Here is a 133,896-nt window from a genome sequence, read left to right as displayed (position 1 = left end):
ACTAGGGCTCTTTGCCATAGGATATATAACAGACTTCTAAATTTTACTGAAATTTGAGTCAGGATCTGAGTTCAGGTAATCATGGAGCCATATTTGTATATTTATATTTGGGTAATGATGTGGTATTGACATACAAATATTATAACATATTGAAAGCCTAAGTCTGCTACGTTCTTTAAGTTATAAAGCAGTTTGTGAATATCTCAAAGCATAATACTGAGCATCCTTAAATTTAGAAACCATTTATTGAATTTGAGTTGAAGTCTGCTAACATAAATCTATTTCTTTATTGACAGGGAGGTGAGGAGTAGACAGGGAAGAGTTACCTATCTTTGAGTATTCAAGGAACTCTGTAGAACTGGGCACAGAGATAGAGCATGATCAGAGCAATAGAAGATTAAACCAACCCAAAAAGCTGTTTCAGCAACTGACTTCTAAAGAGGCTGATTAATTAGCATGGTGTTTTTGTGTAACCACAGTCTTTTAAAAGAAATACCACAGACTGAGCTTGGATCAGAGTAAAAGATTGTAATGAATATTTCTGCAGTTGAGCTTTTGCAAGTCCAGTGATATCTATATGTTAGTCCACCATTAGAAGAGTCAAAAAATAAATTGAAGTGTGACATTTATTCAACAAGACTTTTTCACAGAACTTACAAAGTCTGCACAAATCTAATGAAATAAACCGCACCAATTTTGCATAAGGTTTCTTAAGGTTTCTTCTGAGAATGTGGAAAAAATACTTTTAAATGTATTGTTTTAAATTATTTTTAAAATTTTAAATATCAAATGAACAATACTCTTCTATGTAATTTGCAAGAAACAGCAGCGCCTATGCACAACATAAATCCCAGAGCAAGTCTAAGATAACTAGGGACGACTAAACCCAAACCACTACATTTATTGAACAAAAAGAATTGCTTCTACTGGGATCAAATTGGATGTATGCTTAAGCACATCTGTCACACTCAGAAGGAAGGCAGAAGCCAGACACGTGAAATAAAACAACGAGGAGTGATGCTTAGACAAAAATCTTCCCAAAGAATCTTCAGTTTAATAATCCCACAGTAGTAAAAATGTCAGATAATAAATCTGATTGTGCATTCAAAATTAGCTGTACAAAAAAAAAGCCACATCAGGATTTTTTAAATGAATTGGGGAACAAGTGCCATCGGATCTACTTTAAATCCCCAGCCTCTAGTATCTCTTTAGAATTAAAGATCTTCTAAAGTCAAGCAACAAGAGCAAAACAATCATTGCAAAGTGTTTCCAATTAACTGGCAGAGCAGGTTTCATGTATTAATAGCAACATGTTTTTGCCAACTCTTTATAACATCTTCAGGCCCATAGCAATGACTCACAAAAATAATGTTTGTGCACTAGATAAACAGCTGATAACAACTGTAACAACTGTTGTCCATGGCAACTATGCTGTTAGGTTGTTATTATTAAAGAATATCTCAGGAATTGTTGTTTTAAGGCAGTAATTATACTAAGTGTGTACTTGCACCAACAAAAGAAGGTGCACACTTTTCACATACTCATTGCAGTCAATGGCAAAATCCTGGCAGGTGAGCAAAGAAAATCTGATAGTATCATTAAACACTGAACTAGTTAATATTGAGGATGGGTGGTTGTTTTATAGGAATATGCTCTATAACAGGTAGAGCATTCTGTGCCAGCTGTGCACCTGTCTCTATCTATTCAGGAGGAATCTGTTTGGCATAATGTATTTACAGAATATTAATCATATATGCAGAATAAAGACCCATACATACGGTACACATATTAGGGGAGTATTAATGTTTGCCTCAAGGTTAGTATTTCTTGAGTATTTCCTAAAGTTGAAAGATATCAGTACACTGAAAGAGAATCTGTTCCTCTCAAAACTATTTTTCAGAGCACATCATTCATTAACAGCTTCAGTATTTTCTTATAGGAAAATATGATTTTTCTTATTGTTCCAATAAGATAAGTAAATCAAACTGTTTATTTGTAGTCATCTCCTTTTGGTCATGCACCAGAATTGTATCTTTCACTATTAATTATTTTACAAGAAAGACATCTTGCTGTTCTCGTGTCCTTTCTGCTAGATTAGTCTTCTCTTCACCTTTGTGACTGTTATTAGCTGAGAATAAGCAGGGAGCTAATTTTACATGAGACATCCAGTTCCAAGGAAAGTCTCAACCATCTGGAATGGATGTGAGAGGATTCTTTACACTCAGTTTTATCAGACTCCCATATGGTTCTGAATTATTCTCTTTTTTTGCAGAATAGCAAAGTGACACTCAGCAAGATTTTCTGCAAAACGCATTCCCCCAGCATTCGTTTGTTTATTTCATGTTGTCTGGTCAGCTTGTTAAAGCCACTACAGGATAGATAGAGTACTGGTAAAAAATAATATTGTAGAGTATCACATCATGCTGGCTAGAAGTGAAAGTACTTCAACGCTCTCCAGAAATAAAGATCTCTCAAATAACTATGTTTGACTGTATTTCTCATTACTACAAACTACCAAGTCTTACCTGTTACTTCTTTTTCGACTGTTAAGTAACTGGATGCTAGCCACAACTCTTCTTCTGTACTTAAGAAATTGCTTTGCTAATATTTAGACTGACATTCTTTAAGTTATTTTCTCCCAGCCTCTCTGCATCCTGTTTTCAAGCCAATCCATAGTAAGAGGGGTTTCAAAAGAATGTTAAAAAAGGGAAACTCTTATCCTCATCATTATAGAGTCCAGACCAATACTGATCTATAATAATGGTCTAGCACAAAATGGTTCAGAAAAATATCAATTAAAACACTAAACCTCAACCCATGCAATATCCCAAAGACATTAAAATATGAGAAATTTTCCAAGCTAAAGAACAGATATAGTAGCATCAGCAGATCGCAGTTTGCTTTTCCTTCGCTGTCACAGAATGTAGTGAGCATGCAACTGGAAGCTATTCGGCAGCTGAGCAGTACATCACTTTCATGCTTTCCAAAATGTTTTCCATCGAGGACAAAAACAAAATGGAAAACACTTTAATGAAAAGAAGTTAGTTCACTTCCACTTTGTATAATTCTTACACCAAATTAGCATGTCATTCCCACACCTACATGAGCTGTACATTTACAACAAATACAGGAGAACTAGCTATGCTTTTGGCTGAAAACAGGGGGAAAAAAAAAAACACTCCCTGAAACATAACCCTATGAAGAAGCAAAAGCTCACTAGAAAATAGCATTAGTAGTAAAAGCAGAGATCATATCCAATTCTAATGATCTTTGTTCTTCACAATCAAATACTGCTGACTACAAGAAGCCCCTGAAGGCACAGGGAGGTTTTCCTTTTGTGCACTTCAGCTCAAGCTCTTTATGAATTATGGAAATTTTCTTAAAAGACTGAGAAGTGAAAGGTAGAGAAATGATGGAAAAATCTTATCAGGTTGAAGACATTTAGAAATCTGAATCCTTCCTGCACTAAGTGCTTTCTAAAAGGTTCCATCACTACCATATCACTTGCAGGAGCAGGCACCTGAACGTAATTTACTCCAGGCTGCTCTCTTGTTCAGCTATCAGCCCGAACAACCAGCAGTCTGATTTCCATCAGGATCTTTTCCTATTTAACACACACTGTTGACACACAGAAATGTGAAAGTCCCAGCTATTTCATGTGTCCAGGTTAGCTGCCTGGGCACAGTGGCTGGCATTTAACGATGCTAGGAAGTCTTGTCGAGTGTTCTCTTTCCTCTTAATCCTCTTGCCATGAAGATATTTCAGACACTGCAGCTCTTAGAACTAGGTATTATATAGGACATGCTGTACTGATTTTGAAGTCAGATGGCACCTGGAGTTCTTATATCACCACAGCAAGTTGGGAACTGTGAAAGGCTCTTTTATCAAAATTCAAGATACTGCTATTAGAGTCCTGTCGGATAAAATGTGACCAAATAGCCCTACATGAAAATTAAATTTAAAAAAAAAAAAGCACAAATTGTGCTCCTTCCCCTTGCTTTTCATTTAAGCTGCTATTTGACCACTCATAAATATTTTGTCTACGATTAAACCTCAGATACTTGCTCCATCACAGCAGCAAGCATTACTTGATTACATTTCACATAATTCTCAACAGTTTTTCACTCATGATACCTGATAAAATTCTACAGAATCCAGAAGACAAGGCAAATACGTATAGGTTGAATTGGCTGATGGGACTATGAAAAACATTGCTGAAACAAATACAAAGCAGTCAATACGAACTCTCTCTGTCACCTCTATTAAAGTATTTGTCATAACATCAAGTATTTTGTCTAAGGGATCTTCTGTAGCAGGGAATATAAACCTTCTATCAAATACCACATTTTATTTAGAAAACAAACAAACAAACAAAAAGCTCAGACCCCATACTGCATACAGTGACAGACATTAAAAGTCAGTAAAATATTGTTTTCTTCCCACTGTTCCATAATACTCTTGCTTTTATTTCCTTTCAGCATAATCTGACACAATTATATTATGTTTTAATCTATTAAGATTATATTAAGATTGTTTCTAAGGGCTAGACAGCAGATCAATATGACAAAGTACTGCAGCAGTATACAATGCAGCTGAAGTTAAGTGTGATACACTGAGCAGACTAATATTTAACTAAGTCTTCTGGGAGTAAAAAGGAGAAGATTTTCCTTGTTCAAGTTCTTGAATAATGCATGTTCATATTCAATCATCTTGTAAATTAATCTACGATACGATGCAAAATAATATTGAATAGGACTTGAACAGTAGGATATTTTATACAGAAGTGTGTTCTTGACTCAGGGTTATGCTCGCAGAGTAACTGCCTGCTTTTGCACTTCTGAAATCAGGAAGATGGTAATAGGATGTCTCAATAAAATCTACTTTTGAATTTAGCAATGGAAGCCTGCATTCCACTCCTAAAAAATTAATTCTTTTCTTGATTATCATTCTCCCACTTGATATCCTTCCATTTGCATTGCTGTCTCTTGAATAAAGCTTGTAGACTGCTGCAAATATGGAAGCAATTTCTTTCTTCCTGCTGTGATAGTTTACAAAAATATACTTGGTATTTCTTACAGACCATTTCCTGGAGGAATTCTCACTTTAACCTCTCACCCATCCAGTTTTGTTTATTACCACACTTAGAGAACTGTGTTTATTCTTTACGAAAATCAAACAAAACGATTGATAAAATGCTATGAAAGTAAAAGTCTCTTTCCCCAGAAACACACAAGCATTTTGAGAAACCATGCTCCTCTTTCTTCAAATAGTTTACATCAGGTGCATCCAACATGGATGGCCCTGGATAGCCTGTAATGCAGCCACATTAAGATCGTAAACTTATAACATTACAATGTGATTTTCAGTGGTAGTTTTCACGAGTTGATTGTGCATGACTTGAGTACAGACTGTGTAGGCTACAGTGGAATGGAATACTGTGGAGGAGTGGGCGCACCGCAGTGCCAGCTCTGCCTGTCACACGGCATCACTCACAGCCAAGTTGAAATCCAAGTGTTATGGGGCCAAAGTCTCTTACTTTCACTACTTAGTCTTTATGCTTACATCTAAGGTTTGAGCACGCTTTGCCAATGCTCCAGAATCATGCCATTTCACTGACTCCACACTGAACCTTCCTCTAAGCAGGACTCAGTCGTTTGAGCACAGCATGGCAATAACTGCACTTAGGTACTTGTAGTCATCTCTGAACCAGAAGTACTGTTTGAGACATACGGCAGAAGCTACAGAAAACAGTGATATCACTGACTGATTGCCAAAAGTGCCCCTTTTCCTCCAAGGCTCAAGGGGTAAATCACATGAGGATAGACACACACAGCTCAGTAATAACTATATCTTACGTAGTCTGAACCTGTCCTTTCCCACGCCCCATTCAATAGTGCTTCCCTTAAAAGTCAAACACAGTTAAAAGGAGGGATTTGAATCAATTTCTTATAACCAAGCACACAAATGGAAATTTGAGTACTCTTCGGCCAAATGAAAATGAGATAATCCAAACAAACAAACAAAAACAAAAAAAAAAAAAAATCAACAGATCAAACAGGGATTTCTGTGCTTTTTCTGTGCTTTTATTTTCTTCCTCTAGCAAGTGTTCAAAGGTGCTGAAAGGGTAAAATTCAAAACTTCTCTGTAACAACATAAAATATACAAAACGATGCTAACATAGTTCATAGTCTTTGCTTGACTGTATGATTTTGAATTATCAAACTGAAAGCAATTAAGTGCCCAGAATGATTAAATCCAGATGAAGACTAAATTAATTAACTTTTTAAAAAAGGAGCATTGCATCTTCTGGTAATTAAATTTTATTAGAAATTGGGAAGCAGAAGCAGAGGACTAAAATAATTGATATAATTGATCCATTGTTTTCTGGATGAGAAAGAACCATAACTAATGCTTGGCACTCACCAAAGGAATCATAATTTTTGAGAGACTGAAAGGTCTCTTCAACAAACCTTGTTTCAAGAACAAAATCTCAGGTTAGTTCAGAAATATATGATCTTTAAATTACATTCCTGACACACAAACACGCCAAATCAATCAGTTGGTAAAGATCTATACATTAAAAAAAAGGGAAAGGGGGGATGGGAGAGGATTTAATTTATCAACTCTTCTTTTGCAACTCTGTTTGACATTACTGACTTGGCTTGGGATAGTTCAAGAAGAGATTTGGATGATAATCATGTAACATGGATTTCTTTCTGAACTGTGAGGAACTGAAAACCCATAGCTCCACAAAGTTAGTACATGCAAAACTACTCACAATAATTCAGGGACTGGATACAGTGGCCTTGACTTGATTCCAACTTTTCTTCATCTCTTTTTAAAGCAGAACAGGCCAAACCTGACATCACTTACCTAATCTTCCTAGTTTTCCAAACCTTACTGCGTTAAAACAATTTAACTGAAAGAAATGTTAACAAGATGATAAGGGAAAGATCAAAAGTAACGATGCTCAGGAATTGGCACTGGGATTACGTTGCATCCATTTAGATGCTGCATTTATGCAAATGACAGTTGTGCTTCAGAGATTAAAGGTGAGCTCAACTCATTGGCAATTATGCAAAGAATACAGATCAGCAAATTGAACTGCTAAAGGACAGAAATGAACACAGCAGTATGATTGTTTCTTTTTTAAAAAAAAAAATCTGTTTCTATTTTTATTGTATAGTTTTCCTTTCTGTTCAGTAATGAAGGGGAAGCGATATAAGCATCCAAGCTTGAGCCCCCATGTGTGGAAAAGTTTCCACTGATGCATATTAGAAAACTGAGTGTTAATTTCTTCCAATTTCAGTTAGTCTTTTCTATGGGACATCTGGTCTTGTGTGCAGTGTTATATTATTGACACTTTCTGCATGCTCTTCCAGGACAATCATTTTGAAATGATGTCCCCACTTTAAGTACTCTAGAATGTGCTTTTGAAAAATGAGAATGTCAGCGCAGCCCTCTTTCTTCATTATGGCAACAGCTGGATTTCTATTTCTAAATAGAGAATGTAAGATGAAACCAGATGTAATGCAACATGCACTGCAGTGAAACCTAGTCACTTAGTGACAAACTTAATGGTCTGTGTTACACAGAACAAAAGGGAAATACTTGTTCCTTGTTAACTCTTTGGAATGTGCAAGTGATAAATGAGATCCAGCTCTAAATAATTCCAGATATTTTTAAGAGCCAAAGTGCATTTGCAGAACACTTCCCTAAAGCAAGATCAAAACACTTGTTAAAAAAAAAAAAAAAAAAAAGGAAAAGAGCTAGAACAAGAGAAAGACTGGAAAAAGGTGGAGTCAATCATTCCTTTTCCACTCAAATTTCAATGAGTTTATGTAACTGAGGCTGAACTTTGAAGCTCTTGTTTGAAGCTTCAAGATCAACTCTGCAGAGGCTAAGTTATGGCTTCATCCATCAAACAGCATTAAGTCAATGTAACATTGTACTTGTAGTAGAGCTGACTGTGAATTTCTAATAAAATATCTTCTCATCTGAAAATGGCATTTGCTGAAACTGTACACCTTCCCCAGAAGTTTTTTTCTTTCAAAAATGTAACCTCAGGCCAACAGCACTATTTGGCAGAAGGGAAATAGTAATCCCAGAAGTAAAGCGGGTTTATTTAAAGCTGTTCTTTCTGTTGGCAGAAACTTAGGTTGAAGCCTTTACTTTAATTAACATTTCCATTCTGCCTTGTTTTATGGGTTTGTAGTGTTTTTGGAGTGTTTTTTTTTTTTAAATGGGGGGGACAGTGGGGGAAGGGGAGGGGAAGGGGCAAGGTTTTCTTGCTTGGTTGGGTTTTTTAAGTGTCCAATACAAGTGAAAGAATATCTAGAACAGGAAATGTATTCTAGGTCCTGTATGTTTACTGAATTAATACACTGACTAGGGTTGAAAGAAGAGGCTAAAGCTGAGAACTTCAGGCCATACGCATGCATAATGAGCAGTAACCATCTCCACTAATTCTCTGATCAATCCAGTGCGGTAGTGATATAGGGAAGGTGAAGAACAATCTGACCCATGAGCAAAGGGCTTTGTTATCATTCAAAATAAGTTACTACTTCATTATACAAGGAGCAAATACAGCTTTCTTATGGTGCATACATCTAACAAGCATTCCTTAAAGCAACACTTACAGAACATCTATACTGATTTAAAATGGGTATAGGTCTAATACAATTGAATACTTCTTCAGAAAATATTTTTGCATTGTTTTGTTACTGAAGGAATTTTATTTTAGCTACTAATACTAAATGGAAAAGCATGGCAAACTTTGTTCACCTGTTCTATAAGACAAATGTACAGTCCAAAGAGTTAACATTTCCACTGAGAGACCTTCATCTGGACAAGAAACTAACTAATCAAATATGCTTTGAAACTTGCCAGCCTGCCAATACTCCAGCTGTGTTTCTATGGCAGACAATGCAATGGGAGTGACATCCCCATCATAATAAACAGCTAAAATAGAGACAATTCTATTACAAACTAAAATGCACATTTTGTCATCTGTTACTATAATACACAACTGCTGAAAATAGGGTCTCACAAATAATGATAAATATTCATTAGGACACCATTACAAAGCTATGAAAAACATGGTCAAACTGAGCTGGCGTTGCTGGCATGGCCGTATTACAAGTCATGATACCTTCTCTCTAGATGCCCTCTCAACTGATTCTGAGCAATCATTTGTCCTAAACATCAGTAGGTCACGTGAATGCTCAGGATTTCACTGCAGGTTCTTAGTGCCTTGAATAACAGGTTTTTTAAAGAGGCACAGAAGGAGAAGAGTCACAGGTAGGCTGGAATCAGTCAGGGAAAAGTCAAGCTGGGATAGCTGACCAGCTAAAAAGAAAGAGAATGGATCCAGAAGACCCATGATGGAGAGAAGGGGAAAAACTGAGGGGTATCATACACATCTTTCTTCTGTTGCTCCTGTTTGGAGTGCAAGATATCAGAACAAAATGCAAACTGGCAAAAGACAAAATGGCAGCCCTACTCCATTCACATACCAACACACTTGGCATATTGTGTCTGCAATAGATGGCTGAAATTCAGTTTTAAGCAAATATTTCAGCCCTCCACCTGCTGGCTATACTTAGTGCCTGCAGCCTGCAAGTCAATTGTCGACGGTTTAGATCCTGCACTGGCAAAGTCCAAACTTGGTATTATTACAAGGTAACACACCGTGTTCATACCTCACAAAAGGAGACTGTGTCAGCTGAGAGGTTACTGAAATTACAGTCTCAAGATTATAAATGATACAGCTACAGCTCTACAGTAAGAAAAAAAAATGCTAGAAATTTAGATAGATACCAATTTAGAAACCAAGGCCTGAGGTACTAATAAAATAATTTGCTCTTTTCCCCATAGTTTTTATATAAACACTCTGCACTGCATCTCAACTGGTCATCAGCTTATCAATGTACTCTGGGGAAATAAATGAGAATCCTTTTTTTCAGAATATGAAGTTAATGAAAGGCATACTCCTCTTAGCTATACCTATAAAGGCGGGTTAATAATAACAGGTAAAATCTGAAAAAGGAGCAGATAGAAATTCCTAATTATCTTGAGTAGATTACCGATAAAGAGAGTGAAGAACCATGAGCCAAACAAGAGCATCACCACCTACAACAGGAGGTTGAGGTTTTAACAACCAAATATCTGAAACAGTCTCAAGATTATTCCAAGAAACAACCATATTCCAGCCCTTGCTCCATGCCAGGACTTGACCTATCTAAGTGCACAGGAAAGGAGAGATATTCTCTATAAATCAGAAATAAAAGAAACAGTGAATAAAGGCTGAGTCATCACAACCAGAACTCCAGTTTCCACCTACACTTGCACATACACAAGATGAACAGCATTGTTTATGAACACTTACACATCTTAATATCAAATGAGTCATTACATAAGGTATTTCAGGATTTTTACCATAGCATGTGGCACAGATATAACAAATGGACTGCTTAAATCCAGCCCACATGTTCTTTGTCCAGCACTTCATGTCCACACAGCATTTATTTTTCTCTGCATTAAGACAATCTCACTTTAAACAGAAGTCCACTTCTGAAACTGAATTTGCTATCCTAGAGTAAGTCTTGCTGGTGTTCAGCGTGGCCCTACATTATCTACGGCACTAACTGTCCATTCTTGTACATTTCTTACATCTGCTTTCATTTCTAAAATCCATCCTTAACTTTGAAAAAAAAAAAATTCAAGCTGCATAACCACTTAACCAAGGAGAACATCTCCCTGCTGGTTCCTGTAGTTCACATCATTTGACTGCAACTGTGCCTCAGCAAACTCCGAATCAGTCCTCACTCCTGCCCTGTGATGCTGTGAAGCAGCAGCACCACCACAGGATCCATGCCTCTCTGACAGTGCTGAACGCTGCTTTTTAGAACTCACACACTTTGGGAACTCAGAGTCCACTCATTAATCCTTCATTTAAAAAAAATTAACAAACAACCAAGATTACCCAGGTCCAGTTTTACCCCACATAAAACATTTTTAACTCCTGGACAGCATCGTATACTATATAGATCCTTCTCTTGAAATACATGGTATGGTGTTAGAGCTGCGTGGTACCTGGCTTTAACAAGGTTCTGTAGAGGCAGTTTAGGGGCATGTGGTCTCATTATTTGAGCTGAGGTTTGTTATGTGTGAATTCTTGTGAACAATTGTTCTTTAAAGCAGTGGGAATATTATTTCTTAAGCTAATCAACTATCATGCTTGCTTTGGTCCCCGATATTCTCCTGCAGCATTTATGTTTGTAGACCTTTTGATGTCTTCCCTTCATCCTTCCTATTCTTTCATTATAACACCTGTTGCAGCAGTCGATCTGCCCTTAGGCTTGTGATATCCACAATGAATCCACAATGACTAAGCTTCCTACTCATTTTAACCACGGACACAGAACTGAAAGTGTGGTTATATAACCAGCTCCTGGATGCTACCCGAATTCTGTTGCTTTACTTCCGATCTCAGGAATGAAGTGGGCTTCGTAGCCTTGCACAGAGAAAGAGGGCTTGCATTCTCACATTTTGAAACACAGCATCATCTCTTCAGGTTTTGCTTACATGCCGTGTACTCCCAGTGAGATGCTGTCTATCCACACACTTCAGTACTGCATGAGTTGAATTCAAGACATTCATATATTATTTTAAAGGTACATCACATCCCTCAAATGTGTATGCAAGAGAAATAATTCACCTGGAAGTGGTCTGGACAGCAAGTTTCTATGTAATTTCATTCTCTTTACTGGGAATGTTGTAGGACTACATGTAATCTAATTGTTTATGTTGCATGTTCCTAAAACAACCCATAAAATGCAATTTTAAGTCTGGGTTGATAATATTTAGTTATTTATAGACAGGTGGCTAGCAGAATGCCCTTTGCCATGCTCTTAGAAATGGTCGTGAAGTAATGTCCACACACTGACAGATGAAGATGTTTTCACACTGCCCTTAAAGTCACATCAAGCTCATCAGAAACCACAAACAAGTCTATTAACACTGTACCCTTTGCAGTAAATTCCATGGACGTCTGTGAATTGTTCCACATGCACAAAAACACCACCTATGATAACCTTTATTTGGAAGAGTGCTACAGTGTTCATCAGAAGTTCTATACCACGACTGATCTCAACTGTTATTTTGTTGTTTCAGTCACAGGTGTCATTCCTGGACTGAAATCCCCAGCATTGATTCTGTTATCTTTCCAATGTGTAGAAAAGTCAGGTGGGTATAAAACAAGAATGACAGCACCCAGCAAAAAGGAGCACATGACATCTGGTCAGCTGCAAATCACTGCATACTTTGAGACTTCTGATAATATCTAACTTGAGAAGTGCCACGAAATTAAATATGCAATCCTTTGCAGATCTTGTTTTTTTTTGTTTTTTTTTTTTTTTTGTGAGAAAGCACCATATAGCTTGTAGTAATTTAAGAGGTCTAGGGAATACTATGATGTGAATAAACATTAGCCTCCAAAACACAACGCCATGAAATGTCTGATGGTTTCTTTTACCTCTGTTGAATAGAGGAAAGCAGTACAGAAAAAGGAACAAAAAGACTTTGTTATTCGCTTATGTATTAAAAAAAAAAAAACCTTGAAAAAATAATGGTATATAAAGCCATTCTGAACAGAGTACAGTATAGGTCCTCACAGTCTCCTAGCAACAAAATTTTCTCTGCTTTCTCAGAGTTTCATGAAGTTCTGGAATCCTCCTCCTACATATAATTTGAAATCAAGGCTGAAAACACAAGAATGACCCACCTTACCAGCTAGAAGCTGAAAACACTTTCACAGCCTGTTGAAACACAGATCAGCAACAAGCAGCATCTGTTGCTGCCTTAACTGTATTTTACTTGCAACTTAGCCATGATCAGTAGTTAAACGTAGCAATCAGATAAGCAACCCTGGTAATAACAACAAAACCCAACAAAACATGGAAAGAAGAGGAATGTGACATTAATATAACTTCAGCAATCACATCAAAAATTAAAATTAATGTATAGTAGTAGAGGGAAAACTGATTTTAACTGGCAGCTCTCCACTGGCTTTCTCTAGATAGCATCTGAATGAGGTCAGAACAAAGCCCATTCCCTCCAGTATTTTCAAGTGATTCCCTTAAAATAGTGTCTTTATTTCACCAAACCTAAAATAGAGAAAGCAGAAAGAAGATTCATGTTCTGGCTAGTCAATTTAATCACTTAAGATCAGTAATAACAAAATTTAAAATCACAAGCTAAATAAGCATCTAATTTATTAGACCTTTGAAATAATAATAGCCCACTTCCTGGCCATGAAAACAGAGGAGAAGTCATGGCCCAACCAATGTAATTTGCTCATTGTTTCATCGGAGCTTTTTCCACCAACAGAACTAACAGGTGCATTTTCACTTCCAGAAAATAGCTTCCATTTCTTTCGTTACTTAGAATGGAATGTTACGAGTGAAAGAATTTGTTAATCTACAGCAAACTGCAGAGACGATTTGCCAGCTGGGCATCCTTCTAAGCACAGAAAGAATTACCATCCCTCAAAATAATGGCAAAGGATCTTAATAATAATAACCACTAAAGGAGTACAAAAGTACAAAATGCTCAGGAAAATCAAATTAAGGTTCAATACTGAAAGCCATAATCTACAAGCAAAATCCTACTTTTTAAGGGAATAGAAAATCAACAAATCTAACAAAGATTGGACATGAACGTTTATGTCATTCAGCTTTGATAGAAGTCATCTTTTTATAAGAAGAGAGAAGAAGAATAGCCTACAGTTTTAGGAAAGAGGAAGATACTTGGATCTGATCAACTTCTTACTATTTCTACTAAACTTCTCTTGTGCTCATCAACCCATAGGCTCAGTCTATTTTTAAGCAGGTGAAAAATATCAACTGACAAAATTATTCTTTCTGATAACCTACCAAGAGCAATGCAGTTCAGTGCAAATAAAACCAGGAAAAAATATTATTTTTCCAACATCTACCTTATTTCTTTTCACACTGAAGCTAAGTTTCAGCCCTAGCTTTAAATCCAGTGCCAAGAAATGCCACAGCATAGTTTTACACCAGTACCAGGATGCAGTCTGGCTGTGACTGCTCCCTCAGCTCTTCTTTAAGTGCACACCACCAAGGTAGAACACAATTCAAGTCCAATTGCTAAAAATATGTCCGTACAACATTAAGTATTCAGAACTGATGCCCTGCGTCCCTTACTATAGCAATATATACAGGCAAAAAATACTGCACTCTTGAGAATTTCTTTTCCTGACATAGGATATGCGCAGACTGTCTACATGAGAAGAGTCAGAACTCTGGATCTTTGAATTTCTAATGGCACACGAGTAAGAACTGAAGTAATGCGGACCCCTTGTTCAATATTTGAGTTCTAAATTTACAATTTGAATTTGCAGATCACCCAGGATGTATTATTGCAACTACACCTTATTACAAATGCACACAAATGTAGGAGAGCTGCTCCAAAAGTAAAGCCTCCTATTTAATTATGTTAACCCATCATGGCAGAGGCAGATGTTGGTGGTATGGCAGTAGAAGCTGAACCTTTACAAAATATTCCATTACATTTTGTTGACGTGTGACAAAAGGCAGCTGAGGGGCAAGTTTGACAAAATGGCATCTGACATGAGAGTGCACGTGAAGCAAAGGAATGGAATTTAATTCCTTCACAGGGGAAAAAACAGCATCCATCGACATTCATCAACAGCTACTGCCCATTTATGGAGACCAAACAGAGGATGTGAGCACAGCGAGGTGGTGCATTTCAGCAGTGGTGACAACAATATGAAAGACAAGCCATGCTCCACACAGCTGTGCAATTTTTATTTATTTTTTTTTTTTTAATGAGTGTGACATACAGACTCTTATTCAGTGCTTGTGCAAATGCACTGTTAATGATGGTGTCTATGTAGAAACAGTGTTTTGTAGCTGAGAATCTGTTCTATCAAATAATGTTATTGTCCTTTTTGTATCTGTTTCATTTTCCATGGAAATGAATAGGAGGCATTACTTTCAGAGCAACCGACATATGTATGTATACTGTATATGTATATATATGCTGGCTGGCTTCTAGACATCAGTAAGAATCTGGTAGTTCATGAAATGATTGAAGTACTGACAAAGGAACTACCAGTCTTTGGTACTGGTGATTATACTTTGCCAGTAATTATGCAGATAGATTTCAGGTTGTTTCTGGTTTCCCTGTGATGTCAACATACAAGAATCCATTTAATGAAGGTGACCATTACACAGTATTTTCCATGAGTATATCAGACTGCGGGAGATGCTGCTCTTTTGAATACACTCTGCAGGAAGAGCACTTAAAAGGCAGTATCACAAGTTGTGAAGGAAAGCATTAGGAATCAATACTATAAATCCTTGATGCTACATATCTAAATACTATTAAAGGAATCTGTGAGATCAAAGCATACAATCTTACATTTCTACATGTAGAGACAAAAAGATTTAATCCTACCCTTGCATCTTCACAGCCTAGAGCAGGTAAGTGAAACATAAAGTTGATGTACAGGAGGATCTGTGATTTAATGATGGAGAGAAATGAGAGTCTGCTTGATGGTATAGGATTTAAGGCTCAGTTTGCGAGAGGAAATGTTAGACAGGAAGGCACAGAGTCAGCTTGCCAGCTTTCTACTGAGCAGAAACTGAAAATCTAAGAATTCAGGTAGGGCTCAAAAATAAAAGTAGAACTCTGTGCATCCCATATGACTTAAAAATCATAATACCATTCTCCATATTTCACAACACTCCTGTAAGATAAATACATAGATGCTACTGTAGCTGCACTACGCAGGTATTTAGAATACAACAAAATTGTATGAGCACATAAGTATGCTTTGCAGATAGAACAGTGAGGGAGCTTTTAGGATCTGTGTTTTTTTCAGGCGGATCTCCAGAACTCAGATACAATGAGAAGGATTTCAAATAAGTTCCATATGGAGTGAAGATCAAGACCAGATGGAACAGAAATATGAATGAAGGGGCCATACAGCAACACAGCCACAACAGACAGCATGGTGTCACTGGGAGTACCTGCAACACCTGGGGCAGCTCCCATCAGCTCTGCTGCCAGCTCCCCTGGTCACTTGTGTTTGTAGGGATTTGCTGATAAGTGTATTGAGTCTTGAGAAAAGACATTTTAGTTCCTAAGCATCCTGAAAATCTTTGTGTGTACCCTGGTAATAAAGGGAAGTCGCAGAGCTACAGGCAGTACTTTAGTTTATAACACTAAATATTATTATGAATATACATGATTTATACTAAATGCAAAAACAAACAAACCGGCCAACCAATCACATGACATCAACTTCCTTTATGTAAGGTTTAGTTTAACATCTAACTAGTACATATATTGCTGTCAGTAAACCTTGTGTGTCCCTTTCTGCACCAGTATTGCAATGGGTGGGAATTCTGAGGCTCGAAGAGAGAGCTCGAAGCATATGGAATTTTCCAGGTCACATGTTAAGCCAAGCACTGGACTCCACTGGGCAGGCAGAGGGAGGAACTGAATTCTAACCATATGTTTTGAAATGAAACAATATGCTCATTCTGTTATAGCTGAAGACTTCAATAACCGCTTTACAGTCAGCAGCAATAAAAAGGGAAAGTAATATTGAAATAACATTTGCCATGGAATAGAAAGTAATTACAGCGTAGAAATGAGAATGCCCAATGTATATATCACAAGTCTGACGCATGACAATATTAAGTTATATCATTTCCATCACAATATTTATTAGGACTTTCTTTTAAAGGACAAGAATTAAAACAAGTGGGATTCAGTTCCCACATGAAATATTCCAGGCAAACACAGAAACTTTTGCATTTCATAGGATCACGAAAACTGATCTGTCCCACTACCAGCTGAACGATGACCAGGGCAGACAGGTGTGAAAATTCAAAGCTTAACATGTAAGTGTGATGGTAACAAAAATCCACACCAAGCTGGATAAAGCCTAGCATACCTTGGAAGCACAGACAGCTGCATTGCATCAGTCTCATTCCATGACTCAGAGCACGCTGTACCAGGCAGTACACACACCCTCTTTGGGCAGGATGTGTTCTACCATTGCACGCCCCTGCAAAAATCATTTTGGTATTTTGCTTTTCTGCCCTGCTTTGCTTACCTCACCCAGAATTTGGGAGGGTTGGAAATTACTGCTGGAACATCACTTAATCAAAAACAGTCCAGAAAATAAATTGATCTTAAATACAAACCTACTCTTCCCATTAGCCTTAAACTATTGTACGATTTCATTGGGGGAGTGCCTTTAATTCCCACTCCTACCAGTAAAAAGCAAATAAATAAAACAAGAGGGATACACAGATTAAACTCTTCCCAGCTCTCATATCCTGTTCTTGCTGTGATACCTTTGATTATCTTTTGACTTAATCTCAGCATTTTCCTATTGCTATGTCATTTATATCATGCTAGTAGATTCCCTGTAATCGATGTGATGTACACACACGTCAGATTTTGCATTTGCTCCTCGCAGTACAATCACAAAACCACTAAAATTTCAATGTTTTTCCTTATACTAACTTACTGCACTATAATCAGCAGTGTTTCCGATACCACTTACAGTTTAATGAAAGCAATTATAAACAAAAGTCAAAATTTGTTTCCATGGAACTGAAAACAAAGGCACTCTCATAATATCACAGGCCCAGAATCTGACAGCAACTTGCCAAATTGTTTTACATCTACTTCTCACTCTAAACACTGAAGATCATCTTCAAAATTTGCAAAATAATAAACAAATAGAAATGAGCCTTTCATACAGTTAAACTCTGCAAACCACTGAAATTCAGGATACTAATGTGTGTGTATTCCAGGGCCAGGAAGCTCCAGTCTGTTGCTTCTTCAAGCTCAGACAGATTAGATGGCCAAGGAGCATACTAGGATTCACCTGTAGCTATAAGGCAAAGTCTGGCTCCATTCAAGGGCTCTCACTTAATGAAAACTAAACTGTCATTCTTACACCGCACAGCACAGAATAATCATACATCACTGAAACAAACTTGGCAGGGCCTCTTCGTTCAGCCTAGAAAACCTTTTGTCACGGTACATGCAAAATAGAGAAAAGCCTTCATGTTTATCAAGAATATCAGGCACAGCCTGATGACAGCAGGTAACCTCACACATGCAGATTGAAAGCAGTGTTTGGATGGGTGCCCCACCTCTGGAGATGTTTGAGATCAGACAGGAACAGGCTCTGAGCACCTGACGGATCTGTAGGTGTCCCTGTTCATTGCAGGGGATTGGACTGGATGGTCTTTAATGGTCCCTTCCAACTCATATACTTCTATACAGGATAAAGAAAGAACGATTTGTGTTCTACAGCTATAAGAATAAGTGTCTGGTTGGAGATTGCAGTGGTCTGCAAAGATGGCACTGGCCTGCCCTCATGATGCAACTTATCTACAGCTCAAATGGATATAAAAGTCTGTTTTAGGGCAGAATTTGGTTCTCAGTTATAAAAGTAGTCTTTCTGTGACTTCTGTATGAGAATTAAAGATACGTTTGGCCTGTAATTGCAGGAAAGTGAGGAGAGAAGAAAAGTGGCCAGGGAAAGAGATCTGCTGGAGTTCCAGAGTCACCAGCACCAAACCTGTGGCCTCAACCACCCGGCCTATGAGATGTCAGCAGGCTGTGGGACATACGCAAAGCACACCACGTCTGAACTACAGTTTCCACGCTCAGAGTCGAAAGCAATCTTCCAACATAGCCTTCATTCACCAAATGGCGCTGGCAAACAGCCCACCAACAGCTGCCACATTCGTCTCTCCAGTACTCTGCTGGGCACTCACTAAGCAACGAGAAGTGGCACATCTCTGTTGGCCTCCGTTATCCTTTTACCCATAGCAAAGCAGATGAAGCAGGGATAGTCAAGGGGAAGGAGCAGTGAAGGGAAAGCAGTGACTGAAAGTCGGGGGATTTCAAGAACAGAAAGGGGAAAGACAAGTCACGGTAGCAAGTAGGGCAGAACGCTGTCAGTTCGGACCCATTTTGAGCCCAGGGCCCCAGCTGAGGTGGAAGCCGCAGCTGCCGGGCAGCCCCCGGCCCACCTCCCTGAAGCCGCAGCCGGACGGCCCCAAACTCGCGTAACGAGGAGGCAGACCGCTCCCTCGCCGCTGCCTCCTCCCATCCCAACCCTTCCCCTCCCCTCCCCGGAGCTCGCCCGTCCCCTCGCCCCGGCAGCCAATGGCACGGAGTGAGGTGCTGCCTGCGGCGGCCGGGCGGGGAGCAGAGGAGGAGGAGGAGGCGGCAGGCGCTGCTCGTCGCTCGCTCCCCGGCTCCGGGCGCTCCTGAGCCGCGCCCTCGGTTCCGTGCCCCGCCGATACCCGCAGCATGGACTCGGACTCCGGGGAGCTCAGCGAAGGCGAGCTGGTCTCACCTGCAGGTAAGGGGACCGCGGTGATGCTGGGGCTGACTGAAAGCGGTCGATGCTCAGCGCGGGGAAGGACCGCCGCCGTCCCGCCTGAGGGAGCGGCTCGCGGGGCTCCGAAAGCTCTCGGGACGGCGGAAGCTCCGTGTGCCGCACACAGGCTGCGGGGAGCAGGAGGAGCACAGCCGCCCTCTGTCCCGGCCGTTGCCCGCCAGGGGACGGGGAGAGTTACAGCCACGCGTGACGTGACAGCCGGTTACATGAGCAGCGCTGGCGCTGATCTGAGCCATTGTGCTTTATATCCAGAGGGGGAAAGTTTTCTAAGGCTGCTCGGGCTCCCGCCGCAGGACCGCGGCTGGCGGCCGCTTGCAGGCGGTTATAGCCCGCCCGTCAGGCCCCCGGACGGCTTCGGTTTGCGAGCCCTAACTTTTCACCAAAAGAGCATACAAATGCTGCTGCGTTGCAGCCTGCGTAGTTCTTAGATGAGGCAGGAGGAAAATAATAATAATCCCTCCTGCTTTTCCAAATCTACACATTCTCGCGTCCTGTGTAGAACAACAAAAAGGGCGTCATCAGAGGGTGCCCTCTGCAAGCAATGAAACGGAGACAAACTTGCACGAAGTCCAACGCTACAGAAGGGAACTGGCTCTATCCCTGCTGCTGGTGCACAGCCGTGGGCGCAGGGCCAGCTGCCCGGGGGCGTGGGCTGTGGTTTGGGCACCGGCAGGTGCTGGGCGAGGGCTGACCGAAGTGCAGGCAGACCCACGTCCCCTCCAGCTGCCCACCGTGCTGGCACGAGTACCTCCTCTGAGAGCATTAAAGCAGTGTGAGACTAGCAAGTGCAATTGGAGTAGAGATCACATAAACAGACAAAGTTACTGTGTTACGTTATGAACTAGTCTACGAGAAACACATTTTCACCTCCATCTGCTTTAGACCACAACAATCTCTGAAATCTCGTAGCAATTCTGTTAGAACAGATGGGATGAACAACCTTAGGAAGCCATAAGATAAATAGGTGTCATCTCATCTAACCTTTATAGTCTTCAGTCTGATCCAGTTTTATCTATTAGAGGCATCTACTTGCAACAACTTGCTTTGTATTTTCTTATTTCTTCCTCTAGATTTTTAGTAAGACTGGTAACAGGTGCTACAGCTCCTTACAGACATAAAGCTCTGTTAAGGTGAAGTTATCAACAGAGATCGCCAACAGTTGCAATTTGTCATTCAGATATACAAAGCAGTGCCTGAAGTTACAAGCATTACATTTATAAAGGAATTAACATAGTATAGCCCCACATGCCAACATCACATTCCTGCAGTAAATAGATTTTTCTTTTAAATAAATTAAAAGTAACTATACTTAGAGATTGCTGTAAGTGCATTTTATGTCATCACTTACTACTGCCAAGAGCTGATGTTCATCATGCTCCTCTACACTTTTCTTTCTTAGTACTATATGAGAGAAGAACCTGGCATTTTGACTCAACGTGGTAGATGCCTATAGAATAAAATTGGAACAGAGTGAAAGTGTTTTCATCTTAAGCAGCTGCAATCAGGTTTCCCTACATGGAAGCATTATCGCTTGCTGTTTGTATCCCTCATCCTCTCCTGATTCCCCCCCCCCCGCATCTCATTTGGTCTTTCTCTGTACAGTGCCATATGTGCAGTGCAGTACCTCACTGGCCGTGGGTGTCCTGCTGTCAGTCACTGCTGCAGGCACAGAAGCAGAGAGGTTGCAGCACAGCTTTCAGTCACTGTACCATACCCAACACCCCCAGTGACCAGAGGCATTCCACCTGTGGATTGCAGGGCAAGCAGAGTGCCATGGAGAAATATTTGGGTTGAAGCCTTGAGAACGTCTCAGTTGTGGCCATTGATCTCAGGACAGCTAGGGTTTCATGCCAAAAGGGCCCATTTAGCTTGTTCTCCTTTAGCAGCTCTTGCACTCCAAGTACATACAGCAGTAACTCCAGCTTGCACAGCTGCGATCTCTTATGGCCACTGTCCAGTTTTCAAGTTGTTCACTTGTTCAAACCCAATGCAGTACATCACTAATGTCTCAGATGCTGGTGCAGCACAGATATTTAAACCTTGTTCAGTACTTGGCCCTTTGCTCTGGTGGAGCAGCACTGCTCCCATCACTGAGACTCGGGTGTGAGCAGAGCAGGGGGCTTCTTCATGTGCCCCCACCATCTGCCGCACGTGCTCAGCATCCAAGAGCCAGCTGGAGGCTTGCACTGAGATCCCAGCAGCCTCATTTCCTTTAATAGCTCACTTAAAGCCGAATCTCCAAGGAAGCAGAAGTAGTTTTTCCTGTATTCTAAATGTGTTGTCATGATAGCATCTTTATATTTCTTTGGTGCAGGCAAAAAGCTCCTTATATGTGAGTAGCTCAAGATGTTAGCTCTACTTGAAAACAACAAAAACCACAGCTCAGCACACCAGAGCATCCACTCCACAGCCTCAGCTTCCACCAGCCCAGCCTGCTCATGCTCATCCATCACTGCTTTGCATGGAGTTGTTCATATAGTCAGGAATTATATATATACACACACATATATAAATATACACACACACATACACACACACACAGTAGAACCCTGCTGAAAGCACTGAACAGGTCTTTGCAGTTTTGAAAAAAAAAAAAAGTGCATTTAGCACTACCTTGTGAAGTTTATTGAATTTTATTATATATACTACGAGTCATATTCCTTTTCTTGTCCTATAGATAAGCTTCTGGAAGCTGAGCAAGTAATCTTAAAATAGAACATTGTTCCCATTTTTTTCCTGTCCACCGATTCAGAGGTGTGGGGGTTTTGTTTGTTGGGTTGTGGTTTTTTTTGTTTTGTTTTTTTCTTTCTTTTTTTCCTCTCATTTTTCTTTTGAAGTCCTTCAGGAGAACAACGTATTTTTTCCCCCCAGTTCTCTCACAGCAGCCTACCACATGAAGGTATGATCTGCTGTGTCACCTTTCAGACCAGCATTTCACAAAAATCCAGGTCATCTCCAATAGCAATGCTTTAGCAGTGGATTTAGGAATTTTCCTTGCAAGGGAAAGGCAGCAGACCTTCATTCGGTGCGCATCGCCCTAGGTCCCTCAGCTGAAACAGCAGGAATTCAGCCAAATAGTTTGTTTTTTTTTTTTTTAATACAATATTGATATAAGCCTTTCTACAAGCTACCAGGTCAGAACAGAGGTTTCTGTGTTTGTTTAATAGAACTGTTGCACTACACCATTAACATATGGTAACTAGAAGCTAGGTCTCTGAAACAATACCAATTATTTTCATTAGACTTAACATATCCTGCAGAGTAGACTGTTGCTGGTGCCTTCTGCGGCTTTCCTCCCACTGAAGTCAAGAGAAATTTGGCCTAGGAAAGAGAGCAGCTTGTGCTCCAAGTAGAGCTTTAAATTGGTGATAGGATTTCTTGGAACATTAGCACCGTGGAGGCTACAGCTTTGTGTGATGCCAAGGAGAACAAGATGAAAACACCCTTACGCCAGGCTTGCATCCATAAAGACAGTGGGAGTCTTATAGTCTTCAATAGGGCCAAGATCTCACCCTGCGACTGCTGGCACAAAAAACATCAATGCATTCTAAAATATTTGATAATTTCTCTGAACTCTACCCTGAGGAATAAACACGTGCTTAGTAAAAACAACAACAGATTTAAACATTATTTAGTGCTGTAAAATAGCCCCGACATACATGAATATTTTTTCCAGAGCTGTAATGTTATTTGAATCACAATGCTTAGCAAATTTTTTTTCCTGAAAATTATTTACCGTGCTGTGTGAACTGCTTGTACTTTTGTGATACTCATCTTTTGATCCTTTTGTACATTTTAAACATTGTTTTACAGAGCTCAGTGCCGTTTGCAAGCCAATATAGTCTTGTAAATAGAAAGTTAATTTGACAGTGTACTGTGAGATATTTAGCAACATACAAAATTACTGGTGGCATTGGTAACATACTTTGTAGTTTTTTGCAATATCCTGCTGGACATTTGAACAAATCTTTATTAAATCATGACAAAGTATATTTTGCCCCAGGGAACTCCTGTGTCTTTGAATAGGAAGGGTTTCAATTTAAGAAAAGGACGTTTTGCTTTTACATGGAAAAAAAAACAAGTCACATACGGAACAATATCTGCTGGGCTTCAGGAAAGCAGGCAGAAGCAGTAGGTAATAGCATGCAGTAAGCATGGAAGGGAGAAGAAAAGACTATTTTTAATGGAAGCTACAGACTCTCCTAAATGCTTCTGTAATTAAGTGCTTACTAACACCTGTTTAACAAAGTACTCTCCTGTCTGCTGAAAAACAAACAAAAAAAAAAAAAGGAAAGCTGGTTTAAGTGAGAAGGATAGACACGAAGTAGCGCTGTCTCAGAATCCCATACTCCAAACCCTCTTACAGGGCTCTATGGGTGAAAATGCAAGCTGTGGCAAGCATGTGCTCAAGTTCTCTGCCAGGACAGGGCAGGTGAAAGACACATCAGATGAGAGGGCAGCAGCTGCAGGACAGGCCATGAGATGAGAGCCCGCCTGGGTGAGTTCTCTTGGACCGCCTTACTCTTTCCTCCAGGGAATGCATGGGCTGCTGATTCGCACACAGACCCCTCTTTAGCATAGGAACTGTCAGATTAGGAGCCTCATCCAACTGAGAAAAGTAAATCTCTGAAGGGCAAGAACCCAGTCATGCTGCGTTGCTTGTTCAGACCATAAGTGATCTCATCCCTATTAAGCTCAGTAGACTATTTGTTTGAACAGGTCAACCTGTTCAGGCTTCTGTTCTTATATAAATCAAGTGGGAATACAATAAATACAACATTCATGAGGCAGTTGATTGAAACCTAAGCCCGCCTGTTTGTGCATCTGTGGACCAGACTGCTGAGCAGCAATCATGTATAGTATATGAAGTTATTATGAAGTAATACCCTTTCTCAGTAGCTTTGATGTGCTCCAGTAAGAAATTTGTACCATAGTAAAACACATCCCTCCTGCACATGTCAGAAATAAAAGGCAAATGTCATCATTTTCTTCCCGCTTTTGAGAGGATGGCATATTGAATCATGTGGTCTCTGAAGAGCTAGTCATCATGGATGAAGCAGATTCTGACTCTCAGGTGGGGAGAGTGGGCAGGCAAAGAATCTTGTCTTATTGTTGTGCATAAAAAATTGCCATCCTTAATCAGAATTTAGAAAAATCTGTGGATAAAGACAAACCTTGTCTGCTTATGCATAGGAATATAAAGCTGCAACTGGTCACAGTCAGTGACCATTTCTGTCTGCCCTGCATAAGCCTGGAATAAAAGTGGATACCACTTGACATGACATATTGGCTACAGCATATGTCCTATATAAAGATACACACACTTCCCCTCAAAAACATTCACCCCTTTTTTGTATAAATGCTTTTGTTTTTTAAAATCTTTCTTTGCATCTGCACCAAAGACTAAAGAAGTCATAGGAGGAAAAGCAGGTCATCTGAATTTTCTTAGTAAGGAAAGTTGGAAGAATAAAGCTGCAAACCTTAGGTAAAAAAGGAAAACAGTGAATCAGATTGATCCCTGATTACATCAGTTGAGTGAGAAAGTTCTTGAAGACCTGGCCTGCTATGTTCCTTTTACCTGCAGTATCACCTACTCCCATGAAGTAAGAGAACCCTTTAACTTCTTAAGAGCACTTACTGTTTTCTCTAATGAACTAAACAGAGCTTGGCCGTGGGCCCTAGCAGCAGTAACTGAACTGTTTATCTATTAATATACATTTTGGCACTGTTTGAACCCACGCAAGATAGCCTCCCACAAAATGTCCTGGCATGACTGAGGATAACAGTGGCCTGTATGAGTTAAACAACATTTGGAGTGTGGGAAATAATTCAGTTTGTATCCAGATGGCAATATTACGGCACTCAGAGCAGCTACACTGGGCCAAGACCTGGGTTTGGATCCTTACCCAAATAAAATGAAGTTCTCTGCTGCTTACCTGCAGAAATCTCCTTCCAATTAGCTCATGAGAAGGGATCTTATAAGCTAACAGAAGTCTAGTTCTAGGAACCATATGGAAAGCTGGGACAAAGTTTCTGCAGTAATCACAATTTTATACCCAAGTCCCAAACTTTCACTTAAGAAGCCAAGCCGAGCTCAGGGGCCTCTCGGTAGTCAGTGGTTTTCTGCTCTTTACAGAAGCCATCTTTACTGAAAAAGACTGAGGAACAGCAAAAGTCACTTCTCAGTCCTTCCCATGAATTCCCTCCCAGTGGAGATTCTGTCGTCAGTCTGTGCTGCCTACAGTTCTCCTTCCTACAGAGAAGCCAAGTGAGCGGTCTCAGTATAGATACAGGTTTCACTAACATCTGCCAGCAGAATAACAGATTGGAGATTACTTCACCATGAGGATATTTGGTCTTCTTGCCAGTGCTAGTTTAATATGAAAGGTAATCTTCTGCTAATTTATAATATTTGTGTTTCAGAACACCTCTACCACCAATGACCATTTTATTTCTGACATTAACTTTGTTTATCCAAGCAACTTACGTTTTCCTCTCTTTAAAGAGATTTATTAACACTATTACTGTATCACTGTTTCCTCTCCAAGAAGTTACTTGTAGAGCATTTAATTTACACTGTCAAATCAGTGACAAATGCAGATCAAAGAAATCCAAGTTTCCTGGACTTTGAAAAGTGAAGTTTTTGAGGAGGTTATTTATTTTAAGATAACCATTTTTCAGATGATGTTTCCAATAAAAACTTTGTACCATGTAGCATTATGCCAGGCAAATGTCAGTGCTTTTTGTTAACGCATGTTTAATTTTAAACTTTGTGTATTTGTGCACGACTTCCCCCTCACACTCAAAGCAGGAGGAGATAGGAAAGAGGTATCAAGAACAACCTTCACGTTCACTTCAAAGCAAGTTATAACTATTTTGATGCATCAGCTATAAGTATCAAAATAGTGATGCATCTTTTCATTAATGATCTCCATTGTTAGGGAAAATGTTTAACCATACATCCAAAATTATCAGAACAGTCATGACTCACAGCTGCTGGATTTCTTAGAAAATAAAGAATCAATGAGGAAAAAACACTTCAGTTACAAATCTGGGAATAGAATAAGTTCATGAGTATAATAATAATGTAAAGACCTCACAGAATGCCAATATGACACTTCTTAACAACTTGTACTAATGGATAACCTTTAAATATATCAGGCTTGATAGCACACACAATAGATAAATAAGAGCCATTTTTGATCAGTGTTTGTACCTGGTCTCTATCAGAAGCTAGCTTTTAAGGTGCAAGTCTAGCCAGTATTCCCATGTCAGTTCTTAAAGGTTGATGTCAGATACCATCCTGCATAAGAAGGAAATGACAGCACTTTGCATCTCCAGAGCAGACACAGCTGAGGTTTCACTCTTGCCAATCCCCTGCTTTCCCCCACTAAAAAAAAAACAAAAACAACAAAAAAAAAAACATACATTCATCCAGCACAGTCACTGCTGGTATTGCTCCACAAAAAGTACTTCCTTTACACAAGTCATACAGAATTGAAGAAAAGCCAAGAACAAATCATCTTTTTAAAGACAGATGAATACCAGCGCTCACCATAATTCCATGATTCAAACGTTACATTTTGGATTGAATAAGATTCCTGAGAACTTAAAACACTCCCAGCTCACAGCTGGTCATCAGCCAGTATCACTTTATCCTCCAGACCAAGACACCTCTTGCAGTTTTGAGGACTATTTCCAAACTGAACTAGGGTTCTTTCTAACCAGTTAGTATCTAGCCCAAGGTCAAAAGAAAATCACGGTAGTCTCACACTGATGTTTGGTTGTTGCTCAGCAATGGGTGCACACCCAGGGGGTGGGGAGGGAAGAGCTGCAGTGCCACACTGCACTGTGCTGGGTGCACATGGCCCACAGGTTGGGCAAGCCTGCACTACTCTTTTGCAAGCCTCAACTCTTTCAATCTTGGTCTGATTTCTTGTTCTTAACTCATTTCTTTTCAAATACTCTTGGGTTTGCAACTTCTACTGTTATGAAAAGTAAACGCTATTCCTTTCAAAAGGGAAACTTGGGAGTAAGATACTGTCATCTTAGAGGAATTAGACTCTAGCAAACAAACAATCCCAGCAGTGTGTTTGCAGATGAGAAGGATGTCAACCTGATTAATAGGGCATATCTAGTAAAAGAAAGTTCAATCTTCAAACTCCAAGGCAGGTATCTGCCCCAAAAGGAGAACGTGTTACTTCTACAGGTAACGGCAGCTTCTCTCTTATTTCCAGAGTGCATTTCTGAACACCTGCTTGAAGAAACAGCATATCCTTACCTCCTAAGTTAAAATCTTTGGGTCTGAACAGCAGGTCCAGGGGCAAAACTGCATTTCTCTCCAGACAGCACCTGTGACCATTACTGATCAAATGAGGTCAGAAGAGGACACTGCTATATATAGACATAGCTTAATTAAAAGGAAAATGGAGCCTAGCCCTTTAAGAGTGTTCTGATGAATCACGGTATGCAGAACCCCTCCCAAGTTTGCCAATACATTCTTAAGTGTTTTAATAAATCAGAATGAAAAGAGGCTGTAGGATTCACAGAGATTGCCTCTGGGAAGCAAGCAGAAGCTTTCAGCCACAACAAAGCAGCAGTGAAGGTGAGAGATGTTTGTGGAAGCAACACTCATGTCAACGAGATGAGAGCAGAGAGGAACAAGGGAGGCAGAAGGAAAAGAACATGAGGCAAAGGAGTTGCAGGTTCCCCACGACACCAACTCAACATCTACATCCACCTTGCCACTGCCCCACTGACACGGCTAAGCCGAACCCAGCCAGCATCAGAAGCAAGTCCACCCCTTGCAGGGCCAGCAGCCACCCTGACACCTGGGTTTTATTTTCATCAGAGAAGAAACTCTCACTTTTCTTTTAGAGACTGCCTTAGCTTTGTGGTTTTGCCTTGCCTGATTGAGACTGAGTTTGGAGTAGACACCCAGCAGGTAGGGAGATGACAGCTCTGCCCAGGCACAGCCCCACACAGCATCCCTCCCCCATTCTCATGGGGCATCACAACAGAAATGACACACATCTATTATGATTTTGCAGCCAAGTCGTCTGTTCAGCTTCCACATTCCCACAAGAGTTTTGTTACAGTTGCCCAGCCATATACAGAAGGGGAATAACAGTTGCTGTTGCTTTGCTTAGAACTCTGTTCTTTTAGAACTTCTGTAGGAATGTACTTAGCCACAGCTGAGTAGCGTTAAGACAGAGACGAGTGATGTGCAGGAAAGGAGTTTAGAGGGACTGAGGAACCACTGTTCAATGAAATTATGAACAGTATTGACTAGAGCTTAATTTCCTTAGAGTTGCTACAGCCAATGACGAGGAGGTAGAAAGCTCATGTGAAATACTTTGGGCTGCACACTGTTAAATACAACTAGACGTACCAAAAAACCAGTGCAGGCAGCCACAGTTACTTGAGGGTTTTTTTTAATTACATACTCATTCCTGAAACAGCTCTTCTACATTTAGAGAGTTCCTTTTTCCTCATAGCCACATATGAAGGAAATTTAGATAGCATATATGCTGTTCTATTAAATAACTAGTAGTAGAATACTTGGTTTCTTCCCTCATTTCTGTAGAGGTTAAAGCAATGCTTTCTAACAGGGCTTATAATTTAGGAACAGTTGACACTTATTCTTAGTCACTATCAGTGACACATAAGTTCTGCCTCCTCTACAGATCCTATGTTATTAAAGAGTTTGGAAATGAATCCTTACATAAGCAGTTCTTTACCATGAAAGCCATAAAAACACAAATGACATCACAGAACTCATAAAACTCTCAATAGTCTGGTTGTTAAAAGCTTTACAGCTATCTGCTTGAATTCACTTGGTTTGAAACTTGGCCTGGTCTAAAATTTTTTGAGGCTGAAAACATTTTACACGAACAGCATGTGATTGAATATAGCTGGACCTTTCCCCCCTCCCCCCTTAAAGAGCAGATAAAAATAGTTTTCTTGAGCTATGGAAACACTACATATAGAAGAGAAGCTAAATGCTTTCAACTCAGACTTAATAGTTACTTGGTTTGGTTTTTTGTAAACATTAATGCCTAGAGGAAGAAGTACAGCAAAAAAAATACTAAAAGTGATTTCCTTCATAAAAATACAGACAGCATCAGAAGCAGCTTAGTAATAAAGAGAACAGTGTTCTGCAGAATGTAAGCTATTATCTGTTGGTTCACATTTTTTCACTCTGGTACTGATCAAACCCTGGTAGACAGGCACATCAGTTTTAAGACCTTAGTAAGGGGAGGCTCTTCATCTCAAGAAGTGAAGTGCAGAACAGCAGCTTTGAAGAATAGAGCATTACTGGCCATTTCATGCCATCCAATTTGCAGCCTGCTGTTGGGGATTCTCTGCCTCCCTGTTCTTGCCCCTAAGGAACATCATGGCTGGGAAGCTGCCACGAGAGAACTGCGCACAGTGCTGCAGAAATCCTGCACCTTGACCTGCTGCAAATACTTTTTGGGCCTTGAGAGCCTAGATTGTGCCAGGAGTTGCAGTGGTTTCTCTCAGTATTTGGTGTGGTTATGCTTTCTTTGTTTTTAAAGCAGATCCATGAGAAATACACGCATGCATACATACAACATTGTTATTTGAAATTACTTTCATTTAGGAAATACCTATACACGTCTTCTGCAATGAGAAGAGGTAATCAAGGGCCACCTTGCCCAAAACAAGGCTTTTTACAAGCTAAAAAAATTCACCTCAGGAGATTACTGTCCGAGCCAGTCACAGCACATTGGCTGGTTCTACACATTCACCCACATATGCCATACGTATTTTTGTTTTTCATCATTAGAACTGTGTCAAGATTGCTTTCCTCATGTGATATTCCAGTAGTTATGAACAAGTGATACCATACTCACATTAAGCACGTGCTTTGAGAAAACAGTAACTTTTGTTTGGCCATCACTGTTATACACTGGTGGAGGTAACTGTCATCTGTATATCTTCTAAAACAAAATTTGCTGCTTTAGTCTTTTTAGGTAGTGCTTTCCTGAATTTCAAAGTGAACAGGACTTGAAATTTAAGGACATGTATTAACCACACTGTGAAGACAATCCAATTTCTTCTTGAAAAGATCTCCTATGGGAGGCTGTGCAATCTGAGGGATAACGTGCTGGACTGACAGCAGGGTCTTAATCACAGCCTTAAGCAAGTATTTCAGTTGTGTCTATTTCTCCTCCCACTTCTGGTCTGCTTTGTCCATTCACCTCTACTCTTTTAAGGTCATATCTTTCACTGTGAGTCTGTGCAGTAAGGATACCAATAAATACGAACACCAATGCAGTGCATCATCACTGCAGGTACATTTACAGGTACGAGAAAGCTTCAATCCTTGAGGACACCTCTGCAGCTGACTTCATCTGGAGAATGAAAAATACATTGGTGGCATTTCGTGCTCTTTCAGAAGTCTCATAAAAGGCTGCAGGTTGAGAACTTGCTCCTTAGCCACACTTGGCTTTCTGTTATGTTAAGCAGATGACTCTGCAGCTTTGTTTTAATTAACTAGTGCTACTGCTTGTCATGAGTCAATAAAAGAATGGAAAGACAGAAGTAGAAAATTTTTTACTACGTTTTTAGGAATTCAGCTGGAAATAAAACACTCGTGCTTCTCCATCTTTCCATTTGCTTCCGATTTAGGCTGTCCAGCTCTCTGACAGTGAAAGCATGTATCAAAAATAGTTCCAAATTACAGTTTCTATTGGGAGGGGTTTTTCTGTATGGTTTTTTTTTTTCCTTCCCCTTTAATACATGAGCTGCTTACTGAAATAAAGAAAGCCTTTCACCCAGAATTTATGAGAACAAAAGAAGTCTGCCAGAACTAACATGCTCATGACTGCTGGCATAATCTCCATTATAAATCTTTAAAAACACAGGGTGGGATCAATCAGAAAAGAGAGCACTGTCAGCAGTGGAGGGATGCAGGCTGCTTTCCATGGCTGCAATGCACACACCATGGCTTGAGTCCACATTGTCCCCAAGAAGCCCACTGTAAATTGGAGTGACAAGCATTCCCCAGACCACCTGGATTCATCAGTTTTCTTCATAACTTGAGTTTCTGTATTTCCATGTGAACAGTTTGTGTGGACTTCCCATATGAAATCCTACAGCACTGTCTTCTCAAGGGGGGCTGCGTGGTGCCAAGCTCACCAGTGCACAGGTCAGGAGATACAGAGGTTTTCTGAACTTATCTGGTAAGGTTTCCCTGCAGGAAGCTGGTTCCTATGGTGTGATAGGTGCTTCAGAACAGTCTACCTTCTGTTTCTTAAACTCAGATAAAGTCTTAGTGGAAGGAAAAATAAGTGATGATGTGAGGTGATAAGCTCTAGTAACCTGGCACCAGACCTCTAGTTCTAGGAAGCATGATGAAACCTAACCTATAGCAGTCTCCAAAATCACAGTAATCTGAGGCATTAACAGAGCTGCAACAGTGGTCTTATTTACAGAAACCTAAGTTGAAATCTTGCTAGTTAACAACTGTAGTGAATGTTACCTTCCTTCTCTTACTTCACAGTCTGTTTCATCCAGAAATGAGACCACAACAGGACAACCTCCCCACGCCCCACACTGGAAGTCTGTTAAAGCTCACTAAGGCACACAGAGATTAATGTCTGCTGGAGACAGAACAAGAAGCAGTCCACTTATTTGTAGCCCATGAGATGATTTTTTGTATTGTCAAATGAACTGCAAGAGCTGCAAACACTGCATTAGGCTCGGAAGGTATGCTGTCTTAGAAAAGAAGCACCTCCTCTAGCCTACCTGTCCTATCCCAGATAAAAGAATGCATTAGATGATAGATAAAAAAGAAATGTGAGGTTGAAAAAAAATTGTGCGAAACTGATACTGAAACTCAAGACACAGTGATTCAAAGCATAGTTCAACTATGCAAGATTTTCTACACCAAACCAAACTTATTCTAACTTCACTTTCCATACGAGCAAACAGAACAACCTTTGCCAAATATATCCTCAACTCTTATCTGATTTTCAAAACAGACAGACTGTTAGAGACAAGCTTGAATCTTTATGAAGGAAGATCACAACCTCAGTTAATATCTGTATGGATAGCCCACTAGTCCCAGTGATGGCCAAGCAACCTTTACTGGCTGTAACCTCAGAACTTCCAAGCCTTGTTGATTGGTCAGTTACCTAAAAATCACCTGCAAATTGGTGATTAACGCATTGATTTCCAAAATATAACTACAGCTCAGTATTGATTCCTATCCCCAAAACAAAATCAGAGACTTCTCCGCTTCTAGCTGGAAAATTATAGAATATGTTATGAGATAAAGTGTGCACTGCTTGTGTTTTATGCCATCAGGCCACATGAGGTTTTTAAATACACAGTCCCTTCTCACCTCACTAGATTCAGTTCAGATTATTCCCCCTTCTCACCCTCAGCACCACCTCAGGTACTACTGGTCCATGGCAGATACAGAAGGTACTGCCTCACAGACTGCTCTCACCTGTGCAGAAGCTCATGTTCCTTCAGAAAGCCAGGTGCAGCCACCTTCTGTGCCAGCTGGCTCTGAAAGTCTCGTCTAAGTCATCAGCAAACTGCACCTGAAGGTCTGTCAGTAATATCTTGTATTTTCATATTATGTAGCCTCGAGCACAAGTTATTATTGACAGCTAAATGAACACACACGTGCTTTTAAATAAGAGACCTCCATCTCCTGTAGGTAGTCGTACACGAAACCTGCCTATTACCTAGAAGTTCTTTCTGAGTGTAAATCACACCTACGGAGGAAAAAGGCAGATTTCTGCTCAGTTAGAAATACACCATCCAAGCCTAGAGACCCATTACACATTGTTTTACAGCTTAGTACTGCAGTGAGGCCAAGAGGCAAATTAATACCGAGCGCAGTTGCTGAGGAGCAGATCCACTTTCTGGCAAACCTGAGAATGTCATGTCAGACATTAAACATCTGGGGTCTTTGCAGTTTTTGTCTTGTTACAACAAAGCCATATATGGCAGGAAAAAGTCTTAGAGAAGTAGAACTGTTCCTAAAGTGACTCAAGATAGATGGTCTGTTTAGTCTATTGTAGAAATGTGATTTTTAACAAACAGGCAAACAAAAAGGAATGTTAGAACTTGGGAATAATGAGTTGCCTTAATCCTTTGTCATAGTGCTATAAGTTTCCCCGGAAAAGTCTGAGCAGACTGAAGGGCATTAAAATGAGGCTTTGATATGTGCAAGAACAGGTGAAAGAAATGAGGTCTGGTAGGTTTTAGGTTAAGCCTTAACAGATGCAGCATTCCAGAGTCCTACTGCAAATGCTAGCCTCATCCTGACCAACAAGTGAACATAGGGAAAGGCATTTATTCTTCCAAAGTCAGCAGGCTACAAAGTCAATTGGGCTGTGCAAGATGAATTCATCAGAGAACACTTATTGAAATACAATGCATGAACAAGATTACTACAGAAAGCAATTGGCATGATGTTCAGCTACTCCGCTGCCAGAAATCAACTAATCAAGCCTTGATGATACTCATTTGAATACTAGGAGGGTTAAACATTCATCTACCTTTTAGAAAAAAATGAAGTACCTCAACAGAAAGCAATTAAATTATAATATGACATTATTTCCAGGGCACCTTTTAGCTTACAGGAAAAGGCTCCATGCTCTTTCAGCAAGCACCACTTGAGCATGGAGCATATACTTGTTTCTACTGATTAACCCAACTGGTTCCTCTCTCTTTCCCCACCTCCCTGCCATTGCTAGAGAGTCCTTTAAATGCATAATCTGATAGATTGGCAGGCACACACGATGTCTGCAGAGGTGACTTGCTGGTTCACATGGGACCGTGTAGAATGTCCTTCCTGATGCCACTATCAGTTTGTGACTGAAGAATTGCAGCTTCAGATGTTTTGTTTAGAGAGGCTTCTTTCAGCAAAAGCATCAGCCTGCATCACCAGTTGGAGCCATTCTCAGTTCCACGGAATAACAGACCAGAGTACACTGACCACCCAGACAAACACTAGCTTCACCTGTAGCTTTTGGCTTCCCTCCATATCCTCAAGAGCCAGGATAACACAGAGAGGCTGCAGAAACCCTATACATGCTTGCTTCTTCCTACAGCACTGTGAAAAACCACTTTTGTTTGTAGACATTTCAAGACAGCCACTTGGGCTGCCCAAAGTTATGCCCCGAGACAGATGAGTGCTCCTGCCAGCCCAAAACACAGCCTCTCACACTGCTCAGCAACAAGTGGCCACACAGGACCAAAAAACCCAAGAACACTACAATACCAGCATAGAAAATTCATACAGCCTCCAACAACCAACAGCTTTGAGATCTCCCACTAGCACCAAGCACTCACCTGACAAGTTGTGCACAAGCCTTCCACAAGCACCTTCTTCTCTGTACTCTCCTGCAGCAAGCCAGATGCCTTCCCACCACCTCTCTTCCATTTCAAGCACCAGGTACAGGTGCTCAGCAATGCCCTTGATTGGCTGCTGAGGAGCACCCTGTGCCATGTGGGGCAGACTTCCTCCTAAGATGGCCTCACTGCACAAAGGGAGCCCTCTGCCTGGGGGGTGCCAATATTATATATTGGCCCTATTTTCTTCCCTTTCTGTGGCAGATGTGTTTCCCACATAACTGGAGTTTTTCAGCTGCCAGAATGTTTTAGATTCTGTTCAGATTGTTGAAAATCAGCAATTCCATTGTTTGTCTTGCAGTGTAAAATTGGTACTGTGAAATAAGCATCTTCAGAACAACGTAATTTAAGCGCTCAAAATACTTGATTAGAATTATGAGGAACATCATAATTTTCCACCTCGCTATTAATAAAATCAGTTCCGTTTTTGTGTAGCATTGGAACAGGGCATAACCTTGCATCTTTATACTGGTAAAACACCCACCAGGTGAGGAGATGGATGTAAGTCAGACATTATTTTGGAAGGAAACAGGAAAATATTTTTCTAATCAAATGTTACAGTTTTTCAAAGTAGCAACAAGTAGCTGGTAGAAATCAGCTCTGTGGAAATTAAATGCTTAAGTGCCACCTCAGACTGTGCAAGTCAAGCTTTGCAAGCCTGCAAGGAACATAGCACCAGAGTAGGAAAATGGAAATTTAAAATTAATTGACTACCATGCTAGCAGGTAATCTAGGTGGAAGTTCTCAATCTGGAGAAGATGTTATTTGGGTTTCTCTTGAATATCCTTCCCTCTATCTTTCATGGTTGCTAAGAAACAGCAGCATTCCACTACAGTAATCTTTCCTCCCCCATTCTGAATGATGGTAAATTGGCCTATGTGTGAAGCTGGCTTTCTAGCACAGGAAAGTTTATGTTCAAATGCAGAAAACGATAGAACTGGAAAACCAAGATTTCATTCTAAATACACAGTTTCAAATGGCATAAAGCTTTGGAAAGTTCACATTTACCAGAATACTTTTTAATACTTGTGTGTAATAAAGGGATCGTGATTAGCTGTGTCCCAAAATCTCTCCTTTTTCAAACCTTAATGAAAATTCTCAGCTTGAGTGTGAAATCTACTGGCTACAAGGACAAGGATTACGTGATTGGATAAATTAAAAAATAATGGTGGTGTTCTCTGAGATGGATAGCATAAATGGCACAAAGATATTTTCAATTTAAGAGAAGTGGAAGGTATTGCTGGTATTTTTTCAGAAGATTTGAAGGTAACATTTTTGTATGGAAGTTAAAAAAGGAATTTTGTACAAACTATATGAGGATACAAATATTTAGGTTACATAGAGACAGATTACTCTCTCAGATACTTTCTAAATTGAATGTGGCGGGAGTCCAAATATAGGGCTGAGCCTCTTCATCTTAGATGTTATCTAAGCACTGTCCTAAAGGAAATATTTCAGTGAGAACATTACCTTTCCAATGATTAAGAAATTGGAATATTGAAGAGGCAGGTAGTTCTAATCCCAGCTCTCTACTTTCAACCTTTTCTTTTCAACCAAGAAATTCTTCTCTGTACAATTTGATATGATTTTCCTAACTCCTGCCTGGAAGGGAAAGGGTGGGATATGCTTCTGTTTCTTTTCACTTTCCATTCCCAAACGGGAATGTTACAGAATGACATTTCTGGCACAAATGCAATAGACTTTTCAATTCTCATTGAGCAGGAAGAGACTCTTAGATCAGCTAGGTGCTAAGTGTTATCATTAATAACTGGCTAGGTCTGCACTCTCTCAGATAGCCTTCATTTTAATGGCTGTTTACTAGAAGCAACACACTACATGGTGATGGCTCGTTAAGTGAGACGTATTCTACAACTGGGAATTGAAAATATCTGTCTTTCAGTTGTGGCATCTAACCATGTCAAAAGGGTTGAAGGTAGATGATCTTTGATGTTCCTTCCAACCCAAACCATTCTGTGGTTCAGTATGATTTAAGAGGAGAGCTTTCAAATTATAAAATGTAAAAAACATTTAAAATCCTTATTCATTGAATGTATGCAAGTATATGTTGCTATTTGCAGATGGAGATTTTTAAGTTATTATTACTCTGATTATCTCTGAAGCTCTGTTTTCTTTCCTCTCCATAAAGGCATAAAGATTGATACATCTTGTAAGAAATCAATGATTATTTCATTTTGCTACTGATTGGGATGTCAAAGGGCTCTTAGGATGTATTGTAGATAACCAATTTGACAGAATCCGCATTGGCAGTGATTCGAAAAGAGAAGCTATGATAATTTTTGGAACAGCTAAGTGCTATTTTGGATGTGAGCTGCTGCTAAAGAGGCTGAGAAGGTTAACCTTTACGATCAGCAGGGATGGCTGCAGTCCTGATCTGGGAGAGGAGCACACACTGCACAGCTCCAGTAACATAACGAAATGAATGGATTGAACTGAACTGTGGGTGAGAGGGGGATAAGGCTTTGCCTTCTCCCATTCCTTCCCCTATCCTATTCCAGCTCTGGTAAAAAAATTCTCCATATGATATACTTCAGTAAGGACCTATGGTCTGTATGATTGTAAGGTCTTACTTTGGCCTTTAGCAGTTTGAAGATTTTTGTAGCAATTCTCTATATGTTCTACTACCCCAGATAATACAGCATTAAAAAAAAAAAAAAAAAAAAAAAAACCTTAAATTCTGCCTATAAATGACTGTTCATGGCTGGTCTTGTTTGGTAAGTGTTCTAAAGAAGTTAATGGCTTGTGAGAGTGCAAGCGGATATTCCACAAAAATCTGCTTAAGGGTATGCGTTTAAAGTACAGAAGGATGTATTTTTATGTGCTACTGACCTCTGAATGTCATTGTGAAGATGTAGGGAGGTGTGTAACTCACCAGGATGGTGGATTTTGTTCCTGATCTCCTGATTTAAAGTACCGTTTGATTGTAAGGAATTTTATCTAAGGGACTGACAGGCCTAACCATGGGGAACAGACAGAGTTTTTGCTATCCATGTACAACATAAAGGAAAAGCAGAGATACTTTTCACACGGCCAGAAGCTGTCCTCCCTCTGCTGAAGGTGCATCACTCATTATCTTAATTCTATCTGTCTCTGCAAGGATGTACCATCTCCCATGAAGACAGCTGCAATCTTGTAAAAGCATCCATTTAAGATGGTAATTCTGTGCCCTGAAAACTTGAGGTCCTGAAAAAAGGTTTTATTGAAAACAGTAGATTGTTCAGTTAAGTGCCAACTCCTTAATATCTGATCCCATGGATAATTCCATTCTGTAGGAAGGAGAGCAGATTGGGTAAAGCTGTGTTCTGCTTGCAAGTCTGAGTAACTGCTGAACACTGTTTCAGGGAAGTTCTCATGACGGCTGGTGGAGGTGTGGATGTGTGACAAATGGATTTGGCTTCCTGAATCCACTGGCTGAAGCTCCTATATTGCTATAGGATATCCTATCATGGTGTGAGCAATGATAGCTACTGTTACAGCATATGAATTGTCATAGCAGAAAGGGAGGAGCTGGCAGGATGTACAGACACTAGGCAAGGACTGCCTTCCTACTTTCCCACTGGCGTTTTCTGGCAGATCTCTGTGGTCCAGTGTTTCAGCTTTCAAAAGGAGCTTTTGGATAAAGGCTATGGAATAGCCACTCCATTTCCAGACAGAAAGCAGCAGTTCAGACCCACCAACTGTAGATTCTTTTTAGAGAACAGCTCCAGAAGTGCGTCAGTGAAAAGCAAAGCACAATAGGCTGCTGTTTCAATGGGCAACTGAGGAATACCCTTGTGATGAGTTATTTCTGTCTTTCTTGTACAAGAATTGTTTCCATCATTTTAAATAGTTTTTCCAAGTAACACAATCTGGTTTCATTTTCCAGCTAAGTGGAGGAGAAACCTTTATTTTAATCTTGTGAAAGATCAATCAGTGACTAGATGAACCAGTAACACAGCTAAGTAAATGTGCCGGAGACACAGGAGCCTGCTGTCTACTCCAAAGTGCTGGGGAAAAAATATTCTTTTCTGAGTGGCTAACTTCAAATAGGTAAAATAGGCAAACCTCACAGTCAAGACAATCCATATAAACTCCAGAGGAGAAAAACTCCTTCATCATGGAACAAAAGCAACTCTGCAGCAGCAATGACTGTAGGCAGCAATGGGAAGACTGACCTGTCAAGAAGTAAACGCTCACGTTCCAGTAGTTACTGCAGCAACTTTCAGTGTTTTGTTTCATTTTGCAGATTACTTCACATTTCTTCAGTTGAGAGCATTTTTATAGTAAATTTAAGCTTGTAGTTAATTGACTAGTTAATTATAGTATAATAAACTAGTTAATTGACTTTTCTTAATTACCTTTTTAATTGATACCTTGAAAAAAGGTCATGAGCTGCTTTGGTCTGATTATGTCCATTCAGGTCTACACGGCCTAGAATTCAGCCTAGACCAGTAACTTTCTATAACATTTTTACCTTGAAAATGGAGCCTAACGTCTGTTGAGTGTTGTGACATTTTTTCACTCTATAGAGAGCTGGTACAAGTGCTATACACTGAACTGTACCGCATAGGTGGTTCATAAACTCTCTGTAAGCTTCTGAATTTCTTCCAGTGCTTTGTGGTTTGATGGATTTGTCTTTCCTTTAGCACTTTTGTTTTTAATTAATTCATTTTTATTCCCCTCCTGATACATGAAGTCGTGGAGTTATGCCTATTTCCTTCCATAGCCTAGCAGTGTATGCGCTACCGCAGAGGTCAGTGTTTGCTGCACTGCTCTGTTTTCTGCAATTTTTTGATCACAGTCATTATCAAAGATTGAACTATAGAGATCTAAATGAGCCATCAGAAGTTAGAAGCTTTGAAGCTCCATATAACAACTCGTCCTAAAAAAAAAGCAAGAGCTTAAGCATCACCAGCAGCATTTATATGGACAAGAAAGAAACCTTTCATGTAGAAAGCACCTACAGAGACTCCTACGGATCACCACTGCATGAAAGGATACCAAAGAGGGGATGTGTGAGACTTCTGTTGTACGAGGTTAATACATTATCTGCTTGAATCATGAGCAGCAGAAGAACAAACACAAAACACTGAGAACTTAATAAAAAAAAGCCCATCTGATTTAATTGGAAATCGTCACTTGGCTCACTTCTTTAGTAGTTGTTGGAAGCCATCCCAACTCTTTATATATTTAGAAGTGATATAATTCAACTCATAAATAATTTCTCAATAAGCAACAGTTCCCCAAAGTATGTGATTTCATCCTGCGGTGTTTGAGAGATAGGACTGCTCCCTTCATTTCAGCCATTTACACTTTATAACAAGATTTAACCACTGTTTATCTTAGAAGTAGGATATCCCAATAAATGCATGTGGTACCCTATGAAATGACAAAGGCCTTAGACAGTAGATAATAAAACCTGAAGTAATTATTACTGTCCTGTGGAGTCACAGAGATGAAATTACAGAATCATTGTGGAAACCTACATAAGTGTTTGCAAGATTAGACCTGGTTAAAAGGCAAAGTCTCATTTCTCAAAAATAAGCAAAATCTAATGGTGCTATGCACACACGTACATATATATGTATATATACGCACATCTTTGCGTGTGTCTAAGGGATGTTGAGTCTACAAAATGGACACCAATATCAGCTCTATTAGTCTGAAGAGGAGGAAAAAGCTGGATTTGCTATTGCACAGCACTAAACTCAGATTTTCAAGCAATATTTTATGCAACAAAGCTAATGCAAACAATAAATGCAGGAAGTAAGAGCTGTCTGACAGCTTGAAATATTCACAAGAAATCCTATGGAATTTTATCAGAAATAAATGCATTTCAAATAATATTTCGGCCCTTCAACATTTTCAATCAAAGTAGTTTAATAAGAAAGTTTCCAGCTTATATTATAGCTTGGGATTTCTTGTAATTCACGAATTTCCCTCTCCACAGTTGAAGAAGTGGATACAGCTATAACCACTCTGAAGTCCCTTTCAGACCAGAGTAAATATTGTTTTTCAGTCAATCATCTATAAAAAAAAAAGTAGTGATGAGGTCAGAGCTCCCTCTCTTGCTACAGAACCACACTGGTTTATCAGCATATGTGCAAGTACAGCAGTTTACACCAGAGAATTTGGCTTCATATTTTAGAAGGAGCAAACAAGAGTTTCAGAGGCTGAAACTGTACCTCGGGGCAGGAGAAGAAAAGGCTGCAATTACATTTTGGTTCAGCGTTTATGTTCTCCTATAGCTTTAGCACAACTTTCAGCAAGGCTCTGACTCATCATTGGGCTATTATTCAATATGGCCATTAAACACTAGTTTGCATGAACAGGGTTACCTTTGTACAGACAAACAATTAGGATGCATCAGAAAATATAAGAGAAAAAAATCAAGATTCTTTACTCTGTTTTTACACTAAATTCCACTCAGTTTACTCAGAAAGTGTCCAGTAACAAACGTATTTACACAGTAAGTTTAAGCAGGGCTTGGCTGTGAAATCCCTGACTGCCAAAGCAGCAAGTTTTGATTAGTTTCAACTCACTTTCGGTTAAAGAAAGCAACAAATAGTGCTGAGAATCTACGAGGTGCCAGGGCTGGCAACCCGGCCTCCCCTGAGCCTTCCCAGGCACAGCGCTGCTCTGAGTGCTCTCTGGCACTGCACAAGGAAATTGCAGTGCCTTCTTTCTTTTTCTTCCCACTACAGTGGGGTTAGTGGGGACTGACAGAGCAGAATAGGTTTGTTATTGTACAGGGATGAGGATTGTATATTTTCAAGTGGAGGTGGCATTGCTGGTGTTAATAACCTCTTGCAGCTATCCGGGCTTTGGGCTGCTCCACTCACCACTTAGCTAATGCCATTCAGTGCTCTACATCTCAATTAGGAAGAGCAAGCCAAACAGCTTCTTTACTCTGCAGAACTCATTCATTAGCTACGTGCTGCTACTGAGTGCTGCAGATTCTGCAAGGATTCAGAGAAGATTTTTTCCACTGAATGTTATAAAGGCTCCTGCAAATATGTCTGTTACCATAAAATTGAGCCGAGCATTTTCCCCTCCCCAAGTTATCACCAAGCCTGAAGCACTCAGGCAACAGTGGCCATCTTAAGCTGTAACTCCAGAAATACAGCAGAAGGCCAGAACAAGAGGTAATAGACACTTTCGGAATTGTTAGAATTACAAAACAGTTCTGAGAGAAAGCATCATACACTCTGTACTTGACAAGGAACAAAAATGTACTTGTAGAAGGGAAGCGATGACCCTTCCAAATTCAGCACTGTACTTTTGTTATCCCGAGGGTGGAGGCTGCAGCTTTTTTCTCATGCTGCTATTAATGCAATACAGAATGTCTGTTAAACAACAAGCAAGCTGACGCACTGGATGTTGTTCAGTACTCTGTTTGGTCTTTCCTCACCCAAGGAGGGATGTGTTGTAGATTTCCCAGATCATATCTATTTGAGTAGATACTCAGTTAACTATGTGCTCCTACAATCAATGGGGAAAATTTAATGTCACATTTAAATCCCAGCAAAGTACTGCATTTCATAGAAATATATCCTTATCATTTGGAATATGCAGACATTGTCAGAGGTCTAAACTGGTTTGGGCACTTTTTAGGCAAAGGAAAGTCCATTTTTCTTTTAAAACAAAAAATGAGAGGAGGAGATTGCACATTTTAAGAACAGAATGTGATTATAGTTGCCCATATTTAACTAAAACACATGAGCTAGCATATGGGGGAAGAATGACAGCCAACAAATGACACAGAACTAAGAGTTCCAGAGATCTTATAAGTCATAAGAGCTTGGCAGAATTAGATTCTGCACTTCAAAATGTTGTTGGTTTGGTTGGCTGGGTGGGTGGGTTTCTTTCATTTTGTGCTTTGTTTGGTTGGTTGTGGTTTTTAAAACGTCATCCACTGCACACATTTCACCATTCCTACCTCTGAAGCTGTTCATCTGCTGCTGTCGTGACCCACAGTCTCCTTTTGTCCTTCCACTTTTAAAACAAAAGCAAGGATAACAGTACTGAAAGTCACTCCTAATGCAGCCATTGACATAACACAATTCATCTGGAATACAGAAATACAAATCACTTATTATTTTATTAAAACAAGGAGGAATGAGGCAAAAACAGACCTGGTAAGATTCAAGCTTGCTCTGTTTGTCAAGTTGTCATAGTAAAAAATAAACATAACTAAAAGAAACCAGAAAGTATTCTTCTGCACTTACTTGGAAGATCAGAACTTGGAGATGACAATGACATGATTTTGGAATTCAGAACATTGATTCAGGCCACAGCCACCGTGCAATGCATGGTTATCCTCCATCCGCAGCAGGAAATTAGAATGCTGTCACCAAACCTCCTGTACAGAGCCAATATGGTCTGAGGAGCATGGTACTCTGCTTCTCAAAATGCATACGTGTATACAAATAAATAAATAGAACCACATAAGTATTGCCCAGGGTACAAAGGACCTCTGTAAAGAGAACAAGAGCAAACTTTTTTTAAAACATTTTGCCTTCTGTACTTCAGCTAGGCAGGCATAGGGACAACTTTTTCTTACTGTATCTTGGCCATCTAGTCACATGTTTGTAGTTACCTTTGTAAGGGAAATGAAAGACAGAACCACTTCAAGGCACACATAGTTTCATTGTTATGTTGATCAATATACAGCTATTAGATAATGCTGCTTTTGTTTTTAAATATATGATCCTTGACAGGTAAAGGTAGAAGAGGAAAGTAATGAAACAACACCAGAAGTCATACAGGCATACGCAAACTCTGTAATTCGGCTGTATATTTTTCCAGTACTGAAATATGCCAAATTACTTTAACAATTTTTGGTCTGTGTTTTATTCTGGGATGAAACAGACAGCTATAGAATTCTCAAGCATACTCTGTATGTCTGTAGCACAGTCGGTGCTGCCCTGAATAACTTCTTGTGCAGAGTCACATCTATAGATTCACTCTAACCAGCACTGACATTCTCAGTTACCCAGAACTCACCAGCTACATTCTAAGACAGCAACTGCAGAGAGATTCGTATCCTACGTGCAATTCACAGGGGGGAAAAAAAGAAGTCTTAGCTGATTCTGAGCACAAACATGGGGCTAAAACGTTGGCAATGACAGATGACATTTGTTAGGTTCTTCACCCACTGCCTCCATTTGTCAGAAATCACACATGCTCTCACACACTGCTCACATTTCTAGGCATATATAAGATCGGGTTGTGGCACTGAGTTTTATTTCTTTAATAAAAGCTTTCCACAAGTGATTTCCATGTATATTAAAATCAAATAAGTGTCATCTGATGCAACATTATACCAGCACCACTGGGCTGCATTTAATGAGCTCACAAGGCAGGGAGCTGGGCTGAGAGGCTCACCAGGGTGCCCATTGCTGTAAGAAAATGTGATTTTATCATCTTTCTCATAGGAGGGCTGGCTATTAGGCATGCTGGAAGGGTAAAGCAGTCAGAAAGCTTTGCACTTTCTCTGTGAGAATGAGAATATTTAATATTTGAGGACAGGGCATTGAAAGTAGGTAGGGGTAAATCACTTTCAGGCTTTAGGTTTGAAGAAAGAGTAGACAGGCTTCCCAGATGATGAGGAGATGCTGGTAGCATCACTCCTCCAAAGAACATGGAGATGCCTGGAGCTAGGGGGGCTCCAGCACTGCCAGCAGCTGAGGATCTTTGCCCACCCCAAAGGCAGAGATCCTCAGCAGCAGCATCAGGCTCAGAGGAAGAGAACAGATTGCTTCAGAAAAGAACCATTGAGTAGACTTGGAGGGGGTGGAGTAAAAATAAACCATGCCAGCAGCAAGTTTGGCAGCAAGTGTAGCTGACCTCCCTGTCATGGAGCTGAGTTACATTCTGTGCAGTGCTTTGCCAAGGGAAGTTTCGAATCCATGGCAGTGCAGGGCTCGATAACAACATCAGCAGCTCAAGTTAGCAATAATTAAAACGAAGCAAGGAGAATAAACAGAAAGGTTCCTATTCCAGATCTGAAAAAGGACAGTTAATTCATAATGTTGAATATATGATGTGCGATGTCTGCATGAGCAAGGCTGCAAATTTTCTGTCTTTTGGTCTAAGTCATTCCAGGAAGTTTCATTAAATGATGACTGTTAACTAAGGTAAATGATTTAGATCTATTTCAGAGTATCACAGAGCTGGACTGCTAGGTGATAAGAATTTAAATGTTATTGCCAATATTCCATTCTCTGTGAGCAGTATAGCAGTATTTGTATTTGGAGCGCACACACTGGTTTATTGTGTTTATTAGGCTTTGTGGTGCAAACCTCCTGCAAATACTTGAGATTATTTTGGTATAAAAGTTACTGCTAAAGAATGACAAGCATACGGTCATTCCTTCTTCATACTCCTGTCACCATTGAAAAGAATACAAACAAATGGTTTGATTGAGGGCTCCTTGTGGCAGTCACTGCCTTCTGCTCCTTCTTTATATCACTAGATTTGAATGGCCCTGGATCATTGCATGGCAAGTGCAAGAATACGGACAGATGCTGTTTCAGGAAAATCTGAAACATATAAGGAGCCTGGTATCCTTCTTTCTCTAGACAAGGATATCTTGCAGACTGCCAGAATTAGAATTAGAATTGCCTCCGAAGGAAAAGCAGTGCGTCTTGGGCTCTGTTCTTTTGCATGCACTGGAAACACTAAAAATTCATGCCTGAGATTAGAAACAGCAAAATAGAGCAAATAGCTCTAGAGGCAGCAGTTGTTTTGGTGGAATTAATTATTTCAGCAAGCACAAATACTTTTAGGAGAACTGTGGAATTGTCTGTTATTCAATTGCCATTGCTTAACAGATACAGAGGCAGCAGCTCTGCTGGCATCTGAAACAGCGAGATGAGAACAGCACGGGGGCTGTGCACGTTTTAATCTTATTATTAAGCTGGGCCTGATTCAGGCTGTGTGGAGTCTCTCTGGAGACTGTTATGACTGCTGTACTTAGAGGTAACATTTCTGCATTATACCAACATTCAGCTGGAAGCTTGCAGAACGTGCGTAGGTATCAGCAGGAATAAGCTCTGGGCACGTGTACTCAGATTTCACAGACCTGAAGCCTCACGAGGATGGCACATTCTGCATATCTGTGTTTATCACTGAAGCTTATCCAAGGATTTTCTTCAGGTTGCATATAGTCAGGGGATTTTTCCATTTTTCCCTCTGCAAATTCAGTTCTGAATCCAAATGGCTGTGTTTTCATATAAGGATAAGTAGAGGGAAAGCATCACTGTTACTCACATCCCTCGCCAGAATAATAAAACAGATCTCCTGAGAGCCATCTTGACCACTGCAAGATATTTTCCAACCTCTTTTCCATTTCTGCTTTCCTGAAATAAAAGGTTGCACTTGGAGTGAACTTTTCCACTACAGGCAGTCATTGCTACTGCCGTTAAACTTGTATGAGAGACTCGTTCACGACAGAGGAAGTGTCCCCTTTTTCAGGATGTTCCTCTTGATATGATAAGTTTCACAATACATAGAGACAAGGAATGACATAAAAGCATGAAACCAGGTGATCGCCTTTAGCATTATCCCTTAAAGGAGCTCTGACTGTAAAGACACCCTTTGTGCTTCTTGAGCGAGTTACATCGCTGTGAAACATTACTGTCATGCTTATCCTTTCAGTTTAAGGCTAGAACAAGAAAAACATCATTCTTAATCCAGGCTCTCCTCCTTTTCTTTCCAGTACATCTTCAGGACTTTTCTCTCATTAGTACAGGATAGCAGGACACTGACTTTTGGCAGATAATATTCATGCAGATCTCATACCGAGGAGAAAAAGAATCAAAAGAAAAATCCACCTGGCTAGGCTCTGTGTACTTCCACAGAAAATTATCTTCTTTTGTTCTCCTCGTTGTGAGATTTGGCTCGTATTTTCATTAATTTTCACTAGGGTACACCGATGTCTTTGTGGTTTAACAATTCATTCTCTGTGTTAAAGAAAAGGCTGGATAAACACTGGTCACTCGTTATGACAGGATTTCAGGGAACTCAGCAGGTGGCCCTGTTCACGTGGATGGATGCCTAACAGCATATGTCTTTTTTCCATCTCCTGTTCCATTTTAGTGCTGTGCACATCCTGCCTGGGTGCTTGGCCTCATACCACAGGTGAGCAGTGCAGAGCAGATCGCCCAGAGGACACACTGAAGTCCAGATCAGGCTTCATCTTAAAGGAAAGGAGTCATAGATCACATCTGAGGCATGCAGCAACATGTGCTTCTTCCCACCAGTAAACCTCCATCAGATGCACAAAGACTTGTAAGAAATGGGGAGCGTGATGAGTCCCAGCTGCGCAGCACTGCCCAGCATTCATTTTTTCCTTCAGGCAGGAGTTTTCCATCCAGAATCTGGGTTGGCCATCTCCCCAGGAGCTGGTCTCCTCCAGAGACATCTTAAAAAGAAATAAAGGCTTTTGCACAGCCTAACGTTCCGTAACTGTAAAATCTTCTTTATTTTTTTCTTATTTAATACAACCAGGCAAACAGTAGAGCATTGTTTTAAACCCTGAGTAGATGGAGAATCTTCTAGTTTCATTGCTCTCCTTTGGGAAAAAGCTTCTCTTTCCTTTTTTAAGTATTCACATCTTCTGCCTTCTCAGTTTCAGCTTTACTGTTAAATACTTCTCTAGCACTTTCAGCCTGAGAACAAGCCATCGCTTTATCCCTGGATTGACAGCACTGACGTATTCAGTTTGGATTTTGCATGTAAAGGTATACATAGAGGCAGTGTGTGCGTGGGCAGCTGCTTCAGTGTAACGGCCTTCATCTGCTCTCAGCTGAAGGAAGAAAACTGAGCTAAAAGGAATTCACCCATGGGCTCCTCAGCCGGGATAGGCAGAGCTCTTCTCTTTTTTTTTAACTGCAATCCCATTGGTTCATTTATCACTGTTCCACTGAACTAACTCATTAAAGATGGACCCTGTGCTACCAGTACTGAGATAATTAAAAAGCAAATAGGTTTGGTTTCTGCACAGGGGACTGTGTGGTACAAATCTCTCGAGGAATCCTTAAACTTTCAATAGAAGGGAGGAAAAAAAGCACTTAAAATGAGTTACAATAAAGCAAAGCAGGCCCCATTCAGACACTGATAATATCAGCAGTTCTTACTTGGAAAGGAAGGACGCCCTCAGGCCTCGAGGACTTGCAAAGGCAACATTCCCATCTGGTATTGTGCCTTTGTCATAAAGCTACAGCACAAAACACCAGCTCACTGCAGCTGAGCGAAATAAAACTTTCTGCTTCAAATGGCAATGAAGTGCTGTTTACGAGGGCAGAGCAGGGGCTGATGTCCTGACACCTATTATGGTAAAGGTTGGAGGAGCCGAGCAAAGCACCCCGTCCTGCAGGCAGTGTGGGAGCGTGCTGTGAGTGCTACGTCCAGGGAAACGGCAGAGAGCAAAGGGGTCCTGCACGAGGGAACGGGCAAATTAACCTCTGCCCTTGAGTATTCCCACACAAGGAATAAAAGTTTTGGTCTGTTGTTAAAGCTTAGGTGTTTAACAAACCTAGGCCTTCATGTTGCTGTTGGAAAGCTTTAGTAAATACACAGGCATAAGCAGCACCCGCACCTTATAAGCAGCAGCTCTGAAGCATACGAAGTATTAGCACTAAGCATTGCTGGAGATGAAGGTTTAAAAGAATATTTCTGACATAACTGACTTGCACACCTGCAGAGCCTTCTGTATGAGAAGTATTTTTTCTAAATGAAAAGCCATGGGATAAACTGCAGATCTGAGCAGTGTGGTGGAGGAGGGAGCTGCTGGTTCAGTCCTCTCCCCAGGGAGCCCAGCTGGTCAGCAGCAGCCCCCCACCTCCTGCACTCACAGCTCATCGTTCTTGGATCTTTGTTCACCTTGACCTTATTTAGCAGAAATGCTTTCCCTCCCCCACACTTTCCTTTGGCCTTGTACTACACTGCAGAGTAATGCCATCTTTAGTTTCATGGCATCCTTGGACCAGCTGTCCCAATTCCTTGCTTTCTCATGGAATTTTGTACATCCCCGGAACATGGATGTGGCTATTTTTCATGCCAATCTCAATATATCACAGTCAGAAATAGAAGTACTCTATGTAAAAGGCAAAGGGGTGCATCTCTGGAGAAAGAGCAGTTACTGCAACAAGAAAACTTCAGGCTCTGAAATAAACATGCAAAATTTTTTTCCTGAGCACATAAGAAAGAGGGGAGAAATCAGTGAAGCAGTACCAGAAGTGAAGCACACGTGTACTGCACAGAGGCCTTGTTTAATACTTAGTGATGATACTGCCAAGCCTTGCTCTACTACAACATATTACCATGCTCCTACTGAGAATTGCTGGCTTCTGTGCGACTGCTGGGGAAGGACTACAGAGCATCTGAGCCACGGATGCACAGCAAGACTTATGCCTCTCATTAGCCAGGAGTTATAAATATGGTAATTACTAAGCACAGATTGCACAAAAGCCCAAACACCTCCATAGCCCTCATCTTCCCATTCACTACCAGCAGGGTGTGCAAAGGGATACGCAGGAAAGAATCTAAACAATTCCTGAAATGGAAGTGAGGTCCCCTATAAGACCTTCTGCAAGCACTCAGACATCGGAGTAGGGTGTAGCTGTTCCCTGGCTCCAAACCCACACCAGGAGAACAGGCACAGATTGGACCAACAGATCCATTCCTGGGCATTTGCAAGCAGCTGCTCAAAGCACAGACCTGTGCGGCATGAAGCACCTGCCATCATCCTGGCTCTGCTGCTTCTTTTAATTTTTGGGTTTGCTTTTTTCCCTCCCCGTGGAGACACAGGTAATTTGTGTGGAATGGGCAGCAGGAATGCTGGTGTGCACTGAACAGAAAGCTGCAACGGCTCTCAGTAAGGTCGTTCTGCCTGCTGCATGTCAGGGTGCCTGGCTCCCAGTTGCCTGTGCTCACAGTTACAGCTTTCCCCCCGTTTTTGCACAAAACAGAGTCAACGAGCTTGTAAACTGATCATGAAGTAGCACCGACAGCAAGTTCTGCAGGTCATCTGCAAGACATTGCTACAGTAATTGTGTCTGTGTAAAAACTGGACAGCTCGTACGAGACCTTGCAAGGTTTGTCAGGGCTTCGAAATTTCTGTGACAAATACCTTGGCAAGAAAATCTTCCTTTCTTGATAATCATGACATGTGTAGAAGAATATGGGAGTTGTATCCTTATGAAGGATGAGACATTTTTCCCCTTCACAAGAAAATCGACTTACTGTTCATTACGTGCCTATATTCTGTCTATGCAAAAAGCAGTTACTTAGCACGTATCAAAGAACTTACCACTGTCCTGTTGGGAAAATCACACACCTTAACATGCAAACAAGAATAATTTTCTATAGAGATAATGATTTGTATAACTGGGCTCTTACACAGTCACCAAAATACCTTACTTGTAAAGGTACGGCATCCTTAGGAAGAAGGTCTAAGAAGTGTGATGAATGTGGAGAAGACAAAGGAAATTAAGCACAAAATACTTCAGAGATTGAAATTAAACTGAGTTAATGACCAGGATTTGCTGTAAAGCATAGAAAAATCATTAAAAGTTTGAAGAGTTCATAACCAATTCAAGATGTCCCCAGTTGCCTGCAGTGCTCCCTGCTGGTTCCCATGAACTGCCCGTATATACCACAGCTCCTGCTGTAGTGCTGTGCATATATCAACACACCTCTCTTATCTGGAAAGTTTTCTTGATCAAACTTACAATTTAAAGAGAAACACAGCCATTAGAATCATAAACTATTTCCATCTCAAAATGCAAGGACAGGATCAATAGCAGTTGCCAACTGCCACATTTCCCACAGCATTACACAGCTAGACTCAAGCTGCTTGTGTGTAGGGCTGTAGTTTCACATTCAGAAGAGCCTCCTCCTGCAGTCTCATTGCCTGAAGCTCAGTCCCAGCAACAAATGTATGGTCTATTATGGCTCCTGCTACTGCAAATACCTCCCCTGGCTCAGCTTGCTGTCACTGTGCGAGCGTTTTGTCTCACAGCATCAGCCAGAGTTACAGGGGCATTTTCTTGGGTAATAATGTTCACTACTTTTGATGCATTTTGCACTTGCTATCAAACAGCAGTAACACTGAAAGACTTTAAATCTGTTTATAAAATACAGTGATTGATGTATCAAAACCTTTTTCAGTTGTATAGCAAAGCTTAAAAACCAATACTTTATTATCACTGCTGGCAGGCAGACTTACTGATCACCACGAGGCCTGAGCATTTCTAGATAAAAGGAGAGTCGTGTTTGCTGCCTATTTGTGTAGCAGGGGTGCTGCATGAGCACTCTGCCTTGCTTACACCAGCTGCCAGAAGCCTGCCAGGTGCTTGCTACTTCGGCACAGCTGCGTGCATGTTACAAAACAGGAGATGCAAAATTTAAACTAAGCATTTGAGAGCCAGTCTACAAGGATACTGATGTGGCAGCTAGATGTTAGCAGCCTGTCCTAGACCTTGCTTCTGATGCAGGTTAACAGATTAACAAAATTCAGGTGGCTGCTTTCAGAGCTGTGACCTGGTCACCTACACACGCATAGACTTCCTTTGCCAGCTGTTTTTAGACACAGGACGTGTTTCAGTTCACACCCTATGAGGGCAGCAGGAAGAGTGCTTGGCAGCACTGTCGGAGCTGATCATAGAATCATAGAATGGCTTAGGTTGGAAGGGACCCCAAGGATCATTGAGTTCCAACCCCCTTACCACATGCAGGGCCACCAACCTCCAGATCCAGTTCTAGACCAGGTGTCCCAGGGCCCCATCCTGCCTGGTCTTGAATACCTCCAGGGACAGAGCATCCACCTCTCTGGGCAGCATGTTCCAGCACCTCACCAGTCTCTGTGAAGAACTTCCCTTAACATCCAATCTAATCCTTCTCTCCCTGAGCTGAAAACCATTCCCCCTTGTCCTATCACTGCCTATCCTTATAAAAGTTGAAGGAAGCTGCAGCTGGGAGCAGGGCTGGGACACTGCAGCAGCAGCTCTAACCCACTGAATGAGCTCCTCAGCTCCTATGCCAGGTGCTGAAGGCACTGTTGCAACCTTGGGTTAATGAAGTATTTTCAAAATATAAGCCAGCTGCTGAAATAAGATCATCTTTGGGCATCTCCAATCCCTAGGCTCCCAGAAAGCATTTCTTTGCAGTGATTGCTGTTTGCATGAGGTATCAAGATGAAAAAGTGGGATTGTTTTTGTTTTTTTTTCCCCTCCATTCAGTCATGTTCCCTCTGGCTGGAGCTGTTTTTTTTTAACTGCCATTTTCAGCCTGACTTCTGAAGTTTGGCTACCAGCGCTTCCCCCCGGGGTTGTGCAATTACCAGTCCCCCACCTCCAGTTCCCCCTGCAGAAATGAGCAGCCTTCTTACGTACACAGTAACCATTTAGAAGTGTTAAAAGTTTGAGCGCTGGGCCCCCTGTGCTTACACATGTTTAAATTGGCCCTCCCTGAATGCTGATATATTCCATCTGGTCTATTGGATTTCTTGGCTTAAAGTTACTGGAAACACTGAATGTTTCTCCTGCAGTGATCCTGTAGCTGTCCAAGAGCAATATGTGTGCTTAAGCAGCTCGCTGGTCGCTCAGTACCAAAGTGCTGTGGGAGAAGTTCTTTTCCCGCTTTTTTTTCTGCCTTGTCTAAGAGCTATTTTGAAATCCTCAGTTCTGCCTTCACTTTTACTCATCTGTTTCATAGCGTGAATGATACACAAAGGATAAGTACAATACATGCATTTGCCTCTAGCTACCATTTTATATCACTAAAATTTTTACACGATGGCTGCAAATTAAACAACAGAGTTTTTTTGCTGTTTGTTTTTACACGTTCTCCTTTCTAAATCCACACTAGCTTTTTCTTGTCCATAGAAGCTTAATGAAACATCCAACTCTTATTTTCATCAGAGGTTATTTATGCTTTATAAGCTATTTATCTCAAGATAAAGAGACATTACAGTTAACCAGGTTGTACCAAAACAGGCTGTCGGCCCAAGCTGTCGACAACAGCAGCAAGTTTGAGCAGCCATAGAGATACCTGCTGCTTATTTAACTCCCGGTAGGAGCATTATGGAGTCATCCAGGCTGCAGAAGTCCAGCCATCGTCCTGACCTAATGAATCACTAACCCACATCCCATCGTGCCACAGCTTACAGTCTATTCCATGCAATGGCACAACTTTTGGCACTGTTGCCCCATTTGTTCATACCCAAACTCTACAGCTTCTGGGGCAGGTGCACAGATACAACATGAAGATATATAGATTGCACATGAAGCATTAAAGTCATGAAAACATTAAATTCCTTTTGTGCACAGCAGTGCCCAACCCCAAAGCACTTTCCACAGTGCAGCTCTCTCAGACAGTGGCAGATCAGAGGACATGCCTGTCCCTTAGCTCTGTCCCCCTCCTCCAGACCGGAGCACTGCCAGCAGCTGGATGGGTGCCCACATTTCCGGCAGCTTTGCTGACTCCTTCAAGGCTGCCTCTTGCTGCAGAGGCTGCGCTGCATTTAAAAAAAATGAGGATTCAGGAGTATTAAAAATAATTCAGCTTCCTCATCGTCTTCATTCTCCTGCACACTTCCCTCTTTTTCAGTTCAAGATGCAGCCCTTCAGTAACTTGCAGCACAGCTGCAAGGACCCATCTTGACTCACATCACCTCCCAGCCCTGCAGCCCTCAGTACCTTCAGCAGCCCTGTTCACCTCTATGGGGCTGGTGTGGGCTCAGCAGGGATCCAGCAGCATAAAGCAGCACAGCTTCTAGCAGTCAGCAGTGTAGCTCAGGTTCAGGTATTCTCAGTTTCAAAGAGAGGTAACACACAGCTGCAGGTGTCATTGCTTCAGGTGAGGCAGAGTAGTCATTCAGCTAATTGATGGATTAGCACAAAAGCTGTAACAGGCACTATAGTAGCAGCTCTCAGCATCAGATACACAATCTGATCTTCACAGGTGGGGCAAAACTAGATTAATTGCTTCATATCCCTTCTCTTCAAGCAAGCTAATATGATTTTTTAAGTAGTGTTTGGCAAGCTCCACAGGAATTCTGCAGACCAGCTCCTACTCCATACATTTTTACCTGCGAATGAACACTCCCTCCAGAGTTCAAGGAAATGCCACTGTAGCCTTTTGCCAGGGGAGAAAAAATCTTGGCTGCAAAACTTTATTAAGGCTTTGGCTAAGAAGTGGCTAATTGGATTCGTCTGCTCAGGGTGGTTGTTTCCATGTCCTTATTTCCAAAAAGTTAGTTATGTTCTCTCCCATGCGTAGTGGGGGCATGTACTACGTCTGTTGTCACTTATGTAATGATTGAATGGATAGTTACACAAAAGTGCAGTCACTGAGCATTTAATTCTAGCCATTTTGTACTTGGTACAGCCATCTGGAATCATATTATTTTGAGAATATTACAGATGCTCCTGCCTGTTAGTCTCAAAAACTCCTAAAATTCTTACAAAAATCTTACTTTCCTTCCATAGAGCTGCCGAACTCTTTTCACAGTTCTGTCATGAGGCAGTCCTGTTATCCAGCATCCCTGTTATTAGGGTTAGTGCATGAGAGGCATCCCTGTGAGGAGCAGATGGTGGTGTGGCGAGTTGTGCTCAGCACTGCTCTGCAGTGCTGGATGCAGGCAGACCCCAGACTGGCACTGGTCAGGCTGTGGTGACCCAGCCATGAAAATATAGGTCTGTGGAGCTGTGCAGAATGGTGCTGAGGGGTCAATCCCTTTGCATGGAGTTTTGGAAGAGCTTTCATCATACACAACTCATTAGGTGACTTAAAGAGAGGAAAAAAAAAAAAAAAAAAACTTGAGGCAGAATGGTCCTTACTTTAATGAAAACTAAGACATCTGAATTTCTATAACAGAGACTAACCATTACCTAGCAAAGCACTGTGCTGGGAGGTTGGGTTTTCTTTTTTAGGTTTGGCATAACGTTGCTGAATACTAATAGCATCTATAACGCTGTTTCTGACTTGTTTTGCTGTGCGAAAGAAAGCAGAAAATAGAAGCACTGGCTGTAGGAGGCGAAGATGTTTAAAGAGAAATGTACTGCAGGAAGACTTCCACTGTAAACCTGCAGTCCTCAGAAGAGCCAGAATTTCATGTGGCAAACCTCTTGTTGTCCAAAGAGCAGCGTCCAAATGCTCCTCGAGCTCCAGCAGCTCAGGGCCGTGCCCACTGCCCTGGGGAGCTGTTCCATGCCCATCGGCCTCTGGTGGCCAACCCTCCCTCACCCCCACCTACCCCTCCCCTGGCACAGCTCCATGCTGTTCCCTCAGGCCCTGTCACTGCCCCAGACAGCAGAGCTCAGCATTGCCCTCCGCTCCCTGTGAGAAGCTGCAGCCACCATAGGCCTCCCGTCAGCTCTGGGCTGAGCAAACGCAGGGACTCAGCTACTGCTCACACTGCAAGCCCTCAGACCTTCAGTATTCTCATAGCTCTTCTTTGGCCACTCTCAAACAGTTTTATGTCCTTGTCAGCACAGGGACAGATGACTGGACTGGCAGCCAGTAGAGGCAACGCAGCAGTGAGATTGTTCATAATGCAAGTAAATTAATATTCCAGAAGTCTCCTGCAATTATTTGCAAGTTCTGATCAAAACAGATACTGAGCAATCGCATCCACTTAATTAATAGCAAACGCTTATTACAGAAACAGACACCAATATTAATCTTCCATTTTCCTTTGTCAAGTGTACATAATTATTCATCACAGATACTATTTATATTCCAACACATTGCAAAGTGAAAGAATGCTCTCATCCTGGTTTTATCATTTCTAGATTAAATCACCGTTTTTCTATTTCTTCCAGTCAGCAGACCGGGCCCACAATTTGCTCTCCCAATGACAGGCAATTCTTTTAAGCACATTGAATTATGTTTTCCAGGTGGTGGCTCAGCTGAAATTAAATGGCATTCTTTTGTATAGCTCACTAATACAGCTATAGTGCACAAGGAACGATGACAACTTCAACGTGACATTCTAGTGAACTTGGAAAACAATTTAAACAGAAGGATAAGAGGCTAGGACAAGGGGGAATGGTTTCAAACTAAGAGAGTGGAGATTTACATTGGATATAAGGAAGAAGTCTTCTACAATAAGAGTGGTGAGAAGGTGGCACAGGCTGCCCAGAGAGGTGGTGGGTGCCCCAGCCCTGGAGACACCCCACATCAGGCTGGAGGGGCTTTATCAGCTGTAGTTGTCCCTGTTCATTGCAGGGAAGTTGAGCCAGATGGTCTTTAAGGGACCCTTCCAACTCAGACGATTCTATGACTCAAAGTCTGTTTAAATTCACATATCTACTGTTGCCTTGTGCAACAAAGTAGGAAGCACCAAGAGGCTGTGGTGAACCACAGCAGTTGTGAGTGAGGGTCACATAGAACGCCAGTACGTAGATATATAATCTGCACCCCCAGCCACTGACAGATCCCTGCTGCATAACTGAATTACAGCACGGCTGTTGCAGGCACTTTTTATGTGCTAATGGCTGGAAAAGGCCTAATGAGCTCAGCCAAAAACCCACTTGGGCTCCAAAATCAAATCAGCACTGGAACTTTTTTTTTTTTTTAATCTCTTAGCATTAGGTTCCCCAGCAGCTGGCAAAGGGCCAAAGTGCCTCAGACCAAGGTCCCCAAGCTACACACATGCTCATCAATGACAAAGTGCCCTTGGAGCCAACAGGGATCCCACTACATAGTTCTAAACTGGAGCCCATTTAAGATTAAATCTTTAAATTTTCTTTATTTTGTCCACACAAAGTCCATTAAAAACAAACAACTTTAAGATAAAAAGCAGAGGAAGGTCAAATTAATCACTACCAGTAGTTATCATAGGATGATTTAGGTTAGAAGGAACCTCAAATATCATCTAGTTCCAACCCTTTGCTATGGGGAGGGTTGCCAACACTAGATCAGCACTAGATCAGGTTGCCTATAGCCCCAGCCAGCCCAGCCATGAACAACTGTAGGGATGGGGCATCCACAGCCTCAGCTCTCTCTCTATGAAAAACTTCCCCAACATCTATTCTAAATCTCCTCTCCTTTAGCTTAAAGCCACTATCTACGCATGCAGAAGTTGATTTCCCTCCTGTTTATGAGCTCCCTTTAAATACCGGAAGGCCACTCTCAGGTCTCCCCAGATCCTTCTCTGGACTGGATAAGTCCAGCTCCCTCAGCCTGTCTTTGTAGGAGAGATGATCCAGCCCTCTGGTCGTCCTTGTGGTCCTCCCCTCCCCTTCATTGGATAAAGTCCAACAGCAGTAACCACATGCTCCAAATGAACTGCATACTCAAGTACTGTCCTGAGTGAAATCTGCACAGACACGTAAAAGAAAAATCCAAGATATTTGTATTTATTGATGAATGTACAGAAAGTAGCTGAGGTATTTTCAGCTAGCAGGAATCACGTGTACTGAGGCAAAAGAAATCACGTCCTAGAGTTTTGCAAGTCGATAGCAAATTAGAAAGGCATAGCTACTGGAGACGAAGCAAAACAAATGCACGTTTATGACTGCTGTAGTAGCTCTCATTGGCAGTGCTTAGACTGATCGTGGAGCAATAGTGCCTCCCAATGGCAAGAGGTACAATTCCTTCAAGTTTGAGTAAATATTTGTGAATATTTTGCTTTTCTTATTTACATATACAGGCACAACATCAAGAGATCTCTCTGCCAAGAAAGCTTTAACACAGAACTACTGACCAGAAAAAGCTTTGCTAGTGAACCAGTGGCTAGCAATGACCTGGCCTAGGTATCCCCCACCAAGACATCCAGTCCTCCATTCGTAAGAAAAAAACCTCAGTGACAGCAAGATCTGAAACATGGTTAACACTTAAACACACGGATACTGCTTTTTCTTACTTGATGGTAAAAACGATTCACCAAGTAAAATTAACATTTTCCCCTCTTTTCTGCTATCCTGAAACAGGTCCCGATTGTTTCAGTTCCAAGAATCTTGCACTGCAAGCCCAGAAAAAGATCCTGAGTAAAATGGCAACCAAAACCATGGCTAACATGCTCATCGATGACACAAGCAGTGAAATCTTTGATGAGCTGTACAAGGTAACAAAGGAACACACCAGAAACAAAAAGGAAGCCCATAAAATAATGAAAGACCTGATTAAAGTGGCAATAAAAATTGGGATCCTCTATCGAAATAATCAGTTCAACCACGAAGAGATGGAAATTGTAGACAAGTTCAGGAAGAAGCTGAACCAAACTGCCATGACAATTGTCAGTTTCTACGAGGTAGAATACACTTTTGACAGAAATGTTCTTGCAGAACTTCTGAATGAGTGTAAAGACCTTGTGCATGAACTGGTAGATCGGCACCTGACACCAAAATCCCATGGGCGCATCAACCACGTCTTCAATCACTTTGCAGATGTGGAATTTCTAACTGCCCTGTACAGTCTTGATGGGGATTGTCGGCCATACCTCAAAAAGATCTGTGATGGCATCAACAAACTACTTGATGAGAAGATCCTTTGAAACTGTGCGAGAAGCAAGAAACCAGCCAAAAAACTTCTGACTAGAACTGGCCACCCTTCATAAGCCACTGTGAGCATGAGAGCATCCTTCCTGCTCTTCTTACTGCAGTCTCCAGCAGGAGCTAGAAAGTGCTCACTTGGCACACGATGAAGGGAAAAATCTAAACCAGAAAGCTATCAGTTTTAATGTTTTGTTCACAGATAACTGAGTCTTTTCCAAGGTGTGGCATGAAAAAAACTGCTGATATATTGTTCAGAAATAGATTGCTGTACATCATGATCTTATTAGCTTTGTGGTCAAGGCTGAACACGTGAAAAGAAAGTAAGCTCAAACGCATGGCTGTGTTAAAATAGGTGATGGCAAAAGAGCAATGCATGGAATTTACCTGGGCTGCCCTTGGTGTGTACGTACTTACTTTCCAACAGCAAGTGAAAATGCTTAGACAGAAGGTAAGGCTGTGATGCATTAAGCTCTTTTCTTCTAAAATGATCAGAAATCAGTGTGAGACTGCATCTCTGAATTCACATGGTATTTAAGTCTATTTAGGGATAAAAAAATAATACAAACAAGTAAATTGGAATAAAATTTAAAGAGCTGCTCTATGAAACAATATTTCCATTAGAAATTTTTGGCTTATACTCAAAAAGTTTCATTTGAATTTTGAAGAACAGCTCAGCGACTGAAGCTCAAAGGCAATCAAGAAAAAACATATAAAGTAGTTCCTTAGTTCTCCCAGTCTCAGGTGCTGCGTATTTGATAACATTGGATGAGTTTAGGCTGGAGATTATGCTGCTCTTTGCATTCACACTGTTCTGTCAGAGCAAAATATTCTTTGTGAACATTTTGCACTTTTGAAGAGGAACACAAGTAACCACTTGCTGTACAAAGCAACATTAACATCTCATATCCTCAATAGATAACATTCAGCCTCAGTAAAGCTCCATTTTAGAGTGTCCATAGTATTAATTTGTGCCAACGATGACAAAAAAAGAATCCCATCTGCTTTGCTCACAGTGCCATCTGACTGACTCTGGTGAGCTTCGTAAACAACCCATTGGTTCAGAGTGTTCTGCTTTTTGTTTTTAAGCAAAATACACTGATGTCCTGAAACAAAAGATGGTTTGCAAAGAAATACTGGTTCCTGTCAAGTTTTACTGTCATTAAGGAAGAGAACCAGAGCAGATAAGCCAGCTTGCTGCTTGCAGAATCTTACAGCTGGGTTGATGCTGGCTGACCCTACATAAAGGAAGCATGTGCAGAAACTTCTCCTTGCCCCCTGCCTCTTTTCTCTCAGACTCACCTCAGTCTGCCAAGACATTCAGCGTCACAGGGCTTCTCCATTCTCGTGGCACAGCAGACAATCCCATATATTTGAAAGTCATCCCTCTCTAAGGAGAACTTCGAAGCACTGTCACCTATTACTTCACGACAACAAAAAAAATTGTTTTCCCACTTAAGATCTTAAATACAAAGGTAAATTCTGTTCTTATTCTTCTGCCTTTTCTCACTCTAACTATTGTACTTCCCTTCATACAGCTGAGAATACACACACCTAGACTCTGCAGTTGTGCTAGAAGATCCATTCCCAAAAGAATGCATTTTGAAGCAAGTGAAAATGGCAGCACGAAACATTACTAGAGCAGTTTGATAACAATGTAATTCTCCATTGTGTTTCCTTCAACCATAAAGAGTATATTCAGTAGCAGTGAATATAGACTATTCCTTGACAGCTTAGCATGGGAATGAGAAATGAACTTTTGGGACTGGAAGTCTATTAAGATTTGCCTTACAAGGTTGCAAGTTTCAACATTCGCAGAGTCATATTTACACACACCATTAGCTGCTTTCTTTCTCAGAGCACGTACCTGTCAACCAATGCTTTTGAACCATAGTTATTATATCCAACACTCCTGTTCCAGTGCACAGGTCACATCTGTGTGTTTGTTTCTCCTGTAGCAAATATGTAAGTTTGGTTGTTTGGATATTTTTTTTTAAGCCAGAGCAAAAGATTATTCAACACTGAAGATGTCCAAAACAAAAGGGATATCCTGTATACGTGACTTTATTTTTGTGTGTTGCAAGTGCCAATATTCCAGATTCTGATATTTTAGACGAGCCAGCTGAACACCTGTCAAGTTATTTATAAATCAGAGTAGCCTTAAGATGTTTTTGAGTATTTATCATACTTGCATATCCAGTATATTCATTGTTTACTTTTGTACTAGTAGCTTGGTATGTAACAACATTGCTAAATACTGGCAATGGTCATCTTAAATATATGATGTATTATCATATGTGTGGATTAAAAATGTGTGATTACTGTCCTTTTTTTCTTTCATTTGATTTCTTTATTCTCCTACCGAAAGTAAATTGAAATTAAACAGTAAGAGGAAGGAATTGGTTTAATCTTGTCATCTTCCATGTTTGCAACTCTTGACCACATTTTGTGAATGTAGGAAGGTACATGGACAAATTAGGTGTTTAAAAGGAAACCGGAAAGCAGCAACAAAGGAAATCCCCATTTTTCATACTTTTACATCGTTAGCATTTGAGCAAACAATGACCACTGCTCCATCCGTTCTGCAGTATGGTTCAGGGGCTTTCAGCCTAAGAACCTCCCTGTAAACCACATGGAGGACCTGCCTTCAGGGCCTGGCCTCTCCTCAGGCAGAGCCTGAATGGTGCCAAGAAGGTACCTCTGTGCAAGGGCCAGAGCAGCTGTAACATGCCTAAGACCTAGCTCTTTAGCAAGTATGTCTTGCAACTATTTCATTATTTGATTTAGTTCCTATTTAGCTACGTGTGATTTAAGTTAGAAGACATTCCTGGCACAATTCAAATCCCAACTCTGAACATGTAGATGTAAGAACTTACCTGAATTCTTTAACAACAGAAAGCTAGATATATTCTTCTTTCCTTATTCCCCCCTCCCCCCCAAAAAAATACATTGTCAGCAGTTCAGGACTTGCAAGCTAACTGGCACAAATGGAGAAACGTTTATGGAAATCTCAGTAAGTGGTACTTTAAGTCACACTTCCAGTAAAACACTGCTCTTAGGTTAATTTTATTAGTCATACCATGGCAGGACTTGATATTCTCTGCTTCACCACTGCCAATTTTATAACACAGAAACATTAATACTGAAGAAATCCTCAAGAGTGACTGCATTTGGCATCCTAATGAAGTTGCAGATGTACCACAGAACAGTACATTGCACTGAACGAGTAATCTTATTTGTGTTGAAGAAACATTCTCATAGAAAGGCATATAAATGACTGACCCTGAAAAGACCAAAAGGGAAAAGACAACTTCCTCTTCCCACAGAAACAGAACTGCAAAAGCAAGCCTTACCTGCATGACTTAAGCAGGCCTACTTCTATTTTTACCTGCTATGATACACACCTTAGATCCAGAAAGACACCTTCTTATCACACAGATAATATAGCCTGAGGGCTGGATGGTAGGACAGACAGCACTCACTAGGAGGAGATTTTTATCTTCCCAATATGTAAAAAAACATCAGGCAATATCATTTCCAAGCTACCTGCAGATACAGAAGGCCCTGAAGACAGTGCTATTCATTACACAAATTTATCCAAGTTCCTCCCAGGCTGAGGAGGGGCAGGGAATACCTAACAAAGTACTTTTACCAATTTTGGCTCTTTCATTAAAAGTACCTGAAAATACTTTGGGAACAGGAGAAGCTAATAAAAATACAGATCCCATATAACTTCTCTGCCAACTCCAAATATGCTCTGAACTCTAAGATGCCTGCAGCACACCACAGTGAAACAGTGAAGCCCCCTGGTACCTCGGGTTCTCCAAAATGCTGTTAATCCACCTGTTCAGAAAGTCAATACACTCAGAGCATCCACCCGTTGTCCTTGAAAGTAAAATTCTTCATGCTAATTAGATCACACGCTCAGTTCCTTCTAGCCCACTTCTACACATCTTATTTCACTTTCCCAGAAATCACATTAATCCTTCAAGATCCATTAAGTCACAAAGAAAGGAAACCAAGTCACACACAATCCCTAAGTAAAAAATCCCTGCATTTTTCACACCTACCGTCATTAAATTCCAGACCAGAATTGGACTGCATCACTGCTTTGCCAAGTCATGCACTGGGGGTGAAGGTTAAGACTAGAAAATACCACTTCAGCTATGAACAAGGCTTCACACCGCTGCATTCTGGTGGTATTTGCAGGGCACCAAACAAACTGATTACTCCTTAATTAAACTACAAGAAACATAAAGACTGTGAGGGATTAAGAAAATTATTAGCTGGGCATTCTGGAAATAAAGACTAATACGTACAAATTCTGCAAAACCCTTTATGTGATATAAGCATAATTCTCTTCGAACTGCGTATTTATAGCTTACCATACATTATCATACAGTGGAAAAGGTCAGGGAGCATTTACACGAGTTATAGAAGGCATTGCTTTTTCTCTTTTTTAAACACTAGAGCAAACAACTGAAATGCTGAAATGGCTTAAATGCATAGGCCAAAAACATACTTTCATTACACTTCACATAATTAGAAAAGTCCAACAGCATAACAGAAGTCAGATTTACCAGCAGAAAAATCATTTGCTGGAGATTATCCCACTATCAATCCATGTTCATCTATATAAACTTTCTTGAAGTGACAAGTAAACATTAAAGTATGCAGAACATTAAATATATTTACAGGTTCAGTGCACTTAAATTGCTCAACAAGGTACTGAAACAGCAATAGAAAAGGAAAGGAGCTTCGCTTGTGACAATACAAGCAACATGACTTAAAAAAAAAGAATTAGCACATTAACATTGTTATGGTGATTTCACAAACATTTACCAAAACACAGCAAACAGTGCTTTATTTTCCTCTCCAACCAGTGCTTATTGGGTAAGAATCAACAGAACTAGAAGTTAAAACTTCCTTGTTAATATTCAATTTCATATTAACATTCATGAAAAAGAGAATCCTACCATAGATACCATTTACACTACGTCTGAACCATCTGGACAATTTTCATGTTCTTAAATAAAACCACAGGAATATATATAATTTTTAAAGTATTAAAGATTTCATATATTGTCTAAATTGAGAATGTTGGGTTTTCAAGGCTGTGAAGTTATTACCGGAAGAAGAGACAATCCAAACACATTCATCATAAACACTGGACCAACTCAGAGCTCATATGCCTTACTGCAGCTCCTGGGCATGCACACACAGTACAGCCACATCTGTCATATTCAAGCTATTCATAATTAGAAAATGTAAATGAAGTTTTCATCACATGAATTTTCTTGGACAGAGAATCTAGCCAGATTAAATATAAGGTGTCTGAAAGGCACCTCCATGATCTCAGACTTGATCCATATGAAACATCTCAGACGTGGCTCAAACACTGGGAGTGCTGCTGACCCCTAAGGGAAGGGAACTGGACTGAAACATGAACAAAGAACTGCAGACAGGAAGTAACCTGAAGAGTCTTAGATCCCATCCCATAAGATGCTTTCAATTTCACATGCCTGTCTCCTACCAAGATCCTACTAAGATGTTACCACTTACATACTTCAGTGCTAAGCCAAGATCATGGCAGGTGCATACTCGTTAAAAACTTTCATTTTTAAAATACTTAATAGCTTTTGTTACTACATAGGTTATTCTATACAACCACCAATGTGGGTCTCGTTGCCACCAGCAGTGTTTAAAAAACAATTTTAGAAAAATTTGAGATCATCAAATGAACCTGGCAAGTGTTCAAGTTTGAGTGCATAAAAGAGATCTGTTTGCTTTAAAATCAGATTTAGGTAATTGCTACAAAGAATGACTGCTGACACCTACAAAAGCTGCATAATGAAAATAAGTACTTTCAGTCATTTACAACAGAAGAAATATACATTTCACTTGAACAGATAACAGTACTTTATGGATTATTTGGTAGTCACTGTACAGTCCTGAGCATGTTTTTGCAGGCATATTTTAAGTCGTCCTTCCCTCTCAAGTCCAAGACTAGTGCCAGTTGGAAGAAAGTTGTGAATACTTCTGAGAAGCATACTTTAAATTCACTTTGGTAATTACCAGTGTAACTCTATAAATCTTTCACTTCCTTTTCACACCCCAAATAGATTAAGGCAGGTACTGTAGTTATCAGGATTCTTCCATCACCTTTTGACACTGATAGAGCAAACCATCTGGAAGGGCAGAACAAGGTGATCTGAACCACAAAGCCAGCATCCCTGAGTGAGTACGACAGTGCAGCAGACATGGCACAGATGGAAGCAGCTGGCATGCCAGTATTCCCTCATTACCTTAAAATAACAGAAGCCACAGGAAAAAAAGAAGTGAAGTAACAATTAGATAAAGCTATAGTATCATTCACAAACCTCTGATTTTTTTCCCCACAAACATTTATATCCTTTCCTTCGGTATGCTTACAAGTTTGCCCCCTTATAAAACGTACTGTTTGTTGTACAGCAACCTTTGCACAGAGCCGAGTAAGGCCAATAAAATCCTTATATGTCCCTGTGTTTACCATGCTCCCAGATGTTCAGTTTTGAAGTGTAAGGTACCTGTTTCCACGTATTTATTTCTCTAGAAAAATAAGTTAGTAAGCAATCTTACAGCATACCTTCACTCACCTATAATATCAACAATGTGGAGTTTCAGCTTTTGATGCAGTACACTCAGAGCTGCTGAGAAGGAATCCTGAGAAGATGGCATTTTAATATTCTGTTTCACATCATTGGAAAGAGACAACCACAGCTTCCCAAAGTCTTCTGTAGTCATTTCCATTGGCCTAAAGTTCACCACAGATCACAGTAAGATAAGATACATTAATCAGAATAAATCTGGTCTCCTAGAAGAGATTCTATATACAAAACTTTCTGAATACAGCAAGCATCATACTAGTGCAGAGTAGTTTAAGTAAACCCCTGCTCTTCACAACTTATCATTTGAAAGTTTCTGCATCTTGCTTTGGGTTTCTAAATTAAAATACAGATTCTATTTATGCAAAAGATCTCCCTAGTTTTGTTGTTTGTTTTTTAAGCATGAAATTAACAAATTACTATTATTAAAAGTAAGTCCAATTACATTAAAACCAGTCAACTCAAGATGAAGCCTTGTGCTTTCATAATCAATACTTAAGACAATCCTGCACTGTCTTGTATTCAATTGAATATACACATCTTTAAAACTGCAGTTTTGCTTACCTGATGAAATCCAGCAATGATAAAGGTATTGAAAATTCAAGGTGAGTTTCCATTTCTGATTGGTAATTAACAAAGCCAGAAATAACTCCCTGTGTACAGACTTTGTCCATCCACACACCTCTCTGACAACATTCCATGCTCTGAGATTCAATCACAGAAAACTGACAGGCAGGGCTCTCCAAAATCTGCATCATTTTTTAAAAGAAACAGTATCTTAGTATCACTGATCAGACTTGCATTCTCTTTCAAACTAAAGGAATAAAGTGAATTCAGAAATGAAAATTCATACATATTTCTTACAGAGGCAAGCAGCAGGAAATCAAATGAAGATGAATAAGAAAAATGAGATGTTACATTTACATATCAACTGACATTTTAAGTTTAGTACGGAGATTTGTCATTACCTTTTAGGAGAAGCCTAATAGTCATATCACAGGCTTGAAGGAAATGCTTAGAAAAAAAAAAAAGAATGCCTACTATATTGAACTAAATATGACAAACTAAAATGCAAATGAAACAAAAACTTCCAAGTAAATTTGAAATATAATGGAAAGTTTCTTACCTGAAAATGTTCTTCTTTTTCAAACACTACATTCACAGCCTTAAGTGCAGAAGTGTTTTTATTTGAAACAAATACAACGAGCAGCAAAGAGTCATCTTTCCACACTTTACATAAATAGAGAGTTAAGGCATCACTCTGACAAAGTTCTGCTACTTCAGAGTGAGGGAGTTCTTCCAGTTCTTCTGCTAAGGAAGGGAGCAACACTGTTTTATTGGCATTTTCACATTGAGAACTTGGAGAAGGCTGAAGAATTTCAATATTACTATCAGCAAATAAAGACAATGGGGACAGTCTACTATCTGAAAGCTTGTCATCCAGGCCATGCTTTTTTACAGACTGAAGTGTTTCTTCCACAGTATCTGCAGAACAAAGGGAAGGTTTTCTTAACATTGTGTGTTTATCTCCATCACAGACTTCTTTAGTAACAGATACAGTATCAAGTAAGGGACCAAAATCTGATGCAGCTCTATTTTGCATATCCAATGCCTCCTCATTACTTTGGGCTTCATCTATCTTTGATTTTCTTTTGAACTTCTGAGTAGATAAATCCACTTTCCCCATCTGAAAAGTAAGAAGGAAAACTGAATATGGAAGGAACTTCTACCAATAAGCTCTGTAAATGTTAACACCAAAACAGAAGGAGCAAGGACAAGTAACAACCAACAAAATTAATCAAAGAACAGCTCTTATGGAAGTGTAACAAACTGGTAACAAAAGCTGAAGCACAGTAGGTAAGAAGAAGGAAGTTCTACTGAATGGGATCTACTCTTGAAATTGCTTGATCAATATCCAATCTGTTTCATGCTTAACAAATGATCAGATTACAGTGGTAACTTCCAATAGTTTTCCAATGTCTTGGTGTCATCTTTCTAGTTCTAGAAGTGTCCATTTGATCTCCATTTCCATGTAAGTATTTCTAATTGTAAATAAGGTTATATACAAACTTCTAACTGCCAAGTCACAGAAGAACCACTTACCAGACTGACACCAGCATTTGATCCCAGCCCAACAAACAATGTTGATGCTAGCTGCTGCTTTTCTTTTTCCTCCTCAGAGAGGCTGGAAACTTGATCAGACTGTGATACGGGACATTCAGCCACCCGTCCTGCTAGTAAGCTGCTACAAGACACAGTCTGTGGCTCATCTTCTCTCCCTACTTTGCTTTCTTTTTTTGGAAGATAGCCTTCTTTGCCCCAGAGCTTCCTTACTCCCTCCAGTTTCAGAGTATTTGTCCTAAAAGAGGGGAAAAAAAACAAACAAGATAAGCTATGTGAACATCGTGTTCATAAAAGCATGCTAACACTCTGCTTTAAACACCATTTGCCATTTTGGCACTTTAATTTACATAGTGAATAATGGAGTACAAGGGAATGCTTTCCAATCTGTGGAAGTTCTGTGTTAATAATGTTATTCACCACCTTACAGCACCCTGCAAACACATATTCAAGCTATACTGCAAACTCTATACCTGCAGCCTCCAGGTCATCTTTATAACATATTTGAATAGCAATTTAAAAGTGAACACAAGTAATATGGAGTCTTTCTTTCCAGGAGTCCCTAAGTATGTTCAGATGATTCTACTCCAGATTCTTTAAAAATAATATAAGTTAAAAACAAATTAACTCACTCTTTATGCCCCATCTCAGCACTGTTACCAGACGTATCAGAACCAAATGATAAGCCAGTGGGGGACTGTCTACCAGCCATACCAGCCGAGGACACACTTGAAGCAAAGGACAATCCATAAGGTTCAAAATTCAGAGCTGCAATACAGACAATCTTTTAGAATTACAGTAAAGGCTCAAACAAGTAGGAAGGAACTCTTTCTGAAAAGAAATCAATATGCTGTACTACAACACTTCTCATGCTATCCTAGTCAGGATCCTATCCTCATTAAAAACAAATTTTTCCACTGAAGTTTCATTTAGACATGAGACATGAACAGTATAAATGACTTTATAGAGTATCACTAAAATATCTGCCAATTCTTAATATCTGCAGAGCAAAATACTGCATCAGATCTATGCTGTTCTGTTTGCTCATGCACCTACATAACACATTCTGAGTTCACAGCAACATGTCCATATACCACCATCTGCTTTACAAATATTCTTGACATTTTGGGCTACAAATTTATTTTCAACAAGACAGGCAAATCAGGATTCAGGCCACTCACCTTATCTACGCTTTCTGAAACAAAATGTAGTTTGAGTAACTACTAAAAATTGTCTTGGACAGTCCTTTAACATAAAACAGTCATTGTCAGGCAAGAAGCAGAGCACAGAACCTCCACTACAGCCCTGAAGCTATACAGGGTATAGCTCCTTTTTCTCACTTCCACTCAGTCTTATGCTTTCCTCTTCCCAAAAAGGAGGGCGGAAGTGCTGGAGATCTGAGAAGAGGTCTCCCGACGCAGGAGGAGACAGAGCTAATAAAATGTTTGTTCAATCTTGCTTTTTTTTTTTTTTTTTAAATATGGATGTTGCTTTTCAAAGACCTTGTGTCATATTCAGATTCAAACACAAACACCACATAAAAATTAGTTACCAAAAAAAAAAAAAAAAACCAACTTCAAATTAATAAATTTCACTAGACTGTGAAATGGATGTTCTGTAGTCACCTTTTTCCTGAGAAAGTTTTTCCTCTTGTCTCTGGTGATGGGGCTTGTATGGTGCTGCACCCCGGCCAAGTCCCTCAGCCACAAACTCATCCAGAAAAGATAAGGAAGCATCTACCTACAAAGAATTAAGGAAAATGAGAAAGTAACTAATACATTTTCTATATATTCTGATATTATCAGAATATTTTGTTTTACCAGCAAGATTAGGATCTTTTGTCTCCCATATCTACCAGTAAAGCTGCTGTATTCCTCTCATCCATTAAAATGGTTTTACATACAGAAATTGTTATTCAAGTATATCGAAACAAATTTTGAGCTAGAGATTTGTAACTTAAATCAATTCCTCCAATATTGACTTTTTAATATAAAAAAAAGCAGAGTGGATGTTTCCCAAAGCAGTGGATTCTACAATTATATGAAAATACTAAAGGAAAAAAAACCTCAAGAATACCATCCATAGTTTTGTTAAAGCTACTTCAGCTTACCGAGTACCATGGCACTTTATCATAAACATAGGGATGTGCCATATCTGAAAAAGTGTTTCTCAAAACTCACTTTAAGCAGACTAAAGACTGGCACCAGTCAGAATTATCAAACAATTCATTCTGAAAATGGCTTTTAGCAAAATATTTAACTTCTCAGAACTACAGGAAGGTTCAAGAACACACACTGCAGACTTCTTACCACCATGTCATTACAACTAGCATCAAATGGAAGCAAGCCCTTCATCAATACTTTGTCTTCACACAAATGCTTCAATTCAAAAGTATGTTGTCTCATGCAGGTATCTAGAGAGCTACTGAATTCCTGGATTAACTTGTCAACTGTTTTAGAAAAAGAGGCACACGATGCTATCTTGGTGACTGCAGCCATAATCCATGCTTTAGTTTCAGAGGTAACAAAAGTCTTCTTCAGTAAGTTGTGCAGCCTTGTCAAAATAATTTCTGGATCAACATCTGTAGCAAGGCTGGAATATTCCCCCAAAACCTATGCACAAGCAACAGAGAAAATACACAGTCACACACAGCAGTGCTTTCAGTTTTAAAATTAGTGTGTAGTGTCAAATAGTAACAAAATTAAATGCATTCTGCAAACCATCAATGATGCTCAAGTAACTGTTGTGGTTTAACCTGGAAGGCAGCTGAGCACCACAGTCGTTTGCTCATCCCCAACTTCCCAGTGGGATGGAGAGAGAATTGGAAAATAAAGCAGAACTTGTGGGTTGAGATGAAATTATTTACTAAGATAGAGGAAAGGATAATTATTATGACAAATACATATACACACACAAAAAAAACACGTGTTGTAATTGCTCACCACCCTTCAATCAGTGCCCAGCTAGCCCATCAAGCAGTGGAAGAGAACAAGAGATGGACTCCCACCCCTTCAGAATTCCTTCTGCATGGTATCATATTGGATGGAACACCACTTTACCCAGTTTAATTCAGCTGTCCCAATTCTGTTCCCTCTCAGCTCCCTGAGCCATTTGCTAAGAATGGCTTTGACTCTGTACAACACTGCTTAGCAGCAGCTACAAACATCAGTTATCAACATTGTTTTTCTCCTAGAACCAAAACATAGCATCAGACCAGAACACTGAAGAAAAGAATTCCATCCAGCTGAAACTAAGATAGATCTTAAAAGGACCTTCTATGCAAATAAAATGAAGAGATCCTGTATGAGTAACATCTCTCTACTGGATTTGAGCTCCAACTTTTTTAATTTTTTCAGTTTAAAGCTGTTAACACTGACCAGCCAACTAGTAACTGGTACAATAGTCAGCACCACTGTGCTGGCTCCAACTGCTCCAAAATGCTGCTGGTTTGACTGATGCTGTATGAAGGTCATGACTGCTTGTAGTAATGTCAGAAAAATAATCTGAACATCCAACTGCATATCAAGAAGGCATTCCCAGCATTACTGCTGGAAGACTGCTCTATCAAAACTACACAATTAAACTACCTCCAAAGTGCTTCAACAAGACTTATTACTTTTCCAGCCTGGCAAATGCTTGAAATGATCTTGTTTCTCTCTGTAGATTCCAACTTGCTTTACAAAAATCAAAGAGCTGTTTGAAAAGAAAGCTACACATAGTAATTAAGACCTTACAAAAACACAATTTGCTTAAACCACAGCCTCTTCTTTGGATGGTAGTCACAGCTCAACTAGGTACTAAAAAAGCTGCACAACCAGCACAGTACTTGGGCAGTTACCTGCAAGGCTAAAACTGCATTTAACAGCCACAACTGGCCTAACTGACAAAGGTGGAAAAGCTTTCAGCACGCAGACAGGTTGATGCTGCTGCTAAACTCACAACTGCGTATTCAATTTTGACCATGCATCTACCTTACCCAACTCATGACTTGAAGGAACTTCTGCGGATAGAACACATTTTCCTCTTCAAGTAATGCTAAATAAGACCGCACTGCATATGTCCGCAGCTGTTTATCTTCTTTTCCATCATCAAATCCTGGAAAGGAAAAAAGCATACTTCACTTGTAACACAAATGCCACTTGCTACATCAAAGCACATTTTCAGGAAGCCAGATGATTAAATAACATGCATAATTCTTCAAGTCACGTGGTGATTTACCTTCAGCCAAAAGCCTCAGAAAGTTGTTAGGGATATCAGGATACAAAACATCACCTCCAACTGAAAACACTGCATTCATGGTTTGGATGAACCACTCGTTGTTAGGAGCATACGTGTCCACACGTTAAGGAATGAAGTGCTAAGGCCTAACTTCACTTCTTTTTAGTTTGCTAATCGCTACATTCTAAACTGTGAATGAATGAACAAATGGTAGTGTGAAAAAATGCTTTAATGAGGTTCACACAATAGAAAGAGACCCGTTCACAAGAATTTGATCTGGAAATCTGCTCTACAATACTTGAAGCTCACACTGGGCTCCATGCTAACTATCTGGCGTACTCTTTTTATTCTGTTCATCCAGCCTCACTTAATAAATGATACGTCAGCTCTTTTCAGCAGTTCTGCAGCTGTTTTACTAAAGAATAACAACTGTTGTTAAGTACTCAAGAAAGAGCAATGTTGTTTTCATATATATATAAATATATAATTTGAACAGCCTTTGCTAACTCTGGAGATTAAAAAACTTTCATTTCTGCCTGTCCTCAAATAAATCACAATGCACTTTACTGGATGGACACTTTCAACAGTACAGAAAAAAGAATACGCACACTTCTTTGTTTGCATTTTAAAGAGTGAAAAGCACAACTGTAACACTTCGTATTTCAAAAGATCATGAAAGATCCTTTGAAAGGTATCAAAAGGCTTCTGAAAAATAAAAGGATATTTCTCAGCTAGCTCTGCTATTTTGCCAGCTAAGGTGATGATAGCATATTCTTCCTTGGTTTCTTTTAAGTAGTCAAGCATCTTCTGAACAATGACAATCACATTATGTCCATTTGTAATTCTATAAAGAATTTCTAAAGTCTGAAAGAGAAAGCAAGATACATTTAATCAGCTCTAATGGCTCAAAACAGGAATCAGGCAAATGGAAACACTTCAGGATGATACCAGAGTGAGAGCAACTGTTTTGACTTAATGAGACTTAATTGAAACATTCTGCTTATCTACAAAGTCTGTCACTACTGTTCATAACTGTGCTCTCTCAATACCTGAGATATTATGTGCCTTTCACACTCTCCATTTTAGAGAACTTAATACCCACTCTAAAAGTAACTTAATTTGCAATTCACTGACCTCCCTTTTAATAATGGGATCAGGATGGTCCAGACATTCAATAATTGTCATCTGGTGCTCAAGTGCCAGATTAGGATCCTGCTGAATAACACAGGTCAGAGCCTTTAAACCTAGAATATAAGCAATTGAAAATTACCTAAGAGTATACACTAATACAACAAAATTAAAGAGTCTAATGAAATCCAATATCCTTACCTAAGTATTTCAAATTAATTTGGGGTGACAAAACAAATTTTCCAATGCACTTGGCAGCCTTTTCAAGTAATTCAGATTTGGGGTAAATTGTATAAATTGTTTGGACACATTCAAACAAGATGGCTAGGAGAAAAGAAACATAGTAAGTGGGTATTAAATAATTATATTATGCAAAATTAAACAAGCACACAAGTATACATGCTAGTATGATAGAACTATAAGACTGAACACTGTTCAGTTAATATTTTAAAGCAGTCTTATACCTTGCTACTGAAGCATCTACTTCTGAAGAGCTGAGTATCTACATTTTGGCTTTCAAGCAGATATTTTGTATACAAAAACATTTCCTTTTTGCAAACAAATGATGTCCTCAATGTATTCAATTCAATTGAAATTTGGAAATATACAGCTACCGCTGTGATAAGGCTTTAATTACACAGCCTAGCAGAACTACTCCTTTTGTTACCAGTCATTATCATAAAATGTGAAAGAACAAACCATGATTATTCTGGTTTGGGTGGTTTAAAACGCAGTACAGATAAATACTGCCACAAAAGTGCAGTAAAGCTTGGAATAAGAGAATTTGTCACAGCTCAATATAAAAAGGAATGAACTGAGAAGAACATAAAATAGAAAATTACATGGGGACCAGTTCTGTTGCAAGTTGACTTCATTTTTTGTTGCTGTTGTTCTTGTCTAACAGAAGCAATTAAACTGAATAAACTGAACAGAGACTTCCTCATGTATTACTGAAAGTTAGTACCACTCTCTAACTTCCCTTTTCAGTGGGAAAAGAACTTACATGATGCTTTAGAAAATAGAAGTAGGCATTACACCAGATCTACAGCTCTGGACCATGTTCCTTTTCAAAGTCATTTTTAAAACAAGCCTAAATTCTCCCTCTGTTCGATCAGCACAGGTTCTTTGGCAACATCCATGTGTCTTTACAAGATAAAATAACAGGATGGTTATTTTGGGGTTTTTTGGTCCTTAATATACTGTGAAACAGCTCTCAGTTGGGGCACTAGGATATCAGATGTGGACGCTTGGGGAGACACTGCTGTACAGAAATATATCACCTGTTTCACCATTCACTAGTCAGACACCTACGAACACAACTAGCTTTTCAGAAATGCTGCATATATATTTTAGCATGCATAAAATGCTCATTCGTTCAGCCTTCCCAAATACTGAGAAAGACTCTCACCTACCATATGTAATATTATGATTTATCTCTGCTCTTCTTAGAGACTCCTCCAAAACATCATACATCAGTTCACTTGTCCTGTTTAACAAGAAATATTTACAATTCTTATTTACAGCATGTAGTCTTAATTTCCAAGCACCCACATACCAATATTTAAAAAAAAAAACCTAATACAAATTATTCATATCCACAGATTCAATTTAACATGTTAGAGTTCTATAGCCCATCTCTAAATGACATCTAAACGTTTATGGCTTTCAGAAGAAACAACTACCATAAGAATAAAAGCATCTAAGCAGGAAAACACACCAACTAGGTACTCTTTTATGTGGTTTTTCACCATGTTGTTTGGTAACCCAGTAACAAAAACTCCAGCAAAAACATATCAGGCATATTCCATAACAATTAATTGCCTAGACTATTCCGAAGCTGAGAACCTAATTTTTCAATTTTGAAGGTAACTGCTCAGTGTATTGGTTAATAATAAAAATGTACAAGAAGTCCAACTCTAAAATCCTCTTATAAAAAAGGCAGAAAAGCAGTTCATGAGATAATGGTCACAGCTGTATTCTTTGCACTTTCAAAATACTAATTACAGAGAAAGAGCTGATTACCTTGGATCATCTTTTCCTAACAGCCCCAGTATTCTTAAAAGCTGAATTTGTAACCATGGTGCTGGCACGCTGTGATAATTGAAGTCAATAGGGAGCTTCCCTCCCACGACCTGCTTTAGGATGATTACAAAGCTCTCTGTCAAGTCTTTATACCCAGACGAGTTTTCCTGTGTAACAAAGAAATACAACAGAAATACTTTGAATATATCACCTCAAAAGCACAATAAGCACAATCTACAGACTGAATACAGTCAAAGTAGCCACCACTTCATTTCTTTAAATCCAACTTCTACACTCTTCCCACAGCATCTCTTCTCTTTAAACCTATACTGGTTTCTTGTACATTTGCAAAAAATAGTGAATGTAACTTCAAAACAATGGGGAAAAAAACATACTGAATTCTTTAATGTTCTGTAGAAGATAAACTTCGTTGCCAACTAAGGATGCCAATGACACTGAAATACTTTGATATGCAAGAAGTGTTTGTCAAGCTGAGAGGAGAGCTAGTGCAAACATAACACATCCATCATCACTAAGTTAACTTTTCTAACAATAAGGAGTAACATCTTGCTACAAAACTACAGTACACTAAATGCTTAAAATAAAAGATACAGAAGTAGCTCCAAGAGACGATTCTTTGCCTACCTTAATCATTTCAAGATAAATATGCAAAGAAGCAGCCATGACTCCAACATCTCTGTCACATAAGGCTTTCCGGAACTTATCATGAATATGCTGTACTTGGTTAGGAGCAATGAGATAGAATTTATATAAAGCCTGAACAGCTTTTCTTCGGATAATTTCCCTGAAGAAAAACGAGATTTTTACAAATCAAAATTCAGATGTTGTGTATTTCAAGAACTTGACTCAGAAAAATAGAAAACTTACTTCTACAGCAAAGCAAAATTACAGGATCAGCCATCAGAACAGCGTGACATAGGGAGAGAGGGGAATCCATGCTTTACAGTTGTGTGACCGAATGACTGTAAATACCATCTAAGTGAAGAAGCGACACAGCTAACTTAAGAATTGAGTGCTGTCTAATGTCAGATTGACAATTCATCAAAGCAGCCACTAGATAAAACATGAAATTCACAACTACAAATCCACTGTGGTCACATGTGCAGCTCCAAAGAAAGTCTAGGAGTTACTGAGCGACTCTGCTGTTTCTTCAGCTTTCTAATTAGTACAACACTTATAATGTTTCATCTGCTGGGTATGGGGAATGAAAAACAACTCAAACAAATACAGGTTTTGGAACTCCTCAAATACTCTTCTACCAATAAAGCTTCAATAAAGAGTTTCATAGAAAAGAAACACCAGTGAAGTACTACAAGGATCCTCATCTGATTCTGTGTGTACTCTACAAATACATCTTCACTGACATATTCACCAGAAGGAGTCCAGCAGACAAGTTAAATTACATTGACCTATTCAAAGCAGTTATAAAAGAAATGAATACCTATACAGTACTCTGCAAAGAGTACAAATAATGAGATAAGAATACAAGAGAAAAATGGAGAGGAACCATTTCTGAAAGTAATGACTAAGAAGGTCAAATTAGAGAAAACAAACATCAGTTTACAAAAACTTCCTACAAAATTAAGTCATTCAACCTTACAAGGCCACGTGCAATTCTGTAAATGTATACGTACTTAGAATGCTGGAGCTTGTCTTCTATTAAGGGAAGAACAGCTGGAATCATCTCCCGTGGAAAGATCTGGCTGACAATGGTTAACGCCATGCTCACCTCTACTAGATTAGTGCTCTGTAAGTCCTATTGTAATCATTGAAATAAGACCATCATTTTTCATGTAGACTTTTAAGTTCTGTACAGACACACCCCACCTTTTGCCAGCAGGCTGCATCTAGCCCACTGCAGCAAGCAACCTGCTGGTGAGCAGCCTGCTGTCCGTTTGTGTTTGAGACATGTCAGCTCTCACTGAGCTAACCAAGCTCTTCTCTTCTTTCATACAGAAACAAGGAGCTCCTCACACTCACATTATGGAGCTACATTCATATTTTAAATGTACATGACTTCAACAGATCTACAATCAACATTTGCTTACTGAAACAGTCATCATTACGAAGCTATGCCAAGCTCCCACTTGAATCAGTGAGATGAGTCATACTTCATAGTGAAGTCAATAGTATTCTCTCCAGTGCCTTTCATCTAGCCCAAAGAATTTAAAAAGAGAATACTAGCAAGCCCAATTGTATTGGCAGTTACATATTTTTTATTATCTACACCCTCAGAAGAGAATGAAAATTCACAATCTGTCCCCAGTACAACTAAAACCAGAAGGTACAGCTCATTGTAACCTAACACCAAAAAAAAACCCACACCATACAAACACAGATGGAGTCACGAAATAAGATCAGAATCCCTTTTCAAAACAATTTAAACACAGTTAAGATGTCCAGCTCAAAGCACCATTCATTCGGGCTGTTTGCCACAGACAGTTTTGGTGCTCGTTTTGGTTTAGTTCCTCATGGACTCTCATTTCTCACTTCCTTCCACAACACCAGTTTCAAACTATATTTTTAAGGATTATAAAAGTTTTGTACCACAACAGTAAAAATGAGCACTATTTTCAGTCTACAATTGAGCTTAATGTAGCATAAAAGTAATCCTTACATAGAAAGTCAGAACTGATAACTGTGAGAGGTAGTGCTCTAATAGAAGACTATGAAACATCACTTTGTGATGGATTCTCAGTGTCACTCCAAAGCATATTTCCAAAAGAACTCTAAGAGAACTCAAAGAAGCTAACAGATACCTGCTGTCAGCTAAAAGCAAACTTTTACACTGAAATATGCATGCATAGTTCCTTTTAAAGTTTAGAGTATATACAAGCAGTATGTCTTATAAATGGATTTTATATGGTGTATCACCTGTTTACAATTTTTAAAATATGGCTTCAACAAAAGAGGCACTGAGATAAAACAAAAAAAGCTAGGAAAAACCACTTCAAATTCTGATATAACCAAAGAAACAGGAACTTTAAGAGCTTGAGATATAACTTATGAGTACGCAGCTGAGATACTGTATGACATAAATTAGGAAGAAGTGGTCCAAGGTTAGATTACCTCCAAACCTCCAAAAACACTGTACCTTCACAACTGTGTTCACAAGCAGAAGTAGCAGTTCATGATTTTCATGAAGAAATAAAGAAACTGCCAAGTAACCTATAAAAGAAAGCAGCCTCCATTACTACTCAATAAGTAAGTAATTTCAAGATAGAAAACTGAATCCTGTCTGTAATACAAGAAGAGTTAATGCAAATAATTTTAAAAATGAAAAAGCCATTGCTGGATGACAGTAGCTCATGTTTTAAATATCAGGACTTTCTTTTATTTCCAAGCAAACATTTTTAAGTTGCAACAAAGCTCAATAAATAATAGCCAAGAAACCACACCCTGTGAGAAATACAATACTGTTAAGAGCTAAAGAGCTCTTTAAAGAGCCAAGAACATCAGGAGAAAGCAATTCCTGGAAAGTGAATGTCTTCTCTGCTGACAAAATCACATTCCTACACTGCAAATGCACTTCCTCACATCTGTTTCTCCTTCTTCAAAAAATTAGAGTTTCAAATGTAATTCTGTACTCAGAGTTGAATATAAAATTATTTTCCTTTCCTATACCAAAACTCCCTTGTTACTTAACAATACCGAAGAAGAACTTGAAACTCTAGATAAGAAATGTGCCAGAAACCATTCCTTCAGAAAAATAAATTCTTCTTCATTTTAAACTAAAGGAGTAAAACCAGAGGCTTGAGGAGCGTGCCATTACTCAGAAATATAGTGCAACTATCTGTCTTAGGGATGGATCCTAGTCAGGAAGGGCTTGGTTCATTTAGAACTGGAAGATCAAAACTTTGGCCAAGTTGCACTGTCTGAACTATCAGATACCTGAATCTGTCTGCTTGTGAAACTACACTTGATCAGTTTAGCACACCTGCCGAAATTTATGTAGGCTAATGCAGGGAAAGAGAGTAATGTGTCTTGATTGGATCAGCTGACAACAACTCTAATAAAGACTTTGGCATATGGCAACAAGAACAGATAAGATCAACCTTATGTATCACATTTAACTGCAGGATAAAATAAACATCCAACCCACATACACTCTCAATAACATCTTATTATCAGATCAGAGCTTAAGAGCTCTTTGTGCCTGGAGAACTTTAAGACACCTTTATTAAAAAACACGGCTTCACCAAAAACTTCTTAAATGAAGCTCTAGTATGGAAAGGTCTCAAACTGATTCATAATAAGACACACCAGTTCTTGACACTTACAGAGGTCATATAAAGTTTTCTTCAAATCAGCTTACCACCTGCCCTCCCAGGTTTGGTGAAGATTAACTTTCTTAATCACTACCAGAGCATCTGTGCACTGGCTTTCATTACTCAGGGAAAAAGCAACCTTAAATCATCACTCGTAAGGCATTTTCTCAGAAACTCCAACACTTGAGTGGATGATCCAGATGGAATTCAAACAAAGGATATCAAACAAGCATATCCCGCAAGACACTGCCTTCCTTCTGTGTATGCAGACATAGCATTGCTTGGAGTTAAACCATTTTCTCTGCAAACAAGAAGAAATGTCTTCACTAGGCAGTTGAATCAGCAACTGCAAGAAAATTCTCCAGACAAGACAGGCTGACTGCTACTTCAACAACATCTAATGGAAGAAGTTCTACAGCCAAACTGGCAGGGCAAGGAAATCACTCCCGGGAAGTTTCAAAGAAATCTGAAATAGCCTTTCAGATTTCCTCAAGAACTTGTGCACCTATATTCTAAGGATCTCCCAGTTTGACTCACTTCCTACACTGTTTCTAAACTAAAGAATACCATCGTCACCAAAACAGACAATAAAACACCTTACTGCCATCAGCAAAGAGGCCCCAAGCTCCTTATAAAAACTCTAAAAAGTGAACTGTAACTGAAATGCTGGGAAAGCAGTACCATGTTTGTGGAAACTGTGCCATTCACAGTTTCCCTCTTATTTTGTATTAGAATTCTCAAAAAAACAAAAGGCAGACACTGAGAGAAACTCCAACAGTTTGGAGTTGGTTTTTAGCCATATTTGTGGTAAATGATTTGTTTTTATTACTGCTGCAACTCAAAACACTGAAAGAACTGATGACTAAAAGTTATTTCTCTTGCCTCCTGCTCTCCAAACTTACAAACTAGAGACTTAGTTACTTTCAGAAAGAGGAGAGACTATGAAACAAGGCAACAAAGCCAAAAGAGTACTTTAAATAAGCTGTTTTTCTACACAAATTACAAATTCTTCTAAGAAATTTTAGCAATATGATTCGAAAACACGAAGGCTACAGCCATGTGCACATACCAACTCTTTTCTCCAAAAGATTCCCTTGCTGTGCAAGCTTGATTGCATGGATATATCCAAAGGAAGACTCATATCCCAACATTTCACAATAGATGAGCCTCACCATACATTCTTTCATCAGTCTCTAAAAGAACAAAAATAAATTATTGAAGATCTTCAGTCTTGCTTCATACTTCTCTTCACTGCTCTAACAAAGTGCAAGCCATCAATAGGAACATACAAACATTCCTGTAAGTTCCCTAACCCCTGATTATTTCTCATTTTTCCATTATGAACACACTTATATGACTCAACATTGATTTTTGAGCACAACAGTAAAACTCTCCAGATAACTCCCTCAAAGATGTTATCTAAATTAGTTACTGAGTTACCTGAAGTGTTAGACAATCTTATCATTATATATGAGGCAAAAGAACAAAATCACAGTGCCGTGACTGTTCAACCACACTGCAAACCCACTGACACTGGCGCTACTTCATGTCAACGACTGAGCAGCTGTACAGTAAAAAACCAGTCATTCCACAGGGCAATAAGAGCGAGGCTGGGGAAGCAGCAGGACAAAAGCAACCACTGGCAGAACTTACAAGCGGGGTGGTGGGGGCAGAAACCATTGCTTTCAAACTGGTTATTTCCTGCTGGATTAATTTTTCTTCCTCCTAGAAAAAAAAAAATTAAACTTGTCTTAATTCTGTGTAATTTTTTGAGACGAGATACGACCAAAAAAAAAACCAAAAAAACAACAAAAAAAAAGGACACATATTCACATAGTAGGACTCAATATTCTCAAAACCAACACGTATCTAATTCACGGCAGTAACGCCACACAACATGTTTCAGCCTCAGCTCTCATCACCCATATTCCTGCTCCCACACATCGTGCCCCCAAACAACAGCACGACGTCGGGCACTCGCTGCACCGAGTCACCAGCGGTTCCGCAGCCCTGGGCTCGGCGCACCGCCCGTTCCTCTCCCTGAGGCGCCCCCGGGGCGGTCCGGCGGGAGGGAGGCGAACAGCGCGACCCCCCGCCTCACCTCAGCGGCCCGCGGCGCTTCGGGCTCTCAGTGAGAGACAGAGGCCCGGCCCGCAGACCCCGGGGGGAGCAAGAGGCCCGTACATGCTTGGAGGTGAGCGCCGTGACGTTCCGGATGAGGCTCCCGAGCCGAGAGGAAGCCGACGGCCTGTGGGGGCCGCCCGCACCACCCGGCCCCGCGCCCGGCTCGTGCTGCCCCAGCAGCGCAGGCAGCGCGCCCAGGGTGCGCTCCACAACGTCGCTCATGGCAGCGCCGCCGCGACCCGCGAGACTCCGACGGGAAGCGAAGGGCGCGGCCCCGCCCACCTCAGCACGCACTTCCGGGGCGCCCGCAGTGGGACACCGCCGCCGGCCGGCAGGGGGCGCTGCGCCGGCCTCTGGGGCGGGAAGGGCGGTGGAAATGAGTAGCGGGGAGGCGGTCCGAGCTGCGGTCTGCTTTTGTGTCAGTGCCTCCCTAAAACGGGCGGGGAAGCAGCTGGAGCTGTCTTTCTCACAAGTAAAAACGGCTTCACTATTCCCAAAACGTGTCTGGTCAGAAAGTCATGCTGAAGTGAGAAGCCATACGATGGTTTCACGCCAGAAAAAAGCCACACGGGAACAAACGGAGCCCTTGTAAAGATACTGGAAGCTGGCATTTCCACGAGGCAAAGCTGAAATGCTGGCATTTTGTAAAGTTTTTCTCCTGTAAGCAGTGCATGGCTGAGGATATCCCTTCCCACCCAAACCCTTCTATTCATAGTGCAGACAGCGTGCAAAATACATGACTTACTGTTAGAAGTTACAGATATTCCTGATGCCTTGCAGAAAAATCACCCATAGATCTTCTCCATTTTGTTTTCTTTTAGGCAATAGAGTACTTGAACCATCATTTGCCACAATATGAGATAAAGCAGAGAAAGCACATCCACTGAAGTATGGAAATGTTACCATCTTGGCAAGGTGGGCTGGCAGTCCTTGTTGCTTTTTCTTCTTTCATCTCCTTTCTGTTTTCATCAGCTAGATGGAAAGCCTGGAAGTGTGGTTATAAAACAACAGTAAAAATAGCACTGAGCAGCTGCATTTCAGCTATTTCTCAAGGCTCTGTATCAACTGTGTTCACCACAATAAAAACATTCTAACTGCCGTTCCTGTAAGTTCTCCTTGGCATCTGACAGGCAAGTAGTATTCTTTCCGGCTCATGAATCATTACTGGAAATAAATAGATCTAGAGTAGAAAATGGGTTGGTTCCGCTTGAGCCAAAATAGAATCTGAAAAATAGAAGAGCTTATGTGCTTCACTGGATTTTCTCTGCACTGTGGAGTGTGTAACAGTACGTGATGTAAATGATGCCAAACAAAAACAGAGATATAGCGAGAGCTAAAGACTGTCATTTTTCTGTCATTTAACTTGTCATTTTTCTATGACGATTGAATGCATTCTCTTGTAATTAGCAGCGATCATTTGCTGTCACATGCTGTACAAGCTCACCAAGGCACTAGCAAGTAGTCAAATATGCAAATGTAGAGCATGGCATTGCAGATGCGCTCAGTGCTTGCCTGTCTGAGTGCACCTCTACGCACCGTCTGTGTTGCCTGGCTGAAGCGGAAATGATTAGTGAGTGTCTCAAGTCTTAGGCTTGGCTTCGATGAAAGCAGATTTGGAATTCCTTTCTCTACCCCACTGTCACTCCCAGCTACTGCAGAGTTCTGCACTGGTTCTTGTTAGAGAGGCTCAGCGAAGCAGAAGGTGATTCAGCTCTAAGATTGTAGAATTGGGAAATGACGTAGAAAAAAAAATTCTATGTTGTGGAAATAGAAATAGAAACATTTATCTTATAAACAGAAGTGTATAATGTAAAACATGCACTGGGATGCATTTGGACATATCACTATAGACAAAAAGCCAAATGTAGACATATGACACAAATAGGTATATTTTTAACCAACTAGTTTTTTGCAGTATTATCATCAACTAGAGTTCCTTTTCTGATCTCATGTATTTACAGCTATCTTGATTGCTGTATATTTAAAGTACATTTACTGGTATTTGGTATTGCATGGTGATGTTTCTCTGAATGACTAAAGGTTTATGGTCCTATAAATGGATGTGTATTTTCAATGTATTGTGGGAAATGTTGGAAGTGGGATAGAAATAAATGTCAGAAAGAGTAAACAAAGAGGAAGTACTTGTTTAAAAAAAAAACTTTTGAGAACATGGGTAGGCAATGAACTATTGAATTAATACAAAACTGAGATAGAAAGTCAAACCACATTAAAGTAAGAAATGATGTTTTCATTTTTCAGTTATATTCTGAACTTTCAGGATTTCTGTTGATGTGTATATATATATGCTGAAGATGGCAGAGTAGGAAGACAACACTTTCTTCTGGAATCTGCTTGTTTTCTGTGCTCCTAACAGGAGGAAAAAGAATCGGTTTAATATAATAATTTTCCCCGTAAGTTGTCAGGCAATGTGTAAACTAGGCTTTTTTTTTCAAATTATTTTTACATAAAACCATGCTTGAAATGTTTTTATCTAAAATACCCTTTATTTCTAACTCTGGAACAACTTCACAGAAAGGAGCCATACTACAGTTGAGGATTGCAAGTTACTACTGAAAGTTATTTTCTTTCCTCTGAATCTGTGGATCATCAATTTAATGAAGCAATCCTGACATAATCTAGATCATCAGATCTTGCCAGTGTTTAATGTAAACAATATGGAAAGACATGAGTATTAAGTATAGTGGTTGCTAGCAGGAAAATAAAGGAATTGCAATGTTTTCCAGGTTTTTTTTTGTGTTGTTTTTGTTTGTTTGTTTGTTTCGGTACAACTACTGGTCATTCTCCTAACTGTTGTTTTTCCCAGCTTATACTATAATAATATTATAAGAGATTGAATGGTCTTGGATTCCAGTTATATGTGCACTGATCCCCTTCATGTTTTCACATAGCCAGTTCTAGCTATTTTTTAGCAGTCACCACTAAGTACTGTGGTACTCCGAGATTCCTCAGTTAAAATGTTTTCAGCTGACCCCTGCATGTCTGCCTTTATGACTACAAAGTGAAAAGATCTTTTTTAAAGAAAGACTGCCGTTGTTTATCTTGCATGCTGGAAGCAGATCCTGCGGTTCTGAAAAGCACTGCTGTGATCCTTTGTTCTTCTGTAAAATGGGAAAATGTCTTCCCCAGGTCTCTGGGGATTTGCTGCTCCTCTGTGCCTCAGAGGGATACATTTTCATTTATGGAAATGTTCAGAATTAGCCTATGTGCTTATTGCCGTCTGTGCTTTTTTAATTCTAAATTTGATAGAACTAGATGTGCTACATTTAAACTTCTGATGTTGTCTTTGTAGTGAAGATCCGTTGATGGCTGTGCCTTTTCTCTGCCGCTGAGCCCTTGGAAAGGGTTGCTATGTATGTGATTCCTTGGCCTTCAGCACAGGACCAGGTTTCCCTTTCATGGTTTGCAGCTCAGCGTTTCCCGTTTGACACATCAAAGCCTCCGCATCTCTGTGGCCCAGCTGGTCGGGTTTGCCCGTGGCCTGTTCCGAAGCCTTCAACTGTCCAAAAGGCGGGCAGGGCAGGGCAGGGCACGCCACCCCATTCTCTGGCTCGCGTACCCCGGTGTTGGGCACGCCGCCCCATTCGGAGGCCTCTAACCCCGCGCCGGCAGCGGGCAGGGGCGGCCAGTGACTGCGGCTGCCGCCCCCCAGGCGCGTTGCGGGCCGCGCATGCTCCTCCGGCGCAGCCCTCCCCCGTCTCCTCCCCCGGCCGGGCGGGCTGCGGGGCGGCCTCCACCATTTCCGCGGGCGCGGGGCGAGGGAGAGAGCGGGGCCGAGTTCTGCCGGAGCGGCTCCTGCGGCTTCAGCACCGCGACGCTGGACAGCGCCCGGCGAGCGGCGGCTCCGCGGCGCTGAGCGGCGGCCGGTGCGGTGCGGTGCGGTGCGGTGCGGTGCGGTGCGGGCGGGACCCCAGCCGGGCTGGTCCCGGGGCGGCCGGCTGCAGGATGCTCCTCAAGCTGGCGGTCACGCTGCAGGTGCTGTCGCTGTTGGCGAGCCGGGCGCACGGCTTCCCGAAGCCCGCGAGCAGAGGTAAGCCTCTTTGAGAACCCGTTGTCTCTGAGATGAGGAAAGTTTTGCGGGGTATCGGTGGAGGAAAGCAAAAACTTTCTCCTCGCTTGGCTAAAAGCGGTTAGATCCTAAGGAATATCTTTGGAGGCGCAAAACAGTGTGCAGCTGGAGTTGCGGTGTGATACCGAAGTGGAGAGAGAGGTGGAGCGGCGGAGTTGAGGCGCTCTGCTCGCAGCGGTGCTCCCGGCCGCGCTGCAGCGGTGCCCAGCTCTCGCTCGCCGTCCTCCCGACACTCTGGATTATCAGATTTCTAAGCTCTTGCTTGTGCCAATCCGATTATTGCTATTTTAGTCAGTCTCTTACTGCGTTCCTCCCCCAATTTCCTTATGTTTTCTCTTTAGAAAGGGGTTACTGTGTTTCTGTTACCTCATTTTCAGAACCTCTCCCTCTACCCCAATCAATCATGCTTCGTTTGAATGTTTGACTTTTATTATTCTTGCTCTCCAAGACATTTTTACGAGAACTTACAGTTGGTGTCTTATTTAAGATACCAGGTTTTATGTGAGAAAAGTAGAAATTAAGAAAAACTGTGCTGCCTCCTCGGATTCATGTGCATCATGTAACTGAATACACTTGTTTGTTCTAGATAAAGCAATACACAACAGGCAATTAAGTGTAGAAAGACCTTTGGAGGAACAGGTACGTAATATTAAAAATATTCTAATTGTTTTCTGTTGTTTGTATTCTCATAACCTTTTGAGCACTCAGATGAAATATGCATGAATATCCTGCTGGCTTAGCAAATGACAAACAAGCAGATTCATCAGTAAATACTGCCGTATTTTAGGTACAAAATAGATTTTCAATAATTTTTAAGAAATTATATATAATAAATAAATAAATACATACATACATACATAAAATAAAAAAGCAGGTAATCCGCTCCAACAGCTCACATGTGAGGAATTCCCTTGTGTTCAAATCCTAGAGGAGCACACTCAGAGCTTGGGTTAAAAATGGAAAATATAACTGGTATTTACCGTAAAGTTGAAAGTCTGTGCAGTCTTTTGCATTATCTGATTCTATTCAGAGAGTGTGTTGGTACTGCTAAGAAATGCCGAGAGCTTAAATGTGTACAATGCATTAAGCCAAATTCATAGTGAGAATGAAGATCAGGCATTAAGGCTTTGGCTGCTATTGATAAAGTAAGTTATCGTACATTTTAGTCTATTTTACTCGTCCTGCCTCTGTTTTTTTAAATTATTTTTGTCTTATTTTTTGTATATTAGATTGCTGAAGCTGAGGCAGACAAGAATAGGAAGACAGCTCCCACAGGTAAAACACCTCTCTATCTTTTGTTATTCTTCATAATGGTATTCAAAGAGGTATAAGATTCCATGTTGTATGTATTTTCCAGAAAATAAGCCAGAGTTCAGGAATTATTCTTTTGTTGATGACTTGAACCTGCTAAAGTCAGTAGCAGAAAGAGAGAGGAATGAAAAAGAGAGGGAGTCAATTAGAAGCTCTTTGTATGAACAGCAATTGGCCATTGATGATGCAGACTCCACCAAGAACCGCAGGCTCGTGGATGACTACGACTCTACTAAAAGTGGGCTGGATTATAAATTCCAAGGTATTCTGTAAAAATCTTTAAGTAATTTTTAGGTTAGACTTCTCTTGCAAACTGATTACAGTCACAGATATTGCGTTCATCACTATAAGTTCTATTCATTGCAGCAGTGAAATTTCAGTTATTTCCAGTTGTAGAAGCTTGTCATATTGCAATTTGGTTTTGAAACACAATTCAAAAGAATTGCTACTGTTGATTATTACAGTCTTCTTCTATGGAGGAGAATCCAACTAGATGCAGTAAGTTTTTTAGATCTGATGGGGAAAAAAATGGGACATCTTTTAAATGAAAGTATAATTATTCTGGTATGAAGGTGAAAAGCACTTTTATATAGACTAAATTGTATACGCTCATTACAAATGTTGAGACTGTTAAACGATTCTCCTCATCATAGCTAAAAGCAGCTAGTGAAGGCCAAAGAAATGTGCCTTTACTATAGGAATAGTTAATTGACTTGTAGTGTAAGTGAGTCCTCTGAGAGTTGGGAAAAGCATTTAGTTCAAGGTGTTTTTAATTATATCAAGGTGTGCTAATCACAGATCAAAGCTTACTCATCACATTCACTTTCTCATTGGTCATGATGATATTATTTCCCATAAGTAATGATTAAATAATTAAAACTTATTTGGATTTAAGCAAGTTAAGACTGTAATATGCCGCTTATTATGCATATTATTTGATATGGTATCTATGGGTGAACAGTATTCTCTCATTCTTACAAATTTTCTTACGGTTTGTTCCTGACATTTTTCTGTGCTCTTTCAAAAGAGCCAGTCTTAAAGGTACTTTTCAGCTGTAGTAAATGGACCTGAACAACATTTCTCTGGTACTGATGTAATGCATTGCAAGGTGTGTAGCAAAGAGTATTCCTAATGTGTTTTAATGAGCATGGCTTTGTTGTGAAGAAGGAAAAAAAATACAGGCAAACGTTTTTGCAAGAAGTCTAATCCAAATTCATTAGGACAGTTAGCACACAGTTAAACTGTAATCCTTTTAGATGATCCAGATGGCCTTCATCAATTAGATGGCACTCCCTTGACTGCTGAAGACATTGTTCAAAAAATTGCTACAAGGATTTATGAGGAAAACGACAGAGGAGTGTTTGACAAGATCGTTTCCAAACTTCTCAATCTGGGACTTGTAAGTGTCTTGTTCATATTTCATGTAGTTGTCTTGTGGGATGCTTTGGTGCTCTCTTAAAAAACAGTTGTCACAACTCTGTGTCTGGTGAACTTGAGAGAAAATTAATGAGATTCAGACTCAAGGCAAGCTCTTCAACTATTTGGGCACATCAGTTTATGCCTGCAATAGCACTGACGTTCTTGGGTTGGCTTTGCAACACAATATGCCAAACTGCAGAATATTTCTGATGAGGAGAAAACGCCAGTTCTACTCCTCCCATATCTGCCCTAATGTTTTCCTTGTAATATCTCTTCTCATTATTTTCTACTACTTTTGGATATTTATGGAGAAAGGTCTGAGCTCATTCCTGCCCACCTACTAATTATTTCAATCAGTGGGCATATGATCATGCTGATTATCTGAGGGTACATTTCTCATTGTTGCTGATTTGTATCGAGGCTAACTCCGACTTTAATTTCTGGATGTCTCAATGGTTTTAACCACTGTGATATGGAATCCTTATATTTTAATCTACTTATATTTTCTTATATTTTCTGCATGAGATTTTGCAATCAGCTATTGCTGATTATTGATTACAAAGGAAAGTGTGTAGGGACAGCTACATTAAAGTGTTGTCTTTCAAGTGACAGCTGTTACAAAGCACAGAAAAAAAAACATTTTGAAGATGACCTAGAAAGCTATTTGCATTTTCCCTTTCTATATTACCATATTCTGTTGTCGTTATTCAAAAATAAATACTCAGTTGCAGAGCTCTGTATGTATATACTTTGGTATACTAAATAGGCAGTTCTTCAAGCTGCACTCCATTGCTCTAATTCCTGTGGGGTTACATTTTCCTCTTGGAGGCAGTATGTGTAGGTAGGAGTTTGTATGTATGCACATATATTTGATGCGTTTGTATATGTATACATATATATACGTTTATATGTAGGCATGTGTCTATATATTTGTATATATGTATGTATATACACACAACAGAGAAGTTATTACACCTAATTTGGCTATGCTCAGCTTTGAAGCAAACAAATTCAAAGCAACTTGTTTTAAAAGTTCAGGTTTCATGTTGACCTTAATTCTAAGAAAACTGCAATGGTCTATGAGTGCTCTGCACAAATGTTTTAACAGATCACGGAGAGTCAGGCCTATACTCTGGAAGATGAAGTGGCAGAGGTTTTACAACAACTAATTGCAAATGAAGCAAAGGATCGTGAGAATGAGCCTGAAGATTTTGATTACCCTCCAAGCAGAGCAGACAGTGATTCAAAGGAAAAGCAACAGGAAAAATTGGTAATTACTTAGCTAATAATTTGGACTCACTCACCAAACAATACAAATAGTCTAACAGACTGCTTTGCTTTAGCCGATAAACAGCTCAATGTTCAAAAAGAAATAACATGAGACAAAAACAAATAGTGAATTACATTGAATTTTAAAGCCAGATCCCAAATTGAAATAAGTTTGAGGAAAAAATCTCATTTTTACCTGGAAAACATCAGTATATAATTATGATGCTATTCATAACTCTATTAACTCTATCACTTAAAGCAATGTGCTTACAGATTTATTTATTTTTATGTGTGTTGTGGAGACATCAAGCAAATCTGATCAGGATAGTTTCATCAATGGGGAAATTGATGATACACTGGATAACACATGGTCATCATCTAATATCTTGGAAAGAAGAAATGAGCTGCCTTCTGAAGATGATTTTGAAGACCTCCAGTACTTTCCAAACTTTTATGCACTATTAAAAAGTCTTAACTCGGGTGAGTTTGTCATGTGTTTACAGTCATATTTAGGGAAAAACTAGGAAACTGAGTGTAGTGGAAATGCTACATCACAGCTTGAACCAGGTGGGAACACCTGGTGGGAAAGCAGAGCCAACCCAGGGGAGCTCGGGTGCATCCAGTTCAATGCACCTGAATGACTGGAAGGGGTGCAGCCAGGATTCACCCCTTCCCACACCTCATTTAAGGGTTGTCATTGGGGGCAAGAGCCTCTCTTGCTGGAGATCCCTGCCTACCTAAGATAAGCAGCTCTTTTCCTTCATTTCTGCATCTGTGGCAACTGTATTTGGGCTCATTCTCATCTGCTGTAGCTAAAGACTTTGCCACCCTGCTATTATCATCCCATTAGAGCACTTAGATTTCCTGTTTTCTCCTGCACTTCTACCCTGTATTATCCACAACTCCCCTAGTTGGAAGAGACCACGTTATTTAAAAAGGTTTTCTAAGTTACATACCAGAAACTCGTTTTGTGTGGCAAAACACTGGGAGCAATGGTGCTCAAAACTGCATGACCAGATACCTGAGTATTCCATCCCGTCTTTAGACACGTGTTTCAGGAATCCTAAACTCTTTCAATTCTTGTAATGGCATGATGAAAACCTGGAAAACTGTTTTCTCCTTTGATCTTTCCCGTAATGTCCTTGTCTTCTATGCCAGCAGAAATACAAGCAAGTCAGGGTAGAATTCTTGCAGTCATGCTACCAGTAAATAAGTCTGAGCCTCCCAGCCTTTTCACAAACCACAGGTTTGCTGTTTATTGCAATGAAAGCTCTGCATGTCTCTTCATATTCCGGTGCTAGGCATTATTGCCTTCCAATTAGTGCAGGCAAGATTGAGGCACTCTGCCACAGCCGCTTTGTCAGCATGCTCCACCACACACCAACTCTTACTCTCTTAGCCAGCATACCTTCAGCACAATCAGCAGCAATTTATTCTGTAGATCCTTTGTCCTGCAGGAGACTGAGTCTTTCCTGAGACTGTCCCTATAAACACTTGAATGGAGAAGTAGAATGAAAAACCCGAAGGCATATTTTGCTGAAATCTAGTGTAGAAATCTCATATTCTTATTGTTCTTTTTATTTTCCCCTAGCAGTTTTGCACGCTTTTCCTTCCCCTTTTTCTATTCACAAAGCAGAAAGGCATGCTGAGTTTAAGAGATTATAAGCAAACAGAATTGGGTTCCACTGACTACACATCTCTGTATTGTCTCCTGCTTTATCTTATTCACCTGCCAACTTTTAACAAGCTGGAGGTGAGGAGGTTCAGTTGCATCCTACAGACGTGCGTTAAATTGCAGAGACCAATAGGAAAACCTGTTCAGTAGCTCTCCAATGAAATTGGTCCTCTGCCAAGTCTGAGAGTATGTTTCTAACTGTCCCTGTCTAACAGAACACCTGGCTCTGTTGGATCCTTCAGTGACAACCTGAGATACAGAAGCTGCTTGTGTAACAATATGGTGGGAGAGTGTTGTGTTGCTAATGCAGAAATGGCAGTAATGTTGCTCAGCAGATGCAGCAGAAACAGAAAGCTAAGAATTTATGATCACGAGGATAGTCAGAAATAGTATGTTCCATAAACATCAATTTTTATTATGTAAAACATTGTTTATGTCCTATTCTGAAGTCACAATCTTTGCAATCATGTAAAATTACCTGTTTTCCCAGTACCTTAGTCATGATCTTGTGCACTGTCATTTGAGATGTTTGCTAGCGAACCAAAAGGTCTCTGAACTATTTGTGAAACAGAGCCAGACCAGTCTGAATAGTTCTGTGCCTTTATCTGCCCATCAACCTGCTTTTTGAACTACTTCTGCTTTATCCCCTCATGCAGAAACAGAGACAAAAGAGAAAGAGACCTTAATAACCATCATGAAAACCCTGATTGATTTTGTGAAGATGATGGTTAAATATGGAACAATCACACCAGAAGAAGGAGTTTCCTATCTGGGTGAGAGTACATACTTTTTGCAACAGCATTATTAATGCTATGTTCTTACTCTACCAACAATAATTGTATTGTCATCTTCCTTCCTCTTATGATTATTGTTTCAGACTTATTCATTCAAAATGTTAAAGCTCTACTTCTAAATGATCGACCAGGTTGTACCAAGTAAATCTCCCTCCGTGTGTGGAAAGCATCTTGGCATAGGAGGAGCTCTTGAAGCTCTTTCCTGGATCTGATAGGGTCTGTGGTTAAGCAGACTTTATAGAATTGTTGTAATTTCCTGAAGATAAATATTGGAATAGCCTGTTTGATTTGTTTTTTCATTGTTTTGTTTTCTCACCAACTTCTCATTCTGGCTTCTACACTACTTCCTATAGTGACTGTTGATAGCCTTTCTAGTTTAAAGAAGCAGAGCTACGGAAGAAGGGCACATCTGCGTAAGCTCTGTGCAACCCTTTTATTTTTCTACCGTGTTCCCGTTCTGGGTTAGTCTGATAAATTTTTTGTTTACATCAAAGCAATTTCAAAGCTTAATAAATCAGCCTGTCACAGCAGTAGAACTGGTAATGATCTTTCATGACTTCTGTAGGCTTGTTTCATATGGATGGTTGCAGATGCAGGATTGATTGATGCTACTCTAACTGTATGGACTGATTAGCAATTACTTGGCTGCAACATATCCAGTGATTCATGATTCACGTTCAGTGCAAGGCTGTATCTCCCCTCTAAAGAATTCAAGTTTCTCTTCATTTTTTTTGAGAAGTCCTTGAATTTTGGAAGATTTGGACATTTTATTCTACAGTTCATTTCTTTATTTCTCTGCCTACCTGTATGCTTAAGGAAAGTTGCACACAATTAAATGCTTGATTACAAGTGATGTCAATCTACAAAGGAAGACAACATAACTTGAGTAGATGCTGCTCTCACTGATAGAGTTGTGCCAAACTTTAGTAGGTTAAATTCATTCCTGATGTATCAGGATAATGACATTACAGTGAGGAAGTATTTTTGCCTGCTAAAATTCAGGATATTTATTCACTTTGGCTTTACTCTGGGTAAATGAATACTGTAACTGTGGAATCAAATTGCTTCAATAACATAATACAGAAGGTGGGGATTAGTTTAAGAATTTGAGAGATCTGACTTAGTCTGGATTTAAAGCAAGACTATCAACTGATGTAGACAGATGCTGGCTTGCAAACCAGTGATTTAAGGAGAGGTGGATTTTGTACTCCATCAAAGCGACTTACTGTAGAGGAAGAAGCTTTCTCATAGGTCTCAAGTTGCTTCTGTGGTATTCTTTGCTTTCAACTTGATGTTGAGAAATGACTTTGAAACTGACCTTCATTTATTGAGTTAATATTCTCAAATATTCATGAGAAGAAAACAGAGAAGGAATTTAGCTTCTTGCAGGATCTATAAGCATTTCAGCATTTCATTACCCTTATTTATCTAAAATTCCCAATATAATACACCTAGTAGTACTTGTATATGTACTGTTGCTCAGTGCAGTCTAGGTAATGGGAGCGATGCACTGCTATGCTCATCTGCAGCAGATGAAGGAATTGGTATGAATATCTGACAGGGAGAATAAATAATTACCAAAAATTGGCAGCTCTTATTTGCTCCTTCAGTCTGAAATTAGTTAGCAGATCCCATGTTACTTGGCAGAAGATAACTACTGTTTCTGGGCGAGTAGAAGTACACTCTCAGTTACATTACAGTAGGAAACTGCCTAAATTATATTTCCTCATTCTATGGGTGAAGCCATGCATAAGCTCAGTCCCAGTATTATATATTCAAAATAATAAATCATTTACTGAATCAAGTCCCAGGCTTTTGTGCCTTTTACACGAGAACGGTGAATTTGAATGCATATACCAGTAACAGCTGGTTTGGGATTTGGGAACCACAGCATTATGTCATCATCACTGTATCCTACTCTACAGGGAAAATATTTTGCTGCTGCAGTGAATGATGTTATTAGGTTTAGCTTCAAGTTACAAAGGATCTAGCTGCAATGTGGTTCACAAGAAAAACATGCAAGCACTCATACAAATGCAAGGGAAAGGAAGCTGATGTTTTAATATATACATTCAGTGTCATGTAATACATATTTAAAAGCCAATGCTTAGCATTTCCAAATGCTAAATATAGCCTGTAACACAGAACCCAAAAAGCAGAAACCAAAGTATTAATATATATGAAATGAGAAAAAATACTACTTGTCTTTTACAGCATGTATTCAGAAAGTGTAGTTCTGGGAGCATTAAAGAGAGACTGTAACAAACAGACATAAACTGTACATTCAGCTAAATTGCATCACACATTTGTTAATTGCCCTGCTGATGGCATAATGCTGCTGCCTTCTATCACTTTCTTAAGTTTGGGTGATGTATTTTGATACAGTGAGAGCAAAGTCTGTGGAATGAAAGCCCCATGATACATTTTTACTCTATTCAGAGGGTTTCATAAATCTTTCCAGAAAGCCTATCTGCCCTCTGAAGATTGAAATCTGCTTCCCAGTCTTTTTGCATTAATAAGAATGGACAAACACAGTTGGTACTGAAGTTATAAGGTCCTATGACATGGGATCACAGTTACACCGGTAGCTTGTAGATTACATCCAATCAATTTGTCTATGCTTGGGCTGCTTCTCAGCATCTAGAAAATGCTGCCCAAGCAGCTGAATCCTTCTAGTTTGCACTAACCTGCTGGATGGACAGGATATTGCTGCACAGGTTGAGAGGATATCAGTTACTGAAACAATGACTGCTGTTGGCAAGGGTGCAGGGAGTGAGTGGACTGAAAGAGCTGAAATCTCTCCACATAATGACCAGCAGAAAGCAGCAAGGAGCTCTCAAGGAAGTTGACTGATAGCATAAATTATTTCACTATTTATGGTGTTCATGCTGTTACTTTTGTATAAATGACTGATGCTGAATTTCCCATGCAGAACTGAGAAGATCTATATCCTTCATTGTGCTGAGTGTCTTGAGGGAAAAGGGAATGCTGTTCTAGCCAATAGGAAAACTTACTTTGATTTCAGTAGAGCAGAGTAAGAAATGCACTGCAAGCATACTTACACTGTTAGAATATTAGTTTGTGAATAATATGGCACTTCCCTTTGTTTTTGTATTCTATACTAGTGTCATGGTGGAGCTTCACTCCTAGCTTTCCTATCAGAATTATCACAAGACAGATAAGTGTTAATGAAATGCTCCATCTACGCTGCAGAGAGAAGAGGAACTTTGTATGCTGAGAGTTTTCCTTCATACCAGGCTGTCTTGTGGCTGACTTAAAAAGTGAAGGTGTATCAGTCCACTAACCTCCTAGTAAAAGCACCATTTATTCTAAATGCATCAAGCAAACTAGTTTTGTAATACACTAATGATAATAACGTTGTTGTCAGCTTTGAAATAGAAACAAATGGTTTCTGCCAGTTTGTTTAGATACATCTCTAAATCATCTCCCACTGATAAGACCAAAATAATGAGTGAACTTTAGAACTATGTTAGGAAATATTAGACCCTGGTAAATCAAAACAAAAATAGATCTTTCAGACATGACAGACAGATTTTTAAGAGGCACCAGTGGGTATGTATGAATTCTTTCTACACAGTACAGTGATTATATTGTGCTGCTGTACACTGCTTACAAGGTTTGCTGCAAGTTTATACACTGCCACCCCATTCCAATCGAAAGTTGTATTACCCAATGAACTGTTATCCTAGAAATGTAAATCAGCTGCGTGCACCTTTTATTCTTGTGTGGAGTTCTCATTTATTTACTAGTGCGTGTAGCACAAACTGTTGCCCTTGGTACTTTTTTGTCTCACAGGCATGTAGAGGCTTCGCCTTGATACTGTATATAGTGAATATTTTATTGCATCTTATGATTGACGTTGGCCATTTTGGGTTGGATTTTTTTCCAGTTTCTAAATCAATCTCCATATCATCTACAACTGAAAAATATTGTGGGAAGAAAATTAAGTTTAAGCATTCTGGAAATTTGCTGTCTCAAAGGGGGATCCCACTTCTCACCTCCTTGTTGAGAGTTTAGCTTAGTGTAGCCACAGTGTGAACCACATGGACCACAGCAAACTGGTTTGGGAACAAAATCCCCTTTAATTACGAGGGAAGTGCTGCAGCTTATCAGTACGCAGTGTTTGAGTCACAGCCGCCTCCTTCCCTAGACCAAAGCTACCTCTTGTCTGCTTCTCCTGAGCTCTGATTCACTGTCAGGAGCCACTCCCCCGCCACTGAGTAGGAGATGGTGTTGGTTAGAAATGGACATGGACAGATGTCTCTGTTTACCTCTTCTACCCATTTTTCCATGGGCAATTGAAAAGAAGAGTACAATGAAGAGGATGCACTAGTGCCCGAGAGAAGGCTCAGTGGTGAGCTGTTGCCTGAGTATACATGCACTCATTAGTTTAGTCCTTTTTTAAAGATACTGTTGGGATATTTTTCCATAGGCATACTCCCTTTCAACCAGGCTGAGGCTGCGTGACAAAATTCCAAGGGAAATAGAAGAGGCAGACAGTCCCCATGTTGATTTAACATGCCCCTGTCCCTCTGTGCTGAGGCACATGGAATAGCTGTTCTGTCTCACATTCATGCCTGGTACCTTTCACAGCTCCACCTCTGAGCAAGGCACAGCTCCTCAGTTTCCCCAGCATAGAGCAGTGCATAGCAGAAACATTCTGGATTTTTCCTGGGAGATGGGAGTATTCATTTCAATACTGTGACTAATCCCTAAAGTTCTCATCAGCACAGATGCTCCAGGCCAAAGTTCTGATTCTGATATTTGTTTAGTTGGGCAAGATCAGGCAGTGAGCCAAGAGTATGAGGCAAAGAGCAGATCTGTGGCATCATCCCTCCCCTACTCAGTCTCCAAAAGCAAATGCTTCCTGATACAGAATGTGTGATTTTGAAAGAGGTGGAAGAAGGTGGCTAGTCCAGTGCCAGAGGTTGCACGTGATATATGGACAGTGTCAGGTGGAAATTCTGTTCTTTCCTTCAATTTGACATGAAAGATGAAGTGCAAGAAACCATCCATGCATAATCATACTTTCTTCCTTTTTTTGTACTATCCTTTTTCTCAAAGATCTTTGTTTATACCACAAGCTTTCTTTATAAGCATTTAAATCTCTAATTTATTGTCTTTATCTGAATTTCCCTTTGGTGGTTTTCCTTGCCTGCTATGACTTTATCATATGACTACCCATACACAACTACCAGTGGGAGTCATTTAATTTCAGGTAGCTCTCTTTTCTCTGTTATTTATTTTGCGATGGACTAAAGTGACAGATTTCAGTACACTGTACTGTTCCTAGAAAAATCAAAGATACTCACGTATCTGAGAAACAGAAATCAGGGGCACCTCAGGTGAGGTCAAATATTGCAGCAGTGATAATGTAAAGTATATGTGAATAGTTGAACCCAAGATGAATGTGCATGGAGGTGAGATGAAAGAATGTGGAAAGAGTGTGCAAAGGTCTCTGATAAGACTGGAATCTAGCAATTATGTTGACCACAGACACCATTCCAGCTGTAAAGCTTTTCTTTCTGTAGCTTCATCCCATGCTTCATCCATATCTATCCTATGCTACTGCTGCATTTTCACAAAAACATGAATTTCTGGCCCCTGTTGTCTTGGTCGTCTCCTGTTTTCCCTCATTCAGACTGCGTAGAAAAAAAAAAGGACATCTATGATATGCAAAGTCTGCTAACCTCAGAGTTATTAGTAAGTAGGACCACTACTCACTACAGTAAGTTATTATGGGAATCACTTGAGCAGGACAATGTACATGATAGCATAGTCTTTCCAATATCCATAGGAAATAAATTTTCTCAGCCACTTTTTTGAGGGATATTCAGTAGTTTTAATATTACTGATTTTTTTTTCTCTCACTGCATTGCATGACTATCAAGTCATGTGTAGAAGTCTGCAAACCAAAAAGAATATATTACAGTTCATTTCTTTTCTTAATCAATACTCACACTTTAAATCTGCAATTAGTTCCTGCAAATATTTTGCAGCTTCTTTTGTTTCCCTTTACTGTCTCCTCTTTTCTTCCCCAGCTTTGTTAGAAATCATGGTTTTCTGGTGATATCTGTTGATAAATAAGTATAACATCCAGTTTCTAAAGAAAAGAGGTTGAAATTTTGTTTTTTTTCTTACTGTACTTAATATCTACATTTTAAAAATTACTTTCTGCATTTACTATCTCTCTGACAGCTGATCATTGGGATCTTAAGTTATGATTTGAGATGATTATATGTGTGTATGATGAATAAGTTGTCACCAAACTCTCAAAATTAAACTCCAGCCCCTCCTGCAATGCAGACATCTGTGTGCTACTGTAATCACAAGCCATGATGTTTATAAAGTGCATGACATCAAAGCATTTAAGGGGGGTGCACAGGTCTTGTGGCAATCTCAGATGGGGAAAGGATTAAGGAAGGACTGTACCACAGATCTCTAGGAGACCTGAAGTAGTGTAAAGGAAATGCCTCTAGAATCCTGAAGGGAGAAATCTGAGAAATGGTGTGTAAAGTAGGGAAATAAATGAGGACAGTTAAGAAGACTTGGCCAGAGCTTTGTTTACCTCAAAACATCCCAATCTGTATTGTGCTTTATTGTTTAAATTGCCTTTCATATGATTGTCAAGTGATACTGCTGCTGTTTTATTTCAAATCACTCCAACCATCTTCCTGTAACCCATTTACAAGTGATGCTGCTACCTGAGCATTGTCATCTGGCATGTTGTTTCTCATGGCATCATTGGACTTAAGGCACACCATTGTGACAAATCAGTCAAACGGAAGGATTCAAAATGAAAATGCCGTATCTTGACATGTAAGGCATGAAGCTGGAAAAGAACAGGAGGTTTGCAAGAGAAATTTGTAGGGTTTGATATATGATCGATCGTCTTTCTGTGCTTCTTAGCAATTCTGTTAGGAGTCATCATAGCATATGAAAATATATTGATCAAATGAACTGTAGGCCTCATCCAGCACAGCAACTCCCCAATTTTCTGACTAGGCATGAGAGGGGTTAAGATAGGAGATGACTGAAGGTTGGATTGCTTTTTGCTCCATTAGTGGTAATCCACTGGATACTGACAGTACCAACATTCACATATGGTAAAAGGGGAATTTGGCCCCGGAATTAAGCTGGTATGCTATTTGCCATGGAACAGTCACAAGCAGACACTGATATCCTGAGTTTTGTCACTGCTGAAAAAAGGCAGACTCTGAAAGATCACCTACTGCAGGAGACAGAATATGTGCAGAAATATGTGCATCTCATATATAAGCAGTCATCAGCACAACGCTTTCCATCTGAAGCTGCTGAAGTGTGTGAACTCATCAAGTAAACTCATTTTGTAGCTATCGTTAAGATTGATCTTGGGTTCCACGGCCATCCTTTTTGGCCCCTTAATAAATACAGCCTTTTAGCAGGCCTTTCTGTGAAAGTCTAATGACTTGAAATCTCAGCATCAGTCAGTTTGACAAGGATAGAATGTGAAACTGCCTCCTGGGCACAAGAAAATTATGCAGATAAAAAGTCTCTGCTGGAAAATTACCAGTAGTCCAGAAAACACCATGAATCTGTCTGTAGAGAGAAGTCTGTGTTACAGTTCCATTACCAATTCCATTAAATACTCAAATGGTAATACTCAGAAACTAGTACATCAATTTCTGTCTCTCTAATGAGGAAAAAAGTCATTTAATTTTACTATTTTACTATTTTTTTTCCATATAGTATCTTTTTCAACAGGTTTGAAGGTTGTTGCCACAGTACATTCTCCCAGAGTAAAGTTAAGCATTCTGTTTTTATGTGATCCAGATTTTTGGATCCCCCACTTGAAAAACTTCAGCACAGAGCTTTGAAAGTGATGGGTATTTGCATTTTCAGATTCAGCCAAGGAGATCTGTCGGCACACAGTGCCTCCAGAAACTGGGCCTCAGCTGCCTCTCAGTGCCTCCCCAAAATAGGAGCCCTCGTGAAAAATGGATGCTTGAGTGAGTCACTTGAGATCAAAGCAGCAGGCAGAAAGGGAGGTGAGGCGGAAACCAGATCTTCTGACTGCTGCTGTCTGGTTCCAGTGATGAGATGATCTGCTCCTCGGAAAGCCAGCCACCACAGCCATGACCTATTTACTGACGTAGTTTGCTTCCATTAGCTCCGTTGTTATTGTTCTGTTGTTTTAATTAGTGCCATCTCAAATAAGTGGCTGGCTCTGTAGAAAGGTCATTACCTTTTTGAACTTTTACTCTGTAAAAATTATGTTGCTATGGAGATGATACCAGAAAAGTAATCAATCGGTTCTTGTTAGGCCTCCAGACACTGCATTCAGTTGCTTAGCTGCTGGCCAGGCACATCTTGGCTCAGAAGATGACTCACACCATTAGTGGAACTCAGAGCAAACATTGTTCAGCCATGGCCGAGCCCCATATGATAAGTACAAACACATTTTGGAGCAATACAAGCTGTAAAAGACATTAATTCTAAAGGGGGAAAAATAGCAATACATCCTCTTCAAGAAGAATTGGGATTATCTGGTAAAATTTTCTTAATTATATATGTAGATCTCCATAAACATGAGCAGGCTTACAGAGAGAATGCTGTTACACAGGAAATAAAGCTGCTTGTGAGATCTTGAGATTGAGGTTGTTGTTCCAACCAGCTGGGAGGATAGCTTCAATATTTCTCCTATAAAACGTAGTCCTCATTAAAAGGCTGTTCATATAAACTTGTCCATATCTTTGCTGTTAAGATGAAACTTTGAAAATATAATATTTTTGTTATTATATTCAGTCTGGCTTCAGTTACAAAGCTTGGACAATTAGTGCTGTACCACACTTCATACACAGATATAGCTGTTCAATGGATATGGCTGGAATGCAATGCATATTGCCATCTTACTGTACTTGACAAGACAGTCCTGTATATTAGCACTTACATATTGAACTAAAACAAAATTGTTAGCCGGATCAAAAAGCACAGGGAAACCGTAGAATTTCTGGTGGGGTCTGTAGAAGTAGTCAAATGAATGCCATTCCCTTCAGAAGTACCTCTTGGGTGTGGACACCACAGTCCATCAATATAACAAAACAATTCTCAATTGTTTTGTTATATTTTGAAACTATCATTATGCAGATATTTAAAGACATGTAAGTGGGTTATAAATCCTTCTTGTAGTAGAGCCTCGCTGTGACTTTAGCTGTGGAAAGTTTTTTGTTTTTTTTTTCTGCTAATACAGGTTTAATGCATCAGTACCCAAATGTAACTACTCTGGGGACAGAACCTGACAGGCATTCACAATGCTTATATATGTGTGCCATTTTAAACATTTGAATACTCCTTCATATTTTAACATCTACTTTTAAGCCTAATTTACTAGATTTTGCCTGATTTGATAGATTTTGCTGGATTAAAAGCATAAAATTAGTGACATTTATGCAGTTGCATGAATTAGTGGAGAATAATGTATTCACTTGGATTTAGAAAGGGCTTTTAAGTGAATATATTTACATGATGAATACCAGGTTAATGTTCTGCTTTCATTAAGATGTTTTAATGAAGCACAGTGTTCTTAGCTGTGTAATCTTACCCTAAAAGCTGTGCTTTTTGCAACGGAGAAATCCTTATATTCCTGCCAGAATATTAGTATGATACTGATTCAAGTTAATAAATAGAATCTTAAGTTCAGCTGAAAGAAATGTTTACAGCCTTTAGAATAAGTTCTGGATTAAGTGATAAGTAAGACATCACTACCACCACTATAACAGTAGTTTGTTTTTTCTCTTTATCACTGTGTTTGATCCAGTTTGTAACCCAGCCCAGACCTGCTTAGGTCATAGAACAAGGTCAAAAATCAGATTAAAATAGTTTTCACATGTACACACACACACACACAAACACAAAAAAAAAACACACCACCAATCCAATGTGATGTAGAATTGACAGGTTGTAATTAGGCAGCTTGGCAGCAAAAACTGCTTATATTTCAGTTTTATGTAAATAACAAAACATAGATGATGCAGGCAGACAGGATTAAGTTGCTTCTCATGAGATGGCAGGCAGAACTGCCTATGGTGAACTGCCATGAGGAGAACTCTGCTTGCTGAGGAAACAAATCCTTACAGTTCAGTGCTGAGCAATCTCTCTGATAGAAAAACTCACTTCTAGCTGATGGATAAAATGGTTGGCCCAATACATAAGACAATCTAAAATATTTACTACCCCTATAATATCTATTCTGTTATCACATCTAATACTGAATACTTCAGCCACTTACATAAAGGGAATGTTGACTGAGAAAATACGACAGGTTCTGAGATTACCCATACTGTGAATATTTATTGTATTGCATAAAAAGGACTTTTTCCCACATAGGCATGTGATTATTGTATCTGAAGAATACATTTTGATGAAAAAGTGCTTTACTTGAGTTCAGCCCTAAAACTAGCATAGAAAAATATTTGCTAAATTTTAGGTGATTTTAGGTTTTTAGATTTGCTAAATTTTCGGTGTATACATGGCCACTGCCATCCACTGGGTTTTCACTTAAATGTTTGACCTCGGGAACTCTGAAAATCAGTTCAGTTTAAGCATTTATTTAATCTAAATATCATTTTAAACCTTTTATTAGAGATGCAGGATGGGAGAATAGGAAAATATTATGTTAGCAGGATGAACTACATATTTCACAGTCTTAGTGCTAAACCCTTTCATTGCTTTCACTTGAGTAAATTGCTAACAGACATTGCTGTATACATTTTGTGACTGATGTGATTTAAAAAATAACTCATATCCACACTTTTACTCTATTTATGCATACTGGCCATATTTGGTACTCCTATTGTCATGATTTAGTATTTTTTCTCGATAAATATTAATCAAGATTTAGTGTGAGCTCTGCATTAATTCATCAGAGTACAGAATGAAGACTGTTCTTACGGAGTTCTACTCACCATTCAAACTGGTGTAGTGGAGAACAGAGTGTAGTTTCTGTATCATGTCTGATGAAAAATAACTGTAGTTTGGTTTCCTTTTGCCTTCATTTCTAGAAAACTTAGATACAATGATAGCTGTGCAGACAAAGAAGAAACTTGAGAATCCTTCTACTAAAAGCAAACCAAAGCAACCAGCAGGTACTAATTCTATAATTTTCTCTCTTGAAAATTGCTGTTTAATAACACATTGTTTAATCCATTCAATTAAAAACAGGTAAATTCCATTAGAATATAGACTGTTAATTACAGACATGGTCTCTCAAGGACCTGTAGCCACAGTGTGGATGTCTAAATGACAAGAAGAGAGGAATTTTTGCTTAATTGCTCACTTTGAGAAGTACATTCACATGAACTCCCTTTTCTTCAAAGAAGTCCAAATGTTACTCATATACAAAAACAAGCCCTATGAATACTTTAAAGAGTCAGGTAAAAAAAAATTCTTTGTCAACTTTGGATCTGGTGAATGACAAACTTTCTTTTTTTTTCTGCACAAAGAATGTGTCCTTATGAACTACGTATTATTGTATTTTAATTGCCTGTATTCAGCTACTTTTTTAAGAGCGGATGCAGACATTCCTGAGAGATGGGGTAGATTTGATCTTTAGAAACTGATTTGAGAGAGTGTCCAATAGATTTATTCCTCAATCACCAGTTATAATGTTTTACTTCCTAGAGATCACGCTGACATAATGTAGAAATGCTTTTGGAATGTAGGATACAAAATTAATCTTATTTTTGTTTTGTTAGACAAGAGTAGTGAAGAAGCCGACAGTACAAAGGAAGAAGCAGCTAAAATGGAGAAGGAATATGAAATCTCAAAGGACTCCACAAAAAATGAAGAACAAAATGCAGCAGGAAACAGCGAAGAGCCTAGAGGTACAAAATAGCCATTGTTTTTTCTATACATGCCTGAATGATTAGAATCTTTTCTTATCTTCGGTATTACTTTTCCATTAAAAATATATTCAGTTTCTGTGGCATCCAGCACAGCTCTCAAATACCTACATACTTTTTTGTGTCTCTCTCAGCTTGTAGTAGAAATAATCTTTAGAAGTGTTTTATTTGTAAGCTTATAAGAAAAGAGGTCATTCATTCTATGTCTGTGTGTGGATGAAGGACTTACTGAGGGGAGGTGAAGTTGGAGAAATTAGTTTGGCAAGTAACAGAGTGTAGCTTCAGACTCAGCCGTATCTTTTGACAGAGTGGGTTCCATAGTCTAGATGCACCTCCACAGTAAGTTCTTGCTTCTGTACTCAAAAACCTTCATGAGCAATTTATTGACCAGATGTGAAGGGCTCCCTTAAGAAGGGAAGTACAGAGAGGAGATTTGTCAGGTGATGGGGGCTGAACTTGCGAAGGAGGTATGTATGTTAGGGCAGAGGCCTTTCAGTCCGTTCTTATTGCTAAGTACCCAGCATCAGGATCTATGTTTAAAAACAAACAAAAAAGCAGTATAACCTGCTTTGAACTGCTCCTTTCATTGTTTGCATGTTTTCACTGAAAGATGTTCAGTGACGAATCACAGTTCTCAAGGCTACGGATTATTATCCACGTCGCGTGGTTCTACCCCATGGGCAGTGTAAACTTACAAATTATTAGGCAGTCACAGATGGTAGAAGACATTTTTTCTGACAGTGGTGAAGATGAGCAGAAGAGAAAAATATCTGAAGGTGGCTGTCCAATTTCACAGTAAAGAGAAATTGTCTCAGTACCCATGGGAAGTGATAAATAACATGTTTACCTTGTCTGTTGAAGATTTATCTGTGCAGTTTGGTTCGGGTTATTTTATTTTACCTTCAGAAAAAAAAAAAAAAAATCCAGCCTTTTTAGACATTGAAGTTAGATCAATATTTGGTTCTTTGTCTCATGCAATATTCTATGCTCTTTTATAGAATAACTTCTATAAAACTAGCTCTGCACTCTCAGCTCAAATTTTGCAGTCTATCTGGTACTGTACCCACTTACTAACGGCGTACCTTTCTACAGGCTAATCACACTAGGTTTTTTTTCCTGACAAATGTTAGAGCATTACATCAGTACAGCTCCAGCCAAGTTAAGAATTCAAAATCCATTAGCTGGAATATTTCCTTAGGGGTTTATTAGGTAATCCTGGAACTAATTCTATCGTGTGTGCTTTCTGGTCCAAAAATAGCCATACTTTAAAATTTTGGCTATAAAAAGGACTTATGATCATTTTAATGCTTTTAGTGCTTCCTTTCTCTCAGCAGGTGTAAGTAGCTGTATTCCAGCTTGTCTTTCCAAAACATTTACAATCTTATATCCGTGATATGCTGTTAGTACTGATGAATGAAGATTTCTGACATTTTGTACACCAGCAGACAGTCTATGCTTTCAGTCTTATTAAATCAACCCCTACTGTTTTAACAGTATTTTTGCTGAACAGTTGTTATGATCCAAAAGATGAAGCTTGCCTACAATTCTCTACACAGTGCCTGGGGATGCCGCCAAAAGTTATGCATAGAGATTAAAAAAAAGACCTGATTCTTTTTGTGAGTGACTAATCTTGTCCAGATAAAACCCCATAGCCGTCTGCGGGAATTCTCACTGACTAAGGTTGACAGGACTCAGCTTTTAAACAGAAACTAAGAATAGTTTTAATCTGCCTTTGCTGTAACCAACTTCACTCAGTTAAACAGGCTGCATCAATCATTGATATAAGTGCTTTATTTCTCTTATCCTTTCCTCTAGGAAAAGCTGAGGCATATTTGGAAGCAATCAAGAAGAACATAGAATGGCTAAAAAAGCACAACAAACAAGGTAACAAAGAAGGTATGAAGTAAAATGCACCGTGTACATTGCAAAACATATAACTTAAATTGTATAACTTAGCATTGGATTACCAGTAACATAAAACTGCTGCAATAATAATGGGTTACTTTATGAGTTAACTGTTACATGGCCCGTATTATTTATATCAATAAATGAAAATAGCAGACTAAGGCAAACTCTTGGAAACTGTCTCAAACTGCCATTGCCCACAGAAAGCACGGTGACTAAGCTGGAAGTTATTCACATACCACTCAGATAGACACAGATAGACAGCTGTCTACCTGTCACCAGCCAGTTAAATAATCATTTCATTTGTTAGTTCAATATATCTTTTAATTATGATTTTGTACAGGAGATAAACATTTGTTTAAATGCCTGGATATGTCTAGAAAAGCTCAGTGCATCTGGCTAGCACTGTGCATGCCATCACAAATAGCAGTGAGTTTTGATTTATAATTGTGAATTAAATAGTTAAAATACAAACCTATGTCACCAGCACTGTATTACATTGGATTGCAGCCCAAATCTAAGCTAATGACTTGTATCTCTCACATGCAAAGCTGTGTAGAAGGGGAGCACTGGCTGAAGCAGCTGCACAGGGTCTGCTCACCAGCTGCTCCACTCTTTGACTCTTCCTCAGAGACATGGCTGTATGAGAGCTGGAGGGAGGAGCCTAACAGCAGCAGGATTTCTAGCTTATTTTTCACAGGCCTTTATTTATCTGTATCATGCTTTCCCTCAAGATCTTTTGTGAAACCAGCCTCTTATCCCCTCTTTCTGCTATTGCTGGGACTTCTGCTGTCACCCGCTCTGTAAGTGACGGTTCCTAGCTAAGGGATCCATCCCTCGGGTATGAGTGGAGCCTGGCGAGAAAAATCCTTCATGTGCCAGCCGAGCAGAAGGGGATCTGAGATAAGATTAGCCCTGGGTAATCTAGCCTCCCCCTCTGTGAGCCATAGTGTATATAAATCACATTTCAGAGACAAGAGCATGCCTACAGCCCAGCACATTCATTTTCCTATACAGAAACTCTGTACTAGGAAAGACTTTTTCTTTCAAGGCTACGGTTATTTTTTCCCACCTTAAAACCATTTCCACACAATGGCAACAACTACAGGTTCTACTTTTTGCTCAAGATTCCCCACCACTTCAAATTCATATGTCTGTTTAAAAAAAAAGATAATATAATTATAGTAATCTGCTCTCAGTCACACGTCATTATTTCTCTGTATCACGCGTACTGACAGGGCAGCCCCTAACCCCTCCTCGTCAGTAATCTTTCATCTCGTGCTGCTGCAGCCTGAAAATGGCTGTGCAGATCGATAGCATTTTATCTGCTTGGAAATGATGTTAATACTTCCAGAAAATGGATCCATTGGGTTAGTGCTGAATGCATGGCTTTCTGTGTAAATGGATTTTCATCTACACTAAAATATCTCTACTGTCCTCTGGCAATGGAAATGAGCCTTAAAGTGAATGTAAGTTATGACCAAATCAGAAAACAGTCCTTAGTCTTCCCATACATCATAGTTACTGTATTTTTTCCATAATTGTCATTTTTGTAAAATGCTAATTCAGTTCTCCTGCAGTGATGATAAGGGAAGTACAGTCAGTGAATGGATTGTTGTGTTCCTTCAGTACAAGATTAGGTGTTATTTATGTGCCCATCAATCATTTCTCTATTACCATCTAGCATCTGGGGGCTAGCAAGGAAATGATTTACAAAGTAATTCATGTATTAAAAGAGCCAGGCTTCTCTATTCTTATACATGGATTGTTTTATTCCCTGCATATACTTAAAGAGGTTTAGGTTTTTTTCAGGCAAGTAGGTCATTATCTGAATTTCAGTGGAAGTTAGAATTCATTCAATGACTGATGACCTTAGGAAACGTTTCTTTGCAGTTTCCCAGTTTAAAAACATCAGTTGTCTCATTAGAAGGCAAGTTATCTTCAGTGGTCTGGCTGCATGAAAGAGAAATGTGCCACAGGCCCAGATTTTGGCCTGTCTTTTGTGTCCAGAGTTTGTCTGCGTATACAGGAAGAACAGAGCTCTGTCCCTCTGATGCTCTGGGTCTGTCCTTACTGTCTCCCAGATCTAGCTTGATCTGTGAAACCTGTGCTCTTTAAAAAGCAGCTCCGCTCTGGTGTGAAAATAACATCTCTCCCACCGCTGGGTGCGGGCTGCTGTGTGTTCTGTTACTTCACAGTCTCCAAAGAGCACAGCTGTGACTCACCTAACACATGCAAATAGCACGTTTGGGTTTTTCACAGAGTACTTAGGTAGTTCCATGACATTAAGAGTCGCCATAGGAATAAAATTAAACTCTGCTATTAATTGCAGGATGCACAGCACATGGCTTGATTTGAATGTGTGAATAAGACCTCACTTCATATACTGTAGCCGGTTCAACAGCTCAGTGTAATGCTGCAGCTGTTGTGGTTATTCATCTAATTACTTGCACAAATTAATAGCCTGTAAATAAGCATTAGAAATAAAGAGACTTCTAGAAAAAAAGATCAGATTAAATTGTCATGAAATACACAAATTAGCCAGAATTTGGTATCTTAATGGTTATAATCCCATGTAGATTGTATTTGAAATTCAACCTTCACATATCTATTTAACAATGAGTTGTTAATACTACTATTGGGGAAAAAAAAAAAAAAAGCCTAGAAATTGTAATGTGGGTAATTTGGATGTTATATTAATTTAGTATTTGTCATTCCATTCATTTCCATTCCACGATTCCATGGTGTTTTTTACTGTCTCATCCTATCAACCTGGATCAAATCTGACAACCTTATTACTAAATTGCTATTTCATGCCATATTACTGAGATAAGATGAAGCCACAAATGGGTTAAATTTTCTTAAGCCCATAACAAAGTGAAAGTGAAATCCTGGCCTCAGTACAGCAAATGGCGAAATTCCTGCTAGCTCCGATATGAAGAAGATATCCCTGAAGCAGTGGGGAGCTTTGAATATGTTTTCTGAATTAGTCGCTTGTAATTGCCTTGTACTGTTTTTAAAAAGACCACAAGCATAAATTTGCTTATTTAATATTTTTCTACTTCTACACATTCTTGGCCACGTAGCTATAAAAAGTCAGAAAAATAATGTTCTGTTTTGATAACAACATTCAGTTTGAAAGCAAGTCCTTCCATGTATTGCTATATGGTGAAAAGCACTGGGCTACATTACAAAATCAGTACTAACATAATGTATACTGAAATAGTCAGTATGAATCTGGTTTTGTGAAAGATATTAATTCATTTAATTTGGTATAAAGCCCTAAGACATCAATGTTTTCCAGACTACTAAGTTGTGATTCTAACAGATGAAGTTTTATATTCTGTTCATGGGAAACAGGGATGTTTTCTACCGTAGGAAAATATATTTAATATATAGAGGATGAATCATGCTGCACAGATGCAACTATCTATCAGAAAAGCAGAAAGAATTTTCCTGTATTGTATTGCAGATGAACATACAGACTCTCTAAGACTTCTTTGATAGTAACACTGTTGTAAAGTCTACTCTGCAATATTTTTTAAATCAGGATGTTGTGTTCTGTATCGATGTAAATATTTATGTTGTTGCCATTTAGTTTCAGGAAGTTAATTTCCTGAGTTTTCTAAAAAGCCCATATTTGACACAGGTTTCTGCAATAAGTGAGGATTTTACTGGAAACAGTCCGTGTAATACTTTTGATTTGAATCCATGACAACTGTGAAAATAATAGGGCTTTAGCACCAGCTTTCACATGCAGACTAGAACACCAAATCTCTGAACCAGAAAATATTCTTACTTGGGCATTTACCATCAAACAAGGAAGAGCAAAAGATGATTATTACTCTTGAGTAGTAAAACCGCCAAGAGATGGAAGAAGACTTTGTGTAGGTGGTTCTCTCTTTTTTTACTGCTTCACAAGTTGTACTTGTGGTGAATTCCCTTTGCGTTAGATAAGTGACTTTGCAATGGCATTGTTTCTTAAGTGGAGCAATATTATGGGTATAACTTATTGTGTAAATTAATTTTTATTTTTCAGATTATGATCTTTCAAAGCTGAGAGATTTCATTGATCAGCAAGCAGATGCATATGTGGACAAGGGCATCCTGGACAAGGAAGAGGCTGATGTAATTAAACGCATATATGGCAGCCTGTAAAAAGCTGGTGGCTGCCCACCATGTAGAAAACTAGTGTAGCTTTCCCTCATCCCAGCTCAATGACTTATGGTCTGTTGTTTTGAAGATATCATTAGAAATCCCTTTACCTTGTACTGATAACTTTTTAGGAATGGAGAGCTATAGAGCTCTGTACACTGACTGCATACTGTATTTTCCTACACTCGCAAATCAAATCTAAAACCAACTTCTGACACTGACTTTCTACTTGACAGGGTAAATATTTATGTAATGCTCTCTTTGATTTGTGTTTGGTTTACTTTGTAGATAAACCTATCATTTCTGACGGAGAAGTCTTTTAATGCTGCGCCTTTTGCTCTCACTCCACTAGCTTTCTATAGATGCAACTGTGTAAAGGGCATTATTAGGAAATAGTTCATAGATCTTTAAATAAAATATTTGAAAATAATTTACCTATTAAAGTTTTTATCAATCTTAATATTTCACATCCAGAGATCTTGTTTTAAAATCCTAATAGCATGTCTTTCCTTGACTTTTTTTGTTTCGTTTGTGTAGTATTCTCTAACTTGGAGCACGGTGTCATGAGCTAATGGACACATCTCTGACACTACAACTGCATTTCTTTTTAAAGAGCTCCATTCTCCCCAGTGGCTTCATTCAGCATGTGTGAAAGTTCTCTTTAGTGCACCATTTCATGATTTTGCATGCATTAGCTGAATTCCTGATGTGAGTAGCCTGATAACAAGTGTAAATAACCATTACTTTCTTATTAAAAAAAAAGAAAGAAAGAAATAGGAAAGCAATTAAAGCCATTTTGCAGGGAAGTAGTTGGCAACTAGAGGTGCTTTTAGAAACATGAGCCCTGTTTTTCTGAAGGACTGGATGAACCCATCAGATCCCAGCATCTCTGAATATCAAGTCCATAGTCTGCTTACTGACTTGGCTCTGTTTTTAGCAGTACCTATCAGGCTGAAAAATTATATTTTGTCACATACTTGCTGTCACTAGGCAATTAGTTGGTACCCAAAGGGTAAAAAAAGGAAACAGAAATTCCACTCTTCCTCAACTTGCAGTGTTTATGAAGAATGGTGTTAGAAATCTTTTCACATTTAAGTGAATGGATGATTCTATGCCTGAAGAACTCACAAAGAGCAGTGAAGGGAGACTTAGAGTACTGCCTGCATAGCACGAAGTTCAGTAAGTGTTAAATAGGCAGATTATTTCCTTTTCTATTTCCTCAGCACAATTGGACACTGAGGTTGAGAGGAAGATTGGAACAATGTTTCATAGCCAATTTAAGTAAACTTTGGCATCCTTGCAAAACATAAATTATCAACTGAACATTATCAATAGAACATTATTGGTAACAAACATTGAGTGAATGTGATAGCAATGAGGTGAAACAACATAGCTCTTTGAGAGCAGATGACATGTAAGCTAATGAATGCTTCCTAGCATCCAAAAAGTACGTCTTGGTATGGATCACCACCAAATTGTAGTATCAGTCACTAATGGTGATATTTTTGTTAAAACAGTACTCAGAAATGTAGTCAAAGCAACCTTATGGATAGTTTGTAAAATGCAAGGTTTCTTTTCCCATCGATATAATGTGTAGTATAATAATATTTTAGTTTTGTTAGAAGTTTGTTTCTCTCTTTGGCCTCTAAGGCGTCAATGCAGGAGTCTGGAACTAACAGAAAGATGTCATGTATCAACAACCTGTGATTATAAAACAGTTTGTGTCCACAAAGACTGGTCCAATATTTTTAACCTCTCAATTTGCCAAATGTTACAACTTCAACAAAATGTATATGACATCATTTACCAAAAAAAATCCAAACAGTGTGTATGACCCAATCCCAATTCAGAGTATCCATTTTCTTGAACCTGTTCAGTGCTCACCCTGCTGCTCTGTACAACTTATAACATATGTAGACATGATTCCACCAACACAATGTCTAGCTGAGGACTGATCAAGCCCTCTGATGTTTATATAAGCAATCCCAGCAATGGTTCTTCAGACAAGATTCACTTCCCATCCTGCCCAACCGCAAACATTTAACTTGTTATTTGAATGCTTCAAATACTGGTTTGATTGTACATCAAATGAATATCTATCAGTTACTCACCTTTCAGAACCGGAAAGTAAATGTACAGCCAGCTTGACAAATCACCCTGCATTTCTGAAAGGCTTTGATTTATGCTAAATAAAATCAAATGTAGTGACATGAGTTTCAACTTGCATTACTGCCCTTATTAGTCCTTATTTTGAAGGCATGCTAACACTGGACATCTGCTGTTGGCTATTTAGTACGTAAACTGTGAATCATGTTCTGTCAGTGCTTTCCTTTTTCCTGGTGAGAAAGGTATGTTCAACACTTGCACAACCCTGGCTCTAAAATGAGAAAAAAACAGTTTCTATGTTGTTTGTATCCCTGCTGGATCCTTCAGAAAACCTTCACTCTCAAAATTATCACTGAAAATGTAACAAGTACAATATATATGGTATTCACATTTTGAGTTTTTCTATTAGACTACTGTGTCTGATATTGTTCTTTATTAAACACTTTACTACAAGCCATAGTAGTATAAGGCTGCTTTTGTGCGTTAAGGAGAGTGCATCTTTTCTACCCAGAACCCAGCCTTTGGAGGACGCCCTGAGTACAGAGCAATAGGAGTTGCTCACTGATGGCTGCAGGAAGGGGGAGGCCCTTTCTGAGAACATTCAGGGGAACTGCAGCACCTGATAGCTGAGTCAGTTGGACAGAGGGGTTTAATAGGCTCCAGCCACATTGCTAATGGATTTCAAATGAAAACATTTTATCAAATACATTCCACATTTCATTTAAAAACGTTTAGTTCAGATCTGCCCAAGACTTCTCAGGCTTTGATTCAAGAAATTTGTAAAAGCTACAGATGTGCAGGTTTGTCCAGTTGAGAGCTGCAAAACAAGGAATATAATCTGCACTGTGCACTTCCCTTCTGCGTGAGATTTCCCCATTCAATCCCTACGACTGGTAAAAAAAATATATAAGCAAAAAAAAAAATGAAGTTGCATGTGTAGGAAGATTGAAGATGGAGTAAAAAAACAAAATATACAGGTGTAGGGGAAATGCTAAGTCACAGCTTGAACGAGTGATTGAACACCTGGGGGGAAGGCAGGGACAATCTAGGGGAGCTCAGGTGCATGCAATGAAATGAAGGGATCGCTCCTTCCCACACCTCATTTAAGGGTTGGCAGTGGAGGTGAGAGTATTTTGCTAGAGATCCTTACTTACCTGAGGTCTTCTGAAGGTAAGCAGCTACTTTCCTTTATTTCTTTGCTTTTGGCTGTTGTGTTTGAGCTAATTCTTACTTGTTGCAGCCTGGGATCTTGCTGCTGTGCTTTCCGTTGCATTACAAGAAATGCCAAAATCACTTATTTTAGAATCTGTTATTTACAGAGTAGAAAGACTATCTTGAATTACTCTTTCAATGCTGCAGATATGCTGTTCCCAGGCATCACTTTCCCTGGGCTGGCTGCTCCTGGTCAGCACTCAAGTAGGAGCAGGCTGCTCAGAGCAGCCCTCTGACTTGCCAGCGCCACTGAGGAGAGCCAGCAGAGCCCTTAGGGTGTGGCTAGACCCACCTGTGTTCTGCAGGCCCTATGGCCTGCTAGGAGGCCCAAAAAGTCATAACAAACACTCTGTCCCATGGTTTGGTTGGATGGAATGCTCTGGTTTAGGGAATTCGAGTGCTGAAGATGTGTTCTTGTGGATGTGAGGCCTGTTCCTGCTGAGGAGCAGCACTTGCCCTGGGCTGTGGCTGGCAAGGTAAGGCCTCCTGCAGGCGGCTGCTGCTGTTAATGGTGGTGTTGAAATTTTCTGTGGGGATTGTGTTTGTGTGGGACAGATGGGCTGAGTGATACTGCTGAGCTAGATCAATGGGTGCTGTGCTCAATGCTGCTGTGCTGAGGCTTCCTGTGAGAAGAGGCCCTGTGGGTCAGTCAAGGTGCTGCTGTGGCCTGAGCTGGAGGCCTGTCAGAAACCTGAGGAGAAAGGTGTGGGGATGGGTGTCTGCCTGTGTTTCTGACCTGTTTAACAAAGTGCCTCACTGCTGTGGGCCAGATAGGAGAAGGTACTGAAACTGCAAGTCTTCAGAAGGAAGAGCTTAAATTTTTTCTGAAGAAAATGAAAAAAATATTTCCAGTCCTTAAACTGGGACCTCTTAGAAAAAGTTTATTCTGGCTCTGGGAATGTCCTACTAGAGCTAACTGACAACAGCTGAAATGAGTGTCTCCAAGCAACAATCACAAATATCTACTGCATTTTTTGTAATTGATTTTAAAACGGTATCACTGGTTTCTTTAAAGGCTAATGCTCTCTTTTTCTTTACTCTAAAGTTCCCTTGATTCTTAACAGCTGGTATGCCACTGCAGACACATACAGCATCAGTGTTAAGAGAGAACCTGAATGAGCCTGCTGGATGTGAATTACTGTAAGCTCTGTGGGAATACCAATTCACACTTTTATTTCAAGGTGTATGGGCATTTTTTGTTTGTGTTTTTTTTTTTTTGGTGTGGCTTTGGAAGCTAATAAAAAGGAAATAGCATCTGTTGTAGCAGGGATGCAGCAATTCTTTACTGAAAAGATTTGTAAAGCTTATTAAATGACTAAGGAAAAAATCTAGTATGATTAAGAAGTTGCTCATGTATCAGCTACAGGACAAAGACTGAATGTGGTCTGCACTCTGTCTTCTTGAGCTCAGGTGGGACAATCTGCACACCCGAATTCTTAGAATAGTGAAAGCTTGCCAGTGTTTATTGTTAATTTTAATGAAAGGTTTTGATTGACTGCACAACTCCATAGATCAAATAATCATTAGGAGTCTCATTAGCAGTAAATATTTCTCATAAACAGTAAACACGTGGGTTAAAAAACTTGTGTATGTAGAGCAGAGCTTCATATATGGGACCATATTTGCCATGAAATTAACATCTAACAGATAATGTAATTGGACAAGTCATTCTTCACAAAAGCCAGGCTAGAATCAAGCTGACTTCATAATGAGCAAACACATTGGAATTTATTTATTAAATTAAAACCACACAATATATCACACAAGAACACACATCTGATATTCCAATGCTGTATTTCACAGAGGAAAACTCTCTTGCTGTAACTCTTCCATTTTACTAGCAAAAATCTAGTTTGCAGACAGTTCATTAATGATAAAGACTTTAACTAATCAAAACAAGTCAAATACCTCTCTCAAGCAATAAACCAGTGTTCTTATAACCACACAGACGCACACGGTTCAGAGGCAAGTTCTGCAGCCCTGAAGTAGACAAAGCTTTCACAGCAAACTTGTCTGTGTCTGCAGAGTAAGTAAATTTTCATTTATGATTTTTTTACAAGCAAACTTATTTAACATTTTAAATACTTAAAACAAATTTCACTTTAACAAGTATTTACAAAATCTTTACTAAAGATCAACATCCTGCTTAAAGGGTGACCTCAAGGATATATTGTTGCTACCATGCTACAATTTGCACAGAAGGGGCATAAAGGCCATTGCTAGATTTGGAAGGCTTAAACCCTTTGTTGATATAGCATAAGGACATTAACCTACGGAAGGCAGAAGAGGTCAATTTCAGTGCAATTACCCATTCATGACTTATATAAAGTACATCATGATGATGAGTCCAAAAGACTTTTTTGAATTACTGACCACTTAGTTCTTTAAGAACTGATTTCATGGGAAGTTTTCAGGCTATCGCATCTGTCTTCTACTGGTGATATGAAGAAGCTGCATAGGGACCTTCCTCATCCTCCTCCTCTCTAGAAAGAGAACGATCATAAGCATCAGATTAGGAACAGATCATGCTTCAGCCGTAAAGTTGTCACAAAAACGCAAATAACCAGTTTTCCTAGTGTGTTAAAATAGATAAGACTGGCATTTCCTAGTAAGAATAACACTGCTGTATGCTACTGTTCATGACGTATGTCTGGAATTCTCATTGTTTTCAGAACAGAAAGCTGAAAATAAGTAAAGGTGAAAAAGTTCAACATCAGAACATGTACAGTACAGTTCAATGACCCTTTACAGTATTTCTTATTTGGCACTTGTATGAAGGATAAACTAGTAGAAACATGCTGAAGTTCCAGTACTGTTGCTCTCCATCTTTCTTAAAAAAAAAAAAGTTCTACTTAAAGCCTTCTGAGTGGCAGAGGATGTGGAATGGGACAAACAAGGCCATGATGGGAGCAGTCCATCAGAGCTGTAGCTGTATCTGTGTTTTGCTGCTGCAAGGATATTCCCTGAATTTGTTAATGTATACACCTTGTGTACCAATCAATATTCAGATTGATCACTTAGATTTTATTAGCAGAAGATAGTTGTCTACCATCTCTAATGTAATGACTGCATATACCAAAGTAGTGTTGCTGTTACAAATTCTCAGGAAACTTCAATCTGCTTATTGTTTATTTGGTAACACTGCTATTTTAAATAGTTTATATGAACCCAATGCAGTGCAATGATCAGTATTAATTCAAATCTGGTGAGCACTCTGGAGATCATTCTTTTTCAGAAGTATATCTTCAAGAATAGTTCAGTAACATAACTTTAGAGCTGCTGCCAATTCTACTGTTTTTGTGAGAACAGACTTCTCAGTCGTTGCACTGTGAGCCTCAAAGGATTTATTTTTAACATTGCATGTGCCTGCATGCAAAGATAAGGTTATTCACATAGCCCAATAATAGCACAAACTATACCAAACCCAATCATGCAGACTTTTGTGTTACTTCTAAACATCATTAGTTACAACTCAAGCAGCCTAGTAAATTATGCTCATTTTCACAATGCTTCCATTTTTCTGAGTAGTCCAGCCAAAATCTTCTTGCAATACTGCTTTTATCTTGAAACAACTTGTTTAACCAAAACCTTACTTTCTTAGAGGCTTAATTTTTTCAACATGTAGTTATTGCAGGGCTGTGTGGTGATGGCAGAACCAAATAAATTAGCCTACCAAACAAGACCACAAAACTAGTCCAAGCTGTTCATCTCTGGTACAAGACTGGCATTTGGGTCACAGACCTCTTTGAGAGGTTCCTGTATGTGGCAGGGACATAAAACAGGGGATTGCTTGAACCAATGTAGGGGGAAAAAATCTTCTGACCAAGGCTCAGGTATACTGTGATAAGGGTTAGAAAGAACAGCTTCTAGCCTTTTATTTCAGGCTGCAGAACTGTGCTAAATGAAGAGACTGACGACACTTATCTCCAAATCAAAGTAATGGTCAGAAAACACTACTATTGCAGATCTTTAGAACTGTACATAGTAAATGCAACTTATTACAGATGGTTTAAAAACAAAAAACCTTTACATGAAGAAAGATTATATAGCAGTAGCTTTGGTCCAGGGCCCATAAGCAATAACAAGGCAGTGTGCATATGTTTAACAACTGAACAATTTTCTTCCTTCACTTTAAAATGCTTAAAATAGCAAAGTGGTAAGTCGCTGCAATGTCCCCCTTCAGGAAAAGGAATGGCAAAACATTAAAATGTTTTGTAGTGCTGTCTCTTCTTGTATACTGTTGCCACTTAACCCAGCAGGATGCAAGCACAGGAGACCTGCTGCAAGCTATTGCATGTTATTATGGCCTGATGCATACTAATAACTACATCTGTAAGACTGAGCACACTTGCAAATGAGCAAGTAAACTTTAATCCAACCTTTAGATGCTTCTAAACATCCACACAAACAAGGTAGCAATCTAAGCTCATGAACTCAGCCTTTAGAAACCTGAAAATGTGATTCTTCACAGCTATCCTCCTTTGAGTTGTTTTCTTAATGATGGTGAACAATTATTGGACAAATAACTGAACTTGTTACAAATTTCAAATCTTTCTTACTCTCAGATCTAGGCAAGTGAGCACATAATAACATAAGGCTCTGTTCCAGTGCTGCATGCTGGTTAATTACATTGGCTCATATAAGCCATAATGATTAGAATGGCTGTATTCAATTACAGTGTTTCCAAAATCTGTCACTGAAAATGCAGTTGCAGAAAGACATGACCTATCCCAGAAGCACAACAGATGGCCTTAGTGTTCTAGCCTACTGCACTACCCTAAAATATTAAGTATCTTACAAAGACCTTGTATTAGATCTGTTCTTCAACTGGTTGATACAAAAAGCATTGCTAAGCTTAATTTCAGTTTCAGCATCCTGAGACGTATGTAATATCAAGATGAAGCACTAGCATATCCTTAAACTACAAGCTGCTTTTCTGCCATGTGTAGGTAAAATAATAGATATTCTTTCCTAAAACGTAACTACATGAGTTCACATACTACAAATAACTCTTAATAACCATTGCATTTCTTTTGGCCTCCTGAAAAAGTACTGCCCCTCAAAAACAGACCTTACTCCCTTAGGCTGCTCACAGAGCTGCATCATGAGTAAATATGCCTGCTTGGAGAATTCCTTAAGCAGTGATTTCTTGCCAGAGAGACTGTGGATGCCCCATCTTTGATAACATTCATGATCAGGCTGGGTGGAGCCCTGGACAAACTGATTTAGAGGTTGGCAATCCTGCCCATGGCAGGGTGGTTGGATCTAGATCTGTAAGGTTCCCTCCAACCTAAGCCATTCTATGATTCTTAGTGAGACTCCCCAGTAAAAGTAATATTAAATGTAGATCTAACTATATGCTTCATAAACTCTAGGAGTGAAAGGCAGTGAGCACAAATTGAGTAGATCACGTTCTATAGTCTCTGGCACTTGTCTACTTGCACTGCTATTGAAGTTAACTTTAGAAGTTAATATACTCCATTCTTTTGTGAGTACTTAAAGGACTGAGTTCAAGAGTTAGGAATAAAGAAAAAAATCACTAAAAGCAATCCACGTAGCAGGAGACTGTGAAACAGATACCTGTACCTGAGAAAGACACCAAATAAGCATCATCAGAACTGGTGTGTGTATATGCATGAATTCTCGGTGACATTAAGCAATAAAGAATATAAATGGTGATTTGGTGTGTTAGAACATCTACTAAATCAGGCTCATGAGTATGGTGAGAAGTTCTGACTTGAAGTTTTGAAACAGATAGAAAACTGCAAGGAGAAGCAGACTTTTGCAGTAATGTCACTTGTTCTATTGTATCCATTTTCTATCCAGCAGTGGGGAGCTGTGTGTACATGGAGTGCAACTGATAACAAATTCCATTCTCCTGTTTGTCTTATGTGGCATTTTTCCAAATAAGGCTTGTCCAATTACTAAATTCAATATACTGTTTCCCTCCAATTTTTTCCAGTAACTGAAGCTTAAGTTGCTGGAATGACCCTTTACCTAATTAAAAAAAAAAAAAAGGGACTCTAAGCTCCACAACTTTGATCCTCGAAGGTATCAGTATTTGAAGTGAATTGGGATAATGGAAGTTTTGCATTAAACAATTTGCAAAAGCAAAGTATGTATTTGCTGACATAACCTCTCTTCAGATCCCCATAGTAAGAGATGCTAGTTCCCTGCAGGGGTTCCTTCTGTTATTGTCATGAGAAATACTATCACTGTGGCAAATGTTAAAAGGATTTTCTAGGATTAAAATACATAGGAACTTTCTATTCTGTTTGCAATAGAAAATACTGAAGAAGTCTATGTGGGTGGATCCACGAAGGGGGGGGAGGGGAGGGGGAGGGGAGGGAAGCATAGGGAAAGGAAATTAGATTGTTAAGTGAAAGAAACTGCAGTGTGGAGCATGTTGTGAGTTAGCTTGGGACAGGGGAAACAGCTTCCTGTGTCAGCTTCCATGTAGGCTTTGGCTTAGTACTCTACTATCTTGGAGAAAAGCATTCTAGCTTTCATAGGGTAGTGCTGAAATTCTGTGAGCAATGTATTCTGAGGCAGCATTTAACCACCGTGTCAAGGCACCTGCTAGTGGTGTACTGCATATGTGTCTTGTGCATGATGATAGTGTAGACATGCTGTGGACAAAACAACAGCTGCTGTCTGAGATGCACCCACAAAGAGGGTTCAATTTAGACTGAAAAGCTTCTAGGATGAAATGAAGATGCTTAATACTGAAAGTGGCATTTACCTGACACTGTCATCTTTTAGTTTTCTGGCTGCTTGTTTGGATAATTTAATCTGCAAGTCCAGTCTCTGAAGAAAATCTTTGGCAGACAGTTCTTCCGGTGCAGAGGGCAGATTGTCAGCTTCTTGAGGACTGGGAGAAGAACTACTTTCTTCCTGAACTGTCACTAGCCCTTCTTCACAAGAAGGGGAGCTGTCAACCGTTTCATTCTCGGGAGACTCCAGTGAATTAAGTCCATTGAACAGTAAAGGTTTCTCTGATATAACAGGAATATTCAGGGTTTTCCTCAGAAATATACAGTCATTAGTGAACAGTTTATTTGCCCTCTTTATTTGTTCCATCTGAAAAAGATAGGAAAAAATGTAAATATTAGGTTTTGGTGAAGCATAAGAAGTTAACTTTCTGAAGTGCTACAGTAACTTCTGCTTCCAATAGGATTGTACTTAGCAGTAGGAATGATTTCAAAAAGATTATTTCACATTCAAAGTGACTTTAGAGCTTCTCCCTTGCATACAGACTTGATGCCACACTATTGGTCCTTCCAGAAATCTTGTACTACCTGAAGATGCGTTTCTCATGGTCTTCCAATCTCATTACAGGCTCACGTGAACATTTAGGAAAAAGCAGAGGAGCTGCTGATTTGGATTTACATTAGAGCAAGGCTCAGAACTGCTAACAGCTGCTACAGGGAAACTATTCTGGTGAAAAGCATGCATAGTATAAACAAGGGGTTTATAGTTACATCAAACATTCTTAGGATGGAACAGGGAGCACTACAAACACTGGAAGAGCAGTATATGCCTCATCCATGTCATTTTTTCTCCATAGCTGATATAAGTTCAGATTTCAGCTGAAGCTTCAGTGAGGAGTTGGAAAAAGGATACAAGGCTCTCTAAGCAATATGCAATACAGCTACATAGACTACATGCTGCATTTCTCCATTAAACTGAATTCTGTGGCATGATTAACAAACACTTCTACATCAGAATGCATATGAACCACTATATAACTTAACTATTTTCTGTGCAACTTTTACTCTCTCACTTTTACTCCATAACCTTCATCAGCAAATGCTACATCAAAGCAGAAGGAAGAATGAAGTAGACACATCTTTATCAGCAGTAATGTGCATGAAACCTCAACTGTTCTGTACTTAGCTGAATTCATAATAGCATCTCAAGTTGCTCTACAAAGAACAGGCTGTAGTGTGTGCTTATTACCGCCTCCTTACAAAGAATATTAAGTTTTCACTCATCAAAATTTCCTTTCAAGTCAGTGAGCTAAGCTGACTTTCTATTTCTCAACTGCAATCTTTACACCAGAAAAGACTGTCCACAATTAAATGACTTCTGCTATAACTTGAGCTCAAGACTTTACCAGGAAAAGTCCTAGTCCCCTGGTGACTGCAATAGGCAGTGATCCATAATCATGATTATGCTGCAGTGATAAATGCACTCTAAATAAAACCTGCTTGAAAACAAAGTAACAACAACTGAAAATATTCCTCTCATGCACAACAGCAATGTTATACCTTTATATTAAACTAAAGGGAGTGGAGTTGTGTAAGAATAAAAACCGTTACATCTTGTCATAATAGGAATTTCACTGCTACACTTTTCCCCAGAAAAAAATGCAGAGAGCTGCAAACACTAGCCATTCATTCCTTCAGAGTTTGAAGTATCTTGAGTTTAGCTAATGGACAATGAAAAATTGCTCTGTTTATCTTATGCTTGTCATTTTTAAGCTCTTCTAAACTTTATTCTGCCACTGCTTGGTGTCCTTCCCAATAGCAAGAGAAGTTGATGTGTTAAAGCAGTTCCTTTCTCACACTGAAGATGCTAGCATGGGAAACAGTTTGAAAGCAGTGGAGATGCTAATCTGCCTCTTCTGAATGTGCTCTACCTCATAGCAGATTTGAGAAGAAAATTGAAAGAGCTTCCACATGGTCTGCTCTGGCCAGAGACTGCTTTTGTTTACATAAGAAAATTGGTGAAGGGTGAGGATGTGAATTCTCAGCATGTTCATATGCTCCAGGGTAAGTGATGTGTGGCCACTGGCAGAACTAGAATAAACTTCCGCATGTGAAGTAGATCTGTTGTGTGCAGTAAGACCATCTGCTATACTGCTCTTACAGGTTTGTACAGTAGTAACAGCTGTGATGCTGTGTATGGATGAATTTGCTTGGGTCTTGGAAGCCAGATGAGATAGTCATCAAAATAGGAGATTGGCTCTAGAAAGGTTGTACGTTAGGGAGGGTGAGAATATTGAGAACAATGAAATCAAACTCAGGATTGAATTATTTCTACCTATTAAACACACAAAAAATGGTCTATTCGTCAGAGATGATGCAGGCACCTGCAGCAATTATCTGGCTCAGATGAAGGCACAACTGGATTTAGTCTCTTTCAAAAGTTGAATGACTAGCATCGAGTTTCAGAAACTCCTCAAAGAGGAGATCATTACTGTTCCAGCTCCTGAAAACTAGAAATTATCTTTAGTGCACCTTACGTAGTATAGGGCATATCTCCAAGCTCTTTCCCAAGCAAAGTACCATCAGCATGCCACAAAGGAAGTGTTGCCTGGCTTGATAACAAGATTCATAATAGCATCAGATGCAAGCTTAAATGCCAATTTTCAACACTTCTGAAAGTCAATGGTGTTTTTTGAAGGATACTAAAAACTCACATTTAAAATGCTAGGTTAAGCTCCTCTCTGAAAACAAGATGAAAAATCCTATTTTAACCTTTGATTCCTTCAACAAGGGGACTAGGAAGTCAGTATTTCACCAGGTCCTAAATAATGCATTGTACTGCTGCTCTCTATCCTACTTCACTGCAATACTATCCCTGGTTAATTCTTCCTGGAATACCCTTTAAATACTATCTGGTGACATTTGGAAAAAGACTGTTTATCTGCATTAGTAACAATGAAATAAGAAATGTCTCTAAAATATCACTTTAGATTCTTGAACACATTACTTAATGTGCTATATTCTCCTACAACTGTAACATCTACATTCATAGATGTATAGAGAACAGAATTTAACACCAGTTTTCTCTGTGCTAGGAAACTGATTTGTTAGCTAGATCTACAACAGCAAAAGCCTTTTCTCTTAATGTAACTGAAGCAGCACTAATGGGTAAACTGGTGCTGAATTCATCAAAACTGCTTCACAGCAAAACAAGTAGACTTCTGACTTCTCCCCCCACTAAAAGGGATGCCTTTGTAAGACATAATGGTACTCTGTGTGAACCGGAAACATGATACTAAACACGTGAGCTATTAATTCCCAGAGTTAAATTACCTAAGTGTTCAAAGGAATATCTCATGAACCTCAGCCATGCAAGATTAATAGCATCTGGGAAAGAAAGGTGAAGGGCAGCAGTGGATGAGGCCAAACAAATCATGCTGATCTCTCTCTCTAAAATGTTCTTTCCATCCATCTCAAATTGCTTGTGTCATGACATCTCAGGCACTGGACAGGATGTCTTCTGCTACAAAGTAACTCCCTTTGAGGAAAACCACATGGAGAAACTTACAGAAACAGCAATACTGGAGGCAGTGACAGCCTAAGATAATTCTGATGTTGCACAGCACCCCTTAGTTTTGTACAACTATACGGGGCGTAGGAAGCAAATGTGACTCCTCAAAGGAAGTCACTCCTTGTGTGAACATGTAAGAGCCTTCATTTTGTTTAAAGCCAGCATGTTTGCATGCATTCATACCTTGGGATGAAACCATTAGAGCAATAACAAATGACTGATGGCAGCTAACTTGGCAGTACCCTGAGGGAGATTCCATGTCAGTTTAACCTTTCTGAATTGGAGACTACAGTGAAGCAGCTCTGGTTTCCTAGGCAAAAATACTAGCAACGAAGAAACAACAAATGAGATCTTAAAACCAGCATTTATACTTGAAATGTGTCATTAGCACAGCAAAAGTTTATTTAACGCATCATAGTACAAAGTTATTGTCTGTAAATTAAACGCTTTAGATGGGACAGGTCTGATCCACAACTTCAGCTGAGAGGGAACTGTAGAGTGTTTAGAATAGTTTCTAAAAACTACTTTAATAATCCATGTATATAATTTTTCTACTTAGTGCAGTGAGCAAATACACTTCTGAATAAAAACATCACTAAATCATTTAGCCCAGAGACTTCATTATGGAAAATGTTACCAAAAATACATTATTTTTTTTTTTAATTGGGAAGTTGATGTTACTTTGCTTGCCTTAGTACTCCACAAAACTTTGTTTTAATGTATGCCTATGTAAATCGCAAATGCCAAAAATGCTGTTAATGAGATTTAGTCAAAAGTTCCTTAGTATTTAAGGGAAGATAGACATTCTCAAACCTTCTCACAAGAAAGGCTGAATACTGTTGAAGCCTCAGCAGTTTTTGGAGTTAGAAAAGGGAAAGGAAATCCATTATATTCAACCTACTAATTTGGGACTGCGCTGTACCTCTTCTGGAGAGAGCCCAGCTGGAAGGTGCTCTCTGCAGCTGGTGTAAAAGTGACATTCGCTGTGTGCCTGCGCTGTACTGCTGGCTGTGCTCACCAACTGCTTCACCCCATGCAGTTGTGCACGTTGGTACCACTGAAATGCTGACAGCCTTCGGGCGCACGGGGAGGTCGGTGAGGTAGGAAGCAACCCGGGGTGTTAGAGGCTGCCGGTAAACCTCACGGACTAGGCTGGGAGAAGCCTTTAACGTGTTCCGTGGGGATGCACTCTCCTTTCTAGTGGATGCAAAAAAGCAGCGCTTCTGAGCCGGCTGGGAGTCAGGTGAGCAGGGGGAGCATTTAGCCCTGAAGCTGTCGGGAGAAAAATCTTTCGGCCGCGGCCAGCACGTTGATATCAACGTAACGTGCTTTCTGAAGATAAATGTAATCGCCGTTCTCTGCAATCTGAGCAGAGCGCGGCGGTGATCAGCGTGCTGCCAGCGCAGATTTCTCCCGGCGGGGAAGCGCAGCCCCTTCGCGGTGCGCCCGGCGGGCATCGCCGCAGCCGTGGCACCGAAAGGCGACCGGCGCCGCTTCCCCTCCGCGCCGTGCCGGGGCAGAGCCGCCGCCGCGCGGCCTTACCGTGACGCCGTACTTGAGGGCGATGCCCTGCAGCGTGTCTCCGGCGCTGAGCCGGTGCTCCACGTAGCGCTCCGCCAGCGGCGCCGCCACGCTCGCCGTGCTGCCGTACGAGCGGGCCTTGATGAGGGCCAGCCGCTGAGACAGCTCGGCCTCCGACTCCGGCCCGCCAGGCGGCTCCTCGCGCGGCGACTCGGCCATGCTCCCCTCGACGCGCCTCAGTGCCCGCGGCCCCGCGCCCGCTCGGCAGCCGCCGGGTTTCCCCCCGGCATGGCGCGGCCCAGGCGCCGCCCGCCCGTCGGCGGTAACGGCGGCAGCGCGCGGGCTCGAGGCGGCCGCTCCGCGCACGCGCCACGCAGCGTCCCGGAGTCGGCGCGCATGCGCAGTGCGGCCCGGGGCGGCGCCGTGCGGTGCTGTTCGCGCAGCACGGGCCGCGATTCGCGGCTCGGCTGCAGCAGCGCAGCCCGGTGAGAGAGCTGAGCGCCTGCCGTGTGCGGCGTGGATCGGGGCCCGCTTCAGCCTCTCGTCTGAACTTGAAGTGCTGGCAAGATCCCGGATCGGATCAGCTGTCTGCCCGCTCTCTATTTATAGTGAATGCCCTCTAAAATGGAAAGAGTTAAATATTTGAACCTGAGCTGAAGTTAGGGAGCCCGTTTTTACCTGCGTTTCTTACGTGCCTTCAAAGTGATTTACAGAAGAATCTAGAAGTGTCTTACCAATGGGAATTTTGTTTTATGGAAGAGCATTGCTAGCTGTAGGAATGTGTCCATAATGCTGAAGTTCATGGAACAGTTGGTGTCCCTGAGGAATGGCGGGGAAATACTGGCTTGCCTGGAGCTCCCTGGCTTTGCGTTAAGGACGAGGGCCCTGCTGGGCTGGTAGTTACTCACCTGACAGCGGCAGAAGCAGGAGCTCATGTGCTTCAGTGCCAGACTGACAGGGATCCTCGCTATGCTCCTTGCTCATCTGTACCAGCAGCTTACTGATGCATCTGCAATTAAAGCTTTAATTGCTTGGGTTAGTGCCAGGTTGTGACTTCCGTTCAGCACGGAGTCTCTTTGGCAGCACTGACTGCTGCTTTCCTTCCCACTGTGTTCTGTCCTTGCTCTTCCCTTGTTACTGTTCCTGTGACCTCTGCCATGTGAGCTTCCAATTCAGATGAGCTGTGCTTGCCCAGACCTATTTCTTGAGCTAAAGTGATTGGTAATTCTTTAGGTACTGATGTCACCTAATTGGGCATTGGACTTGATGCTCTAATCAGGCTTGTATGTGACTGAGGAGTTCCCTCCTGTGAGTCATCGCTCTGAGCCTGTAGACATCGTTACATCCATTACTCATTTCACGCGGGGGAGGTTGTTGCTGCAGCTATAGCAGCTACAAATGAAGCTGTTGAAGTGAAAGCTTTCATTTCAGAGCCCCCAACTCAGCACTGTGAAGCCTCTGCCTCACCTGAGGGTTTCCTAGAGCTGTATCTGGGGAGAAGGGGAAACCTCCTTTTGCTTTTTCCCTGAGGAAATATTTGGACCTAGATAACAGACCTTGCATTCTCACATAACAAGACTGTACAGGAACTGGCTAAGGACAAACTTATTTGGAACTACTGCTTTATAATTATTGTAGTATTAGCTCACAAAGGTAATTCTAGAAATGAGTGATGTGCCTGTGTCAGGAATTCGTTTCCTCATCTTCCTAAAGTAGTTCTGAGGATATTTTTCTTTTCAGTAGAGCACAATGAATCTTTCTGCACGACCAACAGTATTAAGTGTATGCAGTCCATTGCCTGCCTGTTCCTGGGGGCTCCTAGCTGCTCCTTTGTTTTTGAAAATAATGCATATCTTGGTCAGTAGGTGTGCGATGGTCTTCACTTATTTATTTTATAGATCAACAGGCTAAAGTCAGGAAGCTTCTGAACTAGAGATCAGTATCAGCTGAGCCTTGTTAAGGCAGCCCATATAACTTTATGGCCAAGTGGAGAGGAAAGTGCCTGTTAGCTTGGTAATCATTCTGTTAATGATCAGATAGTCAGTGGTTATTTTATCAGTAAAGAAGTGTTGGGCAGAAATCTGCCTTGTGAAGTATTAAATGAAATGGAGCATTATCTGATATTACTTATGAAGCAAGTTAGGAACCTCACAACTTCCCACTACAGCAGTGTGGATATAGGCATCAGCTGCAACAGAGCTGCTTTAACTTCAGGAACATCTAAAACTACCCCTGTGGGTTACACGGGTGGACAGGTTCACAGGATCCAGGACAGAGCAGATCAAAACAGGGCTGCTCCCGGCAGTGGTGCTGCATGGAGATACACTGCCTGCCTCTGCTCATGCTGCAACCTCTGCTGGAAAACAGTACAATGCAGGACAGAGATCAGAGGCAAATCTTGCCCTTTAAAAATAATAGCCCTGGGTTCTGTAATTAATTGCAGCAAAGAGAAAAGGACCTGAATAAATTTCAAAAGGAAAGTAGGTTTGTCTGAGCTGATGCATGTTACTTAAGCTGTGTGTGTATTTTTCATCAAAATAAGCCCATTATGTAGCAGCAGCAGCTGTGAGCCATTATTAATATTTAATACTCTCAGCAGGGGTTACTATGGGTTTCTGTAATAAGGTTACTTGAGTGTTGCAATATCATGTACTGAGTTTACATTCTCAGAGATTTTTTTGGCTTCTTGTATAAAGTGCCAGTGAAGTTTAATTTGCTTCCCTTCCTTATCATTTGCAGAAGCTGAATATCTTTCTCAGCTGCATCCTAGGTACATTATTATCCCTGAAAGGGCTCTCATTGCTTTCTTCATTGCCTTTAGCTGTTTTTGTGCATCACTTGGTAATGAGTGTTGTAAAGCCCTGGGCTGATTGGAGCAATCTTGCACAGGAAAGCATGCAAGTGGTTTGGGTCCCATGGCAAGGGCTGGATGTCACGGGGGTGCTGCATTTCCTCAAAGTGTCTGCCTTCTGGTGTGAGCTGTTGGAGGGGGATGGTGCTGGCTGGCTGATGTTTGTTCTCTACCTGTCAGCTTTTGGCTGATGTTTGTTCTCTACCTGTGCATGCTGGAAAGGCAAGCAGCCTTTGAGTGATCCACCATTACTTCCACTGCAAACAAGTGGGGTGAACTGCTGTTTTGCACATTGGAGTGGGCCACCTGTGGCCTTATTAGACCTTGGATCATAGGGCCAGAAACTGTACTCAGCAGAGCACTGAGCAGACAGGGAGTTGCAGCTCATGCTGCTTTGGAGGACTGTGGGACAAGCTGTCCAATGACTCTTGACGGGCAGTATCTGGCCTTCAAGCTCTGTGGATTTGTTCAGTTCTTTTCAGCCTTCTTGTTTTTCAACTTTTCCTTTAGGTCATAAAGACCTTGGAAATCAAGCTGTTTAATGAGTTGTCAGGCAGGTAGTTCAGCAGCACAGGAGGAAGAAGCGTTTGGAGCTGCAGCATATGTGCATTAGCGTCATAAAGTGTTGTGCTATGCTGCAGTGGTTGTCAGGAAAGCACCCTGGGATGGTGTCTGCTGTCCTCAATGACACCTGGATTAAATGTGCTCACTTTACAGCTAACACATCAGGCTGTAACCTTAATTTATGCCTCGCTGATTGCTATATGTAATTTGCTGTTGCATACACAGAGGGATGGATGGATGTTGACTAACCTGTTAATGCATCACTAAATGGTCCCTTTCACATTTACTCAAAGTACTCATGACAGGAGATATTAGCAACATACCTTTTGCCTCCCAAAATGGCTCATAAGTTTGCAGGCAGTGATAGCAGATTCAGCACAGCTAACCCCTGCTCTAGCCTTTTAATTAAAGAAGCAATGAATACAATAAATCTGGCTGTAGTATGATAGTTGGTGGCACCTCCCCTGGCGTGTATACCCAGCATTGAATCTAGGCAAGACAGCCCTGTCACAAAGGATGTGAGCAATGCCGCTGAGGGCTGGTAATGAGGGAGCATCGTTCCTCAACCCAGTGCTTCTCCACATGTGGCTTTTTCAGTCTGAGCGATTCTGGTTGGAGAATATTTTCTCAGAAAACCTGTAAACAGATGATTCACCACAAGAAATGCTTTATTCAGACAGAAATAAAGATTCTCAACATTCATTTGTCAGAGTAGGTGTTTTTTCTTTAGTGTCATTATGTGCATCACTTGCTGAAGTAGTTCCAGTTGCAGCTGAGCCAAAGGGAGCTTTCTTAATTAAAGGAAGAAGCACAGAGGAGAAGACATTATATATTATTGCAATTACTTTTAGGCTATTTTTTACAGTCAGCTTTGTGTGACCTGTTTCAGCAGGTCAAGAGTAACTCATTAATTTTATATAGGCTTATAGCTTCACTTTAGTTTGGGAAGACTTGAAATCAAAAAGCCCCTCTAGCCCTTCCTGCAGCTGTGGGTTCAGTGGGACAGGCAGGGAGTGATTTGTCAACAGGGCCGTCCTCTATTGAAGTGACTTGCGGTCAATCGGTCAAGGATCCAAGGAAGCTCCAGAATTCCCTAAAAATGGGAATGAAGTTACCTGATGCCCAAAAATCCAGAGCAGCTTATCTGCTCCATGTGCTACTAAACTCATCCTTATTCCTTCTCACTGACCCTTTTTCTCTCAGCTGTCCATCCACATCCCACATTTCTGTCATTTCTTGTCTTCAAGGTGGATCTGGCTTCCGCCCTGAGCTAAAGCTGCCCATAAAAGTCTGAACTACCAGTAGGTTCAGTCCCCCATGTTCCAGTTTGCTTCAGTTTGCTCAAGTGATCATGTGCCACTTCTCCAAAATGCAAGCTGTAAGTTTTCAGCTTCTGTTAGATACCCTCCAAGTCTTGAGCCTGCACATGTCCCACCAGTTCCTTGCCCAGCTGACACAGGGCTTGGGCAACGGTGCAAATGCTCATTCTTGCCATGTGTGCTTGCAGCTCCGTGTGCCTGCTTTGTCTAGGGGGGGAGGGGCAAGTGCTTGCAAAGAGCAGCAGTTGAAAATAAGGGGGATTTGTTTGTTTTCCTTGCACGAAAATGCTTGCAAAGCTGAACTCGGAAAGAGCAACTCCAGTTGGGTAGTTCTGGAGGTGACTCAGAGCTTCATCCTGCAGCAGTTCCTCGAGGACCCCTGTGGGGCTCCTGCCCATCCCACTGCAGGGAGAGGCTGCTCTTGGGTGAGGTGAGAGCAGTGATGTGGGTGTGTTTGGAGCTGCACAGCAAGTTTCTATTCCAAGAGCTCCGTGCCCTCTGAGCTGTTTACTAGTGTGTGTTTTCTTCCTGTGGGAATACATTAATTGGGCCTAATCAGCATCGTGGCTGATGTTGTCACTTGGTGTCCAAAATGGGAATGTGCTTTCAGTCTGAGCCTATTTTTAGCAGCTGCAAATAGGGCACAAAACCAGCAGTGCTCATGCTTCCCACAGTATGCTTCTCATCCAGCACGATGAAGAGATGGACTTTAAGATATTATAGAGGTGTTATTGGAATTGAGAATGGTGGTGGATGAAGTGGGTCATTGCTTGGCCAGCTGAGTGTTTCTGGGTGCTGCTCCTTAACTTAGTCTGTAACAGGTGCATGTCCCTAGGCTTGACCAAGCACTACTTCCCATTGCACTCTCTGGGTCTTGCCACAGTATTTCATGGTTTTCTCTCTGGACTCTGAGCAGGCTCAAGTCTGACATTTCCAGCAGCGTGATGCCTGCAGGGGAAACACCCTGCAGCCATGTTCTGGTGTGCAGGAGGCCACCGACCGAGCTCCAAAGCAAGTCTAAGCCAGAATACGAGATGAAGAGTTAATAACAGGGTAACGATGATCTGTAGGCAGGCACCTTGCAGCAGTGCTGCTCTGCTCTGTACTTTGCCTCTCTGCTGGAGGCTGCTGTCTCTGGAGCAGTGTTGCTGGGAGCAAAAGGATGCTGGCTCCTCACTTGGTAAACCTCAGCTTAGTGCACTTAGTTTAACTCTGAGCTGCTGAGAAGTGTGTCAGTGTGTGACCTGTTTTGTAAGTTAAAAGTCAAAACCAGGAAGTGAGCAGAGTTTCTTCTTCTTTGAGGGGAGCTGAATCTTTTGGGAGGATTTTGTTTTAATATTTCCAGTATATTCAGAATATATTGCAATTTTCCACACTCTGCTGTAGTTCAATTGTCCAAAGAGATTGTATATACCCTACCCACGTGTTATCCTTGGTACTTGTCAGAGGAGCCAATGTCATGATGAAAATGTTCTTGTGTCCTCGTGTTTTCTGAAGGTCAGAAGGTACTGCTCTTAGGTGCTGTAATACACTATCATTCTGGTGCAGTGTCCAAATACTGCACTTTCTGCATTGGCACATCTAATTGGCAATAGATTTGTTTGTTCAAGCATTGGTGGGGCTTGTGAAGTCAGATATGAGTATGTATGGTCGTTACAGTTAAATTATTTCTTCCTCCTCAAAGACTTTCATCTGCAGAGTCTCTTCTAGGGAGTCCTTTTCAGGCCTAGTCATCTCAGTACCTGAATCTTCCCTGCCTCACTTTGCTTTTAGGTCTCTTTGAGTGCCAGTTTAATGTCTTTTTAGCTCTTTTCCCCATGCCCTCATTGCTTAATGCTCTTCCTGTAAAGCACTTGCTGCAATGAGCAGCTCACTCTTGCTCACCATCCTTTGGTAGTCTTTGTAATTGTTGTGTCTGTGTATAGGAAATACAGCATGTATGAGTGTACAAAGGCCTCAGTCTGTGAAATATCCATCAAATATTGCCAGGAAAATCATCTCTATGATGACTTGGCTCAGCTGACAGCAGCCTGTGCTGAAGAGCTCTCTAAATGATTTGCATCTCTACTTCTGGTTGCTGAGAGCTCCTTAATTAAGTCTCTAGTACTGGCCATAAAATAGCATTTACCATATGATCATTTTGGCTCCTCGTGTGGTTTTAGCCTGTGCTGTCTGAAGTCCCATCAAACCCAAGTGAGATATGGGAAGACTGTCAGGGGCACTGGCACTAGATGTGAGAACACAGGAAGGAAATGTCCAGAAGATTATGGCAGTGGGTACAATTCTGACCTGTGCTCTGAATTTGCAAACATCAGTGCTAGAGTTTGGATAGAAACTTGAATTGCAAAAGAAATCCATTGTTTTCCTTGCTGCTTGCAACAAACAACTGTAGCTTCTCTTGAATTTCAAATTTGGTGATGTATAGCATCATCTGTGCTGGTGTTTTGCCTTTAGGAAGATCATTTGAATGAAAATGATGGGAGAAAATTGGAGAACATTGGCAAAACGTGATCAATCACTCCTTGCAATCCAACACACAAAAGCTTGTGATTATTTTTTTCCTTTTATTTCTTGGCTGAAACGCTCAATTACTTCTGGCTTTGGTTTCCAAGCTCAGCCCAGCATCCATGTGTTAGTGTGCAGCCAATCTGTGTATGATACTAACTAGACATGGCAGCTCTCTTCTAAAATAGACTGTTCCAATCTGTCATTTTATTCCTTGACACCAGGGTTTTCATTTTCCTGAGATGAACTCCGCTGCTGGCCTTGAGCCTGATGGAGTGGAAGGAGTGCAGAACAACTGCCACGGTCACTAACTCACCTGAGCCAAGCAGGGAGCCCTGCCTCTCTGCTGAGGCATGCTCAGCAGCTGAACAAATATTTCCAAAAGAGTGACTGAGCCACAGTGAGGGATGAACTGAGAGCCCAAACGCATCTTATGCAATGCTCATGTTGTTCTCAGTCATATGGTTTTGCTGAAACTTGCCTCATCTTTTTTCCTGCTAAGCAGTTCTTTCAGGCTGCTCTGAACTACTTCCCAAATTCCAAGTCACCTGAACAGACAAGTGAGGTCAAAGTTTTCTTCAGGTTCTCAGGGTCATCTGCTTCCCAATGACTACTGTGGCACTGCAACAAGATGCCCTCTTTTATTATAAGTTGCTCAGTTCCTTGCTTCTAGAAGAACGTACCATCTAAAGGGAAGAGAAGGTGAAGGAGAGGGAGCAGGGGCCAAAGGAATCTCTCTGCAGAGCAAATCCATGAGGATTTGTCTGTTCCCTGTGAGTACAAAATGCAGAACTCATTTTTGCAGTTCAGAGCTTGAACCAAAAGCTCAGAAGCTTTGGGCACACCTTGGGATTGGAACTGGTGTAGCCCTTTGAAGACAGATGATTCGTAAAGCCACATCTGTTCTGCTCTGAGTGAGGGATGTGTCATGGCTTGGCACTCACTTTGTGTGGATCTGAGGGGTTAGGGTGGGTGTTCAGACCTCATTGTTGCCTCAATCCTCAATCCTGCAGGACTTGTAGAGAGATTCCACCTGACTCTTTTTCTTCCCAATGCAGTTCTCAGTATTTAGTCATACAGATTAAACTCAGCAAGCTGGTTGCCACTGTCTAATACACAAGTTGAGAAGCAGGGAGTACTGAATATACTAGTTTCTTCAGTGCTGTAAGAGACCTCATTGCCATCTGCTTTTGCTAATGATCATTTTAGTCATCTGTCACAGGTAAGAGTTAATACTCTTTTGGTAGGAGTAGGATTTTGTACAACCGCTGTATTGCTGGTCACCAGTGATTGATTAGTATGACATTTAACTTGAGTGCAAAGTATGCAATAAAAATTAAGGCAGGTCATTATGTGTTACTTTTCAGGCTGAGGGAAATGGCAGTTTGTGCAATCAATCCAAACCAGTGCAGGGGAGAAATGCATTGAAGTGAGAAAAATGCACTAAAATCTTGATTCTCAAGGAAAAACAATGAGGTGTGAAGTGGCTCCTGGGGTGTTTTTCATGTCCCAAGTGCACTTAGCTGTGTCAGTGCACACTTGAACAAAAGGCTGAAGCAGTGTGAGAACTCCTCTAGCAAACCAGGACTGCCTGCTCTGGCAGGAGTGTGTGTCTTACTGGTAGCAGGCAGAAGGAAGTGTTCAGCGATGGCTCTGAGGTGCTAGCTGTGATACATGCTAAAATTGGAATCTTTTTTCACAGCTCTGAAAAGCGAAAGACCGAATTTAAACAAAAGCGTGGTTTTGAGCTGGTAAATTAACTTACTTGAAGGAAAAGGTGCTGTGAGCATCAGCTAACCAAGTGGTACGGCGATTCTTCAGCCTGCGCTGTTAGCCCTAAGCAACGGATGTGTTTAATGGCCCTGTGAATTGAGATCACGATTTTAGCATAGTCATAACTGCAAAGAAAAATAGTGGTAATCACTGAGGCTCAATGATACTGTGACCTTTGAATTCTGTGCTGTTTGTAGCTGTTGTACTTGCTTCAAGGCAAGGCCAGAAAGCACATTCAGCAGTGAACATACCCACTAAAGAATTAAATGCCAAAACCTAATAATCAAATTAAAGAAAATGCTACTTTCCAAGTACTG

The 133,896-nt window shown here is 40.2% G+C and overlaps 4 protein-coding genes across 19 annotated transcripts; 2 read left to right on the top strand and 2 right to left on the bottom strand.

The window, feature by feature from the left end:
- The first annotated feature begins 19,228 nt into the window (after positions 1-19,228).
- On the top strand, positions 19,229-60,712 carry TIPE3 (TNF alpha induced protein 8 like 3). Its single transcript, XM_003209469.4, has 2 exons — positions 19,229-19,447; positions 57,826-60,712. The coding sequence occupies exons 1-2, from the start codon at positions 19,396-19,398 to the stop codon at positions 58,386-58,388; spliced, it is 615 nt and encodes a 204-aa protein (XP_003209517.1). The 5' UTR covers positions 19,229-19,395; the 3' UTR covers positions 58,389-60,712.
- Positions 60,713-62,702: 1,990 nt separating this feature from the next.
- Positions 62,703-81,221, bottom strand: AP4E1 (adaptor related protein complex 4 subunit epsilon 1). Of its 14 annotated transcripts, none has more exons than XM_085233567.1 (21): positions 80,993-81,221; positions 80,462-80,533; positions 79,878-80,001; positions 77,635-77,708; positions 76,175-76,296; positions 75,165-75,324; positions 74,520-74,686; positions 73,910-73,983; positions 72,699-72,821; positions 72,504-72,613; positions 72,094-72,233; positions 71,370-71,482; positions 71,128-71,246; positions 69,461-69,763; positions 68,777-68,891; positions 67,784-67,919; positions 67,134-67,389; positions 66,157-66,717; positions 65,595-65,779; positions 65,022-65,179; positions 62,703-64,691 (listed from the first exon to the last, which is right to left on the bottom strand). In XM_085233567.1, the coding sequence occupies exons 1-21, from the start codon at positions 81,152-81,154 to the stop codon at positions 64,531-64,533; spliced, it is 3,435 nt and encodes a 1,144-aa protein (XP_085089693.1). In that variant the 5' UTR covers positions 81,155-81,221; the 3' UTR covers positions 62,703-64,530. The 14 variants fall into 14 exon arrangements, with proteins under 14 accessions (XP_085089693.1, XP_085089695.1, XP_019474920.2 ...); XM_085233569.1 differs by having other exon boundaries at positions 80,910-81,136; XM_085233568.1 differs by having other exon boundaries at positions 64,546-64,691; positions 65,012-65,179.
- A 3,403-nt stretch (positions 81,222-84,624) lies between these two features.
- SCG3 (secretogranin III) lies at positions 84,625-112,006 on the top strand. Of its 3 annotated transcripts, none has more exons than XM_085233976.1 (12): positions 84,625-84,980; positions 85,606-85,658; positions 86,249-86,294; positions 86,377-86,592; positions 87,587-87,729; positions 88,858-89,019; positions 89,321-89,498; positions 91,350-91,466; positions 102,548-102,631; positions 103,241-103,369; positions 105,203-105,271; positions 109,332-112,006. In XM_085233976.1, exons 1-12 carry the CDS (start codon positions 84,896-84,898, stop codon positions 109,448-109,450), a joined length of 1,401 nt encoding a protein of 466 aa, XP_085090102.1. In that variant the 5' UTR covers positions 84,625-84,895; the 3' UTR covers positions 109,451-112,006. The 3 variants fall into 3 exon arrangements, with proteins under 3 accessions (XP_085090102.1, XP_010715658.2, XP_085090103.1); XM_010717356.3 differs by having other exon boundaries at positions 84,626-84,980; positions 105,203-105,283; XM_085233977.1 differs by lacking the exon at positions 86,377-86,592 and having other exon boundaries at positions 84,626-84,980; positions 105,203-105,283.
- Positions 112,007-114,474: 2,468 nt separating this feature from the next.
- LYSMD2 (LysM domain containing 2) lies at positions 114,475-124,974 on the bottom strand. Its single transcript, XM_085234299.1, has 3 exons — positions 124,589-124,974; positions 119,508-119,845; positions 114,475-115,248 (listed from the first exon to the last, which is right to left on the bottom strand). The coding sequence occupies exons 1-3, from the start codon at positions 124,784-124,786 to the stop codon at positions 115,197-115,199; spliced, it is 588 nt and encodes a 195-aa protein (XP_085090425.1). The 5' UTR covers positions 124,787-124,974; the 3' UTR covers positions 114,475-115,196.
- Between the last annotated feature and the right edge of the window lie 8,922 nt (positions 124,975-133,896).

Source organism: Meleagris gallopavo, chromosome 12 (genome assembly GCF_905368555.1).
Source record: "Meleagris gallopavo chromosome 12, MGAL_WU_HG_1.1, whole genome shotgun sequence".
Lineage (NCBI taxonomy): Eukaryota > Metazoa > Chordata > Aves > Galliformes > Phasianidae > Meleagris > Meleagris gallopavo.
Note: the sequence above shows the minus strand (reverse complement) of the source record. Positions and strands in the feature narration are given on the sequence as shown.

Excerpts from the sequence above, each read along its gene's own strand:
- LYSMD2 (XM_085234299.1), bottom strand. The coding sequence starts at position 124,786 with ATGGCCGAGTCGCCGCGCGAGGAGCCGCCTGGCGGGCCGGAGTCGGAG. Across the intron at positions 119,846-124,588 it reads CCCTCAAGTACGGCGTCACG|ATGGAACAAATAAAGAGGGC; the intron begins GTAAGGCCGCGC and ends TATCTTTTTCAG. Across the intron at positions 115,249-119,507 it reads CTAAAAGATGACAGTGTCAG|AGAGGAGGAGGATGAGGAAG; the intron begins GTAAATGCCACT and ends TTCTCTTTCTAG.
- AP4E1 (XM_085233567.1), bottom strand. The coding sequence starts at position 81,154 with ATGAGCGACGTTGTGGAGCGCACCCTGGGCGCGCTGCCTGCGCTGCTG. Across the intron at positions 75,325-76,174 it reads GACAAGCTCCAGCATTCTAA|GGAAATTATCCGAAGAAAAG; the intron begins GTACGTATACAT and ends GTTTTTCTTCAG. Across the intron at positions 67,390-67,783 it reads GCTGAGATGGGGCATAAAGA|GACAAATACTCTGAAACTGG; the intron begins GTGAGTTAATTT and ends CCCCTCTTTTAG.
- SCG3 (XM_010717356.3), top strand. The coding sequence starts at position 84,896 with ATGCTCCTCAAGCTGGCGGTCACGCTGCAGGTGCTGTCGCTGTTGGCG. Across the intron at positions 89,020-89,320 it reads AAAAGCAACAGGAAAAATTG|ACATCAAGCAAATCTGATCA; the intron begins GTAATTACTTAG and ends TGTGTTGTGGAG. Across the intron at positions 91,467-102,547 it reads AGAAGGAGTTTCCTATCTGG|AAAACTTAGATACAATGATA; the intron begins GTGAGAGTACAT and ends CTTCATTTCTAG.
- TIPE3 (XM_003209469.4), top strand. The coding sequence starts at position 19,396 with ATGGACTCGGACTCCGGGGAGCTCAGCGAAGGCGAGCTGGTCTCACCT. Across the intron at positions 19,448-57,825 it reads CGAGCTGGTCTCACCTGCAG|GTCCCGATTGTTTCAGTTCC; the intron begins GTAAGGGGACCG and ends ATCCTGAAACAG.